At 39.9% G+C, this 116,284-nt stretch overlaps 1 protein-coding gene and 2 long non-coding RNA genes across 8 annotated transcripts; 2 read left to right on the top strand and 1 right to left on the bottom strand.

Moving 5' to 3' along the window:
* Positions 1–17,773: 17,773 nt before the first annotated feature.
* On the top strand, positions 17,774–94,879 carry SLC71A2 (solute carrier family 71 member 2). Of its 5 annotated transcripts, none has more exons than XR_013387429.1 (13): positions 17,774–17,933; positions 39,195–39,290; positions 58,697–58,759; positions 74,254–74,381; positions 76,974–77,088; positions 80,224–80,442; positions 82,178–82,291; positions 85,930–86,001; positions 87,548–87,660; positions 88,394–88,481; positions 88,831–88,928; positions 90,787–90,929; positions 93,507–94,879. XR_013387429.1 is itself a non-coding variant. In XM_077911269.1 (12 exons), exons 1-12 carry the CDS (start codon positions 17,826–17,828, stop codon positions 93,552–93,554), a joined length of 1,317 nt encoding a protein of 438 aa, XP_077767395.1. In that variant the 5' UTR covers positions 17,774–17,825; the 3' UTR covers positions 93,555–94,879. The 5 variants fall into 5 exon arrangements, 3 of the variants coding, with proteins under 3 accessions (XP_077767395.1, XP_077767388.1, XP_077767385.1); XR_013387427.1 differs by lacking the exon at positions 93,507–94,879 and adding an exon at positions 91,589–91,766; XM_077911269.1 differs by lacking the exon at positions 88,394–88,481.
* On the bottom strand, positions 33,484–112,113 carry LOC144321950 (uncharacterized). Of its 2 annotated transcripts, XR_013387502.1 has the most exons (3): positions 111,981–112,113; positions 97,534–97,632; positions 33,484–35,269 (listed from the first exon to the last, which is right to left on the bottom strand). It is a non-coding gene; the product is annotated as an uncharacterized LOC144321950 (long non-coding RNA). The 2 variants fall into 2 exon arrangements; XR_013387504.1 differs by lacking the exon at positions 33,484–35,269 and having other exon boundaries at positions 95,295–97,632.
* A 19-nt stretch (positions 112,114–112,132) lies between these two features.
* LOC144321930 (uncharacterized) lies at positions 112,133–113,740 on the top strand. The gene is made up of 3 exons (XR_013387432.1): positions 112,133–112,307; positions 112,902–112,967; positions 113,344–113,740. It is a non-coding gene; the product is annotated as an uncharacterized LOC144321930 (long non-coding RNA).
* The last annotated feature ends 2,544 nt before the right edge of the window (positions 113,741–116,284 follow it).

Genomic DNA, 116,284 nt, shown 5'->3' with positions numbered 1-116,284 from the left:
TCAATAGAGCCCAATGGCTTTCAAGTAGGACTATAAGAAACCCTAGCTTTCTACACAGGTTACATTTGGCCATTGGTCTTAATTCAGATCATGAAAGTTGCTTATTTATTTACACCCAGTATAATTAATGTACAGTGTTATCTTGGTTTCAGGTGTATATAGTTGCATTTTTATGGAAACAAAGCTAAACTTGGGATTGCACTCTGAACAAAGGCTCACTAACGGCAGATAAATCATAACCTGACAAGAAATGTCTTAAGGGAAAAATACTAAAGTAATCCACTTTAAGCATTTATGTGGTCATGCTCCCTGTCATTGTCTTTGAAATCACGAAACAATAGTAGAATACAGATCATCCTTGTTTAATATATGAGAACACTGTTTCATGGTTATGAAGTAACTTGGTCACGGTGACACTGGTTATAGTGGCTGAACTTTTGAGAACTGGAAAATAATCAGAGCATTGTTGAAGCTTTATCATGGTGTTGTGATCCATTTTAAAGTCGTTAAGCCAATGTATGAGTATGAAGAAAGACTTCATAAACACAACAAAATGTTCTAACAGGAAATGAGAGAAAGCTTTATTCAGCACTTTTTTTTTTTTTTGCAAAAGATTTAAAATAAGCATAAATGAGGTTGATGTACTCAGAGAACTGTGGAATACTTTCATAATTTTTTGAAGAATGGTAGTGACAACAGAGTATCCCAAGATTTCCCAGCTGTTAGTAACACAGTGCTACCATGTGAACATGAATACCAATCTCACAGCTCTTAGACTCTATCACCACATGCACCTGCTCACACTGCCTTTCAATGTAAGTCCACTGTACTGTTGGGTCTCTCTCTGGTGGTGGTACTTTACACTGTAATGTCTGGTGCCCTTTGAGCCCTGGATGCAAGGTCAGTGGTGGAGGCTTAGCCTCCTGTTGCTCCACACAGTTCTTAGATGAGATGAATGTTCCTCTCTTAATCCATGTCTACCTGGGTCATCTGATCCACAGTCTCTGCAAAGCCTATAGAAGCTGTATCAGTAACACAGAGCTGTTTCGTTCATTATTTATCCAATTCGACAAATCCAATTTGTGAGATAATATCAAATTGTGGTGAGAAACTCTGGGGTCATTCTAGCTTAGTTTGAATCCTGGCACCACCACTCATTGGTGGTGTGGCCCCGGGTACCATAATCAGTCTCTTTATTTCTGTTTTCCTGGATTTTATTTTAAGATTTTACTTATTTATTAACGAGAGACAGAGAGAGGCCGAGACATAGGCAGAGGGAGAAGAAGGTTTCCTGAGGGGAGTCTGATGCAGGATTCAATCCCAGGGCTACAGGATCATGACCTGAGCCAAAGGCAGATGCTCAACCACTGAGCCACCCAGGCACCCCTGTTTTTCTGCATTTTAAATGCAGATAATGCCCACAGATTTCTCCTGACACACTGACTGTGTATTAATGAGTTAGCACAAGCTTGGCTTCAGTTAACTTTCAGTAAGTATGCTATTATTCTTTCTGTATGTTGACATTGGTATACAATTGTGAATAAGACATGGATTTGTCCTCAACATGCTTCTAGTTCAGTTTATTTGGGTTGGATGAGTTTATTTCAATTCAACTATTTGTCAACAGATAATAATAAAAAGCACTTTTCTCAAAAAGATGAGAGTCTACAAAGAAATACAGGCTGTTTGGTAAACAAATAGTTGTAATGAGTACAATAAAAGAGAAGTGTGCACAAGATAAAAGGTAGCAGCCACAGAGAAAGACATTAGGAACTTTAAATTTTGTTGTAATGTTAACCTTAAAAATAAAATTGTCAGTTATTTTGCCAGCAAAATAGGTTTATTTGGGAATAACAGAGAATTGCAATTCAGAACATGCAAGCTATAGCAAAACCAAAGGCAAGTCCAACAAACAAAGGAGATAAGTGATTTCACAGAGAAGATGGAGGAAGTTGGGAGGGGTTGTTTTGAGTGAATATCCATTGAAGAAAAGCAAGAGTTCAGGGTGATGAGTTTTTCACTGGCCGAGTTGCAGGGATAGTTGATTTCTTGCAGGAGATGCAGTGAACATCTATTATTATTGGGGCCTGTACTTGACATTTCTTCCCGTAATTGATGTTGAATAGTAGTGCTGGCCCTTGGAACCTCCCCTTCCAGCCTCCCAAGTCTACTTCAGTGAGGCTTTCCTTTATTAATTTCCACAGTAATATGAGCCAGAATGCATTGGTTGACCTACATTTCCCAAACACAATCCACAGAAAGCCAAATGGGCTCAAGTCCTAGGAGCATTCTACCGTTTGAGTAGAGTCAGTGATAAATGGACACAGAAAGGTGAGCTTTGAGCCAACATAGAGAGTGCTCAGGTCAAATCAGTGGACCTAGATCAGCTGACCAGGCTGAGGGGAGAAGCAGCACTAAACATGGAAAGCAGCTCAGTGAGTCAACAGCAAAAAGGTGAGAGTCTTGGCTATGGCTTCAGCTGGAGTTTGGAGGTCTGGAGTTTTCTTCCCAGGCAGTGGTCTTCAGGATTTTGATGGTTGCTTCTTAAAAGAATATTAAATAACAAGCCAACAAACAGAACCTATTCAACACAACCCACATTTTTAGGTTATTTAAATTGCCTTAACGTTAGTTTACAAATACAAAGAATATATTTGCCAGGATATTGCAGACAGGCTTTTAACATAGTATTGTCAAATTCTTGGAGACAATTTGAGTCTTCCACTTTATAGAAAATAACCACCCTTGGACCTACTTGCTAAAGCAGTCCCTTGGTGTCAAACCAATCAGCCAAATCCAACTCCCATTCTGACAGGAAAAAAAATATTTTTTAAGATTTTATTTATTTATTCATAAGACACACACACACACACAGAGGTAAAGACACAGGTGAATGGAGAAGCAGGCTCCATGCAGGAAGCCTGATGTGGGACTCGATCCTGGGACTCCAGGATCATGCCCTGGGCCGAAGGTAGGCGCTAAATTGCTGAGCCACCTAGGAGTCCCATGTGTTGTCCCATTTGTTGAATTCAAATAAACACGGTACTAAAAGTCTGTGACAAGAGACTTGACGGGAGCCTGTTGCTTAGATCATTCTCAAACTATCCTCTTATCAGCCCTCAGAAGTATTTAAATCCATGCTCCACAATCAGATTTCCAATGGATCAGAGGCTTTGGTGAAGTGAGAGCAAGATAGCTGTGGAAGGGAAGTTGAGAAAGAAGAATTTGCAGAACAGAGATGCTTTTTATAACAGGTTATCTGTAGAAAAGAGTACACATGTAAGGTGAGAATCTGGAAATCGGCCACCTAAAAGCTATTCATGGCCATGGAACCTCTGGAAGTCTTCCCATATCCCAAGGGGTATACATGCCCCAGTTAGAACACCAATGATCTGAGTTCCCTTAGGTTCATAGTGTGTGCCAGGATTGAGTGGATTAAAAAGTACACTATCAGGGGGCACCTGGGTGGCTAAGTGGTTGAACATCTGCCTTGGGCTCAGGTTATAATCCCAGGACCCTGGGATTAAGTCCTGCATCGGGCTTCCCACAGGGAGCCTGCTTCTCCCTCTGCCTATGTCTCTGCTTCTCTCTGTGTGTCTCTCATGAATAAATAAAATCTTTTTTAAAAAAAGTACACTATCAAAGTAGTCACAGATAATTCTAGGAAAAATTTCTTCAAACTTGGAAATTAAAAAAAGAGATGCCATATCCATTAATGTTATATTAGAAGACAATTGCTCAACAATCCCGCCTAAGGGTCATCTAACTCTCTAGGAAAAGAACTGATTATTTATTTTTCACTATTTCTTATTAATTAGGCCCAGACATTGTATACCCCTGTAAAGCTAGGAGTTAGCCTATAAGAAACTGATCAGTTGACTTTTTTTCTATTTTTTCTGCATCTAATTTAGCATTAATAAAATAAACGATTTCACTAATACGTGGAATTCGTTTGTAAGAAACAAAACAGGGATCCCTGGGTGGCGCAGAGGTTTGGCGCCTGCCTTTGGCCCAGGGCGCGATCCTGGAGACCCAGGATCGAATCCCATGTCGGGCTCCCTGCATGGAGCCTGCTTCTCCCTCTGCCTGTGTCTCTGCCTGTGTCTCTGCCTGTGTCTCTGCCCGTGTCTCTCTCTCTCTGTGACTATCATAAATAATAAAAAAAAATTAAAAAAAAGAAACAAAACAAATGAGCAAAGGAGGGAGAGAGAGAGAGAGAGAGAGAGAGAGAGAGAGAGAGAGAAAGACAACCCAGGAAACAGACTCTTAATTATAGAGAACAAACTGATGGTTACCGGGTGTGGGTGTGTGTGTGTGTGTGTGTGTGTGTGTGTGAAATGGTGGATGGGGATTAAGGAGTGCACTTGTGAGGATCATGGGGTGACATATGAAAGTGTGGAATCACTATGTCATAGACCTGAAACTAATATAACACTATAAGTTATCTAACTGGAATTAAAATAAACAAAATATTGGCATATGCCCACTAACTCTTTGGGTGAGAACTATGTTTTTAACGTTTAGAGAATTACACGTTGACAGAGAAATATGCACGAAGTGCACAGAAGGTATAAGGAAAGGTGTATGATGCAGAAGAGGAGATATGAAGAATACTAGGTGAAGGAAATACCTGAGTTGAGGGGGAGGGGTGCAAGTTATTCTAGACAGAAGAAGCCTCAGGTATAGGAGCACAATGACTGGGCATAGAATGATGCCAGATGATGAGGCTGAGAGATGGGCAGACCTAGAGATCCAGGGCATGCTAATGAATTGGAGATTTACCTTGCATAAAATCATGATATTTTGAAGAATTTTTAGCAAGGAAATAACATAAGATATATTTGTATTGGAAATACCAATTTTGTCTGAAGAGTGCATACATAGATGGAAGTAAACACAAAGAGACACTAAGTTACTAAGAGATGAAAAGGGTATCAACTAAGCAGTGGCAGTGGAAGTGAGCAGGTGCAGAATGATTTGAGATAGAGAATATATAGGGCACAATGGTTGCTTGGATGTGTGGGTAGGGAAAGAGAGGCAGGAGGTGAGAAAAGCTACAAGTAATATTGGATAATTGATTATGAGGGGGTGGCAAGAAGGAGGAGCCGAACTATATCAGCCATAATTCCTGCTTTGGTCATAGAGATTGTATCAGGTTATAGCAACACATAATCAACATGTGAAACAGAGAAGCAGGGCAAGGAAGAAAGTCCTTAAGTTGCTCACCTTTTACATAGTTCATACACATTGTAGGATAAACACTTTGTCTCTAGCTCACTCAGAATTCCATCCTTCCTTATGAAATATTTGCCTATTCAATCTAATTCTGAATCATCCTAGTATACACTACAGCCAAACATATTTTTTTTCCAAAAGGTAAATCACAGGTAGCCCTGGTGGCTCAGTGGTTTAGCGCTGCCTTCAGCCCAGGGCCTGATCCTGGAATCGAGTCCCACGTCGGGCTCCCTGCATGGAGCCTGCTTATCCCTCTGCCTGTGTCTCTGCCTCTCTCTCTCTATATATATATCTCATGAATAAATAAATAAAATCTTAAAAAAAGGTAAATCACTTCTACCTTTTAACCAAATTTGCTAAGTGGAATTGCTCTGTAATGCAAGAAATTGAAAAAATTAAGTAAGGATAGTTATCATGAAAAAAAAAGGGGGGGCAACTAAAGTGAATTCTTTCAAATAACAGACAGATTTAGAAATATAGATATGTGGATACATGAGAGGGCCTAGATACATTGACATGTCTGTAGCAACAAGCACACCCACTGCCCAAATCTTGATTTCTAAGTACCACTCTAATAAAAGGAATCAGAAATTGCTGATTCTAAAGATGGGCTAAGAGAGAAAATACAAGATGACCCTGGAGCATCTTGTAATGTCAGAAAATAAAGTTTTTTTTTGTTGTTGTTGTTTGTTTTTTAAAATGTGTTTTCTTTAGAGGACACAGGAGAAAACCTGAAGGAGTCCCCAGTGGCCAAAATGGAATGATCTGAACAAAATAGAATTCTAGGTTGAGACTGACCTTTTTTCTTCTTTCAATACTCTAACAATGCTGCTCCATTGCCTTCTAGCTTGCTTGTTACCAAGAAAAATATGCTCTAATTCTTATCTTTGCTCTTCTATATATGATGTATTTCTTTTGAGGGACTGCTTGTAAGATTTTCTGTTTATAACTAGTTTTTAAAAATTTGATTATGATGTGCTTTGGTGTAGCTTTCTTCATGTTTCTTGTCCTTAGGGATCCTTGGGGATTCCGGAGCTTCTTGGATCTGTGGGTTTATAGACTTCATCAAATTTATAAAATTTTGGCCAATATTTCTTCAGTTTCTGTGCCCCTCCCCATCTTCCTCTGGGGACTCAAATTATATAATAAGCTAGTATGTGAATCTGCCACACACTGAGGCACTCCACTTCTTTTCCAGTTTTTCTTTTCAATCCGCTTCATTTTGCATAGCTTCTATTGCTATTTTCAAGTTCACTAATCTTTTCTGCCAAGTCTAAAATGTCATTAATCCCATTCAGGGAAATTTTCATCTTTGACATCTTATTATATATTATTAACTCCGATAGAAACCACAGCAGAATTTCTTTGTATAACCTGAACGGCTGATTCCATTATATTCTTCTTAGAAATATCTGATATATATAATGGATTTCTTCAGAACTGGTATTTTTCCAGGCACCTTGCCTTCAAAGAGCTCTTCTAGGAGCTGCCTAGAAGGAATATTACAGGCCCGTGCATGCAGTTGGAGACGTGCTTTTGAGCAGGTGTACCTATATGTGTGTGTTAAAGGGAAGGTGATGTGAAGTGAGAAGTTATGCCGGGGTTATCAAAGGAATTAAGTCTTGCACTGGTGATGGGATCCTTTCTTTTTTTTTTTAAGATTATTTATTTAGGGATCCCTGGGTGGCGCAGCGGTTTGGCGCCTGCCTTTGACCCAGGGCGCGATCCTGGAGTCCCGAGATCGAATCCCACGTCGGGCTCCCGGTGCTTGGAGCCTGCTTCTCCCTCTGCCTCTCTCTCTCTCTATCATGAATAAATAAATAAAATCTTAAAAAAAGATTATTTATTTATTTATTCATGAGAGAAGGAGAGAGGCAGAGACATAGGCAGAGGGAGAAGCAGGCTCCCTGCAAGGAGCCCGAGTGGAACTCAATACCAGGACCCCAGGATCATGACCCCTGCCAAAGGCAAATGCTCAACCACTGAGCCACCAAGGTGTTCCTGGTGATGGGATCCTAATGTGTTTCACTCCTGCACTCCTGAGTACAGTTCCTTTTACTTTTTGTTGGTTTTCCTAATGTCTGCCACATGCTGTTACACTCACAGAACCTCAGCAATTGCTCTAGTTCCCTTTCAAGGCCCATGACTCGACCAGAAGCACCACTGTCTTTAGTAAGCAGTCCCGAAGCTTTAGTCTCAGTGAAAACTCCACTATTCTAACTATTCCATTTGTGCGCAAAGGATGTGAGGAACCTGGCTATTTTAAGCAGACTGCTCCTACATCCAGTTATTCAGTGAGGCCTTTTGGTTCTGCCTGCAATCTGTATCTTTCCATCCCCATTGCCATCACCCTAATCAAGTCTCCACAACTTACACAGACTATTGAAATAACCTGGTTCTCTTACTTTTGTTCTCACCCTTCTCAAATTCATTCCCTAAAAAGCTACAGAATGATTGGCGGGGAGTGCGGTGGGGTGAGATCTATGTTCTATTATTTCCTTTGGGAATATTGACTAACTTCTTTTTTTTTTAAAGATTTTATTTATTTATTGAGACACACAGAGAGAGAGAGAGAGAGGCAGAGACACAGGCAGAGGGAGAAGCAGGAACCACGCAGGGAGTCCGATGCGGGACTCGATTCCGGGTCTCCAGGATCATGCCTTGGGCTGCAGGCAGCGCTAAACCGCTGCACCACCGGGGCTGCCCCCATTATTTCTTTAAATATACTTTCTATTCCTTTTTCTCTCTTTTACTTCTAGGATATATTGTATATTCCGTAATTCAAACATTGATTTTGTTGACCCTTTCCCATTAATCTTGCTTTCTTCACTCTTTTTCATTTTATCCCCTCTGATTGGATACTTTCAAATGACCTTTGAGTTTGCAGATTTTTCTTCTTGAATGAATGTTGTTGAAGCGCTCTATTGTTTTCCATTTCATTCATTCATCGTATTCCTCAGCACCAGTATTTCTATCATTGTTCTCTAAATTCCATTTCTCTGTGGAATAATTTTTTTATGGTGAAAAAATTTATATTTAGATTTATAGCCGGCTGGACTCAGTTTAGATGATTCCAATCCGATCAAGGTGTTGACCTTGGCCACATCAATGTCATAGAGCTTCTTCACAGCCTGTTTGATCTGGTGCTTATTGGCCTTGACATCCACAATGAACACAAGTGTGTTGTTGTCTTCTATTTTCTTCATGGCTGACTCAGTAGTCAGGGGGAACTTAATGATGGCGTAGTGATCAAGCTTGTTTCCCCTGGGGGCGCTCTTTCAAAGATATTTGGGCTGCCTTCGGAGAAGCAGGGTCTTGGGTGGTCGGAATGTAGGTAACGTTCGGATCTTCTTTTTTTGTGACTGTGCATGCCTTTCAGCACCGCTTTCTTAGCTTTCAAAGCCTTTGCTTTGGCTTTGACTTTGGGAGGGGCAGGGGCTTCCTTCTTTGCCTTCGGAGCCATTTTCGTGAAAGAGGTCTCTGTGGAATAATTTTATTCAGGTATTGTTTTCCTGATTTTATTGAGTTGACTGTGTCCTTTTGTGTCCTCACCGAACTTCTTTAAAATAATTATTTTGAATTCTTTGCCAGGAAGTTTCATAGACTTCCACTGGGAACTGTAACAGGAAAATTATTCTCTTACATTGGTGGTTTCTTTTCTTGATTTTTTTGTGTTTCTTATAGCCTTACATTGATGACCTTGCATTTGAAAAAGAAGTCCCCCTTTCCAGACTTTAGAGATTAGCTTTACTGGGCAAAGACTTTCACTTACAGTTGGGTGTGAGGGTGCTGGCTAGGTGGGATTTGGAAGCTCCGGCTCTAGAGAGTGAGGCAGTGTGGACTCTCAGCTCTGTCAGCTGAAGTTAGTATCAGTAAATACCGTAGAGACCCTTGGCAGCTAAGGCTGCAGATGAACATGGTAGCAGCAAGGACTGCTGGAGTCCTCAGTGACAAAGAATGCAGTATTGTTTACTTCATTCTTAAAATTCCGCTGTAAGGAAGCATGATTAATTCATCTATATAGAAAAAAACAACTCAACAAAAATATACAATTAAAATGAATAAATTCTTGTATTCCTCCTCTTAGGAAAAAATAACTATTAGCAGGGGTGCCTGGGCCACCCAGTCAATTGAACATCTGCCTTCAGCTCAGGTCATGATCTCAGCGCTCTGGGATTGAGTCCCTTGTCCGGTTCCCTGCTGAGTGGGGAGCCTGCTTCTCCCTTTTCCTCTGCCTGCCATACCCCCTGCTTGTGCCCTGTCTTTGTCAAATAAATAAATTTTTAAAAATCCCAAAAAAGAACTGTATTAGCACATTTTGCTCTGACATGGTAATACTGATCATCAACAATTGTTAGAAGGTGTAAGAGGGATAGTAAAGTATCCTCCAGACTGAGAAGTCACTTTAAGACCAAAAAAATGAAGTGAGCTATTCCATATCATTTACACAGTTTTATTCAGGGTAACTTAATGGCAGTGGGGGGTTGGTGAGGGGCATCAGGCAGATGACCATCCAGATGCTGTGCAGCTACTCTCTGACAAGTCTAGACCTTAATCCACAGATTTTACAGAGTTAAAGTTGTGCCATCCGTGTACCAGAGTGGAGGGAGGGGAAGAAACCCTGTTATCTCTCTCTACTAATTATCTAAAATGGGGTCATCTGTGTGCCAGAGGGAAGGGAGGGAGAGAAACTATGTTATCTCTACTAATTAAAGAAATTTAGGGAAGTTCAGAACAAGCCTTCCTGCATTTTGGTCACCGCATACATTAACCTCCAAAGCGCTTGGAACACATAGCCCTGAGGAAGGTCATTGCACAAACACAAACAAGATATGGGGCCAAAGATGGAGTTACTATTGTTAGCATTCCTACCAACATTATAATGACATCCTTATCTTGTACTGATTTTAAGATTAGCCTTAGTAGAATCACACCTTGCCCCATATATCCTGCCAATGTTAGAGCAAATTTTAGTGGATGCTATGGTAAAGAAAAAATAAACTTCAAAAATCTCCATTGCTCTCTCTAGAACAACTCTACTGTGAGTGTATCTTTTTTTTTTTTAATAATTTTTTAAATTTTTATTTATTTATGATAGTCACAGAGAGAGAGAGAGAGAAAGAGGCAGAGACACAGGCAGGGAGAAGCAGGCTCCATGCACCGGGAGCCCGATGTGGGATTCGATCCCGGGTCTCCAGGATTGTGCCCTGGGCCAAAGGCAGGTGCCAAACCGCTGCGCCACCCAGGGATCCCTTGTGAATGTATCTTAAGAAAATGGCTTACAAATTTTTCTGGCTTTTGGAAATGATACTCTCGCTCATCAGTGATATAATTATAATCAACCAGCATGACATTGTGCTCATATTTTCCTTCTTGTTTAGAAAACGATGTTGAGGGGATCCCTGGGTGGCGCAGTGGTTTAGCGCCTGCCTTTGGCCCAGGGCGCGATCCTGGAGACCCGGGATCGAATCCCACATCGGGCTCCTGGTGCATGGAGCCTGCTTTTCCCTCTGCCTATGTCTCTGCCTCTCTCTCTCTCTCTGTGTGTGACTATCATAAATAAATAAAAATTAAAAAAAAAAAAAAAAAGAAAACAATGTTGAGGGATGCCTGGGTGGCTCAGTGGTTTAGTGCCTTCCTTTGGCCCAGGGCATGATCATGGAGTCCCAGGATCGAGTCCCGCATTGGGCTCCCTGCATGGAGCCTGTTTCTCCTTCTGCCTGTGTCTCTGCCTCTCTCTGTGTCTCTCATGAATAAGTAAATAAAATCTTAAAAAAAAAAGATGTTGATATTAAATACTCATTCAGAAAAGTAGGCAAATTCTAAGTATATAACTGATGAATTCTCACCAAATATACACATCTGTGTACCCAGAGCCCAGATCCAGAAAGAGACCATAATCAGCCCTGTAGAAACCTCTACAATACTATTACCCTGACTTTGAACAACACAAATCAATTTTTTTTTGTATTTTTGAGTCATGTAAAAGAAATATTGTCTACATTCTTTTATGTTTGGCTTCTTTGGCTCAACATCAACTTGAGATTCAGTGATGTTATTGAGAATAGTTAGAATTCATTCATTTTCATTGCTCTGTGGTATTCCACTGTGTAAGCCACCATGATTTAAGAGATAATGCATATATTTTCTTTCCAAAATAATATGCTGACTGCAATGCACTGTACAAATTCCTTTGTGTAAAACAGGTTTTCTGAACCTTGGTATCATTGACATTTTGGAGCACATAATGCTTTGCTGCTAGGGACTATCCTATGCATTGTAGGATGTTTATTACTATCCCTAGCCTTTTAGCAATCTCCTCTTTCCGGTGGTTGTTACAATGAAGAACATTTCCAGAAACTGCCAAATGCCCCCTGGAAAGCAAAACTGACTCAGGTTGAGGACCATTCATTTGAAGAATGGAACAATTTCATAGACGCTTGAAACTCATATATGTGCCATTAGAGAGAATCTACTTAAAAAAAATTCCTCTTGTTTTTGCTTAGATTTAAGCATGTGAGCAAAAGTAGCCCACTCATAAGTAATGCAACAAAGAGCAAAACCCAATAATATTTTCTTTACAATGTGATTTAATTTTGTTTTGTCTTTTATTTAAATTCCAGTTAACATACACTGTAATATTAGTTTCAAGAGTACAATATACTGCATACAACCCCCAGTACTCATCACAAGTGCCCTCCTTAATCCCCAAGAAACAGACTCTTAACTCTAGAGAACACACTAATGGTTACCAGGATGGAGGTGAGTGAGGGATGGGTTAAATAAGTGATGGGGATTAAGGAGTGCTCTTGAGATACCCCAATACTATTTCAACAAGGGAGGAAGTGTAAATAGCACATTAAAAGAAGCAACAAGGACACCTGGGTGGCTCAGCGGCTGAGCGTCTGCCTTCGGCTCAGGGCATGATCCTGGGGTCCTGGGATTGAGTCCCACATCGGGCTCCCTGAATGGAGTCTGCTTCTCCCTTTGCCTATGTCTCTGCCTCTCTCTCTGCGTCTCTCATGAATAATAATAATAATAATAATAATAATGAAGCAACAAAGTCAAAGGCTTCTGCAAAGTGTGTGTGTGTAATATTTTCAAACGTTGCTCAATTTTTTCCAGAGTCACTAGATGGAAAGAATATCCAGAAAGAAACTAATTGAGGGACACCTGGGTGGCTTAGCAGTTAAGCATCTGCCCTCGGCTTAGGTCATGATCCTGCAGTTCCTGGATCAAGTTCCACATCGGGCTCCCTGCATGGAGCCTGCTTCCCCTCTGCCTATGTCTCTGCCTCTCCCTCTCTCTGTGTCTCTCATGAATAAATAAAATCTTTAAAAAAAAAGAAAATGATTCAGAGCTTTACATAATAATCTCAACTAATTGTCTCAATCATCTCTACATATATATAACCACATAATGTGCTTTCTTTAATCATCACAATGGTCCTAATAATAAGGTAGGTATTAATACCTCAAATTTGTAAATGGGGAAAATGAGGATTAGGAAAATGAGGATTAGGGAGGTTACACCATTTTCTCAAGGTTACACAAGCAATAAGTGGTGAAATAGATCCCAGCGCAAGTCAGTCTTTCAACTACTACCGCTACCACTTCCTTCTGTATATTTCTTAAAAGTTGCCAATTAAAGAACCACAGGGTTTTTAAAAATATTAAATACCAAAAAAATATATATTAAATACCTGATCCACATGAACCTCAACTAATAACTGCAGCTAAAGTTCTAATCCTTGGCACAGACATACCAGGTAAGAACAAAAGGAATGCATCCTAACACTTGTTCACAATTCTTTGGGTTGCCACTTGTTCCACTTGTACCTATGAACATTCCTGTCTTCCAAAACAGGAGGGGATCCCTGGGTGGTGCAGCGGTTTAGCGCCTGCCTTTGGCCCAGGGCGCGATCCTGGAGACCCGGGATCGAATCCCACGTCAGGCTCCCGGTGCATGGAGCCTGCTTCTCCCTCTGCCTATGTCTCTGCCTCTCTCTCTCTCTCTCTGTGACTATCATAAAAAAAAAATCAATCAAAACAGGATTAACAACACACAATATACTGTAAGAGTCCAATAAAATGAAGGAGGAAAGACTTCCAATCCATATTAGGGGGTCTTCCTTCCTAAATACGGCCTGTTTGAAACAGTATTAACCTGGCTCAATTTATTCTACAAGCATTTACTGAACATTTCCTATGTTCTGGGCACTGAGCCAGACCATGGGACTACAAAGATAAGTGAGAGAAGTTCCTTGTTCTAAAGCATATGGTATGATAGAATTCTAAGATGGTCCCTACAATTCCTGTACTCTAGTGTGCATACCCTGCATTATCCCTCCACTTGACTGCAGGCAGGACCAGTTAATATAATGGAATATCACTGCTGTGATTAGGCTACCAATAAGTTGTCTTTGGGTTAATCAAAAGGGACATTATCCTGGATGGACGTGATCTACTCAAGTGAGCTATTCATAGGAAGGTGAAGTCTGAGAGAAGTGGGAAGGAGCAAACTGTTGTGGAGAGCACCACTTAGCAAGTAACAGAACCAGCCTCTAGATGCTGAGAGCAGTAGCTGACTAACAGCAAGAATATGGGGCCCTTAGTCATAAGACCACAAGGAAATGAACTCCAGCAATAACTTGAAAGAGCTTGGAAGCAGATCTTTATTAGTTGAGCTTCCAGATGAATATGGAGTCAGCAGACATTTTGATTTTATCCTTGTGGACCCTCAGCAAAACCAGTGAAAATCTGCCAGATTCTTGACCCACAGACACTGAGATAATACATTGGTGCTGACTGAAGTCACTAAACTTACGGTAATTTGGTATGTTAACAATAGGAAACTAATAAAAAGTGTATAATTCATTATATTTTTTTAGATTGGGAAACTGATCTGTTTTATTTTACTGATTATAAAGGTATACTATTCCATATTCATAGCCCCAGATCAGAAATTTATATGAGGCATGCCTGGGTGGCTCAGTGGTTGAGCATCTGCCTTTGGCTTAGGTCATGATCCCAGGGTCCTGGAATCGAGTTCCACATTGGGGTCTTGCAGGGAATCTGCTTTTCCCTCTGCCTGTGTCTTGGCCTCTCTCTCTGTGTCTTTCATGAATAAATAGATAAAATCTTAAAGAAATTTATACCAAATACATTCTTAATTCTAGACCCAATCATTTTTTTAAAGGTTTTATTTATTTGTTCATGAAAGACACAGAGAGAGAGAGAGAGAGAGAGAGAGAGAGAGAAAGGCAGAGACACAGGCAGAGGGAGAAGCAGGCTCCATGCAGGGAGCCCAATGCGGGACTCCCGGGACCCCAGGATCACTCCCCGGGCCAAAGGGGTGCCAAACCGCTGAGCCACCCAGGAATCCCCCTCTACAAGGTATTAATCAGTGTTTCAAGAATAAAAGTGTTTGAGAAACACTACTTACTATATGTTCTCTATGGAAAATCATGATATCCATCAGCATATTAAAACTAGAGGAGGGCAGCCTAGGTGGCTCAGCGGTTTAGCCCACCTTCAGGTCAGGGCATGATCCTGGAGACCCGGGATGGAGTCCCATGTCAGGCTCCCTGCATGAAGCCTGCTTCTCCCTCTGCCTCTCTCTCTCTCTCTGTCTCATGAATAAATAAAATCTTAAAAAAAAAAAAAAACTAGAGGAAATCTGGCAACAAAAAAAGAAAACATTTTAATTTTGTTATTATTTAACACACAGTTATTTCCTACCGGGGAACATTTTTCCTCCTGCAAACCTATTAACAGAAGAACATCTTTTCATTAATAATATGAATTCAAACAACGGAGATATCTAAACCACTTTTGGATGAAATAAGGTAACACATGTATCTTTCAGTTACTTTCCTAGAGTCTAAGATGTTGAATTAAATTATGTGGACTCCCAGGTCTTTGACTTTGATTAGTGCAGAATTAATTAAGAGGTAAGGGTAAGGGTCCATTTAATTCCTATGGTATAGCTCTCAACATAATGTAATTATACAATTCACCTTTTAAAAATTACTTTTATGAGTCTCCAGATGAAGGGACCAGACCTCACAGTACCATCATCAATACAGTGTTATATTTATGGCAATGCATTTTAAACAGGATTTTCATAAACTGGTATGCATTTGGAGGATAATCAGGAAAGATGGCAGGTTATTCTTGACATTTTAAACAACTGCAATAACACATTTTTGTGTAGATATAGAGGGTAGAAGGATCAAAGCATAGCTGAAACAGGCAAGCAGTCTTTGGCTCAATAAAAAGATATAATTCCAAAAAATTAAAGCCTTCCATAAGTGAACTGGGTGTGTTATATCTCTTCTCTGGCTATATTTAAGTAGAGGTTAGATGACAACCTGCCTGAGATATTGTTGGGAAATTTTGTACTCTCAATTTCATACTGGTGAGTTCTAACATCCCATCAGTCTTCTATTGTGAACTAAAGAGTCTTCAATCAAGGCCAAGTAGCAACAAGTCCCTTCATTAAGAGGCAATCCAGGTTGGTCACCAGAGATCAAGAAAAGAACGGTGTTCTTTCAGGAAAAACCAATTTTGGAGATTCATGTGCTTTGGGAGGCAATGTCTGAACAGAAAGTATAAATTAAGCTATAGCTATGAACTAAATTGTATCCTCTCCCAAAATTCGTATGTTGAACTCTTAACCCCTAAAGTGATGCTATTTAGAGATACGGCCTTTTGAGAGATAGGTTTGGATGAGATCATGGAGGCAGGAGTGCTCATGATGGATTTGTGTCCTTATCAGAGAAACCGGAGAGCTTGTCCTTGTGAGAACACAGTAAGGTGGCCAGGAAAAAAAGCTCTCAGCAGAATCTGACTACTGGCACCTTGAGCTCAGACTTCCAGCCGTTTGAATTGTAAGAAGTAAATTTCTGTTGTTTAAGCCATCCAGTCTTTGGTACTTTGTTGTAGCAGCCTGAGGTGACTCAGACACCAAAGTTCTACTAGCTCAAGGCCTGGGAGGCACCTAGCCAGTGTGCAGACTATGTCAGAACACACAAAAATCTTTAGGATTGTGCATGAACTGTTTGAAACGTTAACTTTAAAAGTAAGGCTGCCAGTTCTTTTACCAGCAAAAAATGGGCTTATTGAGAAATATCAGAGAATTGCAATCCAGGGCAAGAAAGCAAGGTAGTGTGTCAAAACCACAGACTAGCCCCAAGAACCCAGAAGAGGAAGATTCTCTTACAGGGAAAGTTGGGAGGGCTGTTACCAACAGCAAGTCCACTGGAGGAAACCAGGATATTGAGTATAATGGCTTTTCACCGGTGGGGCTGTTGAAGCTTGGGAGAGAACATTTCTCCCTCTTGCTGGAATAATGCTAAAGCAAAGCAGCATGGACTTGCAGGGTGTGTCTCTTCCCGTTGGGTTTACAGGTGCCGGGATGTGGTGGGGCATGAGACCTCCCCCTTCTGGCTTCCTTTTATTAACTCTCTCAGAAATAACACAAGTTGTAAATCAATAGTGGACTGATTGGACTTATTTCATTGTTAGTTAAATCCATCTGGGTCTCCCCAAGAAGGAGAAAGGCATAAGGTCTTCAGGGTTTCAAGGTATTCCTCTTCTTTCAAGGAGGACTGAATGCTCAACCATCTACCAGGACAAAGTATTCTAACCATATTTGTTCTCCAAACTGGTGCGGCAGCCCAGCCTGTTAGCTTTGTAGCTACCAAGTTACAAAGTAGGATGTATCGTTTCACAAAGTCTCACGACAGTGTAGCTTCCTCCTTCTGCACATCTTCACCTAGCCTCCAGCCACTATCCCTACTTCACACATGAAGTTCTGTGATTCTAGCTATCAGTTCATACTCGCCCTGCTGGAACCATGGGCCTGCATGTTCCCAATACCGCCCTTCCCGCGCATCCCACAGCCTGAGCTCTCCAGCAGCTTCGTTAGAGTTCGGAGAGGAACAGAACACGTTCGTTACAGTGCACGTAGCACTTTCCCGGTTCTGGATTCCAGACCGTGTCGGAACGTGTCCATTTCTGTACCTGGTGAGGACGCCAGGAATCATCCCAGAGGAGCCCTCATTACAAAAACCCCACGCATGTAGGACGGTTTGCCAGACTGGGCGGTGTCGCAGGAAACAGAGAGCGCGGCCGGCTTCCGTTGCGGCGGTCCTGGGGGATGACGTCCTTCCGCCGCGCGGCGAGGCCCGGAAGCCCCCGCGGCTCCAGAGACCCGGAGGCCCCTCCCGAGGTGGGCGGGGCGCTGCCTGAGCCCTTCGGCGCGGGCCGGGAGCTAAGGCGGGAGCTGAGGCGCGGGGCGGGGCTTCCTGAGCGTCCTGGGGCCGCTGACGCCGCTGGCAGCCACCACAATCGCAGTGGCTGCGGCGGGTACCTCCGGCGGCCTCTACAGCTGCGCTCGGATCCTCACCTCCTCAGCGGCTCCAGCTCCAGCCGCCCTTACAGCCCTCGGCGTCGCCGCTGGCGCCGCCGTCCGACCCGCAGGCCGCCGCGGGCCGCGGAGCCCATGAGGGCGCGGGCCCCGCCGCCGCGTCCGCGGCGTCGCCGTCGCCCCGGAGCGTCCCGAGCCGGCGCGGGCATGGCCGCGGCATGAGCGAGGACCCGCCGCCAGAGCCGGAGGACAAGACGGCGTCTGTGCCCCCGGCGGGAGCCATGCCGGAGAAGCGCCCGGGCGCGCAGGCCGCCGGCGGCATCTCGGTGAGCGCGAGCGCGGGTCCTGGCCGCGGCGCTCGGCCCGAGGCCCCAGACTAGGGGAGGCTGGGCGGGGTTGGGGTACCGGGCTGCAGGGCCGGGGCGCGGCCCGGGGCTGAAGTGCAGGGCCGGGGCCGGGGTGCGGGGCTGGGGCACGGGGCAGAGCTAAGGTGCAGGGCCGGCGTGCGGGGCGGCGGCCGGGGCGGGGGTGCGGGGTCAGGGCTGAGGTACAGGGCTGGGGTGCGGGGCGGCAGCCGGGGCGGGGGTGCGGAGCCAGGCGCTGCGCCCCTCGGGGCTTGGGGAGACGTGCAGTGTCCGCGTCGGCTCCGGCTCTCGGAAAGCCGGTCCATTCCGGGCTCAGCCATTGGACTCCTTCAGTGCTGGACTTTCCTAGCGCCGCTCGTCGGCTGACGGAACTCGGTGGTGGTGGGGGTGGTTATCGTTTCAAAGAACGCTAGACACGGGGCTGAGTATAAGTAATTTAGTTCTTTCGGGAATTTGTAGACGTGCGACTGGCCGAGCCTAAATAGATGTGTGTGGGCCTTTGGGACCGTGGTCCGGCCCTCCGCCAGGGAAGTTGGCGATGCGGGCTGGGCAGCGCCTCGGCTCCCGCCTCCTGGACAGTGGGAGGGCGGATCTCGGAGCTATAGCCGCGGCTCTGGAGCCCTGGCTTCACGGGCCTGCGTTCGGGAGAACAGGCTTGGTTGGTGGCGCTGTGCTTTGCTGTGGTGAAGTAAGCCTAGAGAGCCAGTCACTTCTTAAAGACCTTTTTTTTTTTTTTTTTTTTTTGTCTTGTTTATTTAGGACAGGAAATATAGCAACTAACCCCGAGAAAACTAGAAATTTTGAGAAAATTAAATGTATGCAGTTTCAGCAGACATACCTCTATTTGCTTTTAACCAATGCTGCATGATTATTGTTTGGTGATGGGAGTCCCCATTAGTAGAATTGGGGGTCGGCGGTGAAATCGAAGGAGCAGTAGGTAGAACGGAGCCAGAAGAGCTGGTTTCTACTCTTAGTTCTGTGGGAACCAGGCTGCACTATCAAGGTCCCGACACAACCCTGCTTCTCAGTGCCCAATCTTTCTGAGAGCTTAGCAATGTTGTAGGACCCTCCTTGCTCAAGTGAGGTCTTAGTTTTGAAAAAGCGTTAGGGGTTCCTCATTTCAAAGAAACATTTTGTAAAGAGAATTTTATTTGGAGGAGGGGAGGAAATTCCAGAGAATTGGTTTTTCTCGTTTTGTTTTTAATTATTTAAAAAGTAGATTTGTCATCTCCCCCCACCCCCCAAACTAAACCAAACTGCCAGGTCCTTCTATCCTTGAATTGACAGACCATAATTACCAACCAGAGGCCATGCTAGTAACATGAGAGGTAGCCTCCTTCATCTCTCTCTGTGCCCACAACATTGAGTGCATTACTAAGTCTAGCAGATTTTACCAGGCCGAGATTTTATGTTATTTTCTTCTCTGCATCCCTATGGTTTATTTCCTCAGCATTTTGACTTAGATTCTGACTTACCTCTTGGGGCCTTTACTTACATTATCATTGGCCTGTTGTCCATAATGCCAGCGTGACCTCACATGTAAATATGATAATTACTGCTGTCTTTAAATTTTTTCATTGGCTCCCTTTGGTTTATAGGATAAAAAAAATAACCTGGCAGGTTGAAGCAGTATAGCAGAGTGATTAGGTGAGCATGCTTGGAATCCCATTTCCTGCCTTTTATTACCTGCATAACTTTGGGCAAATTATGTTACTTTTCCCAACTAATAATAGTATTTACCTCAGAGGATTGTAAGGGTTACTGTAATCTTGCATTGAGTAAGTTCTCAGTAAATATTAGCTGTTATTAGTTCTCAGTATTTTTGGCATGAATGATCAGAATATATAGGTGATCCCTGGCAGTCATTTACTAAAAATTAAAGTTGCTAATTTTATGTGTTTAGAGCTGGAACTTTTGAGGGATGTCTACTCAAGGAAACTTAGACTCTTTCCCTAATTCCTTCTCCTGATGCTAATCAGAGGTTAGGGGCACAGGTACATTTCTGTCCAGTTCCTAGTCTCTGAAGATGCACGGAGTCACTATTAATAAATGGTAATGAATACTGTCTTGAGTTTTCTTTTTCTTTTTATTTTATTTTATTTTATTTTATTTTATTTATTTTTTTAATTTTTATTTATTTATGATAGTCACACAGAGAGAGAGAGAGAGAGGCAGAGACACAGGCAGAGGGAGAAGCAGGCTCCATGCACCGGGAGCCCGACGTGAGATTCGATCCAGGGTCTCCCGGATCGTGCCCTGGGCCAAAGGCAGGCGCCAAACCGCTGCACCACCCAGGGATCCCTCTTTTTATTTTTTAAATATTATTTATTTATTCATGAGAGACAGAGACAGAGAGAGGCAGAGACACAGGCAGAGGGAGAAACAGGCTCCCCACAGGGAGGCTCATGTTGGGGACTCGATCCCCGAATCAGGATCATGCCCAGAGCCAAAGGCAGGCGCCCAACCGCTGAGCCACCCAGGTGTCTCAGAGTTTTCTTGATGCTTGCTGTGCTTAGTGAAATGACTAGCATGGGCAGATGGCAGAGTTCAAACACTGGTGCTTTTGGGAATGTATGGTGGCTGGGAAAACAAATGAATGCCTTTAATCATGTAGGTTCATGTTGTATGCTGGTACCCCCAAATTATGCATCTTTCCTGCTTGCACTTTCTGTTTAGTATCACTTCTAGGAGCTATGTTCTCCAGCCTCCATGACTTGATTTCATTTAATGTATTGGAATTTCCTTACTGCTTGATTCTAGTGACACTCATGGTTTCAGGTTCTTAGATGCTAATACTTATGGGGAAGACTGCCCAGTGCACAGGGAACCTGCCGACAACTTATTTCAACCTTGTTTGTCAAAGAGATGTATTGACCTGAAGAGATTGGTGGAAAAATGTGTTGACTTGAGTAACAGAAGGGAATCAAGTATTTGCTCAAGAGATCATTGCCTTGTAGAAAAGGGATCTGTGTTTAGCAAATAATTTCTTGTTTTATTATTCCCTCTTTTTTCTATCCTTCCCTAATCATGTGTGTACAAACAACTTGAGGTGTTTTATCAGAATTGTTTGCATTATCATTAAATGTATATTTTCCATTATACTTAGCCTTCGTAGCCAGGTAAGGGAAAATATTTTTTTAGCATCATTTACCCATGAGCATCTGATGAAAATAAGGATTTGCTGCAGAGAAAACCCAACTAAGTTTAGCATACTATTTCAGGATGTTCTTGGACTCCCAGAAGCCAATGCCTGGAAATGGGTTAAGAGCCCTGATACAAGGCTTCTTAGGATTAATATTGTTCTGGTGACATTTGATGTCTCAGAAATTGATTTTCCTAAGACTGTTTTGGAGAGTTTTCTATTAAGGCTAATTTTGATTTTTGAGAGCAAGAATATTATTTATAATGTAGACAAAACAAATAATACTGAAGAGCAGCTTCAGGTTAAAAAAAAAAAGCACTAAAGGACACCTGGGTGGCTAAACACTAAAACAACTGTGTTATGTTTGTAAAAAGATAAAAGAGGTTCTAAGAACATATTAGAGAACAATTAACTTTAAGCTATTTTTTTTAAGGTTTTATTTATTCATGAGAGACACAGAAAGAGGCCAGACCTAGGCAGAAGAGAAGCAGGCTCCCTGTAGGGAGCCCGATGTGGGACTTGATCCCACAACCCCAGGATCATGACCTGAGCCACCCAGACTTCCCAACTATAAGCTTTCAATTCTTTCTTGACACTGTTAGGGAACAGTATGATCATTTCAATAACAAAATAGTACTGGGACATTGGCATAACAACTTCTCTTGAGTAAATTATAGGAGATATGGGGAGAAACTCAAAGCATTTGTGAGCATTGTTAATATTGCAATTTAGAAAGGCAAATAATATGTGGTGCTTTCAAAGAAACATTTATTATATTTCATATTTAGAATTGTACAAATTTCTGGTCAGTGTACTATCATCACAGCTAGTCTTTGTCATAACACAGGGTTATCCTTGCTGCTGTGTTGTTCTCAGGCCTGCTATAGGCAAGATTTTGTAGACACTGCTTCTTAGGATATTTGAGCATCCTTTCCCATCATTTTTCTTACTAGATTAAATCTTTGAAGATATGGACTACAGCTGTGCATCTTTTAATCTGAACTAGTTTAGGAGACGATCGATAAAAATCAATAAAGAAGTTATTCAGTCTAGCTTTAAGCCAGTTTTTTTATTTTTTCTTTCTTTTTTTTGCTTATCATTTATTTTTATATAATGTGCTTTGGCATTATACAACAAGTTGGGGAGTGCTGGTTTCTATTCTCTGAAGGTTTTGTGTAGTATTGGTAAAATAATTATAGAACTTTATGCCTTAAAAAAAAAAAAGTAGTTGTATAACAGTCTGGGCCTACTATTTGATTTTTTTTTTTTTTTTTCTGTTTTACTAAGTTGTATTTTGGTAGGAATTTGTCCATTTCACCTTCAAATTAACTGGCATCAAGTTGTTCCTAATAGCTTCTTAATCCTTTTTAAACTACTATAAGATCCTTACTGTTTTTATTGTTGACAATGGTAATTTTCACTTTATCTTTTAAAAAAGTAATTTTCTAGGGTATTCTAGTCATTAGTTCTGCAAGTGGTAATAATTTTGTTTCTTCTGTATTTCTGTTATATGAACTAGAATATCCAGGGAAAGGTTCAGTAGTAATGGTAAAAGTACACAACTTTCTCTTCATAATACATTTTTTTCATTGTTAAGGATGCTGTAACTATATGTATGAGATAAATATGCTTTATTACATGATGGAGGCATCTTTTTATTTCTCATTCTTTCTTGCATGTGTTCTCCCTCTCCTCTCCCCTCCTTCCTTCCAGTTCAGTGTCTCATAGAACCCTCACCAGTAGGTTACGAAGTCTGACACGTGCCCAGGAGAGATTGTGGCATAGTAAGGGCATTGCTTAATGAGAATTGGAGAGAAATGTGTCGTTAATACCTGTAATCAACTGTAATAAGTAACCTGCTAAAACATGTAATATTTGTGAAGTTATGTCAACTTTTCTTTAGCTGCCTGGCTTTTTAATACATAGTTCTCTATTTGCTTATATATATATATATTTTTTTTTTAAATTTTATTTATTCATAGAGACACACACAGAGAGAGGCAGAGACATAGGCAGAGGGAGAAGCAGGCACCACACAGAGAGCCCAACGTGGGACTCGATCCCAGGTCTCCAGGATCTCGCCCTGGGCTGCAGGCGGCGCTAAACCGCTGCGCCACCAGGGCTGCCCCAAGTTTGTGTTTTGACATGCGTATACACTTGTGAAATCATTACCACAATCAAGATAGGGAATATATCCATTACTCCCAGAAATCTCCTTGTGCCCATTTTTTTTTTAAGATTTTATTTATTTATTCACAAGAGACACGCAGAGAGAGAGAGAGGCAGAGACACAGGCAGAGGGAGAAGCAGGTTCCATGCAGGGTGCCCGACATGGGACTCGATCCCCGGTCCCCAGGATCAGGGCCTGGGCTGAAGGCGGCCCTAAACCGCTGAGGTACCCAGGCTGCCCTCCTTGTGCCCATTTTTACATCCTCTCTCCACCTACCCCCCAGGCAATCATTTATCTACTTTCTGCCACTATATATTAATTCTAATTTTTTAGCATATACTCTTTTTGGTTTTGCTTTCTTTTCCTCTATATAAATTATTTCGAGATTTATCCATGTTGTATATAAATCAGTGCATTCCCATTCTTTAGTGCAATAGAATTGCTACTAAGTAGTAGTATTCCATTATATGGTTGTACTACAATTTGTCCATTCAGCATTAATGAACATTTGGTTTATCACCAAGTTTTGACTAGTATAAAGTTGCTATAAGCATTTGTCTGCCAGTCTTTGTATGGGAAATACTTTTATAAGAGTGGAATGACTGAATTATATGGTAGGTGTATTGTTTAAATTTTTTAAAAAACTGCCAAACCATTCTCTAAAGTTATTGTGCAATTTTACATTATCACTAACACTATGAGAGTTCCATTTCTTCAACATCCTCGACATTTAGTTTAAGCTCTTGTAATAGATCCTTAATAGTGGTATCTTACTGTGTTTTAATTTGTATGCCCCTATGGCTAATGATATTCAACATCTTTCCATAAATTTGCCATCTTTGTATCCTCTTGGTGAAGTGTCTGTTTAGGTCTTGCCTATTTTTGTTGTTGTTAGGTTGTTTATTAAAATAGATTTTTGAGAGCCCTTTTATATTTGGGATGTGAGTCCTTTATCAGATATATGCTTTGCAAATATTTTCTTCCAAGCTGTGTTTTTAGAAGAGCAGTTTTTGATTTTGATGAAATTTATTAATTTGTTCTTTTATGGATAGTGTTTTTGGTTTTAGATTTAAGAAATGGTTATTTAACTCATTATCACAAGGATTTACTTCTATGTTTTTAGAAGGTTTTTTGATTTTACAATTAGGTTTATGACCATTTTGAATTAGTTTGTAATATACAAAGTCAAAGTGTGGATGGAAGTTCATTTTTTGTGTATGGATAACTGATTTTTGCATGATTTGTTGAAGAGACTTTTTTTTTTTAAAGATTTTATTTATTTGAAAGAAAGAACATGTGGTGGGGAGGGGTACAAGGGAAGAAGGAGAGAGAGAATCTTGAGCAGACTCAGAGCCAAGTTCAGAGCCTGCCAAGTTCAGAGCCTATCATAGGGCTCAGTCCCACAACCCCAAGATCATGACCTGAGCAGAAACTAAAGAGTCCAATGCTTAACCAACTGAGCCACCTATGTGCCCCCAAAAGACTTTTTTATTTTCTAAATTGTGTTTGCACTGTAGTCAAAATTCACTTAACCCAGATATGTGTCCATATATTCTGGATTCTTTGTTTCATCTATTTGTTTATATCAGTACCACTTAATCTGTATTACTGGAGGTATGTAATACTTGAAACAAATAGTGTTAGGCTTCCAACTTTGCTTTTTTTTTTTTTTTTTTTTTCTATGATAGTCACAGAGAGAGAGAGAGAGGCAGAGACATAGGCAGAGGGAGAAGCAGGCTCCATGCACCGGGAGCCCGATGTGGGATTCGATCCCGGGTCTCCAGGATCGCGCCCTGGGCCAAAGGCAGGTGCCAAACCGCTGCGCCACCCAGGGATCCCTCCAACTTTTCTTTTAAAATTGTTTTGGCTATTCTAGGTTCTTTGCATTTTAGAACTATAGAATCAGATTGTAGACTTCTACAAAAACAAAAACCCGGGCAGCCTCAGTGGCTCAGCGGTTTCGCGCCACCTTCAGCCCAGGGTGGGATCCTGGAGACCCCAGATCAAGTCCTGCATCAGGCTCCCTGCATGGAGCCTGCTTCTCCCTCTGCCTGTGTCTCTGCCTCTCTCTTTTCTTTTTTTTTCTTTTCTTTTCCTTTTCTTTTTTCTTTTTTTTCCTTTTCTCTTTTCTTTTCTCTTCTCTTCTCTTCTCTTCTCTTCTCTTCTCTTCTCTTCTCTTCTCTTCTCTTCTCTTCCTTTCTTTCTTTCTTTCTTTCTTTCTTTCTTTCTTTTCTTTTCTTTTCTTTTCTTTTCTTTTCTTTTCTTTTCTTTCGACTCTCGTGAATAAATAAAATCTTTAAAAACAAAAACCCCTGCTCCTATTTTCATTGGGATTGTGTTGGCTCTGAAGATCTGTTTGGAAAGAATTGAAGACAACATTGAGTCTTCTCATCCATGAAGGAGGGACTGCTCCATTTATTTTAGATCTTATTTAAAATTTCCCACCTGTGTTTTGTAGTTTTCAGCATATAGGTCTTTCACATTGTCAGATTATACCCTATTTCATATATTTTTTATTTCATATTTTTTGATGCTGTTGTACATAATAGCATAAACATATGAAAAAATGTAAACTCTTAAATTCAGATTCACAATTGTTGCCAATATATAGAAATATAGTTGATTTAAGAAATTTTTAATATTGCAATATAATACACATAGCATAAAATTGACTATTTTAAGCATTTTTTTTTCCTTTATTTAAGTAGGCTCCACTGTGGGGCTTGAACTCACAACCCTGAGATCAAGACCTGAGCTGAGATCTAGTCTGATGCTTAACTCACTAAGCCACCCTGGCACCCCTTAAATTTTTTTTAAGATTTATTTATTTATTTATTTGAGAGTGTGAGAGAGAGCATGAGCAAGGGGACAGTCAGAGAGGGAAGCAGACTCCCCACTGAGCAGGACACCCAATGTGGGGCTCCATCCCAGGACCCCAGGATCATGATCTGAGCCAAAGGCAGATGCTTAACCAACTGAGCCACCCAGGGGCCCCAACCGCTTAAGTATTTTTAAGTGTGCAGTTTAGTAGTGTTGAATATATTTATGTTATTGTGAAACCATTCTCTGGAATTTTTCAGTTTGTCAAAACTAAACCTCTACATCCATTACATAGCATTTACCCTGTCCCCCATTCCCTAATAACTGCCTTTCTGCTTTCAGTTTCTGTAAGTTTGACTACTCTAGATACCTCATATATAAGTAAAATCATACACTATCTTTTTGTGACACTCAGCATAATGTCCTCAGTGTTGTTGTTGACACATGTTGAAATATGTTTCCTTTAAGATTGTTGAAGCCATGTGTAGTGTGTCTCAGAATTTCCTTTGAGACTGAATAGTATTCCATTATATATATATGCTGCATTTTGTTTCTCCTTTTATGTGCTATTTCATTGCTTCCTTTTTTTTTAACTATTGCGAATATTGCCACTGTGAACATGATTGTACAAATAAATATCTCTTTGAGACCCTACTTTGAATTCTTTTGGATACCTACCCAGAAGTGGAATTGCTGGATCATTGGATAATTCCATTTTTGATTTTTGAGGTACCGCCATGCTTTTTCCCTTTGTGGCTGCACCATTTTAAATTCATACCAACATTGCACAAGGGTTCCAATGTCTCTACATCCACACCACACCTGTCATTTTCTTGGTTTTGTTTTGTTTTGGAGAGTAACCATCCTGATGAATAGGAGGTACTATCTCATTTTGATTTTGCATTTCACTAATAATTAGTGATTTTGAGCATCTTTTCATATCTTATTGGCTATTTGTATATCTTCTTTGGAAGAAATACAACTTTTTTGCTCATTTTTTTTTTTTAAGATTTTATTTATTTATTCATGAGACACAGAAAGAGGCAGAGACACAGGCAGAGGGAGAAGCAGGCTCCTCACTGGGAGCCCGATGTGGGACTCGATCCTGGGACTCCAGGATCACGCCCTGAGCCCTGGGAGGTGCTAAACAGCTGAGCCACCCAGGGATCCCTTTGCTCATTTTCAAATTAGGTGGTGGTGGTTGTTATTTTGAGTTGTAGTGGTTCTTGATAAATTATGGAAATTACCTTCTGATCAGATACAGGCGTTGCAAATATTTTCTCCATAGAAAATATTCATTCTGTTAATGGTATCCTTTGATGTGCAGAAGTTTTAAATTTTGGTAACATCCAATTTATTTGTCTTTACTTTTGCTGTCTCTTTTTTGGGGGTGCTCATATTCAAGATATCATTGTCAAATGCAGTGTTATGAAGCTTTTCCTTTATGTCGTTTTGTAAAAGTTTTATGTCTTATATTCAGGGTTTTGGTTCATTTTAAAAGTTTCTGATTTTGATGCAGCCCAATATCTACTTTTTCTTTTATTGCTTGTTTCTTTTGTTGCTTTGGAGTCATGTCTAAGAATCTATGACCAAATCCAAGATTTACTCTGTTCCAGGAGCTTTGTGGTTTTAGCTTAGATCTGATGTGAGTTAACTTTTGTATATGGCGTAAGGTAGGGTTCCAGCTTACATGTGGAAATTCAGTTGTTTCAGTGTCATTTGTTGAAGAAGCTATTCTTTTTGATTGGATTTGGCACTTTTGCCAAAAAAGCAGGACATAGATTCATGGGTTTATTTGTGGAAACTCAGTTCTAGTAGGTTGGTGTATATGACAGCCTCTCTATTCCGCTTTCATGTGGACAAAGTCATTGACATTTACTGTTTACTGTGATCTTTGAGTTGGGGAATCATGTCTGGGACAAATGGGAGTAGCTTTCAACGTTATCTTTTTCCAGTTGAAAGCAGGTGACTTGATTGAGAAAAGCTAGATGCTGGTTCATCTGATGTTTTCTGGTGATGTCGAGAAAGCAAGTCAGGAGTTTGGTGGAGATTGTTCTTTTGCCCAGATACACACTAGCCAGGCCACACTAGTTTGGAAAAGGGGGTGGGTGGGTGGGTAAGTAAAAGGCTGCACTTTGCCTGAGGAACTGTCTTTATTTGGCTCCTGCACCTCTTTCTCAGGTTGCCGCAGTCCAGGACACCTGTCATATGTATGTGCTGATTTCCATTTGTGGAGAACTTTGGGCTCTCTGAGAAAGGTGGTATAAGTATTATAGTGATTAGTAACTTGCACTCTGGAGATAAGTGATTCTCTGGCTGGAATACTGGCTTAGGCACTTAGTAACTGTGCAACTTGGGCGAGTTATTTGATTCTCTGCATCTGAGTTTTGTCATCTATAAAATGGGAATAATAATAGTTTCTATCGCAATTCAGTAAAGATAAAATGGTAGGATCTGTAATTTGCTTTGATTAGGTCTTGGCATAGTGTCTTTGTTGCTTCTGCTGCTATTGTAGGCTAACTTTTTCTTCTGTAATTACTGTGGCTGGAACTCCCAATACTGCGTTGTATATACAGTGTTGAAAGCAAACATCCTCTTCATGTTCCTGATCTTAAAACAAACGTTTTTTTCAGCCTTTCACCTAGTGACTGTGATATTAGGTGTGGATTATTTCCTATATGCCATTTACCATATTGAGATAATTTCTTCTACTTTTTAAGAATTTTCATCATGAAGAGCTGTTAATTTTGTCAAATGCTTTTTCTGCATTAGTGGAAATGATCCTGTGTCCGTTCCCCGCCCACACTTCATTTTAATGTGGTGTGTTCTGTTGATTGATTTTCATATGTGAACTTTTCTTATATTCCAGGAATGAATCTCACTTGGCCATAGTTATTAGAGCCCTTTATTTTTTTTAAGATTTATTTTTATTTATTTATTTATTTATTCATGATAGACATAGAGAGAGAGAGAGAGGCAGAGACACAGGCAGAGGGAGAAGCAGGCTCCATGCCGGGAGCCCGCCGCGGGACTCCATCCCGGGACTCCAGGATCGTGCCCTGGGCCAAAGGCAGGCGCGAAACCGCTGAGCCACCCAGGGATCCCTATTAGAGCCCTTTAAATAGGCTGCTGAATTTAGTTTGCTAGTATCCTGTTAAGGATTTTTGTATCGTTAGCATAAGGGAAATTAATCTGCACTATTTCTTGCATCTTTTTCTTTGGTACAGGTAAATGCTTTTTCTTCATAGAATGTGTTAGGAAGTTTTCCCTCTTCATTTTTGAGAGGACTTTGAGAGTGATTGACATTTGGTCTTGTTTAAATGTTTGGTAGAATTTACCAATGAAGCCATGAAATCCAGGACTTTTCTTTATTGGGAGATTTTTGATCACTGTTCCAATACTGTTACTAGTTCTAGGTATATTCATATATCCTATTTCTTTATGATTCTGTCTTAGTAGACTTTTCTAGGAATTTGTTCATTTCATCTAGATTATCCAATCCATTGGCTTACAATTGCTGATAAATATTTCACTTCCAATTTTAGAAATTTAAATCTTCCCTCTATTTCTTGTGGTCAGTCTCACTAAGGATTTGTTAATTTTTTAATAGTTTCATTATTTTTTGATAGTATGATAGTTTGATAATTCTCTGTTGCTTTTCTGTTCACTGTTGTATTTATTCCTGCTGTAACCCATTATTATTTACTTTTTCTTGCTTTGGTTTAGTTTTGCTTTTCTGGTTTCTTACAGTGAAAAGTTAGGTTATTGATAGCGGATTTTTTTTCCTTTTTTTTTTTTTTTTTTTTTGAATAATAAGGCATTTACAACTATAAACTTCCCTGTAAGCACTGCTTTAACTGAATTCAACAAACTTTGATATGTTGTTTTTATTTTTATTCATCTGAAAGTTTTGTGACCTTCCTTGTGATTTCTTATTTGACCTATAGCTATTTAGGTGCATATTGTTTAATTTCCATGTATCTGTGAATTTTCCATATTTCTTTATGTTACTGATTTCTAGTTTCATTACATTGTGGTCAAAAGAATGTAGTTTATATGATTTCAGTCTTTTTAATTTATTTAAACTTGTTTTATGATATTTTTGTGTACACATGAGAAGAATGTATTGCTGTAGTTGGGTGGGGTGATCGGTAAATATTTGTTAGGGTTACTTAATGTAGTGTTATTAAAATCTTTGCTTCTATTTTACTTCTGATTGTTCTATCCATTATTATAAGTGGGTATGGAAGTCTCCAACTATTATTGTTGAATTATCTGTTTGTGTCATTTATTTTTAAAGGGTGTAAGTGCCAGTAGGTGAGGGAGAATGAATGATTTAATATTACATAATATAAGTATCTTTGATACTGTGAAGAAGTCCTATAAATAAACATGAAAGATTCCATTCTCCATTGAAAAAATATGCGAAGGAATGAACAGTTTGTAGACAAATAAAAATAACTTTCAAAAAAGTATAGGGAGGAAGTTCTACGTCTCTTGTAATCACAGAAGTGCAAAATAAAATGATATAAACATTAAATAAACAATAAACATTAAAAAGCCTAACTAGAAAATACTTAAAAATTATTTGCAGTCTTAGGATATGGGGAGACAGGTATTCTTAAACACTGTTAATGGTACCACAAGTAGCTCTTACAAATTTTTTTTTACAATGTCTTTGAAGCTTTTTAGTTTTCCTACATTTTGTTATGAATACTCCCCCATATTCATCACCCTACTTCAACAGTTAAAATCATACAAGGCCAAAATAAAAAAACCAACACATAAGGCCAATCTTATTACACCTGTATTTTTATTAAGCTGGTCATTACATATTAGTTGAATTGAATCCAGGTTTTGTGTTTGCTTTGTTTTATCTTGGCAAGGATACCTTATAAGTTATTTATTTCTTGTGTATTTCATCATGCAGCAAATAACCTTTGACTCTCTTTGTGATGTTATAATTGATCAGGTTTAAGGAAGTCTTGTCAGCTTAATTCCCTTATAAAGTAACATATCAACTTCATGGTTGTTGCCTAAATTGACTATATTAGTGAGGTTACAAAGTGGCAAGATTTTTTTTTTTTTTTAAATTTATGATAGTCACACAGAGAGAGAGAGAGAGAGAGAGAGAGAGAGGCAAAGACACAGGCAGAGGGAGAAGCAGGCTCCATGCACCGGGAGCCCGACGTGGGATTCGATCCCGGGTCTCCAGGATCGCGTCCTGGGCCAAAGGCAGGCACCAAACCGCTGTGCCACCCAGGGATCCCACAAAGTGGCAAGATTTTAAGTTAATCATTCCTTCATTCATTATCAAAATTCCTAAAAAGAACTTTTCCTAGTCAAATATTTGGTTATCCTAGGATACAGAAGAGCGGGATAAATGCTTCCTTTTTCCACTTTCCTTATTTAGCAGTTTTCAGAATGACGGCTTGGTTTTCTAGCATCCTCCAAAGATTGATGAACTTGTAAAATTGAACACATATGATATGTTTCAATCCATGGTAGATATTACTCTTTTACTCAGTCTTTGTCCAGTAGTAATTCCTCAGATTGGCTCCTGAATCCTTTTGATGTGACTGTAGTTTTCAGTAACATCTTTGCTTTTGGCAAGATAGGTTCCAGAATCAAATAAATTTCTTGCCCCAAACCTGGAATCAGCTTTGTCCAAAAAGCCCCATTTTCTTTTAGTGGGAAATGATATTTGAAGAACACAATCTTGGGCTATAAGGGGTGTTTGCACCTGTATGGTTGCTCATTTTTTCTAGGTCTTTTCAGTGGCTAGAACTAGAAAATTTTAACTGTTTTCTCTTTAAGGTAATGTATATCATAGTGTGTATATTTTCTTAAACCAAATTTAGAATTTCAGATTTTTCTATTTTGATTTTATATTTGTATCTTCTCTATTACAAGGGAAATCTTGGTTCTTAGTCACAATAGCATAGTAACTTGTTTATTGTATTCTTATATTTGAAAGTTTCAGAATATAAAAACATTATTACTACCAACATGATTACTTAAAACGGTTTAAGGTTTGATTTTCTTTTTACCCTCCCTTAGAATATAGCTTCTAAGGATATTCATTCAGATTTGGTGTTTTAAAGCAGCTGAACCACAACTCGATAAATAGGTATGTTTGACATATTTAATTTGGATTTGATTTTGTTTTAGAATTAGCTAAAGGATTTACCTGGTTCCAAAGTTTAAACGTATCAAGAAACATATGGAATCTAGCTTCCATCCTGTCACTTTAACTCCCTTCTCTCCTTCCGGTATGTAATAGCTTGGATGCTTATTTTTCTTGACATCTTGTGTTTTGTTTAAGCAAATGTGTAAGCATTCATATTCACATATTTTTCAGTCCTCCCAGGTATAAAAGATACTGTACATTACACATTATTCTGTACCTTGCTTTTTGTTTGGCTACTATGGTAGCCATATGCACATGACACCTCATATTTTTGCCATATTGTCTTATGACAAATCCCTAGAGTGGGGTTGTTGCTTCAGAAGATAAATATGTAAGTATTGCCACATTGTACCATTTCTCATCCCCATTAGCAGTGTGTGGTCATATTGTCAAACTTCTGAAATTTTTGCCATTCCAATAGTGAGGAATTATGTCTAACTATAGCTTGATTTTGCATTTTTCTTATTATGAATAAAGTTGAAGGGCTATTTGATATCTTATTCTATGAACTGTTCATATCTCTTGCCCATCTTTTTGTTGGGTTGTTAGTCTTTTTCTTCTTGATTTTTTTTTTTTAAGAAACATTTTATGTTAGAGATATTAACTGACATAGTAAGCTGAAGTAGTTTTTTCACCCACAGTATGTACAGCTTTTAAAAAATATATATTTTATTTATTTATTTAGAATGCACATGAGCAGGGGGAGGGGCAGAGGGAGAATGGGAGACTCAAGCAGACTCTGTTGATTGTGGAGCCAACATGGGGCTCGATCTCACAACCCTGAGATCAAGACCTGAGCCAAAACCAAGAGTCTGTTGCTTAACCTGCTGAGCCCTCCAGGTGCCCCTATACAGCTTTTTGATTACAATTGTAATTTTATTACAATTGAATAAATAAAAAGCAATATATTCACATAATGGAGTATTATATGGCCATAAAATTGAATGATGGGGCAGCCCGGGTGGCTCAGCATTTTAGCGCCGCCTTCAGCCCAGGGTGTGATCTTGGAGACTCGAGATCAAGTTCCGCATCAGGCTCCCTGCATGGAGCCTGCTTCTCCCTCTGCCTGTGTCTCTGCCTCTCTCTCTCTCTCTTTCTCTCTTTCTGTCTCATGAATAAATAAATAAAATCTTAAAAAAAAATTGAATGATGAACATGGATGATTCTTTTTTTTTTTTTTTTTAACATGGATGATTCTTGAAAACATGCTAAATGGAGGAAGCAAGGCACAGTAGGCAACATATTATATGATTCAATTTGTGAATTCCATTTAATATGACTCCAGAATACACAAATCCATAGAGATAGAGTACATTAGTCATTGCTACGAAATGGGGTGAGGAGAGAATGGGGAGTGACTGCTGATGGATATTAGGTTTCTTTTTGGGGTAATGAAAATATTCCAGAACTAGATAATGGTGGTAATTTTACAACCTGTGAATATACCAAGAAACATTGACCTGTACACTTGAAAACGGCTAATGGAATGGAATGTGAATTATAGCTGAAGAAAAAATTAAAAATGCATATCCTCAATCTAATAATGAGAGTATTAAACAAATTCAAATTGAAGGGCATTCTACAAATGACTGGTAAAGAATATATCAGTGGTTCTCAAAAGTGTAAAGATCACGAAAGTAAAAAATAAAAGCCTTAGTAGCTATCTCAGATTGGAATAATCCAAGAAAACATGAGAACAAAATGCAGTGCTAAATCCTGGGTTAGTTCCTAAATCAGGAAAAAGAAAGCGTTAGTGGGGAAAATGGTGACATTCATATAACACATATAAATTAGCTAAAGTAGTATAGCAATGTTAATTTCTAGGTTTGGGTAATAGTACCATAGTTATCAAAGACATTAATATTTGAGGAAGTTTGGCGAAGGATATACCAGAACCCTGTGCTGGTTTTGCAACTTTTCTGTAGGTTTTAAGTTGTTTTAAAATAGAGGTGACTGGGTGGTTCAGTTGGTGGAGCATCCGACTCTTAGTTTCAGCTCAGATCATCACCTCAGGGTCTCTCTCCCTTTCCCTCCACCTGCGCGCCCCCGCCCCCCCATTCAGTGTTTAATATTTCCTGTGATGGGTAGTATACAGACAGTCTTTTAAACACAATACTGGGGACCATGCCTTTTATTCACCTACAAGCTAACTTCAGTATGCTAGGAAAATCACGAGTTCACACCCTGGAGCGAGGGCCTTTTGGCTCCACTTTAGAGAAGTTTCCCTGTGTTGATTTTCAAGTATGTGTGGGCTGAGGGATGAGATTAGAGAACTGCAAAAGGGATCTCAAGACAGTTTTAAGAGTTTAAACTTAAACATGAGGGCAGAGGAGGGGACTTCATCACTTAAGGATTGCTACATAAAGCCAAATTTAGTGGCCTTAAAACAGCAACCATTAATGACAGTTGTTTGGGCTAGCTCAGCTTGGGGTTCTTCACTGGATTTGTTTGCAGTTACTTGTGCTTCTGTAGTCATCTGCAAGCTTGATGGAGTTGTTGTTTAAGTTGTTTAAGACGGCCTTGCTCCTCTGTCAGGCAGTTGGTAATAGCTGTTCACTGGTTGGCCTAGGTGGCCTTAGTAGGGAGGACTTCATATGCTTTCATCCTCCTGTGTCTAGAAGGTGTTTTCATGTGGTCTTGAAGGCCTCTGGAGGCTAGGTTCAGACGTCCATGTTGTCCCTTCACCTGACATCTGTTGGTCAGAGGAAGTTGTAAAGCCAGCCCAGATCCAGGGATATGGAGAAATAGACTCCGCTTTCTGTTGGCATACACAGCACAGTCACATTGCAAAAAGATTACATGTACAGGAATGAGGTTCAGAATTTGTAGCTCAGTTTCTGCCGTCTTCTGCAGGTATCATAGGATGACATGTATATTTTATTTTAGAGTGATCACTCTTGAGTGTAGTATCAAGAAAGATTTGGAGAAGGCAGGGAAGAGAAGTCAGGGTAGGGTTAAGAGACTGTTGCAGTTGCCTGTGGGAGAGATGGTAGTATGAATGTATAAAGACATCACCACATATTTATCATCTAAACATCTCAAGATCTGTACTGATTTATAAAGGGGCAAATGGAGAGAAAAGACATTGAACTGATCCAGAGAGGCTGCACTAGATTAGGTTCAACTAGAAATGATTGGTTAGGTTTTGTTAAAGTTTTTCTGATTAGCTCAGATAATTTAGGGGAGAAACTTGTGATACTGTTTTTATCAGCATACTGGCCACCAAGACCTTAGAAAGAATTGGAGGGAATGCAGATTTATTTTTGTCACCTTCTTATATCCAGTTGCCCACACTAAATTCCCACCTTACCAGGGCCTGCCTGCCTGTCATACTACATTTCTCTTATGTAGCACTGGTATTGGCTAGGAATAAATGATAGTTTAGTTAAAGTAATTTATGTAGAGGTGAGAATAAGAAGGTGTGCGTTTTAGAACAGGTTTTTGTTAAACAATTTCTAGTTGATGCATCTAAACCTATATATAACATGTAAACAAAAAGGTTATTTGTTTTTTTGGTAAGGTGTTAAGATAGCATAATATCCTAAAGATGTATCACACAGATTAAAGTGTTTATCTGTTTTTATGTTTACTCAGCATTGCTGCCACATGGATCTCTATCTCAGTGGTCTCCCTAAATAGAGCTTCATTGCTGACGAAAGCACCAAACCATAGAAACTGCAAATGAGAAATAGGATTGCCTTATGCTTCCTACTGTGTGCTATTTTCAGAGTTTTTTGAGATTCTTGTATGCATGATGCTTAATAAATAAAACGAATGATTCAAGAGCGATAAATAGTTCGGATATTTATTGACATGTTCACCCAGTGTTCGGAAGCAATTGTTCTGTCATGTGGGATGGGTGACTATCAGAATTTTTACCCAAATAACTAGATATTATTAGTAATGCATATAGGCTGATTTACTTTTTTTCATTTTTGCCACCACTTCTACATTTTTTTCTGTAGATTTTAAAACAGATTCTGAACATACTTTTCATTTCACAGATACATTAGTGTGTATCTCTAAGAGAGAAGGATCTTTAAAAAACACACCTTACTTCAATACTATTATTACAAGGAGTCTGCTTCTTTAGTATTAGCTAATACCCAGTCCGTTTTCAAATTTCCATGATTGTCTCACAATTGCCTTTTTTTCCAGGTAGTTTGTGTTAAACTCCAAAGTCTCACATACTGATTTTGGTTAATATTTCTTAAATTTCTTTTAATCTATATTCAAACATAGTTCTCCCTCCTTTTCCTTTTTCTTTTTTTTCTTTGCCCATATTGAAGAAACTGGGCCATCTGCTTCAAAAATGTTTCTACATTTTAGGTTTTGCTGTTTAAAAAGATCAGAGAAAAGATGTTCGTCTCAGAAGAAGAGATCCTTCTTCCATATTTTGTGGAGTGCTTATTACTTTAGTGGGGTGAGAGAAGGGCTGTTTGGATACATCATTGAACAAAGACAAAAATAATTTCCTTCATAGCATTTAAATTACCATTCCATGGGCAGAAGACAAAAATGAATTATGAAGTTTGTTGGAAATCCTCTAGAAAACAATAAGAGCATAACAAGGAGGTAGGGAGATGTTGGACAAGTGGGATGTGGGGTGAATGCCCTGGACATTTCAGAGAGTGGAGCAGAGGAGTTGCCAAGCTCTGACTTCTATTTAAATGGGGCATGGTACTGGCAGCCCAGGTGGCTCAGCAGTTTAGTGCCTGCCTTCGGCCCAGGGCAGGATCCTGGAGACCCGGGATTGAGTCCCGTGTCTGGCTCCCTGCATGGAGCCTGCTTCTCCCTCTGCCTGTGTTTCTGCATGTGTCTCTGCCTCTCTCCATCTTTCTCTCTGGTCTCTCATGAATAAATAAATAAAATCTTTAAAAGTAAATAAATGGGGCATGGTGGCTGATGTGCAGTGGGTGAAGGAGCAAGCGTAGGAAGCTACTCTGTAATTTAGACAAGAGATGCTAGAGGAATAGATGGAAGGCAGTGTGGGGAGAGCAAGGGTGATAGCCAAGTTTCCATGTCTAGCAGCTGGAATGGCTTAGCAGAGGGTCTCAGAAAGCTAAATCACAGGCAGATGCTAAAGAGTTGCTGCCATTTCCATGCACTATTCTGTTAGTAAAGGACTATGGAAATCTAGTACTTTTTGAAGGCTATGTTCAAGGGCTTTTGGCTTGGAGAGTTGAGTTTTTACAAGTTTGTATTTTTTTTTTTTTTTTTTTTTTTTTTTACGATAGTCACACAGGGAGAGAGAGAGAGGCAGAGACACAGGCAGAGGGAGGAGCAGGCTCCATGCACCGGGAGCCCGATGTGGGACTCGATCCCGGGTCTCCAGGATCGCGCCCTGGGCCAAAGACAGGCGCTAAACCGCTGCGCCACCCAGGGATCCCACAAGTTTGTATTTTTAATAACATTTGTTCTTGGCTCTTTGAAAATTTTCAAAACTACAAAAAAAAAAAGTAAAATTATATTCCTTTCATCTAAATTCAGCAGTTAGCATTTTGTGACATTTGCTTTAGGAACTATGTATGTACCAATTTTTTTCCCCCAAACCATTTGACAGTTGCAGAAATCGAGAACACCTGTATGATTATTTTATATAAAGTCCATATGTAGATTTTATCCTTTTGCTCCCCTTCCCCCAGGATCCACTCCAAGATCTCCCATTTTGTTGTGGCTCTGCCCTCCTTCAATATGCATGAGTCTCCTTACCTTCACTTTTGTCTTTTATGACCTTGACATTTTTAAGGAGACCAAGCCAGTTGTCTTGTAGAATGTCCCACAATTGGGATTTGTCTGATCAATCATTTCCTTATGATTAGACTCCAGTCAAGTGATGCAGATTTACTTCTGCCTTATTATTATTATTATTATTTTATTTATTTATTCATGAGAGAGAGGCAGAGACACAGGGAGAGGGAGAAGCAGGATCCCTGTGGGGAGCCCAATATGGGACTTGATCCCCGGACTCCGGGATCATGACCTGAGCCAAAGGCACATGCCCAACCATTGAGCCACCCAGGTGCCTTCTTTATAACTTTTAAAGACTTAAAAATATTAAGCATAGACATAGCATGGATTTTACTGCAGGCATCACTTCCAGTTACTACCAAGTGGTAGGTAGCAAAGCGTGCTAAATCGATTTATTTCCGGAAGTCATAAGCTGCAGACAACTAGCAGAATAGACAGTCTTCAAATGTGACAGAAACAGGGGCACCTGGGCGGCTCAGTGGTTGAGGGTCTGCCTTTGGCTTGGCTCATGATCCCCAGGTCCTAGAATTGAGTCCTGTGTCGGGCTCCCCACAGGGAGTCTGCTTCTCCCTCTGCCCATGTCTTTTTTTTTTTATCTCTCATGAATAAATAAAATCTTGAAAAACAAAAAAACCCCAAATGTAACAGAAACAGAAAGCTGGATATTGACACCTTAGTATGGACTGTTTTCCTTATTCTTTCTCCCCCATCATTTAAATTATCTGTGATGCCCCTGAAGCTTTTGAGCAAGTGACCTACATGCCTGCCTTTCTCTTTACATAAAAGGCCAAGTTGCTGAGGAACACATTGTTAGCAAGAGACAGAATAGTCAGGTCTTAGAACCTCAGTCTCTTAAAGACCCGGTTGATTCTCAGCCAAAGCTCAGTTATTTGTGTTGATGGGACAAGTAAAAAGTTTATGACTTTGGCATCTTCTATGATTAGGCAAGATTCATTCATCAGGGATGGCACAGAATGAAGTTTCATCGTATATAATATAGGTAGGTCCTAAGTTTATTTTATACAGCATTTTTTCATACAGTATTTTTTTGTTGTTGTTAGATACCATTTTAGCAAAATGGATCTTGTATCTGTCTGCCTTTTTTTTTTCTGTCTGCTGTTTTTCATAATAACTTTCTTCCTTTTTTAGCTACAAGGCTTTGGCAGACCAAGTGTATACCATGCTGCTATTGTCATCTTCCTAGAATTCTTTGCGTGGGGCTTGTTGACAACTCCGATGTTAACTGTAAGTATTGCTAAACAGGTCCTTGTCTTGAAAGCAGAAGAGAGGTTCTTAAGCATATATCCTAAGGGCCAAATGTCTACCTATGTGTTTGAGAGAAACACTGGGCAGCAGCTTAAGACTGCTTATTCTACTGGTTTGTATCCACTGTGTAGACTGAACTACCTGCAACAAAACACCTGGGCTGCATGTTAAATATTCTTGGAAGTTCTGTGGGTGAAATGTATGTATTTAGGAAGACCATGGAGATGAGATGCACTAGGGGAAATTTTTGCAAAGTTTTATTGAGCTTTGTAACTTAATTTGTATGGATATGATGGCCTTTGACCAAGAACCTAGTAAATTGATTGGTAATTACGTGCCTTGTAACAGTGAAAATGATAATCATAATAATGTCTAAATTTCCATATTTGGTAGCTAACTTACAGTCATTTCTTTGCAGAGGCTCTATTAATTTCTTAGCAAGAACCTGGATGTTTGATACGTGTGTGGTTAAAGGAAGGGAGATGCTTAAGAAAGGATAGGCATGTAGGCTTTGGGTGCTTAATCACTAGTTTATTTTTTAATAAATATTTTATTTATTTACATTTTAGAGAGAGAACGCACACATGTGCAAGTGCGTAAAGTAGGGGGAGAAGGAGAGAAAAATCCCAGGCAGACTCCATGTGGAGCACAGAGCTCGACACAGGGCTCAGTCTCAGGACCCTGTGATGACGTGAGCCTTAATCAAGAGTCAGGTACCTATTTGACTGAGCCACGAAGGTGCGCCTCAATTACTAAGAATTTTAATTAAAATATTTTTAAAATTGAAAAAAGAAGATGTTTTTAAATTGACCTTAAATTTCGGTTGTCTTGGGGCAGCCTGGGTGGCTCAGCGGTTTAGCGCCACCTTCAGCCCAGGGCCTGATCCTGGAGACCGGGATTGAGTCCTATGTCGGGCTCCCTGCATGGAGCCTGCTTCTCCCTCTGCCTGTGTCTCTGCCTCTCTCTCTCTCTCTCTCTCTGTCTCTCATGAGTAAATAAAAAAAAAAATTCAGTTGTCTAAATTGTTCTTTAAAAATCATAGCAAAAATGAATTATTGGGACTTAACCAAGATAAAAAGTTTCAGCACAGCAAAAAACAGTCAACAAAACTAAAAGACAACCTACAGAATGGGAGAAAATATTTGCAAATGACCTATCAGACAAAGGGCTAGTATCTAAGATCTATAAAGAGCTTATTAAACTCAATACCCAAGAAACAAACAATCCAGTCATGAAATGGGCAAAGGCATGAACAGAAATTTCACCAAAGAAGACATAGAAATGGCCAACAAGCACATGAGAAAATGCTCCGCATCACTTGCCGTCAGGGAAATACAAATCAAAACCACAATGAGATACCACCTCACACCAGTGAGAATGTTGAAAATTAACAAGACAGGAAACAACAAATGTTGGAGAGGATGTGGAGAAAGGGGAACCCTCTTGCACTGTTGGTGGGAATGTGAACTGGTGCAGCCACTCTGGAAAACTGTGGAGGTTCCTCAAAGAGTTAAAAATAGAGCTACCCTATGACCCAGCAATTGCACTACAGGGGATTTACCCCAGAGTTACAGATGCAGTGAAATGGCAGGACACCTGCACCCCAATGTTTATAGCAGCAATGTCCACAATAGCCAAACTGTGGAAGGAGCCTCGATGTCCATTGAAAGATGAATGGATAAAGAAGATGGGGTCTATGTATACAATGGAATATTACTCAGCCATTAGAAACGACAATTACCCACCATTTGCTTCAATGTAGATTGAACTGGAGGGTGTTATGCGCTGTGAAGTAAGTGAATCGGAGAAGGACAGACATTAAATGGTCTCATTCATTTGAGGAATATAAAAAATAGTGAAAGGGAATAAAGGGGAAAGGAGAGAAAATGAGTGGGAAATATCAGGGTGACAGAACATGAGAGACTCCTAACTCTGGGAAATGAACTAGGGGTAGTGGAAAGGGAGGTGGGCGGGGGGTTGGGTGACTGGGTGACGGGCACTGAGGGGGGCATTTCACGGGATGAGCACTGGGTGATATGTTATATGTTGGCAAATCGAACTCCAATTAAAAAGTGTACAATAAATAAAAAATAAAAATCAAAATCATTGGTGGGTTAACTCTTCCCAGTCACCATTTTGCCTTACCAGAGAATCACTTTGAATACAGATAATCTATGTTCCCAAATTAACTTTAGAAAATAGGGAACTTTAGAGGGAGGGTGTTAGCCTTATGTAAGACTTTGCTATACAGCTTTTAATTCTGGCACATACGTATATACATACATACATTTATTCGTTTATTTTGAAGATTTTATTTATTCACGAGAGACACACAGAGAGAGGTAGAGACACAGGGAGAGGGAGAAGCAGGCTCCCCATGGGGAGCCTAATGTGGGACTCCATCCGGTTCCCAGGTTCACCCCCTGAGCCAAAGGCAGACGCTCAACCACTGAGCCACCCAGGCGTCCCTAAATAGTATTTTTCTTGTGGAACTAGAAATCTGCTGTAGTGATATTACAGGTTTCTCAATATAGAGTTAATCCTATAATCAGTCTGTATTAAGAATTCAAAGTTAAGTGAAGAATAATGTTTTTGAGGTCTTATTAGAAATTGTAAAACCACTTTCCAGACAATTAAAAACTTTGGAGACCTTTTTGGCCCTAGATCACAGATTGTTAGATCTCTTAATTTTTTTTTTAAGATTTTATTTATTTATTCATGAAAAAGAGAGACAGAGAGACAGAAACACAGGCAGAGGGAGAAGCAGAGGGAGAAGCAGGCTCCATGCAGGGAGTCCGACACGGGACTCGATCCCGGGTCTCCAGGATCACGCCCTGGGCCGAAGGCGGCGCTAAACCACTGAGCCACCTGGGCTGCCAGAGTCGATGTGGCTTTTTCTTACTGCCCAATGCAGCCTTATAAGCCAGCTAAAATGCTGCTTTACTTTCTTTTTGCAGTTTCTGAGCAGTTTTACTGTTTGCAAATATTTGGTTAAAATATACACTTATATCTGTGGAGTACAGGCTTGCTAGCATCACTCTGACACTACAGTGTCATAGAAGATTTGCTGAATTAATAGATGGGTTCATTCTCTTTTTTCTGAGTCCTTCGTGTTGCTAAATTATGCTAAATGTCCTGTACTGTCTTATCTTCCTCAGCCTTTACAACACAGTTTGCTACCTCTGTTTCTGTTCTGATGTGGCAGGGCTGGTTCCTTTCTCCTTTTGGAGAGAAGAAAAAAAAAAAGATTTTCTCTGGCATATCCTCTGTACTTTCTACCTTTTCTGGTTGGACAGAGAACTGGTAAGAAAGGGACAAAATTATAGTTTATTTTATTATAGCAAAAGTTCATTTATCCTATTCCTTTATGTTGGGGTTTATTGTTGTCAGATAACTAGTTCTTGACATCCTGCATCTGTCACCCATCATGGTGTTGTAACTATTAGGATGATGGTACATGTGTTTTTTTTTTTTCCCCAAGTGGACAGCATTCTGTCCTGTTTCCATGAGGTGAGAAAAATAGTTTAAGGTAAGGATTTGGAGATACAGAACAGTAACTACATATTAATATTCTGTGCAATCTGACTATCTGCATCCTAGCACACACTAGAAGTGCTCTGTTTGAAGTAGTATAGATTGGACACTTTCCAAGTGCCAGAGGAATAGGAGACCTCATTTTTGTCTAGTCTCAGGAATTCAGTTAGAAAACTATCAAATGATTCTAAACACCTGCAAACTCAACTGGAGATCTAAGAAAAGAATTGGCACAACTCTGCAAATAGAAAAGTGACCACTTTCTGCAAGAATGACAAGACAGAAAAACTCACCTCAGAAAAAGAACAAGAAGCAGTACTAACTGCAGGTCCTGATCAGTATGGATTTAAGTAAGATGTTGGAACTAGAGGGATCCCTGGGTGGCGCAGCGGTTTAGCGCCTGCCTTTGGCCTGGGGCGCGATCCTGGAGACTCGGGATCGAGTCCCACGTCGGGCTCCCGGTGCGTGGAGCCTGCTTCTCCCTCTGCCTGTGTCTCTGCCTCTCTTTCTCTCTCTCTCTGTGACTATCATAAATAAATAAAAATTAAAAAAAAAAAAAAGATGTTGGAACTAGAGTTCAGAATAATGATTATAAAGTTACTAGCTAGGCTTGAAAACATAGAAAACACTAGAGAATCCCTTTCTGGAGAAATGAACTAAAATCTAATCAAGTCAAAATAAAAAAAGCTATTAATGAGATGCAATAAAAAATAGAAGATCTAGGGCACCTGGGTGGCTCAGTCAGTTAGGCATCTGCCTTCGGCTTAGGTCATGATCCCAGGGTCCTGGGATCAAGCCTTGCATTCAGACTCCTTACTCTTTGGGGAGCCTGCTTGTCCCTCTCCGTACCACTCTCGCTGCTTGGGCTCACTATTTGTGTCAAATCTTTTTTTTTTTAAGATTTATTTATTTACTTACTTACTTATTTATTTATGATAGACACAGAAAGAGAGAGAGAGAGAGAGAGAGAAAGAAAGTGCGAGAGAGGCAGAGAGACACAGGAGGAGGGAAAAGCAGGCTCCATGCCAGGAGCCCGACGTGGGACTCGATCCCGGGACTCCAGGATCAACGCCCCGGTCCAAAGGCAGGCACTAAACCACTGAGCCACCCAGGGATCCCCTGTGTCAAATAAATCTTAAAAAAAAAAAATTGGAGGCTCTAAATGCTAGGATAAATGAGGCAGAAGAGACCATTAGTGATATGGAAGACAAAATGATAGAGAATAAAGAAGCTGAGAAAAAGATAAACAACTACTGGATCACCAGGGGAGAATTTGAGAGATAAGTGATGTTATAAAGTTTAAAAAAATTTGCATAATTGAGATCCCAAAAGAAGAGGGAAGGGGTGAGGGCCCAAAGGTATATTGGAGCAAATTATAGCTGAGAACGTCCCTAATCTGGGGGAGGAAACAGGCATCCCAAGTCCGGGAGGCACAGAGAATCCCCCCTCAAAATCCATAAAAATAAGTCAATACCCCAGCGTATAATAATAGTGAAACTTGCAAAACTCAGAGACAAAGAGAAAGTCCTGAAAGCAGCTCAAGACGAGATCCGTAACCTACAAGAATAGAAACATTACATTGACAGCAGATCTATCCACAGAAACCAGAAAGGACAGGCATGATATATTCCAGGTGCTAAATGAGAAAATATGCAGCCAAGAATACTTTATCCAGCAAGGATGTCATTCAGATTGGAAAGAGATAAAGAGCTTCCAGGACGAACAGAAACTAAAAGAATTTGTCATCACAAAACCAGCCCTGCAAGAAATATTAAAATATAAAATATATTAAAAATAAAAATAAATAAAAATTAAAATATAAAATATAAAAATATTAAAACATAAACCAGAAAGGAATAAAGATAGTCTACAGAAACAAGGATTTTGACAGGTAATACAATGGCACTAAATTCATACCTTTTCGTAGTTACTCTGAATGTAAATGGGCTAAATGCCCTAATCAAAAGACATAGGGTATCAGATTGGTTAGAAAGCAAGACCCATCAATATGCTGTCTACAAGGGACTCATTTTATTTATTTTTTTATAAATTTATTTTTTATCGGTGTTCTTTTTTTTTTTTTAATTTTTATTTATTTATGATAGTCACAGAGAGAGAAGGAGAGAGAGGCAGAGACAGGCAGAGGGAGAAGCAGGCTCCATGCACCGGGAGCCCGACATGGGATTCGATCCCGGGTCTCCAGGATCACGCCCTGGGCCAAAGGCAGGCGCCAAACCGCTGCGCCACCCAGGGATCCCTTTTATTGGTGTTCAATTTGCCAACATATAGAATAACACCCAGTGCTCATCCCATCAAGTGCCCCCCTCGGTGCCCGTCACCCAGTCACACCCACCCCCTGCCCACCTCCCTTTCCACTACCCCTAGTTCCTTTCCCAGAGTAAGGAGTCTCTCATGTTCTGTCTCCCTTTCTGATATTCCCCACTCATTTTTTCTCCTTTCCCTTTTATTCCTTTTCACTATTTTTTATATTCCCCAAATGAATGAGACCATATAATGTTTGTCCTTCTCCTATTGACTTATTTCACTCAGCATAATACCCTCCAGTTCCATCCACGTCGAAGCAAATGGTGGATATTTGTCGTTTCTATTACTCAGCCATTAGAAAAGGGACTCATTTTAGACCTAAAGATACTTGCGGATTGAAAGTGAAAGGGTGGAAATTTTTTTTTTTAAAGATTTTATTTATTCATTCATGACAGAGAGAGAGGCAGAGACACAGGCAGAGGGACAAGCAGGCTCCAGGCAGGGAGCCCGATGTGGGACTCGATCCCCGGACTCCAGGATCGCGCCCTGGGTGGAAGGCAAGCACTAAACCCCTGAGCCACCCAGGGATCCCATGGAAATCTATTTATCATCCTAATGGACATCAAAAGAAATTAGATTTTAATTATTTTTTAAGATTTTATTTTTATTTATTCATGAGCGAAACGGAGAGAGAGGCAACATAGGCAGTGGGAGAAGCAAGCTCCCTATGGGGAGCCCAATGGGAGACTCATTCGCAGGACCCTGGGATCACGACCTGAGCTGAAGGCAGATGCTCAACCACTGAACCTCCCAGACGTCCCAAAATAAATTAGATTTTAAACCAAAGACTATAATAAGACATGAGGAAGAACACTAAATCATAACTAAAGGATCTATCCAACAAGAAGATTTAGCAATTGTAATATTTATGCCCCTAACATGGGAGCAGCCAATTATATAAACCAATTAAGAACAAAATTAAAGAAAACACATTGATAATAATACATTAATAGTAGGGGACTTTAACACCTTATTCTTGACAATGGACAGATCATCTAAGCAGAAGATAAACAAGGAAAAAAAGGGCTTTGAATGACCCACTGGACCAGATGGACTTCAAATGCATTCAGAGCATTCCATACAAAAGCAACAGAATACACATTCTTCTCAAGTGCACATGCAACATTCTCCAGAATAGAAGATTCTGGATCATTCCCTGAAATATTTTTGGACCACAATACTTTGAAACTGGAACTCAGTCACAAGAGGAAATTTGGAAAGAACTCAAATACTTGAAGGTTATATAGAGTGTCCTACTAAACAGTGGGTCAATCAGGAAATTAAAGAAGAATTTTAGAAATTCATGGAATCAAATGAAACACAGCTGTTCACAACCTTTGGGATGCAGCAAAGGCTGCCCTAAGTAGGGAAGTATATAACAATACGCTTGTTTCTCAAAAAACAAGAAGATCTCAAATACACAATCTAACATTACGCCTAAAAGAGCTAAAGAACAGCAAGTAAAGCCTAAACCCAGTAGGAGAAGAGAATTAATAAAAGATTAGAGCAGAATTCAATGAAACAGAAACCAAAAGAACACTAGAACAGATCAACGAAACTAGGAGCTGGTTGCTTACAAGAATTAGTGAGATTGACAAACCCCTGGCCAGACTTAGAAAAAGGAAAGAGAAAGAACCCAGATAAACTAAATCATGAATGAAAGAGGAGAGATCACAACCAACACCAAAGAAATACAAATAATTATAAGAACATATTATGAGCAACTCTATGCCAACAAATTAGGCAACCTGGAAGAAATGGATGCATCCCTAGAAGTGTATAAGGTGCCCAAACTGAAGTAGTGTAAAATTTACTTTTTCTTAGTCATTTACTCTGTGTAATTTGTTGCCTGTCTCATGTCCTATATTACAATTTTAGTTTATTAAGTACCATGAGAAAGTTCTCAAACCCTAAGACACTAAAGTAGATTTGTAAAGTTGACCTCACTCATTGGCCTTCTGCGAGTAGTAGCTTATGCATAAAAATTACTCTCCATCCCTGCCTTACATTCTACCCTCTATTCAAAAACGTGCATCCTCTTAGAGGGCCTGATCTCATTTTACTGTAAATAAAGCTATCTGATTAATATAAACATCTTTAGATATGTTTAAATAGCACTTATTTCAATAAAGATATACTTAATACTGGTCCTATGAGTGGAAAATTTTATTCTTGGAATTTGCAGATTTTCTTTTGCAAGCTGACCTTCCTCAAATCTTGCTAGAGATTCAAGGATACAGTATACTCCAATACACCATTCTCTTCATACAGTGATCTAATAAAGAATGTTCTTTTTCCCGCCACATTCAGTATTCTTGTCCTTGTTTTGAGAGTATGTGCTCATTTATTAAAAAAAACCCATATTCCATCTTATCTGCCCCTTATTTCCTCTGCAGTCTAGCCTTTTCTGCTTCCTTCACTTAATCCTTTCCTTTTGGGACTTGAGATAAAATGAGTTAGGACTGTTTTTGCCATTTGGAGCATAATATATGTAAGTACTTTGCTCTCTACATGAAAAGGAAGTAAAGTTCTAACTATAGTCACACGGAGGCTTGTCTTGGCTTCTGGAATCAAAATGTTCAGGCTCATCTTATGATTTTGATAGTTTTCTAGTGGTTTTTGACCAAGTACCCAGAATTTACCCTCCTGTGGGTAAATTTACCTTTTATTGTTAAGATGAGATAAGTAGCATTCACTAAGAGTATCTATAATATATGATCATAGTTTTTTAAATCTTTGCTTTCTCTTGCACAGCTCACTGTTATGATATAATGGGCCTTAATTAAGCAGATGTACTGACTTTTGCTTGGCATTTATTTTTGTTCTATTACTGTGCGTCATATGTATTAGTTGTATGTTGTAGTCTGTAGCATACTTTTATACCAGTAAACTTCTGAATGCTTAAATAAAGACAGTGCTGGGATCCCTGGGTGGCGCAGCGGTTTGGCGCCTGCCTTTGGCCCAGGGCGCGATCCTGGAGACCCGGGATCGAGTCCCACATCGGGCTCCCGGTGCATGGAGCCTGCTTCTCCCTCTGCCTGTGTCTCTGCCTCATTCTCTCTCTCTCTGTGACTATCACAAATAAATAAAAAAAATAAAATAAAATAAAAAAAATAAAGACAGTGCTGATTTCCAAACTTTCCTACAATTTTAAGAAGAGTTAACATATAAATATAACAGACAGTGGGTCTCCCTATCGTAATATTTATTATATAATACATTCTAATATTTTTTTACATTCTAATTTTTTAAATAGATTTTTCAGTACTTTTAATATATTATTATATTGCCTTATGGCATCCATTTTATCTGATAGGAAGTTAGCTAATAATAAGTATCTTTGTTCCCCTTTATGTCAGGGGTCTATAAACTATGGCCCATGTACCTTATCTGGCCTACTGCCTGAGTTTGTGTGGTCTGTGCACTAAGGAATGCTTTTTACATTTTTAAATGGTTGGAAACAACCAAAAGAAGATATTTAATATGAAATTCAGGTGGAAGTATCCATAAATAAAAAATTGTTGGACCACAACAGTGTCTGTTGAATGTGGTTGCTTTTGTGTTACAATGGCTGAGTTGAGTTGCAACACAAACCATGTACCCTAAAATATTTACTATGTACTCTATGTCCCTTTACAGATAATTTGTCAGTCTCTAATATATGTGGTGAATTCATTTTCCTTTTTTTCTGCTTAGAGATGTTCTCTTTGTCTTTCAACAGTTTATTCATTAATGTGTCTGAGTGTGGATCTCTTTGTGTTCCTTTTACTTGAGGTTTATTTAGCTTCTGGGGTTTGTTAATTCACTTTTTTCTTTTTTAAATCAAATTTGGGAAGTTTTGTTACCTCCTCTGTCATTTTGCTTTGTGACAATGGAGCCTGCTTCTCTTCCCTCTGCCTATATCTCTGCCTCTCTTTCTGTGTGTCTCATGAATAAATAAATAAAATCTTAAAAAAAAAAAAAGATTTTATTTAGTCATGAGAGACACACCAAGAGAGAGGCAGAGACCTAGACAGAGAGAGAAGCAGGTCCCCACAAGGAACTTGATGTGGGGCTCGATCTCGGGACTCCAGGATCATGCCCTGGGCTGAAGGCGGACGCTCAACCACTGAGCCACCCAGGCATCCCCTAAAATTGCAGGGTTTTATTCAACTTCAGTATATAATTACTGCCAAAATTTTTCTAGAGTGATTTAACCCTGCAACTAGCCAGGCTCTAGCTTAGGCAGGTCAGTTTCTTCTTCTTTTTTTGCCTTAAGGTTAGGTTAGTACTTTCTTAAAATCTTGTTTAAGAAACTTTATTTTTTCAAAGGTTTATTGGTTTCTTTTTCACACATCAATCTGCCATCCATCTAGAAAAAAAATCATTGTGTTTTGTGGAGGTCAAGATTCCTTTTGATTGCATATGAATAATGCACAGTTGAACCAGCCTAATTTATTGGGGAAAAAAATTTCTTTTCCCCATTGTATGTGTCAACTTAATCATAAATCAGGCAACCACCTACATATGGATTTGTTTCTAAGTTTTGTATTCTATTCATGTATATGCCCTGTGTCAATACCATGCTGTGTTGATTTCTGTAGCGGTATCTTGTATAACTGCTCTGGCTTGGTTCTTCCTCCTCAAGATTGGCTATTTTATACCTTTTATCTATCTATATGCATTTTATTATCGGCTCTTCAATATTCACAGTGTTGATAGGAAATTTGATTGTCATTACATTGACAATAGATTAATTGGAGGAGAATTGATATCTTTACAGTATTGAGTCTTCTTTGTGGTATATCTTCTTTATATCTAGTCTCTAAAATTTATCTGAATAATATTTTATATTTCTCACTGCATAGATTTTTCACTAGTTTTACTCCAAGATATTTAATGTTTTTTGATATAATAGTATAGTTTTTTTTTTTTTTTTTAATTTATGATAGTCACACAGAGATAGAGAGAGAGAGGCAGAGACACAGGCAGAGGGAGAAGCAGGCTCCATGCACCGGGAGCCCGATGTGGGATTCGATCCCGGGTCTCCAGGATCGCGCCCCGGGCCAAAGGCAGGCGCCAAACCGCTGCGCCACCCAGGGATCCCGATATAATAGTATAGTTGTAAAGGTTAAAAAAAAATTTTTTTTTTAATGTCTCTGCTGAAGAACTCTGCCCTCCATGTTTCCCTATATACACCTTTGCCCTTTTTTGGAAACAAGGTTTTCCCAGGAATCCGTTCAGATCCAGTGTCTGAGTCATATCCTCTGCTTTCAAGCAGAGAATTTGGTCCAGTCCTGGAGACTGTAGGTTAGGTTTGGCCACAGGGCCCTTTGCAATTTGGTTTCAGAGCTGTTTGGGTATCACCAGGCCTAGGGCATCTGCAGGGGTCCAGCAGAGGATGTTATAAGCTAAGTGAGAGGTTTGGGAAGGGAGCTGGCCTCCTATCTCCGGCCAGAGAAAATAAAGTATCTCCTTCCCAGATGGTTGCCATTCCCATTGGAAATGTGGACTTTGGCTCTGCTTGTAGTCCACCATCTCACTGCTGCTTTTCTAACTGTGTCTCAGTTCACACTCCAGGGCCGTGAGGCTGTTACTGACATAACTAGGGTACCAAGACAGGTGGCAAGTTCCCAGTCAGTCCCTGAACGCTTGGTGCTTAGCCGGCTAGGACATTCATGGAGAAGGGTAAAGGTTTAATTTTCTGTCATGCTGGTACTTGAAACCGTTTATTTTTGTATTTTGACCTTGTATCTGGTGATTGTCTAAATTCACTTATTAATCCTAAGTGTTTATCTGCAGATTTTTACATACACATTCATATATTTTGTGAATAATGATAGTTTTTTAACTCCTTCCAGTCCTTTTTCTTTTTCTTATTGCATTGCTGTGACATCAAGTACTATGTTGAATAGAAGCAATTGTAGTGGGCATCCTTATCTCAGAGATGATCTCTGGTGGTAGAAAGCGATCTAAAATTTACCACTAAGTGTATTATTTGCTGTAGATTTGTTTTTGTAGATATTCTTTATCAGAGAAAGGAAGTTCCCTTCTATTACTGTTTTGCTTACAGTTGTTATCCTAAATAGGTGTTAAATTTTATCAAATGAATTTTCTGCATATAATCAGATAACAACTAGATTTTTCCTTTATTTGAGTAATGTGGTCAGTTATATTGATTTTTGAAAATTAGGCTACCCTTCCATAAATCCCACTCACTTAGTTTTGATATTTATTTTTATAACTAGAAGCTTGTACTTTTGATCCCCTTCACCCATTTTACCCTCCATCCCCTGTGTTTGGCAACCACCAATCTGTTCTTTATCTGTGAGCTTGTTGTGTTTTGTTTTGTTTTGTTTGCTTCCACATATATATGAGATAATATGATACTAGTCTTTCTCTGCCTATTTCTCTTAGCAAAACATCCTCAGGGTCCATTGGTGTCTCAAGTGGCAGAATTTCCTTCCTTTTTTAAGATTTTATTTATTTATTTATTTATTTATTTATTTATTTATTTATTTATTTATTCATTCATTCATTCATTCATTTATTTAATATTTATGAGAGACACAGAGAGAGGCAGAGACACAGGCAGAGGGAGAAGCAGGCTCCATGCGGGAAGCCTGACACAAGACTCAATCCTAGGATCCTGGGATTATGACCTGAGCCAAAGGCAGATGCTCAACCACTGACCAGGTGTCCCTTTCCTTCCTTTTTTATAGTTGAATAATATTCCCGTGTGTGTGTGTGTGTGTGTGTGTGTGTGTCACAATTTGCTTTATTTTTATTTTGTATTTTTACAAAGTATGGTATTAGTTTCAGGTGTACATGGTGATTTGACAGGTGTTTTTAAAAAAGATTTTATTTGTTTATTCATGAGAGACAGAGAGGCAGAAACACAGGCAAAGGGAGAAACAGGCTCCATGCAGGGAGCCTGATCAGCACTCGATCCTGGGACTCCAGGATCACTCCCTGAGCCGAAGGCAGGTGCTCAACCACAGAGCCACCCAGGCGTCCCATCTATTTTTAATTCTTGAGGAACCTCCATACTGTTTTCCATAGTGGCTGCACCAATTTATATTCCCACCAACCGTATGTGAGGATTCCCTTTTTGTCCACATCCTCGCCAACACCTGTTATTTCCTAGCCATTGATAACTAGCCATTCTTATTGGTGTGAGATGGTATCTTATTGTGGTTTTGATTTGCATTTCCCTGATAATTAGTTAGGTTGAGCATCTTTTCTTGTGTCCATTGGGGCCATCTATAAGTCTTTAGAAAAACGTCTCTTCAGGTCCTCTGCCCATTTTAATTGGATTATTTGTAGTGGTTTTTGTTTTGTTTTGTTTTGTTTTTTGGTATTGGTTTGTGCAAGTTCCTTAAATATTTGGGGTATTAGCCCCAATTTGGGTTTGCAAATGTCTTCTCCCATTCAGTAAGTTGTCATTTGTTGTGGTTTCCTTCACTACTGTGCAAAAGATTTTTATTTTGGTGTAGTCCTAATAGTTTAAGAATTATCAATTCCAATCTTCTCAGAGGAGTTACTTTTGGTTTTTGTTGATTTTCATTATTAAATGTTTGGATTTCATTTTACTGATGTCTTTTTTTATTACCTTTTTTTGTTACTTCTTTGGATTTGCTGTTCTTTCTGTTATTTAAAAAAAATTGTTTTTAAAGATTTTATTTATTCATGAGAGACAGAGAGGAAGAGAGGCAGAGACACAGGCAGAGGGAGAAGCAGGCTCCTTGCAGGGAGCCTGATGTGGGACTCTCCCGGGTCCCCAGGATCATGCCCTGGGTGAAGGCAGAGCTAAACCGCTGAGCCACCTGGGCTGCCCTCTCTCACTTCTTTATATTGAAGGTTAGAACATTGTTTTCAAAAACAAAAACAAAAACAACATTGTTTTCAGCCCTTTGTTGGTTTTCCGTTTTATGTATTTTCAAACCTAAAGTTGGTCTTTAAGCACTCATGAGTTTGATGTGTTGTATTGATACAACCATTCAGCTTATTCTGTTTTCTAATATTTCTTGTGATTTCTTCTTTGACTCATGGATTGTTCTAAGTGTATTAATTTCTAAACATTTGGGGCCTTCTGTAGATTGTATTATCAGAGAACATGAATTATTTCAGTTCTTTGAAATTTGTTGAAGCTTGTTTTGTATCCTCGTATATGGTTGATTCTTATAAATTTTCTATATGACCTGAAAAGAACAAGTATTCCCCAGAGTAGTATTCTCTTTATGGTAAGTATGTTAAATTTGTTAATTATGTTCGATGTATTTTTTATACCCACTGCTGTCTTTTGTCTGCCTATTCTGACATCTTTTGAGTTCCATTTCTCTTCTACTTTTTTATATATTATGCAGCTAATTTCTGTATTTTGTTTTTTAAAGATTTTATTTATTTATTCATGAGAGACACAGGCAGAGGGAGAAGCAGGCTCCATGCAGAGAGCCTGACGTGGGACTCAATCCCTGGTCCCCAGGATCAGGCCCCGGGCTGAAGGTGGCAGCGCTAAACCACGGAGCCATCTGGGCTGCCCAATTTTTTAAAACACTATAGTACATTGTAATACTATGTATTTATCCATTCTGACATTCTTTCTTATTATGTATTTTATTTCTATGCTTTCTCTTGTAATCAGTTCTTGAAGGCTTTGATCAGTTCTTGACAACTTTTTTTTAACTGGTTTTGCTTATTTTGGTGTAGGTCCCTGTGTAGCACATTATTTTCAATGTGCATAGCATTTTCTTGAATGTCTTGGAGGACACTTATACTTATTTTAAACCTTTCAGTGATTTTCACATTTGTTGTTGAATTTTATACATGTTTATATATACAAATGAGGGGTTAGATCAGAGATTATGAAAACAAATGTCTTCTGGGGCTAGGCAAGTAATGTAAATGTCAGAAGTGGGGTAGGAATGTTACAGTTGGAATATATGCTCCTTCAACTGCAGCAGCCACTCTGCTTACTCAGCTAATCAGTGATGTGGTAATTCAAGCCCTATGTTCTGAAATCTTCTGACTTTCTGTGACACGCTAGAAAATCATATGGTGTATGAATTTTCCTGAAATTTACACGCTGACAACTATCTCACTTGAAAAAAAAAAAACAAATACAAATAGAAAAGATCAGCTTGCCAATTTGCCACCTGTGCCGTAGGCACCTCTGGTCTCTGGTAGTTGGATTATTGTTCTCCAGCCCAGATGGAAAGTTCTATTCCTCAGAATTGAACACGAGTGTTTCTTGTAGGAGCTCTTGATTTATGACAGTGTGGTTGTTCAGAGAGCCCTCTATACTGATGAAGTAGTTTATTGTAGGACTATAGATATAAGGGATCTGGGGCACTATCATTTTTTTAATCCATTTGGTTCTACAGGGATCCCATTTAGAAGTCCCAGTTCAGAGAATTATGCATTTTGATTCTTGTGTTGGGCACAGATACAGAAGTCAGCAGCTTTGAGAGCAAGATACCAGGAGCTCATTTTATAACCTTATTTTTTTTAAAAAAAAAGATTTTATTTATTTATTTGATAGAGCGTACAAATAGGCAGAATAGCGGGAAGAGGGGAAAGAAGGGAGCCCAATGACACTGGGCTCTATCCCAGGACCCTGAGATCATGACCTGAGTATAAAGCAGAAGCTCAACCGACTGAGTCACCCAAGCACCCCTCATTTTATAACCTTTTAATAACCTGTTCAACTGTAGATGTTTTTCCTCCTCTGGTTCTGGGCTGTTTGCTTTCCTGGACTCTGGAAAATTACGTTTTCAAAGATTTTTCCTTTCACGTTTTTACATGTTATTGTTGCTTCAACTTTCACATGTTACCCTAGCTTTCAGGAATACTGTAAATTTAGTGTCCTGTTGGTAAAATTTTAGGTAGAAGTGCAGAAAACCAGCTGTGTATGTGATGTGTATTTATGTACATTATGTATATGTTGTGATGTACATGCAGTTATTTATTAGCTTCATTGTACCACAAGTCCGCTCAACTCTAAACTTTCAGTCCCTAGGAAACACCATTATAGGGGTGCCTAGGTGGCTCAGTTAAGCATTTGCTTTTGGCTCAGTCATGATCTCAGGGTCCTGGGATCAAACCCTGCATCAGGCTCCCTGCTTTGTGGGGAGCCTGCTTCTCCCTCTCCTGCTGCTCCCCCTACTTGTGCTCTCTCACTCTCTCTGTCAAATAAATAAAACCTTCAAAAAAAAGAAAAGGAAATACCATTATATTTAATGCTTACGATAGTCCTTCTGAAGAATAAAGGCAATATCTTCCTTAAGTTTTATTTTCTATAGGAAAATGTTAAAAATAAAAGCTTTGATTTTATCAGAGATGTTTAATATACTTTTTATCATTAGGTTTAATTTATTATGGTAACAGTTACTGTTCTTTGCAGTTAGATTATTTGTATAATATATTTAATTTTTTGAATTTATCAGAATGAGTAGAATAGTGCTGTTTTCGTTATGCTGCTTTATTTTATGCAGGTTTAGCTTTTTTTTTTACTGTCTTATTTTGTTTTACTTATTTATCCAATAAAATTTAACTGCTTTCTTTTTTCCCCACTCTACCCTGCATTAGGAAAAAGTAGAAGAGTTTTGAAAAGCACATATCGAAGATTTTTAGAGGAACTTCCTGCATCATGGCACTATTGCCCAGAAATGTTCCCTCATATAGCCAGACATCCCATTAGATCTCTCTAGTGTAATGTACAGCCCAATAAATGCATACTCCATTGTTCAATCATGGATATAGTTTTGCCAGATTTAAGTGGTTTTCTCTTGTTGGTGGATTGTATCATTTGCACAAGTGAATGCATGTGTGGGTTGTTTTGAGTATAGAGTTGTTTTAGGGGGAGGTCAGAGGACAGAGCCGGAGGCAGTGGAGGATGGGCAGTTGTGTCCCTTTGACAGCATGCACGCAGCCCTGGAGTTGGTGTAGTATTTACTGGCACTTCTCCACCTTCTGTTTCCTCCTGGCAGGAACTGTGAGAAAGCTTATGAGCAAGGGGAGTCTCAGAAATGTCTGTAGGTTCTCAGCGTCAGTTTGACAGAGACAGAATATAGAAGGGGAGAAGAGAGGGTTGTGAGACAGTGGATACATCCTACACCTAGTGGCATACCCAGGGTCAGAGAAACATTTTTAAAGATATACTAACTTTCTTGTGTTTTGCTGTTTGACCATATTTTTGTGATGCATGTAACAAATGAAACTACTTCTGATATTGATTTGCATTCTGTTTTCTTTAGAGAACATTTTTGTATTTTGTGCCCTATGAAATCTGTTATTTTTGAGGTTCTTCTGAGAACTTCAGTGATTTTTAACTTGAGATATTTGCTGTCCTTTATTTACTTTCCTGTCTTTCCAGTACAAATAGGTAGAATTCAAATGTCACTAGCTGAGATAACAAACCTTTTCTAAACCTTAAAAAATAATCTTGTTAGAGGAAAGGTTGGAAATAATTTCTTCGAATGCATTTTACTTTCATAGCATTCCATGCAAACTTACTGAAGTCTCTAATGTCAGTATCTTCACCCTCATCCAGGACAGCAGTGTCAGCAGGAATGAGGTAAAGGAATGTAAACACTTGGTGTTTATTTACCTTGTTTATTCCAATGTCATTACATCTTCTAATTCCACACAATTAAAAATAAAACCTGCAAGACACATCATTTTGTCGTGTGCATCACTGTTTATTTATATTCACCATTTTCTTTGCTGTTTATTTCATCTTGCATCTCACATCTTGCATCTAGATTATTTTCCTTCTTCTGGAAGTGAAGGAAACATATATATATATCTCATTAGGTGGAGTGCGTAAGTTAGATTACTGTAAGTTAGGAAACTAGTTTTTGCTAGGTTGAAAATTGTATTAAAGAACATTTTAACTGGGTATAGAATTGTAGGTTGGCATTTGTTGTCTTTTCCTCATTATGTTGAGGATAGGATAGCATGCTTCTTGTCTGGGCTCCATTGTTAGTGGAGTTACAAAGCCATCTTTTTTTTTTTTTTTAAGATTTTATTTATTTATTCATGAGAGACAGAGAGAGAGGCAGAGACACAGGCAGAGGGAGAAGCAGGATCCATGCAGGGAGCCCGATGTGGGACTCGATCCTAGGACCCCAGGATCAGGCCCTGGGCTGAAGGTGGCACTAAACTGCTGAGCCATCTGGGCTGCCCAACAAAGCTATCTTTCTAGGCAGTCTGTCTGTATTTTTCTTGCAGTTTTTAAGTTTTTTGTTTTGTTTTCTGATTGTGAGTTTGGATTTCTTTTTATATTACTTAGGATTTATTACGCTACTTTAATCTCTGCACTAATGTCTGTCATTGGTTCTAGTACATCTTCAGCCATTGGCTCCTGAAATGTGTCTGCCTCATTCTCATTACAAGACAAATTTAATTGAAGTTGTGTCAGATTTCCTTACAGGATCCTCTGGGGCTTTTGCTTTCTCTTTTATTTTTTGTCTTTTTGTCTCCATGCTGCATTCTGGATGGTCTTTTGACCTACTTTTGGGTTCAGAAATTCTCTTAGCCATGTCTACTCTTGTTAAACATCTCCATTGAGTTCTGAACTTAAGTCAATACATTTTTTTCTATTTTGGAATTTTTTTCTTTTTAAAATCTCTGGACTTTCTTATTTCTTACAGCTTCTAGTTCAAAAATTTCAAGCTTATTTTCTGTATCTTAGACTATAGTAAGTATATTCTTCATAAAAAAAAAAAGGATTTTGTTTGAGAGAGAGAGAGAGCACACCAGTGAGGGCAGGGGCAAGCAGACTCCCTGCTGAGTGAGGAGTCCAGCATGGGGCTCAATCCCAGGACCCTGAGATCATGACCTGAGCTGAAGTCAGACCCTTAACCAACTAAGCTGCCTAGGTGCCCCAAGCATATTCTTTTTAAAGTCTGTTAAGTAATTCCAGAATGTGAAGTCATTGAAAGTCTGTTTCTATTATAATATATATATTTTTTGTTGCTGTTTCTTGCTCATGAGGTCATATTTCCTTTTGTATCTCATTACCTTTGATTATGTCCTGGTCATTATATTTGAGGAAAAAAAATATGGTTGATTTGAGGCCTAGATGATGCTTTTTCAGGATTGATTTTAGATTTTTTTTTCTGCTAGATACCAGAAGTACTACCAGTCCGGAATCACTGTGATCTAAATTTAAGGCTTGAGGCTTCCTAGACTACCTAGGTCATATGAAGCTAGGCTGCAGGTTCATACTTGAGTTTATATAACCTTTTGTGGTACCTGCTTATAATTAGTGGTGGTGAAGAGTATATCCAATTAATTTATATTTGCTGCAAATGCTTTTGTAAGAAAGGCATCAGAGTGCTCGAGTGTAGGTTCTTGCCTTATTTAGATTTCTACCTCATTTTTTATGTTTTCATACTTATAGGATATTTTTCATACTTCACTGATACTTAAAATGTTTTCATTCCAGGGTTCATCTTATTTACCTAATCTAACATTAATAGAGGCAAAAATCTTTCCCTTTAATTTGTTTTTGAATTCTCTTGATGTTTGTTTGCTTTTTGTAGGTTCTACATGAAACATTTCCTCAACACACATTCCTCATGAATGGTCTCATTCAAGGTGTGAAGGTAAGAACAGTTTTTGTGTGGTTCACAAGGAACCAAAGGCAGGAATCCTTAGTAGTTTAACTCTGGAAGTTTAACTGGGATGTAGGGAAAGAATCATTATTTGTTCTGGAGACCTAAATCTAAACTTTTAACTGGATTATCAATGTCAAAATTAACTATATCCCAAGTCCATAAGGCATAGAAAGGTTTACTGGTAAAAGCAGTACTTCATTTTTATTGACATATACATAGCAGTTTATAAAGAGTTTAATTATGTGAGCTTTTAATTGCCCTGCCTATCATCTTCTTATCTGCTTTTGAAATTGACTTTGATATTGAGGAAGAAGGCAGCATCAAGATTTAATTGGCTGAATAATAGTCTTGTCAAAGCTGGTGTGTGTTCTAGTCACAACTAAGTTTACAACCATGTAATTAATTAGCCTTCATTCACTGTTTAAATTTTAATATGACATTATCAGAAAAGCTTATAAATAAGAGGTTAAAATAGAATGTTATATTCCAGTCCCACTTTATATAGTATATTATACAGGAATAGTGTCGGATGTGTCCCTCCCAACTTAGATAGTATTGATCTGTGAGCTCTGGAGTACACTTAAAGTTATGCCCTAATAATTTGCTGAATTCACAGCCTTGAGCAGCATTACTTGTAATGAGTGCTATTTATTCTTTTCCTATTTTCAAAAATAATTTGAGAATGTTTACAATAACGGCTTTTTATTTTATTTTTTTAAATTTTTAAAAAAATTTTTTTATTTATTTATGATAGAGAGAGAGAGAGAGGCAGAGACACAGGCAGAGGGAGAATCAGGCTCCATGCACCGGGAGCCCAATGTGGGATTCGATCCCGGGTCTTCAGGATCGCGCGCCCCGGGCCAAAGGCTGGCGCCAAACTGCTGCGCCACCCAGGAATCCCTGGGTTTTTATTTTTTTAAGATTTATTAATTTCAGAGAGCAAGCATGAGCTGGAGGGAGGGGCAGAAGGAGGGAGAGAGAGAATCTTCAGCAGACTCCCAGCTGAGCCCAACTAGGAGCTCGATATGACTACCCAGAGATCATGACCTCAGCTGAAATCAAGAGTTGGACATTTAATGAACTGAGCCACGTGGGTGCCGCTAAAATGGCTTTTTATTCTTTTTTTTAAGATTTTATTTATTTATTCATGAGAGACACAGAGAGAAAGAGAGGCAGAGACACAGGCAGAGGGAGAAGCAGGCTCGATGCAGGGAGCCTGACGTGGGACTCGATTCTGGGTCTCCAGGGTCACACCCTGGGCTGAAGGCAAGCGCTAAACCGCTGAGCCACCCAGGGATCCGCTTGAGATTTCTCTTCCTCTCCCCTTGCATGCATGCGCTCATGCACTCTCTAAATAAAAATCTTATAAAAAGATAAAAGATCTAACAAAGTGATTATACAGATAAAATGAGCTAGTATATGTAAAACTGTTAGCACAATACCTTCATGAGCCAAGTAAAATGTTGCAAAGAGAAATATGTAAAAAACAAAAACTATTAGAAGAAAATTTTGGTGACCATTTTCTTACCAGTTTGGGAAAAGATTTCCTTTTCTTAAAAAAAGAATTTATAAAGGAAAAGATTGAGTCTTTTATATCAGTATTTTAACATTGGTAAGGTCAAAATCACCATCATAAAAATTAAGAAAAATGACAAAATGTTATTTGCGATATGTATAATAGGAGGACTATATAAAAGTGCTCTCAAAGTAAACATGGGAAAATGATTGATATCCCAGAAGGGCAAGGAAGGATGTAAGCTAGCAGTTTACAAAAGATGTCAGTGTAAAAATAGTTTTTTTACTAGTAAGCAATGAATCCTAAATGAAATGAGATTATATTTTCACATAGATATTGGTAGAAAATTTCAACTGACAGTAACTAGTTGACTTTGTGGTAAATTAGTTCCCCATACATGTTGATAAGAGGATACGTTGGTGTAGCTAAATAAATTTTTATTTATTTATTATTATTTTTATTTTTTTGTATATTTTTTTTGTTGGAGTTCGATTTGCCAACATATAGTATAACACCCAGTGCTCATCCCATCAAGTGCCCCCCTCAGTGCCCTTCACCCAGTCACCCCAACTCCCAGCCCACCTCCCCTTCCACTACCCCTTGTTTGTTTCCCAGAGTTAGGAGTCTCTCATGTTCTGTCACCCTCTCCGATATTTCCCACTCATTTTCTCTCTTTTCCCCTTTAATCCCTTTCACTATTTTTTATATTCTCCAAATGAATGAGGCCATATAATGTTTGTTGGAAGGCAGTGTTTAAAGAACCTCAAAACATTCACTTATTTTAACAAAGCAAGTCAGTTTCTAGAAAATTGCTCTAATCATGTATTCAGAGGTTTAGGTAAAGGGCTGTTAGTAGTAGTAAATGTGGAAGCAAAAATGCCTTAAACTTAGAAGAAGTACTTTGTGGCACAGCCATATGATGTAATCCTGGTACATGAAGAAAGCATTTCTAAATAACACCACATAATGTGTGAGCCAAAAAGGTTGTAAAACTATAGTATGGTTTTGGTTTTGTTTTTACCAAAATACATATGGTAAGCAGGGGGGTAACGTGACTAAAATGAAGTCACCTGAAGTGTGAAAGGATTTATGGATGATCTGCCATTTTCTTTATGTTCTTTCTTTTTAGATTTTCCACAGTTAACTTGTACCTTGTAAGTGTACTGTCATAATACATGGGTGAAAAAGTTTATGTTTAGGGTGAGCACTGCTAAAGGATACAAGAGAAAATAGACTGTGAATTCTCCAATTTTAGGTTTTTCTCTAGCAACTTTATTAAGGGAAAATACACATACCATGCAAGTCAACCATGCAATTAAAAGTATACATTCAGTGGGTTTATTGTGTTTACAGACTTGTATAGCCATCAGCACACAATTTTAGAATATTTTCATCACCCCCAAAAGAGCTCCTATACCCATTAGCAGTCACTCATTTGACCCCCGTCCTCTTCAGCTGCAAGCAAGCACAGATCTACTTTTCTGCCTCTTAGATTTGCGTGTTCTAACATCATAAATAGAACCATACTGGGGGCCTGGGTGACTCAGTTAAGCATCCAACTTTGATTTCGGCTCAGGTCGTGATAGTGAAGGCCTAAGATCGAGCCCCATGTTAGGCTCTATGCTCAGCTTGTCCTTCTGTCTTGGAAGCTCTTTATCTCTCCTTCCATTTTGAATGAGAGCCTTGCTGGATAAAGTATTCTTGGTTGCATGTTCTTCTCATTTAGGACCCTGAATATATCCTGCCAGCCCTTTCTGGCCTGCCAGGTCTCTGTGGAGAGGTCTGCTGTTACCCTAATACTCCTCCCCATAAAAGTCAGGGATTTCTTGTCTCTTGCTGCTTTAAGGATCTTCTCTTTATCTTTGGAATTTGCAAGCTTCACAATTAAATGTCGAGGTGTTGAACGGTTTTTATTGATTTTAGGGGGGGATCTCTCTATTTCCTGGATCTGAATGCCTGTTTCCCTTCCCAGATTAGGAAAGTTTTCAGCTAGAATTTGTTCAAATACATATTCTGGCCCTCTGTCCCTTTCGGCGCCCTCGGGAACCCCAATTAAACGTAGGTTTTTCTTCCTCAGGCTGTCGTTTATTTCCCTTAATCTATCTTCATGGTCTTTTAATTGTTTGTCTCTTTTTTCCTCAGTTTCCCTCTTTGCTATCAACTTGTCTTCTAGGTCACTCACTCGTTCTTCCACCTCGTTAACCCTCGTCGTTAGGACTTCTAGTTTGGATTGCATCTCATTCAATTGATTTTTAATTTCTGCCTGATTAGCTCTAAATTCTGCAGTCATGAAGTCTCTTGAGTCCTTTATACTTTTTTCTAGAGCCACCAGTAGGTGTATAATAGTGCTTCTGAATTGGCTTTCTGACATTGAATTGTAATCCAGATTTTGTAACTCTGTGGGAGAGAGGACTGTTTCTGATTCTTTCTTTTGAGGTGAGGTTTTCCTTCTAGTCATTTTGCTCAGTGCAGAGTGGCCAAAAGCAAGTTGTATTGAGAAAAAGAGAGAGAGAAGAAGGAAAGAAAAGAGAAAGAGAAAAAAAAAGGGAAGAAAAAGAAAAAAAAAACGAAAAAAAAAGAAAAAAAAAGAAGAAAAAGAGAAAGAAAAAGAAGGAGAAAAAAAGGGGGTGGGGGAAGGAAACAAATCAAAAAGCAAAACAAAACAAAAACAAAAACAAAAACAAAAACAAACAAACAAAAAAAGAACCACGGGGGAGTATCTTCTGATTCTGTGTTCTTTAAGTCCCTTGGCTTCTCCTGGAAGTTGTCAGTCTAGCTGGTGTTCTGGGGGAGGGGCCTGTTGCGCTGATTTTCAGGTGTTAGCAGTTGGGGGAGCTGCTGTGCCCCCGCCTGGTGCAGGGCTCGGTGGGGGTTGTTTACCCCGTGAGGCCGCAGGAGGAACAGCCCCAGTGGCGGGGCAGCTCTGGAAACCTGGATTCAGCTCCGGCAGGAACTCCGGAGGTCTCTGTCTGCAGGGCCTGGAGGCTCCGGGGCGGGGCCGCTGATCTGCTCAGCTCGGGGCAGGAGCGTCCTCGCTGTCCTGGGCCCTCCCGGCCTCTGCCTGTCCAGGGGGAGGCCGGATCCTGGGCTGTGTCCCGGTGCCCTGTGCTCCGGAGCCTGCGCTGTTGGATTCGCGCTCCCGGGCCGCGAAGCCCCCTCCGCGGAGCTGCCGCCCAAGCCCCTCCGAGCTGCTCCTGGAACCGCGCAGCCCCCTCTGCACGGAGCCTCTTCCTCTGCCCGAGACCCTCCGAGCTGCTCCCGGGGCCGCGCAGCCCCCTCCGCGGAGCCGCCGCCCAGGCCCCTTCAGCTGCTCCGGGTCCCGCCGGGTCCCGCCGTGCGCGCTGCAGCCCTTAGGGAGCTCGGCGCACTCTCCTGGGCGCGCAGTTGCTGTTACTGTCCCCGGGAGCCCGAGGGCATCCTCGCCCTCCTGGGTCCTGCTCCAACTCCCCGCGAGCCCCTTTCCGCCCGGGAAGGTCGGTGCAGCTCCTGCGTCTCCGGGACGGGGCTCTCCTGTCCTGGGGACACTCGCCCCGGCCTCAGCCCAGCTCCTCGCGGGGCCCCTCCCCCTTGGAGGCCTTTGTTCCTTTATTTCTTTTTCCCCGTCTTCCTACCTTGATAGAAGCGCGAACTCTTCTCACTGTAGCATTCCAGCTGGTCTCTCTTTAAATCTCAGGCCGAATTCATAGATTTTCATGATAATTTGAAGGTTTTCTAGGTAGTTTGGTGGAGACAGGTGATTTGGAGACCCTACTCTTCCGCCATCTTGCTCCTCCCCCCTCAGCTTGTCCTTCTGCCTCTGCTCCTGCCTTTGCTTTCTCTCTCTCTCAAATAAATAAAATCTCAAAAACACTTTTTAAAAAAACGAATGGAATCATACTTAAAATGGTCTTTGTGACTGCCCTCTTTCCCTTCCATGGTGTCATTCAGACCCACCTGTGTTGTAGCACATGTTAGTACTTCATTCTTTTTATAGCCAAATAATATTCTATTGTATGAATATACATAGTTCATCTGTTAGTGATGAACATTTGAATTGCTTCCACTTCTTGGCCTGAATAACAATACTGCTGTGAACATTTGCATACAAGTTTTCATGTGGCTCTGTGTTTTCACTTCACCCTAGGAATATACCAAGGAGCACTAGAATTGCTAGATCACTTGATATTTTGATGGTTTTAATTATGTTTTCAAATTAACATCTTTTTAAACTCTCTTTCTGACAAGTCATATGTGTTCCTCATCCCACAGACTTTGGAGATATGGGTGGCTCAAGCCTTGGACAACAGTTTCCTCTATCTCTACACTCACTCCCTGGATGACATTATCAGACTTAACCACTTTTCAACTCTCAAGTAGATATCTTCCTAGACCTTAGCTCCAGACTTGCGTACCCAGTTGCCTTATTGACACTCTCTTTCCTTGTCTTATAAACATCTCAAAGTTATTACACCAAAACTAGTTCCTGATCTTCCTCTCCAGCCTGACCTGCTCATAAGCCTTCTTCATTTCAGTTACTGGTCATGTCATTCTCATTCAGACCAAAATCCCTGGAGTCGGTCTTGACTCCTTTCTTTTTCCAAACCCATTCCAGCAGCAGATTTTTTGGTTGTACCTTGAAAATAGATCTATGGGGCAGCCCAGTGGTGCAGCGGTTTAGCGCCGCCTGCAGCCCAGGGTTTGATCCTGGGGACCCTGGATCGAGTCCCACATCGGGCTCCCTGCGTGGAGCCTGCTTCTCCCTCTGTCTGTGCCTCTGCCCCTCTCTCTCTCTGTCTCTATGAATAAATAAGTAAAATCTTTAAAAAAAAAAATAGATCTATGATGAAAATACTCCCTGGTCTCCTTTCAGAAAGTAGAGATCCTGATAACTACAGGTCTGCTTGTGGCTTTTTTTTTTTTTTTTTTTTTTTTTTTTTGAGAGAGAGTGAGAGAGAAAGAGAGACAGACACATACACAGAGATAGTGAGAGAGAGAACAAGCAAGCACAAGCCAGGAGAGGGAGGAGCAGACTCCCTGCTGAGCAGGGAGCCTGATGGGGGGCTCCATCCCAGGTCCCTGGGTTCATGACAAAGGCAGATGCTTAACCAACTGAGCCCCCCAAGCAAACCCCTGCTTGTGGCATTCTTTTTTTTTTTTTTTTTTAAGGTTTTATTTATTCATGAAAGACAGGCACACAGAGGCAGAGACACAGGCAGAGGGAGAAGCAGGCTCTGTGCAGGAAGCCTGTTGTGAGACTCAATCCTGGGACTCCAGGTTCATGCCATGGGCCAAAGGCAGGCACTAAACCGCTGAGCCACCCAGGGATCCTCTGCTTGTGGCATTCTTAACCAATTCCATCTCTGCTCCATTTTCTACTCTGGCATCATCCCTGGTCTCTTCTATACTCTCTTCTGACCTTGCCCCAACCAAAGCTTCCTTAGTCTGTGCTTGCTTGAGGGCTTTGCAGGTTCTGTTTTTCTTCTGCTTGCTTTCCCCCAAATACTGGCCTCATTCCCTAACCCTTAGCTCTTTACCAGATGTCATTTTTTAGTGAAGCCTTTACTGACTACTGTCTTGAATAATGTAGCCTGTTCTCATCACCTCATTCCCCCTACTCTGCTTTTTCTCCAGAAGCATTATAATTTCACCTCTGACATGCTATATATTTTGCTTTGTGTTGTTATTGTGTATCCTTCTCAACCTTTCTCTTTTAGACTGGAACCTTCTTGAAGGCATGAATTTCTGTCTGCTTTGCTTACTGTTATCCTCAGTACCTAGAACAGTTTTTGACAAATGACGGATGTGCAGTAAATATTGATTTAATATTTCTTTCCAGTCTTTCTTTTTTAAGGCTTTATTTATTTATTCATGAGAGAGAGGCAGAGACGCAGGCAGAGGGAGAAGCAGGCTCCTCACAGGGAGCCTGATGTGGGACTTGATCCTGGGATCGAGATCATGCCTCCTGAGCCGAAGGCAGACGCTCAACCGCTGAGCCACCCAGGCGTCCCTTTCCAGTCTTTTTCTATTCATTTTTAAATAGTCAAGATCCAGTTTACACAGAGACTGTAATTTTGCTCTTGTATCCATCAGCAATCACTAATTATATCATAGTAATTTTTCCATGACATTAAAAACTATATGAAGTATAGGCAGCCCTCTTTTTGCACATTCCAGTGTGCACAAATTGGAGTTATTCAAGTTCAGGTAAAAAATACCAGCCCCCTGCAACATTATAGTTCAAATCTCTGTTACCATGGTGTATTAACTGTGAGTAACTGCATAAAGTATGAACTGCTGCTGGTTCATCTGTCCACAGAACACTACAAAAATAAGATGAACCTCATGATCAGTAACCATTCATGGTACTTCAAAATGTTGGTGACTCATCACTGTGTATCTCTTCATTCCTGCACAGACAGCAAAGCATGTAGCTGTGTTGCCTCCTTGTCTCCAGTGATAAACCCATATGACAGTTGACAGAAATGGATTATTGAAAAGGAACTCAGCCAACAAGGTTGGAAGTGCAGTGAGAAGTAATTACTGATAATGCTAGAAGTGAGATCAAATAGAACCTCTGCATTGTTATAGAAGAAATAAGCTGGTTGAGGCGTACAGCCAGCAGAATTTAGTAAAGATAAACTCATCAGTGTAAAGGAGAACAGTGTGATGAGGAAGATGTCCCAGGGGAAGTGAAGTCAGCAGAAGGCTTCACATTAAAGGAATTGTTGGGATGGTATTTCATGACATTGAAAACACAAAGGACAAAATGTTGGAAATTGATTCAGATTTAGAAAGAGGTCTGACAATTTGCCAATGTACAGAAGATAGATCCTCACTGCATGTCATTAGTTATATGGCTTAGTAGGAAGTCAAGCACTGTTTAAATGACTCTTGATAAGTTTTTTTTTTTAAGGTTTTATTTATTTATTCATGAGAGACAGAGAGAGAGAGAGAGAGAGGCAGAGACACAAGCAGAGGGAGAAGCAGGCTCCACGCAGGGAGCCTGATATGGCACTTGATCCCAGGACTCCGGGATCACGCCCTGGGCCAAAAGCAGGTGCCAAACCACTGAGCCACCCAGGTGTCCCTTGATACATTTTTTATAAGGAAATATACTTTATTTCTTAAGGTTTTAAATTACAGTGTAAATAAATATTGGTAAATATTAGTTTTCATGTTTTTTTTTCTTTTCACTAGTATTAAGAGATTAATAATATAAATAATATATATTAAAGGATTTAAGAAATAGACTTCACATGATTTTGGGGCTGGCAAGTCTGAAATATGTAGGGCAGGCAGAACTTTTTCTTCCGGAAACCTCAGATTTTGATCTTAGACCATCAACTAATAGGATGAGCCCCCTCCCATATTATTGAGAGTAATGCCCTTTACTTTAAAACACACTAAAACAAAATACCTTCACAGGAACACCCACTCTAGCACTTGATTAAGTAACTGGGTACTATAGCCTAGCCAAGGGGACACCCAAAACTAACTTTCATAGTAGTTTTAGCTACACTTTGTAAAAAATGTAACACCAAAAAAAAAAAAAAAAAAAAAAAAAAGTAACACCAGACTGAGATGCCATGGTGTGACTTGGCAGATAAAATCTAGTTAATGACTGCTGGTTAATAGCTGGTGGAGTCACCATAATCATTTGCATCATTAAGACCAATTGGTCTGATGACCCAGTGTCTGCCTTGTAACTTCCTGAAACTTTTTTCTTTAGCATGTTTTATATTTATTACAAAATTAGACATCTTTATCAGTGTCCCAAACTCAGCAGGTCATGTGTCCAAGGCTGGATTACACCTAGACTGATCAGTATGTAGTGGGTGGCTCTAAAGCAGGAAGTTATAATCTTTTCTAGCTTTGACATCACAGTGAAGGCTTGGGAAAAGGGAGAAAGTAGAAGACCCAGAGGGCCAGTTAATGGGGTAGCAACAGAGGTTCACATGCAGATGTGCTGCTTCTCAGTCTAGAATGGACCATGAGGGAAATGTCATGTGAACCCTCTGCCAGGATGGCTCTTCCAGGGGTCAAGTTTCTGTAGGCCTAGGACTTGCTCAGCTGTCTCATTCTGCTACTTAAATGAATTAAATCATCGAGCAATGTTTAGCATAGTAGCTTAGCATTAAGGACACACAGAAACTTTGGGCTTATTTTTTATTTGAAAAAAGGTTTATTTATTTGGGTGGCTGTGAGGGTGTAGAGGGAGAGTGAGAAACTCTAGCAGACTCTACACAGTGTGGAGCCAGATGCAGGGCTCAACGTCATGACCCTGTTAGGGGTCATTCCCTCAAGCTAGAAGCAAGAATGTTAGGTCATTCCCTCAAGCTACTCCTTGGTATTAGTAAGTACAGAATAGTCTTCCTACACAAACACATGGCAACATACATATGGAATAATCTTCTTTTTTTAAGATTTTATTTCTTCATTCATGAGAGAGAGAGAGAGAGAGAGAGAGAGAGAGAAGGCAGGGACACAGGCAGAGAGGGAAGCAGGCTCCCTGTAGGAAGCCCAATGTGGGAGTCGATTCCGGAATTCCCGGATCATGCCCTGAGCCAAAGGCAGACGCTCAACCACTGAGCCAGCCACCCAGGTGTCCCTACAGGGAATTATTCTTAGTTGGGACAAGAACTTAAATAAAGACTATCCTTTTTATTTGTAAATAAAAATTTCAGACTACCTACTTTAAAAATAACTTCATAAATTTTAAGTACAGTCTTTTCATGACAGACTGCTAGTTTATCCATTTAATAAAATAGTTGTGGGGCACCTGGGTGGCTCAGTCAGTTAAGCATCCAACTCTTGGTTTCAGCTCTGTCCCCCTCCCTCTGCCCCTCCTGCTCTTGCTCTCTGAAATAAGTAAATAAATCTTTAAAATAAAAATGTGTAAGAGCGCCCACAGGTAGGAAAGACTAGTACTTTATGTGCTTTAGGTTGGAGACCCTAAAGTGTTAACAGATTATTTTAATAATTGGTTTGAATCGTCGGCTTCAGGGTTAGGGCTCAGATTCTGGAGCCACCTCACATCTGAGCTTACTCCTGCCTCTGCTGCTTATGAGCCTTGGGCTAGCTGCTTACCATAATAACACCTACCTCATAGTGTAAGGACACGCATGGGAAAGGCGTGGAAAAGTTTGGTGTATGTGGATGCTACAAAGTTATTGTTATTACTTTAAAATACACTGGGCTTTCTTGGAGTTAGAATTTGAAGGAGTAGCCCTACTACTTCTAAGATTAAGGAAACATCTGTTTACTTATGTTTTTATTAAAACAATTTAATTTCTCTTTCATCTGCTTTTTGCTTCTTCTTTCCTTTAATGAGTCTTCCGTACTTCTTTTCCTTTATCTCAAAACAAAACACCTTAGCCCTCCTGCCCATATTGTTCTTCCCTTGAAGTCTCTGGCACCAACTGTTCTTTGACCCCTCTCCAGCTTTGCAGGTTCACTTTTCCAGACTTTGATTGACACATTTCTCATTTGCCCTCTTGCTGATTGATGCATACCCTGTGAAGGGAAGCTTTATACTGTGCAGGGTCTCAGTGGGCCCTAGCCCAGAGAGGACCCTGTGTTAGTATAGATGAAAATACTTGTACTTGTCAATTATACAAATAAAAACACAGTTCCAGGGAATCCTGGGTGGCTCAGTGGTTGAGCGTCTGCCTTTGGCTCAGGTCGTGATCCCGGGGTCCTGGGATCAAGTCCTGCATCAAGCTCCCCACAGGGAGGGAGCCTGCTTCTCCCTTTGGCTATGTATGCATCTCTCTTGAGTAAATAAAATCTTTGGGCAGCCCTGATGGTGCAGCTGTTTAGTGCCACCTTCAGCCCCAGGGTGTGATCCTGGAGACCCGGGATCAAGTCCCACATCAGGCTCCCTGCATGGCGCCTGCTTCTCCCTCTGCCTATGTCTCTGCCTCTCTCTCCCCCTATGTCTATCATGAATAAATCAATAAAATCTTAAAAAAATAAAATCTTTATTAAAAAAACACAGTTCCATTTGTATAATTTTCTCTTTGATCTTTTAAGAAATGAGATAAAGGTCATTATTAGTAAATTACCATATAAAATATCAAAATGAACAAATCTCACTTTGGGGTAACCAGGTCTACATGTTGCAAGTTCCTCATAGTTTATTGAAGAATACTGAGAGTTTGTCACAGTGTGTGAACTTTTCATGGAAAACTGAAATTATCAGAAATTGTTAAATGACTTTGTACTCTATTCTTCAGTGGAGCCACTGCTCCCTCACATTCATTTGCAAAGTTAATTATACTATTTGAAAGAAAAACATTTTTATTTTTTTTTAATTTTTTAATTTATTTAGGATAGTCACACACACAGAGAGAGAGAGAGGCAGAGACACAGGCAGAAGGAGAAGCAGGCTCCATGCACCGGGAGCCTGATGTGGGATTCGATCTCGGGTCTCCAGGATCGCGCCCTGGGCCAAAGGCAGGTGCTAAACTGCTGCGCCACCCAGGGATCCCCGAAAAACATTTTTTAATTCTAAAAATAGTAACCCAACTATTTTAAACATTAGTGAAATGTTTGCCAACTGCTTATGTTAAGGAAAACATTGCTTAAAGCTTTTATGATGGCTAAGAAAAAAATTTTTATGATGGTATATAAAGTGTAAAGTTCACGTATATTGGTTTCAGGTGAGTTGTATTTGTCATTCTTTGTATGTTTTAAAATGTTCAGTGAATAATGGCATTTAATTGAACAATAAACTCTTAACTGCTACTGTGTCAAATTAGAGCTTAAACCTCATGTCAGAAATACTGGCCAAGGCACTTGGGTGGCTCAGTTGGTTAAGCATCTGACTTTTGATACTAGCTCAGGCCGAGATCCCAGAGTCCTGGGATCAGGGTCAATCTCCCTGCTTAGTGAGGGTCGGGTCTACTTTTCCCTCTCCCTCTGCTGCTCCTCCTGCTTGTGATTTCTCTCTCTCTCTGTCAAATAAAATCTTTTTAAAAAGAAGTACTGGCCAATTATGTTACCTTCAACACCCATGTCCTCTGGGAAGTTAACTAACTGCAGTGACTGTGTGAACCATGGGTTCATTTTGCTGTCCACACCACGACTCCTACACACCATGTTGTCTCTAGTACTGGTTGGACTATGATAGCATAGTGTCAGTTGATCCTCATTATGTTTGGATTTATATTTGCATATCCACCTATTCACTGAGTTTATTTGTAACCTCAGATCATTACAGTGCTTTTGTGTCATTTATGCAGCTAGGTGAGGTGGGGAGTGTAGCTGAGGTCCAACTTCTGTCTACTTGTTTGAAGTCCCAGACTGTACATGTATCCTTTTGCAGTCCATTTAGTGCCACATTTTGTGCATCTTTGTGTCTTTTGTTGGTGATTTGGCTATTTAAAATGTCCTCACATGTAGTATTAACTAGTATCTCTAAGTGCAAGAGGTCTGTGATATGCCTTATGGAGAAAATATACTATCAGAATATACTATCAGATAAGCCTGAGTGCCTAAACAGGCATGAGTCATGGTGCTGACTGCACCATGCTTGGCTTTCTCATTTTCTGTTTAATATACTGTCAGATAAGCCTGAGTGCCTAAACAGGCATGAGTCATGGTGCTGTTGGCCAAGAGTTCAATATTCATAAGTCAACAATATATATTAAATAAAGTGTCTTTAAACAGAAATACACACAAATCATGGTTGTGTATTGATTGGTTAATGAAAACGGGTGACCAGAGCCTTGCAGGAAATTAACACTATGTTTCCCTAAGGAGCAGTGGTTCCACATTCTCTAACTCAGTGTTTGTGGCAGCCTTATAGATCATAACTACTGTGGGTAATGAGAATCACAATATTTCTGATAAGGACAAGAGCTTTGAGGTCTGCCTGGTGCTAATTTTTAAACGTTTTGTTCTCATTTGCAAATTGTGTCCTGTCTTCTGGACTGAAAAGTACTTGCCCCATCAGTCAGGGTACAGGTGTCCTCAATGTGCTGCTCTAATAATGAAGCCTAATAGGATGTAGGGCCAGATGGAGGAGTGAAGAAATCACTCTAGGATAGGAGAAGTCTTTGATATTTTAGAAATTCACGTTTTCCAAAGAGGCAAGTACAGCTGACCCTTGAACAAACCTAGGGTTGAGCTACATGGGTCCACTTGTATGCAGACTTTTTGTTTTGTTTTGTCTTTGATAAATGCAGTACAGACTGTAAATGTATTTTCTCTTATGATTTTCTTAACACTTTTCCTCTAGCTTACTTTAAGAATACAGTGTATAAATACATAAAACTTTTAAAATATTGTGAACTGGCTGTTGTTGATAAAGCTTCCCGTTAGCAGTAGGCTCTTAGTAGTTAAGTTTTTGAGGGAGTCGAAGTTACGTGTATCTCTGACTGCATGAGGTCGAGGGTGTTTGTGCCCAACCCTTGTGTTCTTCCGGGGTCAGCTGTGTGGGATTGTATTTTAGTGTCTTAGTAAAAAAGTAGGTTGTCCCAGAAGATACTTTCAATATCTATTGTTGTCAGGAAGAATTTGATTTAAATAATATTTTAATGGATTAATTACCATTTATATCTATAATCTGGAAGACAGAATATTTTTTTTCTGTAAAAACTATATTATTTTAAATATAATTTTAATGGTTGGCTTTCTAATCTTCTGTTTAAAAATGGCATACAGAGACACCTGGGTGGCTCAGTGGTTGAGTGTCTGCCTTTGGCTCAGGGCATGATCCCAGGCCCTGGGATCAAGTCCTACATCGGGCTTCTTGCAGGGGGCATACTTCTCCCTCTGCCCATGTCTCTGTAGAGTAGATGGACAAATAACAAATGTTGAAATGACAGGAGAGAGAGAGGTACCACGTGGGAGGAGTTTGTCTCACACCCCACAAAAACCAGTGTGGGGACCTTAGAGATAGATACAGGAGGAGGTGCTTCTACCCCTGGAGTCGTGAAGAATGTCTGGTGGTTTACCTACCAAGGCCCCCTGTGGGATGTGTGTGGAGATACAGTGCAGGCCCACTGGCACAGAGGAGAGTGATATGCTCAGAGAACTGCCTCTAGAGTCAGAGCACAGGACATGTCAGGTGCCAGATCTGGGAGGGTCCTTTTTGTAGGCACTGCTGAAGCCATTGCAGATAAACAGTAGGAACTATAATGAACATCCATGTACTTCTCACCCACTTTCATTATTTATCAACGTTTTCCTACTCTAGTCTCATCTCAGTTCTCCCCCACCCATTTTTTATAAAAGCAAAGTTGAGACATTCATTATTTCACCCATAAATACCTACTGAAAAATTTAGACTGCAGAGTGGAGAACACTGCAGGGTTTTAAAGATTTTTTTAAATTATTATTTTAGAGTCAGAGAGCGCCCAAGGAGGGGAGGAGCAGAGAGGGAGGAAGAGGGAGAGAATCAGAAACAACCCTGCACTGAACATAAAGCCTGATGCAGGACTCAGTCTTGTGGTCCCAAGGTCATGACCCAAGCAGAAACCAAGAATTCGACCTTAACCAGCTGAGCTACCCAGGCGCCCTGAGACTACTCCAGGGCTTGAAAAGAAGGGATGAGAGCAGAGGTTTGCAGCTTATCACGGGGAGCACATATTGTAGGGAGGACCAGGGTCAGGGGCCAGGTGGACAAGAGAGGTCTTCAGTGCAGCAGTTGATTTGGGCTACACATATTTTTTTTAACTGTATTAAGTTTCTGGCCTCTTCCTGTGTGCTTGGTGTGTTCATCTCATGGGTCCCTGTAGGTGGACACAGCTCATACCCCCTCTCTGGTTTCTCCTGAAAAACAAGCTCATCCCTCTTTTTCCCTTTTCTAACAGCATGACTAGAAATTCATTAGAATGTTTTTAAATGACAGTTTGTATTTAATGCTTCAAATTACTCTGTTTTGGGGACAGTAAAATAAATGGGAGCATTTAGAAAGTAAGAATTACAAGTGATTGTGCAATCACGTTGTCAATTTGACCTTTGCTTCTCCTTTCCTCTCCAGGGCCTGCTATCTTTTCTGAGTGCCCCCCTCATAGGCGCTCTGTCTGATGTTTGGGGGAGGAAACCCTTCCTCCTAGGCACTGTGTTCTTCACCTGCTTCCCAATTCCACTGATGAGGATCAGCCCGTGGTGAGTTGCTTGGCCCTCCAACATGACTGACTGTTCTGGATCACATGTGAATAATACATCTGTAAAGCATTTCTTAACCATTTTAAAGCAGTTGATACCTTTATTTTTATTGATCTTTATGTAATACTGAAAGCCTTTTTGGGCTCTAAGGTGTTTAAGATGTCTCTCAGCGCCGCCGTTGTTGCTACCAAGTCACTTAAAGTATTGGGACCCCTGGGAGGGGACTGACAGTCCCTGTACTCACCCCTGTGGCTCAGTGACCTACAAATGTGTTGTCATTTCACTGCTCTAGGGCACTGAATGAACATAGCTTATGTCAATCGATAGCAGTCACTTTTGAGTATAGTGTAATTAGACCATAGCCTGTTTTTTTTTTTTTTTTTTTTTTTAAGATTTTATTTATTCATGAGAGACAGAGAGAGAGAGAGAGAGGCAGAGACATAGGCAGACGGAGAAGCAGGCTCTCTGCAGGGAGCCCAGTGTGGGACTCAATCCCAGGACTCCGGGATCACACCCTGGGCCAAAGGCAGGCACTAAACCGCTGAGCCACCCAGGCGTCCCAGACCATAGCCTGTTTTAAATCATACTATGAATTTGAATTTTTTTTTAAATTTATGATAGAGAGAGAGAGAGAGAGAGAGAGAGGCAGAGACACAGGCAGAGGGAGAAGCAGGCTCCATGCACTGGGAGCCTGACGTGGGATTCGATCCCGGGTCTCCAGGATCACGCCCCGGGCCAAAGGCAGGCCCTAAACCGCTGTGCCACCCAGGGATCCCTATGAATTTGAATTTGATCTCATTTTTTTTTTCATGATAAATAGGGAGAGAATATTTAGCATATAACCAAGTACCAAATATGGTTGGAATTTGCACCTGAGCTGTACCATAGTTGTTTTCCTTGGTTCCAGAGGGTGGTATTTGGCCAGAATTTCTGTTGCTGAGATGCTTGTCATAAGGTGTGAGGAGCACACCTTAGAATAGAAAATTTTTTGTGTTTCTTTTTATTTTTGAAAAATTTTATTTATTCATGGGAGAGACACAGAGAGAGGCAGAGACACAGGCAGAGGGAGTGAAGCAGGCTCCATGCAGGGAGCCCAATGTGGGACTTGATCCCTGGACCCCAGGATCACAACCTTGAGCGGAAGGCAGATGCTCAACCACTGAGCCACCCAGGTGCCCCTGTGTTTGTTTCTTTCCTCCTTTCCTTTCCCTTTCCCTTCCCTTTCCCTCTCCTTTCCCTTTCCTTTCCTCTTTCTTTTCTTTTCTTTTCTTTTCTTTTCTTTTCTTTTCTTTTCTTTTCTTTCTTTCTTCTTTCTTTCTTTCTTTCTTTCTTCTTTCTTCTTTTCTTTTCTTTCTTTTCTTTTCTTTTCTTTTTCTTTTTCTTTTCTAATGCATTAATATTTCCTTTTTTTGGCTCCATGTGAAAACGTCTTCTTTTGATTATCTGATAATTTTATGTCAGTGTTTGTCATATTGTAAATATGTTGGTTACCCATAGTGTGGATCATTTTATTTTCTACTAGATGATGAGTTTTTATCAAATACTTTTGATACTGAGTCTTTCTGTTCAAGAAGTCATGCTTTTCCAATAAATGAGGGCGTTTTTAAAATGTCCTCAGTACCGTAAAATAATTTTTCTTTAGATCTTGAAATGATTTTGCCTCTTTCCTTCATTTTTATGTTATTGCTTTTGTTTATATTGATTAATGAATAATGTTAAATAAAAGTGATAATGATGGACTTAATATCTCTTGTCTATAAAGAAAATGTTGTAATGGTTCATCATTTGAGTGTGAAGGGAACTTTGCACTGAAAAATACCTGTTACTATGAAGAGTTATATTAATAGATTTTCTAATATTGAAATATCTTATGTCCTAGGATAAACCCTACTTTTTGTTCTGTGAAATATGATTGAAATTTTAGTCTTAAATACATTGTCTTTGTTGTGATTTCTGCTTTTGGATAGCTCTTTTATTTCTGCTTTAAGATTTTATTATTAGAGAGCACACAGAAGTGGGGGAAGGGGCAGAGAAAGGAGAACCAGACTTCCTGCTGAGCCAGGATCCCCACAGGGGGCTGGATTCCAGGACTCTGGGATCATGACCTGAGCTGAAGGCAGCACTCAACCAGCTGAGCCACTCAGTCTAACCCTTATTCTTTTCATTTTTTCAGCTGCATGTACTGACATCCTTTAAGCACTTAATTGGTGTGTTTCCACTTCTTCCCCATCTTGATTACCATTTTATTAGTTGTCCTTTATATCTTTAAATATACATATACATGTATTTTTTATTTTTATTTAATATTTTATTTATTTATTCATGAGAGACACAGCGAGAGGGAGAGGCAGAGACACAGGCAGAGGGAGAAACAGGCCCCATGCAGGAAGCCCGATGTGGGACTCGATCCCGGGTCTCCAGGATCACGCCCTGGGCCGAAGGCATCGCTAAACCAGAGCCACTGGGGCTGCCCTATATTTGTTTATAAATTTATTTCTTGGTTTATAATCTTTATATGATATCTTTGGCTCTGGTTATAAAAGTGTATGCACACTTCCTCTCTCCCGGGTAATTAAAATAATCTTTTTGTAGGTGGTATTTTGCAATGATCTCTGTGTCTGGAGTCTTCTCGGTCACATTCTCTGTGATATTTGCCTATGTAGCTGATGTCACTCAAGAACACGAGCGAAGTACTGCGTATGGATGGGTAAGATTATAGTTTATGGTTTTTTAACCAGAGAAGTAATGAATTAGCATTCTATTTAAAATGTACTGGAAAAAAAGAATAAAATGTACTGGAAAGTAAGATTTAAAATAAATTGTAAATACTGACTTACATAAAAAAATCTAAAGCAGCTGAAATAAAAAAGGAGATTTTATGAAGTTTAAAATAGTAAGATGGAAATTACTAGTAATATATCCTCTAGTTTTAGGGTTGGAAATTTGGCAGGAAGTTGTGAGTTGTCAGTTGCAGAATTGTTTCAAAAGTTGATTTGATTTGTTTCTTGTTAGCTTCTCTCTTTAGGAATCGTAAACAGTAAACAGGTGCTAAGTACAGAAGCCCCTGTGCACCTCTTTCATTTGGACAGGTGCTGGACCTCAGCCATGTCAATCCACTGTTCCTGTATTGCTGGTTGTATGTCTCGGGCACTTATTTGGATGTGGTACTGTAGGCAAAGGACATTTATTCAGCAAATTGTTGGATGCATAATAATATTTATAGGAGATCTTGTTTTGGATAATTGAGTATTAGAGAATCATTTCTAATTTTCTGAGGTGTGATTGTGGCTTTGCAGTTCTATAGGCGAAGAAAGACTTGTACAGGATAGCAGGCTGAAGCCCTTGAGGTCAGATAATCATGACTAGAGTTCAGGAGGGAAAGATGTCAAGTGAGCAATCTGTGGGCGTGTGTCTAATGGGTGAACATGCTGACATGTGGGCATTGTTGGAGGGGAAAATTTTTCCCTTCTTCCCTTCTAGGTTCTTTGGCTAGCTTAATAATAATTAAATTGACATAGACAGTCTAACAGGAGGAAAACATTTAATTTTGTACAAGACCTCAGAGACTCAACGGCATTTGGGTAGTGGAAGCTTATATGCCATCCTGAGCTAAGGAAAAGGGGTAGGGGTCTGGGGCTTCAGCGGGGAGGAAGACTGTTCACAGATGATGAGAGTGTGAACGTTTGGTAAATCATTGTTTGCCATGCCATGCAAATAAGCCTTTCTGATATCAAAAGTTTTCTCTGGCAATAGTGCTCTTCCTGGCTTAGACCCCCAATCTAAATTCATTTACACTTTGAAAGAGGCCAGAAAGCTTTCCCTGAGTCCGCTGGGTCTTAATTACCTTCAACTCCAATCTACATGCAAGGAGTGTGGTTGGGGTGGTGTATTCTCCCTGACATTGTGCACTGTGCGCTTCTCTCAACCTCCCTATGTTTGAAAATGTTTACGGTGAGAAAAGTGGGAAAAAAAAAAATCTGGCTGGGTTGTTGAACAGGCTGGAGGAGGACTGAAGGCCAGAAACCCAGGTTACTTCTCTCCTTTCATGACCTTTTCTCTTTCTTTTAAATCCTACTTCCTGGAAGATAGTAAGGAGTCATATTGCACAAAGATCAGTTGCTCCTTTTCTACAAAACACACCAGCAGCCGTCACTTTGTTGACTTTAGACATCAGTTTAAAAACTTCTCTTCCTCCCACCGTGCATGTCTCTCTTACCACATCCTAAAACCACATCTTCCATCTGTCATCTCCAGGACACTTAGAAGAGGACAGAGGGACAGGCTGACAGGAAGCCTTCAAAGAAGGCAGGGGTGTTCAAGGGGGCTCATAAGTCAGCAGAATTTAGAAAGTGCCAGAAACCTCAGTTACCCATCTGTACATGATGGGAAATACCCATTGAGGTACGAGCTACTCACTTCCCTCCAATTTTATTTAAATATTTGTTCTTTGCTTTCAGCCAAAAAAAAAAAAAAAAAACCCAAACTAACCCCACTCCCAAATCTGTTGTGCTGAGCATTAGTGCTTTAAGGATAGATTCTCAGTGATGATGGCTTAGTTGTCCTCTCTAGCTCACTTCATCTGTAAGATGGCAGTTACGGTTACAGCTGTTCACAGGGCTGTCTAGAGGAGTCAGTGAGAAGAGTGCTGCCGTCAACTAGCAGGTGAGGTGCCTGGACTTGGTCATGGGACTCAGCATGTTGGCCAGGGATCAACCTTGATGTATACCCTGACTTGTCAGATGTTAAGACAGAACGTAGAAAAAGAAAGAAATGCTTGCAGGCTGCGTAGCTTACAGATAAAGGAGGATTTACTGCCAGCTAATTACAGGCTTGTCAGTCAAGTCCAGCTGAGGTTTTAGGGAGAATTTTCAGATCTGTTAAAGAATGTGTAAAATATGTACACCTTCCTTCCTTAATGAAACTCCTCCACTACACCAAGGAGGCAGTTCTTTCAGGGCTGTAGCAAGGAATAGTCCTATTTAAGTGAGTCACTGGTCACTTAGAGATTATTGTGGTAAAATCACCCTTCAGATTTATTTACCAGAGCTATACTGAGTGTGAGGTGAATAGGGATTTAGACAAATATGCAAACCAAACAATAGTGCTGCTCTGAGTTTCAAGAAAGATGCAACGTTTTGTGTAAGAAGGTCATAAGGTCATAGATCCCAGAAGCTCAGTCATCTAGCAAGTATTTATTAAGCTTCAGCTATTAGAGAGGAACATAACTGATCCGATAGAGCAGTTAGGGGACTGTGGCTGCTCTGTACCCCTTCCGATACTTGAAACTTGTTATTTCCATACTCCACGTGATTAAATTGGCTCCCAGGATAATCTCACTATTAGTAAGATTTTATTTATTCATGAGAGACACACAGAGAAAGGCAGAGACACAGGCAGAGGAAGAAGGCGGCTTCCTGTGGGGAGCCGGATGTGGGACTCCATCCCAGAAACCTGGGATCATGACCTGAGCCAAAGGCAGACACTCAACCACTGAACTACCCAATACCCCTAAAGTTTGTATGTTTTATTTATGGGGAAGGCTTTCTCAATTTTTATTTCTAGTAAGATTATTTTTTACTCTTGTAGCTTTTCAGGAAATCTCCAGTTAGTTCAGTTGGTGAACAAGACCTTAAAACGAAAAGACTTTTCTCTTTTATATTTAAATTGTATGGGCAGCACATACCTTTTGTTTTGTTTGAAGCCAGGGAAGGATAGCTCTAGGTACAAGCCTGTGGGACCCTGCATAAGAACTAGGAACGTAGGTGTGCACCTGCAGCAGGTGGACTCGGTGTGAGTGCTTTCTGCATGTGGATATGGTACAAGATGGGGGCTTTCTCCACAGGTCTCAGCCACCTTTGCAGCCAGTCTGGTCAGCAGCCCAGCCATTGGAGCATACCTTTCAGCCAGTTACGGAGACAGCCTCGTTGTGCTGGTGGCCACAGTGGTGGCTCTTCTGGACATCTGCTTCATCCTACTGGCTGTTCCAGAATCTCTGTCAGAGAAAATGAGACCGCTTTCCTGGGGAGCTAAGATTTCTTGGAAACAAGCAGACCCTTTTGCGGTAAATATCCTTTTCTTTCTCCAGTAGATATAGAAAAACAATTTAATTGCAAGTAAGAGACTGAAGTTATCTATGCAACAAGGAATTCCTTAAATTTTTTTTCATTAGAGAGCAGGGGAGGGACAAAAAAGAGAGAATTTTATCTAGGCTCCATGCCCAGCATGAAGCTTAACACAGGGCTCTCAATCTCCTGACTGGAGCCAAAATCAAGAGTCAGACACTTAACCAACTAAGCAACCCAGGCAGCCTTAGAATTTATAGTTTTTAATTTTTATTTATTTATTTTTTAGAATTTATAGTTTTTAAGTCAAGTGTGTGATAGCCTAAGGAAAGAATGAAAAAAAACCTCTGCTTAATCCCTGATGAGGGTTTAGGAAGGAAATTGTTTTTTTCTTACTGCATGGGTTGTTTTCACTGTTTTTTTGTAAACAGAGTGAAGGTGGCCATTTGAAGTGGTGGGTTTCATTCACTTAAATTCAGAAAAGAGGAGTAAATTTGGTTCGACCAAAGTAATTATTTTCTAGGTTGTTTATATCCACTTTGATCAGAGGCTTTGAATTTGTATTTTGCAGATTGAATGTATTCTTTGTTTTCTATAACTTTTTGAAATTTTTGGCATTTTAAATTTCTTGGAAGGATCCCACAACTAGAAAAACGGAGAAGAATCTTATCTCTCCCCTTCTCTCACCTTGTCTGACCTGAAATTGTTCTTGAAGAAAATAGGTGCAGAAAAAAATAACCAGAGATTTGATTGCTGCTTTAATCACCCAAGTTTACTTTTTATGAAAAATGTGTAAAAGAAAAAGAACTGATCAGTATCTTATCTAAAAAGGCCCCTCAGGTCATGACCTAGGGACCCTGCTAATGGTTTGTGCCATTATGTCAGACATTGAGAAGGAAACCAGCTATGGACCTGGGCGCCAGTCAGGCCTCACACTTTCTTGTCATGTACTGATCAAGATACACCCAGAAACTCCTCTGTGAAGTGGGACTACTGCCGTATACTCTTTCAGGGCTATTGTGGGGATTCTGTGAATATATGTAAATTAACTCATGTCTGGTGTTCAGTAAATCTCCACATTAGCTGCTTTTGCTGTTAATCACACGAAGGTTACAATTATGGTGACCCTAGAATTGCAGTGAAGCACTCTCCAGTCCTTAGATAATAGCACACCTTTTGGTCAGCAATTCTGTGTGAAAAGGAATGGAAAAAGAACTTTTGGACAAAGTTGTGACATTCAGAAGTTGTTACTGGTTAGTTCTTGTCACTGACCCCATGGCTGGTGCATACTTATTTGTCTACCAGTTTTACAGGCAAACTGAATATTAATATTTTAAAGAATAGTAAATTTATTTATAATAAATACCCTGAACTGTTAAAGGATTTAAAATTGTTATATTATGAATGAAGGAGAAAGAAAAGGTACTGGAGCAGTGGTTTTTCAGGTCTGTTCATAGGATGTGAACCAGTATGGTTAACAAAGATGAACAAATATTTGTGTGTGTTGTTTTTTTTTTTTGTTTTGTTTTTTGTTTTTCAGCTGTAATACTTCAAAACATGTAACGCTGAAATTAGAAGACTTGTAACCATAGAGTTAATGTTCACCTGCTTTTGTAATACATTCAACTTTTATAATTCGTCCTTATAGAACAAAACAAGGAAGCCAATATTGTGGAATATCAGTGGCTTTATTGTCTCTTGCTTTTTATGTTTTTTCTTTCTGCTTATTGCCAGTCACTGAAGAAAGTTGGAAAAGATTCTACCGTCTTACTAATTTGTATCACCGTGTTTCTTTCATACCTTCCTGAAGCTGGACAATATTCAAGTTTTTTTCTCTATCTCAGACAGGTGGGTAATGTGTGCCTAGTAAGTTTAGAACATGAAGAAAATCAAAGGTTAGGGTCTATCTAAAGGTATTTTGGGGAAAGCAGTATAGAGAAAAAAATGTGTGAGCTTGCTTCTAGTTACTATAAGTGTAGGCACTGACATATAATTAGCCGCTGGGGGCCCTTTAATATAGTATTTTAAAATATTATAAAATGTTTACCCTGGGAGAAATTTCCTTGGGAATTAGCAAAAATAGAACTTATCATAATCTTTTAAATCTTCATTAAATTTCAGGGGAAGTCAAATTTTTTTAATGTGACTTGACCTGGGACTTCTTCAGTAGGCTATAACTCAATGCTGCTGTAGACTTTAAGGGGACTCACAAGCAATAATCAAAATAATCTCTCCTTGACCTTTTTCTTTTTAAAAGTTTATACTTTACCCTGTCCCCACAAAGGCAGTTGACTTAAAGCAAGTTAAAAACTAGCTCCTTGGGATGCCCAGGTGACTCAGCAGTTTAGTGCCGCCTTCAGCCTAGGGCCTGATCCTAGAGACCTGGGATCGAGTCCCATGTCAGGCTCCCTGCATGAAGCTGCTTCTCCCTGTGTCTCTGCCTCTCTGTGTGTCTCTTGAATAAATAAATAAAATCTTTTTTTAAAAAACTAGCTCCCTATCCATCTTTTGTTTCAGTTCTCTGGGACTGGGGAGACAGGAGTTGCCTTCCATAACAATCCTGCACTGGTCTTTTACAGATTTCCCTAGAAGTCCTTCTAGGGGATTCCTCCATGTGACAGAGTAGGCCTCCTCCTAAGATAAATTCCTCTATTTTTGGAGATTTTTTTTTTTTTTTTTTTAGAAGATAGGGTTGTGTTTTTTTTTAATTTTTATTTATTTATGATAGTCACAGAGAGAGAGAGAGAGAGGCAGAGACATAGGCAGAGGGAGAAGCAGGCTCCATGCACCGGGAGCCCGACGTGGGATTTGATCCCGGGTCTCCAGGATCATGCTCTGAGCCAAAGGCAGGCACCAAACCGCTGCGCCACCCAGGGATCCCTATTTTTGGAGATATTTTTAATTGAAACTTGTTAAATTCACCACTCTCAGTATTCTGGAAAGTGTGAGACTAATGTTTTATATGGTGGCTTAGAAATAAAACTGTTTTCCAACCAGTTCTATTTTGGTTTTGCTCATTTTGGGTGGGCACATGCTGGAGATTTAGTGGGAAGACTGATGAGATAGCATGTTTAATGTAGATAATTATATGTGCATTTATAATTAAATTAATTGTGCATTCAATGTAGGAAAAATGGGAAAGCTTTAGGTAGTGAAAACAGCATTCCTTCAGAGTAAACAACTATGGATATTTTCTTTTTCTACCTTTTTTCCTTACATATTGCTTATGTGACTACCACCAGCACTTAACAATAAATCATAATCATTTTCTGTTATTTTGTAGTTGTGCTTGCTTTTAAGAGCAGTTCACACACATTTGAGTTAAAATTGCATTTGGTGGGCAGCCCTGGTGGCGCAGCGGTTTAGTGCCGCCTGCAGCCTGGGGTGTGATCCTGGAGACCTAGGATCGAGTCCCACATCGGGCTTCCTGCATGGAGCCTGCTTCTCCCTCTGCCTGTGTCTCTGCCTCTCTCTTTGCTCTCTCTGAATGAATAAATAAATCTTTTTAAAAAATTGCATTTGGTATTTGTAAATCATATCTGATAAGGAACTTTTATAATGAAGAATAAAAAGACAACCCAACTGAAAAAATTCTAAAAAAGAATGAACAGATACTTGTCCAAGGAAGGTAACAAATGGCCAATAAACACAGGAAAAGATGCTTAATGTTAGCCATCAAGGAAATGCAAATCAAAACAAGATAGCACTCCACACCTACTAAGATGACTGTAATCAGACAAAGGTATGGAGAAATGAACTCTCACACGACTGGTGGAAGTGTAAAATGGGGCAGAAGAGAATCTGGTAGTTTTCAAGGTGTTTAGCATAGGGTTTCCAGCAAATCTACTCCTATGTATCTAGCCACAAGAAATGAATAGATAGGTCTTCAAAGAAACTTTTTTTCATTTTTTTTTTTTTTTAAGATTTATTTATTTACTCAGAGAGAGAGGCAGAGACACAAGCAGGCTCCATGCAGGAAGCCTGGTGTGAGACTCCATCCCGGGTCTCCAGGATCACACCCCAGGCTGCAGGCGGCACTAAACCGCTGCACCACCAGGGCTGCGAAACTTTTTTTTTTTAAGATTTTATTTTTTTATTCATGAGAGACACAGAGAGAGACAGACATAGGCAGAAGGAGAAGCAGGCTCCATACAGGGAGCCTGATGTGGGACTCCATCCCGGGTCTCCAGGATCAGGCCCTGGGCTGAAGGTGGCGCTAAACCCCTAAGCCACCTGGGCTGCCCATACGCTAATATTTGTAATAGCCAAAAAGTAGAAACATGACTCAAATGTCAATCAGCTGATGAAATGGATTGACAAACGTGGCAAATCTGTATGGTGGGGTATTATTGTTTGGCAATGAAAAAGCAGGGAAGCACTGGTACATGCTGCAGCATGTATGAACTGTGAAAATAAGCTAAATGAAAGAAACTGGGGGCGGCCCAGGTGGTCAGTAGTTTGGAGCCTGCTTCTCCCTCTGCCTGTGTCTCTGCCTCTCTCTCATGAATAAATAAATAAAATCTTTTAAAAAAATAATTGTTTAAATGAAAGAAACTGGGGTCATATATCGTTTGATTCCATTTATATGAAATGCTCAGAATAAACAAATCCAGAGACAAGAAGTGTATCACTGGCTGGGAGAATAGGACTCCCAACAGGATACCATGTTTCTTTGAGGAGTGATGACATCTTCTACAATTGAATATTCTAAAACAACTGAACTGTATACATCTAGTGGATGAATTGAAGGATATTTAAGCTCTGTCTTGATAAAGCTGCTTTAAATATGTATATGTTTAGATTTATATTTACAAATACAGACTCAGAAATAATCCCTAAATAAGGCCACTTCCACTTTTCAGGTTCTAACTTTTTTAGTTGCATTTGATTAGTGGTAATAGGCCATTGTCAGCAGCACTGACTTGGGAACATCAGAATCTATCTCTTGTTAGCTAGTTGTGTGACATGAAGCAAGACAATCATTTAATAAATGAATAGAATGTATACAATAATTTGTAAATCTTTTTTCTGATTTTTATAGGATTTTATTTAACTTTTTAAAAACTTGATATTTAAAACCTAAAAAAGTTTTAGGCTTTTCAGAGTTTCTGTTAAGGTTAAGAGGCTTCAAAATCATTCTCTGCTCACTTTGTTGCTTCTAGAATCACCATGGAAGCTTTTTAAAACATGCCGGGGCCTGGGCCCAGAGTCTGATTTAATTGGTCTAAGCGGGTTACAGCATTTCATTACTCACCCCCTCCCCTTCTCTGTTGCCCACATGATTTTATTAATGTACAGCCAAGATTGAGAGCCTGACTTGGCTACTGAACAGATTCTTACTGGTAGCACCAAAAGTCAGATCATTTTCATGTTCTCTCTAGTGTTTGATGTTATATTGGTCTCTTGGAGGGTTGGATTTTTATAGTGTCTATTATATTACAAAAGTGTTTTTTTTTTTTTTGTTTTTGTTTTTTCCATTTCCACAGGTCATAGGTTTTGGATCTGTTAAGATTGCAGCATTCATAGCTATGGTAGGCATTCTGTCTATTGTAGCTCAGGTGAGTGTCATTTTACCCATTTTTTTCTTTAACATTTTTTTTTCTTTAACATTTTTATTTGGAAAAAACTAGATGTGCAGGAAACTGCAAAGAAATAAATGCTCATGGGGATCCCCAGCACCCCTCTGTCAGTATTCGCCCCCCTCTTCTCCTCCTGCCATCTCATATCTGGTACAAAACAAACCCAGTAAACAGGCATGGATACAGTCTACAGAACCATGTTTTGGGGGAGGGGAGGAGGGGCAGAGGCAGAGAAAGAATCTCGAGCAGACTCCACACACTTGAGTGCAGAGTATAACACAGGTGTCCATCTCAGGACCCTGAGATCATGACCTGAGCTGAAATCAAAAGAGTTGGACGCTCAACCAACTAAGCCACCCAGGCACCCCAAAACCATCATTTTTTAATAGAATGTTGAGGTTGTAATTTAGGAGGAATTTAATACAACTTTCTAGTACTTTTTAGCATGCCTATTTACTGGGTCAATTCAAATAACAATTTGCTTTTATAACCACTAACAATCGAACTCCAGATACTGCAGAATAACTTAAAATATAGAAACATTCTCCTGATTAATGAGGAAAAATTAGTAGCAGTGAAAAACAGAAATGAAAATCAGTAACTGTTTCAAACCCTGTTATCCCCAGGACTGAAGAACTGTGGTAAATGAGTGCATCTATGAAATGAGTAAAGAACATTAATAAACTTTTCCCCACCTATAATAAGACCACAAAAGGCAGGGCATATGACCTTTAAATCAACTGGCTGATAGGCCTGGGTGTGTTCACAGTATCACATGGAACTTCCTAGGGGCCATTTCCTTGAATTGGCTTCATGCTGCTTTATAGCAGAATGCTCTTCAGGGACAAACTAGAAGGCTATGAAACTCTTTGGCCCCAACTTCGGAACTGACAAGGCTCAAAGGACTATATGAAGACAAAAGCCTTTTTTCTTACCAAACCGTATCAGTGAATGCAAATTATATTGAACTTTTCAAGTTGCTCAAGATTTTGGTTTGTTTTTATAGCAACTGTGGTTAGTTGATTAGCCCAGATTCCTCTCTCATCCTGTGTCTTTTTTTTTTTTTTCATCCTGTGTCTTTACAGACTATCTGAGCTAGCCATTTTTAGCAGAGTATTTGTTAAAGTCAAATTTATATTAGTCCAACTTGCTGGTACTGTTAACCTCCAGCAGAATTCCACATATTCTCTAAATGTTTGTGCTTCACTGGTGGTTAGGTGATCAGCATTTCTCCAAAGAGTCTGAGTCATGTCCTCCTCAATCATAATTGGTGAACAGCTTCCTTTTAGAAAGTGCAAGCAAAGCATGAGATAAACAGGCTTTGGGGAGGGGGTTATAGGCCCTGAGCCCCAGGTTAGCCTTGGACCTGATTGAGAGCGCCATCAGTACCACGTGGCCTCCTTGCTCTTTGGCCAGGCCATGTGCTGGTAGAGGTCGTGGTCATCGTAAACACGCTCCCCTTATCACGCTTGCATCACATCTGTGCACTTACATGATTTCTCAAGATTCTCCTTTGTTTTTACAGACAGTCTTTCTTACCATCTTGATGAGATCATTAGGGAATAAGAATACTGTCCTCCTTGGCTTGGGCTTCCAGATATTTCAGTTAGCCTGGTATGGTTTTGGATCTCAGGCCTGGTAAGCCTCTTCTTTGGATTCTCATATACGAACAGACAGAAGAAGCATCTTTTAGAGGAACTCGAGTCGGTTGAGTGTTATTAATAAACAAGGGTTATTTTGCTAGCTTGGTACATTCAACATTTCAAAAAGGGTGTTTGGACTTAATTCGGGGAAGAATGAAAGTAGGTAATCTAAGAGTATTTGTTAAGACTGCCTCTGCCTCAGTAAATGGGGTTCACTGCCATAATTAGTGGAGTGACTCTGATAGTGACGTAAGCTCTGTAACATAAAGCATCTGACTTAGATCACTAAGATCTAAGTCTCCAAAACCATGTGTGCCCTAAGGCAGTTATTACTGGAAGCATATGAGATTCCCACAAACAGGAAGGATGTTCATCATAACCCCTGCAGAGTAAGAAGAAATATGTGTGCCTGTTACCAAGTAACAGTTTCTATCTCTGTTTTACATACTACAGTTGATCCTCACTTTACACATATAAGCTGATGACATAACTTAAAGGAGCTAGAAATCTGGTCAATGGTTGATTCTTGTTCTTTTAGATTTCAGTCCTGTGAACTTTGGTTCAGTACCTAATTCGGTCAGACTCATGCTGCATTTAAAAGAGTTTCTTTTCAGTAAGGATGTGCACATTAGCCTTCCCCAAGGAAGTCTGGCCAAACAAGTTTTCATTCCCATTAGGGCTTCACTTTGTTTATGCTCATACTTCATACTGACACGTTCCTTTCGTAGTGACCCTGCACTTCTCTGTTGTTTGCGCTGGTTGGCACAGGACGCTTTCTTGAGGGGTGGCAATGGAGCAGCTCGGGTCAGTGTGAAGGTACAGAGAAAAGTAAAAATCAGTGAGGAAGATGTGTTTATAGAAACAAATCCTTCTGAACTTTATTGAGCTTATATCTAAAGATAATAATGGGCAAAAAAGGCTGAAGAACAGATTTTGAAGAGGTAACATGAAATAAAACCTTCCCACCTGTGAAGGATCAGTATTGGCAGAATGATGCAGGACCTTCCAGGTTTAAAAAAAAATCAATTTTTAAAGAGGGAAAAATAAATACAACCTAACTAGAAAAAAACAGAAAGCTTTTTGTGGTTTTGCGAGATTGTGCTCTGAAGAGCAAACTCCTTAGGGCTGGCTTGCCACCTGACTGCCGCTGGTCTTGTCATTACAGGATGATGTGGGCAGCGGGGACCGTGGCCGCCATGTCCAGCATCACATTTCCAGCAGTCAGTGCGCTTGTCTCTCGGAATGCAGAGTCAGATCAGCAAGGTGAGGTCACTGTCCTCTTGTTTTTCTCCTTTTGCAAAAATATACCTGAAGTAGAGAGGCTCTGAGCCTCTCCATGTCCCAGAGCAGGTGGCAGCCATCTGGTCCTTTCTCAGCAATTATACCTATTTTCCTTCCTGCTTTGATCTTCTTTAAATCTGGACTAAGCAGTTCAGAATACTAAGGATTAGAAATAGAACTATCAAAAAAAAAAAAAAAACTACCTATTTTCTCTTTTTAGTTTTGAGTCCTCTTTTGTGTTAACACCAGAATTAACTAATCATTTTAACAGGTATGTCAAATAACAATAGACTAGTTAGTAAAGTAATGAGGTCTTTATTTAATCACTGAGATTTTGTCAATTTGGAATCTGTCAAAGTCCATTTGCTTAATTTAGGAAATGAATTTTTGAGGATAAATACATATGCGTAGTTGTTACATGCCCAGTGAGAAACACAATGAAAATGTAGGTGACCAGGGTACCATCTAGACTCCTCATCCTTCTCGAACCTCTGTCAAGTGGGAACCACTGCCAGAATTAATCCTTTCCTTCTCCATCTATTAATAACTCACCTAACTGTAGTTAGGAAGTAGTGAAGTTTAGAAGGAAAATCTTTTAAATGCATTAGAACCCTTTAAGAAGCTTTAATAAGAAACTAGATTAGAAAAGATTACGTTGTACCTGCTTTTCCAACATCAGAAATTAGATGTCTTATTCGTATCCATTTTTAAAGCGTTACCTAAAAGGGCCACAGGTCCTGTGTGTCACCCTGACTGAGAACTCACTTGGTTTTGTGTCCTTGGGGAGGTGTTGTGTCTGAAGAAGTCAGCCAGCTGTGGAGGGTGGGCACTGTCTTCTTGACGTCTGACAGGCACCATCTTGTCTTTCGTGACATGAATTCTCTTTGGCTCTTATGCCTGTTTTATTTTTTTTCCAGTGGTTATTAGGTATTTTATTTATTTTTTGAAACATTTTGTTTATTTATTCAAGAGAGAGAGGCAGGCAGAGACATAGAGGGAGAAGCAGGCTCCATGCAGGGAGCCCGATGCGGGACTCAATCCTGGGATCCCAGGATCACACCCTGAGCTGAAAGCAGAGGCTCAACCACTGAGTCACCCAGGTGTCCCTTATTATGCCTGTTTTAATACAGATGTCTCTAAATGTTAGCATACAGCATTACTGGAACACATTAAGTTGTGTTCTGAACATTTGACTTTTGGAATTGTATCTGAACAGTTTTGACTTATGGAAACATCCTTTTCATATGGTTCAAGCTAATATTTTATCTGCCACATTAGAACCAGAGATACCTAGAAGTGGCACTTCTGGGATTTTTCAGTGAAGATCACCATGAGGAGCAGAGTCTGTGGAGCCTGCTAGGAGTACATAATGTTGGGACTGCTGTGGACTCCCACACAGGGCTCCAGGAGACAAAGGGCAGATATTTACTTTAAAAGCACCATTAGATGAGGAAAGGAGGAAAACTCTAATTCCATAAAAAAGTGGAAATTGCCTATAAATGGAGAACATTTAATTTTTTTCATTTTTTATTCTCCATTTATGGGAAGAATCTAGCTGTTATGGGGGGAATTTAGCCCCAAAAGAGATTTTGCAAACATCACTTCATCTTCTTATAGATCTTAGGGCAACATTAAAAGGACACAGTAAAACCAGTAATACATTTGTGCACTGAATGAAATTATGATGGGCAAGTCCCTAATCTCCTTCCCTTAGCACAGACTACTTATACTTAGTCCAGCTGAAGCAATATATCACAGTTGGTAAGAAAATACCGTGAAATCCCTAATCTTGAGATGCTTTTCTGAAAAGATTGGCTCCCGTCTCTTTGTTCTGATGTAGGAGTTGCCCAGGGGATCATAACTGGAATAAGAGGACTGTGTAATGGCCTGGGGCCAGCACTGTATGGCTTCATATTCTACATGTTCCATGTTGAACTGACAGAGTTAGAACCAGAACTGAATTCTGACAATGCTGCCCTGCAGGTAATTTGGTGATAAGTCTAATTTTATAACAACCATTATGTCTGATTATAGCAAAATCAGAACTTAAATTCGGAAAATGTTTTTAAGTTTCTATTGTATTTGATAGTAAGTGCTATATGTTCAGTGCTTCCTGGGATTGGGGAAGGATCATTTCAATGATGTAATATCTTCTGCAAAAGCTTTGTCCTACTTTTGTTCAGACTCCATTTTTACCTACACACGTACTCTAATCAGAATGCTGTCTTCTGGTGAAGCCCAGCGAGGTAAAATAAAATCTGAAATGACCTAAATCCCTGCTAGAAATTTAGCTCGAGTGCTTTTTCTATTATTTGATATTTCTTCAATGTAAATTTCTGTATAAAAGTGTTCTTAATGCTCATCAACAGAGTGTATGATGTGAGGTCATAGGATGGGGCAGGAAGTCCACAACTGCCACTTGAGCTATTGAGACGTGGTGCAAAGAACAATGCCTAGTTGCCCTCTCTCCTGTTCCGAAGACAGGCTCTTAGAATTTGCCTTGGTACTTAATGAAACATTTGCTTCTGAGAGAATTTTTTACTTTTTGATTGTTTGGGGGAGTCCAGGGCTAAATTTGTATTACTAATCCAAAAGGATACTAACTAAATCCTTTGTCTCCATTTTTTTCCTGTGTGCCTCAGGGAGCTGTCATCCCAGGCCCACCATTTTTATTTGGGGCATGTATAGTTCTTATGTCTTTCCTGGTTGCCTTATTCATCCCTGAATACCGTAAAGGCAGTGGAATTCAAAAACATAGCAACAGCATCAGCGGCAGCCTGATCAATACCCCAGAGCGGGGCAGTGATGAGGACATTGAGCCACTACTGCAAGACAACAGCATCTGGGAGCTCTCTTCCTTCGAGGAGTCTGGGAATCAGTGCACTGAGCTGTAAACTTGGCAGAAAGGGGGGTTCTGCACACACCTTCTCTCAGAGCCGTGGGGAGCCACACCACAAGGAGACTTCATGGTGCTGGAGGGGAGATGCTAGTGGCATCCTACAGGGCCAGGTTTGAGAAGTGACCCTCTCCATCCCTCCACCTCTTCCTTTTTGTTGCTGTTGTACATTAGAACAAGATTTGAAGTACTTTCCTGCAAATGTTTCAACTCTCAAAGTCACCTGGAGTCCAAACTTTGAAACTCAAATATAAAGATTCCTTATCCCTGGTAGGATGGCTTTCCTTGAGTAACTCTGGAAGAAGGTGATAGCAGTTTTTCCATCTCCTTTTTAGCGGAAGGTGCAGGGTGGAAGTGGACTGCCATCTCTGGCAAGATTTGAAGTAAAAAAAAAATCCCTGCTTATTTTCTTCCTTCCTGTTTCTCTCCTCTGCCCGCTGAGCCCATGGGTGTTTATGAGTGGCCGCTCCAAGAGTCACTCAGTATCAGGGATCTCTTGCCTTTGTTCAAAGGTCAACAAAACCCGAGTCTTACTCTCCTTTCCTTCTATTTCCTATTCTTGGCTAGAATGAAATTCAGCATATACACCTCTGGACATGAATATCGATCAGTGATCACCTTTATTAGATAAAGGGAAATTTTCTTAAAAATTTAAATTCTGAAGAATGAGCAACTCAGATCACTGGACCTGTTTTAGTCAGATCCAAGGTGATTTTACGGAAGAACACACAAGTATTCTGGTAGTAACACAGAACTTGAAGGGAGTTTCTAAGAAAGCTTTCAGTAATATAAATATTCCTAAGTGGGGGTAAGCATTAGTGACTGAAACCAATAAAGTTTATATCCAAGTTAAGATTCATAGAACACACTATTAGCATCTGCTCCTGGCTGCATCTTCTGTCTCCTCAGTTCTTCCTGTTCATCTCACTCCTGCCTTAACTGCTTTGTTGTATGCATCTGTTTTCAATCGGTCTTTCTGTTTATCTGACTTTTGAATTTCATGGGAATATGCACATCAGATTCTTTTCTAAAATATGGTGGTTTAGGAAGCTCAGTTTCACAATAAGTGTCTTGCTAATTTTTCGAGATGTTTTATGGACAGAAAACTTTACAGATTTATATGTATTTTGCTGCACCAGTATGGACCATTAATTAGGGCCCACCCACCTTTAACAGAGCACTCCTCTGGAAGTTTTATAGGTATGAAATATATGTAGATATTTGTAAGGAGTTTTAATTTTTTTTGATGGGGTGCTGTGTAAATCTTGTATTTATAAATGTAATGAAGGTGTTGAAAGAAAAATATATATACAACTTTTATAAAAGGATTGTGTACTGACTGAATACATTTAAAAGAAAATATATTTTGAAACCTGTTCTGCTATGAACAGAGGTAACATATCTTTTTACTATGCTGTTGGTTTTTAAGTTAAGCTTCCTAATGCATAATAAATTTGCAATGGATACTTCTATGTCTTTTGTGTTTCTTTAAAGTAAACAGTACCATTGATCTTGGGGTTCTCTTTTAAATTCTTAATCTTTAAGCTAATGCAAACAAAAGACGTATATTTTAAAAAATACTAATTTGTAACAGACTCCCTTCAAAAATAAATCATAACTTTTTCATTTAAAATAAAATTTGTACACCCATTTATTCACAATAGCCAAAAGGTGGAAGCAACTTGAACGTCTGCTGTTGGATGAGTGGATAAAGGAAGTGTGGCATTTATATACAATGAGACACTCGGCCTAAGGAAGGAAAATTCTGACTTGCCACAACATGGATGAACATTCAAGACACGCTAAGTGAAGTAAGCCAATTACAAAAGGACATATAAGTGTGTAAGTGTGCTTCCATTTATATGAAATATCTAGTCAGATTCAGACAGATGGAAAGTAGAATACTAACTGCCAGAAGTAGGGGAAAGGTAAAGGGGGGAATTACTGTTTAATGGGTAATGTTTCAGTTTTGCAAGATGAGAAGAGTTCTAGAGAAGGATGTGGTGAGTGAGAATGGCTGCATAAAAGTATGAATGTACTCAATGCCGCTAAGAATGGTCAACTTTACATTATGTATATTTTGCCAAAGTTTTTTAAAAAATGCTCTCATGACATGCTTAACTGCTACATATCAAAACTGGGATAAAATATATCATTTTAACCATTTACAATTCAGTGGTTTTTAACTTACAAGATTTACAGCTGTTAAGGCTATCTCCAGAACATTTCCATCATCCCAAAAGAGAAACCCCATATCCATTAGCAGTCATTACCAATTCTACTTACCCCATCATCTGGCAACCAGTAATACATCTTCTGTCTCTATGGGTTTGCCTATTTGGGACATTTCCTATAAATGGAATCCTACAATATGTGACCTCTTGTGTCCAGCTTCTTTCACATAGTGTGTTTCCAGTGTTCATCCATGTTGAAGTATGTGTCAAATTTTACTCCTTTTTCAGGATGAATGGTACTCTATCGTATGTATGTATATATGTGCATTTCCTTTGTTCACTTACCAATCAAATGTAAAGGCACACTTGGCTTCTTTCCATTTTTTGGCTATTATGAATAATGCTGCTATTAACAATCTTGTCCAAGTTTTAGGTGAACACATTTTTAATTCCTCTTAGATATATACCTGGGATTGGAATTGATACGATTTACGTAGTAACTCTGTTTAACTATTTCCAGAACTGTCCAAGTGTTTTCATGGCAGCTGCACATTTTACATTCCCATCAGTAATGTAGGAGGAGGCTTCAATTTCTCCATATCCTTGCCAGCACTTGTTTTGTCTTTGTTTTATAAATATTCAAGCTGGTTTAAAGTGGTATCTTCCTGTGGTTTTGATCTGCATTTCCCTGATGCCAGTTATGTTGAACATCTTTTCATATGTTGTTAACTAGATGTGTATTTTCTTTGGAGAAGAAATCCATTGCCCATTTGTGAATTGGGATGTTGTAAGAGTTTTTTTTACATATTCTGGACATCAAGCTCTTATCAATATGATTGGTGAATGAATGTTTTCTACTGTTCTGTGAGTTGTCTTCTCCCTTTCTTGATCATGTCCTTTGAAAAGTTTTAATTTGGGGCTCGTGGGTGGCTCAGTTAAGCACTGGACTCTTGGTTTTGGCTCAGGGCATCTCAGGGTCGTGAGATCGATCCCCATGTTGGGTTCCATGCTTCAGATTTTCCCTCTCCCCCTCCCCCCCACTGTCTCTTTCTCTCTAAAATAAAATCTTTTTTAAAAAAAGTTTCATCAGGGGATCCCTGGGTGGCGCAGCGGTTTAGCGCCTGCCTTTGGCCCAGGGCGCGATCCTGGAGACCCGGGATCGAATCCCACATCGGGCTCCCGGTGTATGGAGCCTGCTTCTCCCTCTGCCTATGTCTCTGCCTCTCTCTCTCTCTCTCTGTGTGACTATCATAAATAAATGAAAAAAAAAAATTAAAAAAAAAAAGTTTCATCAGATTTTAAAAATGTTGCTTATATTTTTGGTATCTAAGAATCCATTACCAAATACAAAGTCATGAAAATCTGCCCACCATATCTTCTAAGGATTTTATACTTTGACCTTTAACATTTGTCTTTGACCCATCTTTAATCACTTATGTGATCTGAGGCAGATTTCAATATTCTGAATGAATCAGAACAGTTCAGAGGTACATGAATATTCAATAAGGTCAACATCACTTGTTGAAAGAGATTCTTTGCCCCTGAAAGTTGTTGGCACCACTGTCAAAAATCTGATGAACAATGACGTGTGTGGTCTATTTCTGGACTTTCAATTCTACCCCACTGGTCTGTCCTTATGCCAATACCACAGGATTTTGATAGCTACTATTGTTAAACAGTAAGTTCTGAAAACAGGGCAGCCCGAGTGGCTCAGCGGTTTAGCGCCACCTTCAGCCCAGAGCCTGATCCTGGAGACCTGGAATTGAGTCCTGCGTCGGGCTCCCTGCATGGAGCCTGCTTCTCCCTCTGCTGCCTCTCTCTCTCATGAATAAATAAAGATTAAAAAAAAAGAAAAGTTCTGAAATCATAAAGTATGAGTCCTCCAACTTTGCTCTTTAAAGATTGTTTTGCGGGCAGCCCTGGTCGTGCAGCGGTTTGGCGCCGCCTGCAGCCTTGGGTGTGATCCTGGAGACTCGGGATCAAGTCCCACATCGGGCTTCCTGCATGGAGCCTGCTTCCCCCTCTCCCTGTGTCTCTGCCTCTCTCTCTCTCTGTGTCTATGAATAAATAAATAAAATCTTAAAAAAATATATTGTTTTGCTATTCAGTGTCTCTCATTTCATGTGAAATTTCATATGAAATTTAAAATCAGCTTTTCCATTTTCTGGAGAGGGAGGAAAAGCAGTTGCTATTGTGATAGAGAATGCACTGAACCCATAGATCACTTTGGGTACTGTTGCTACATGAACAGTATTTAAGCCCTCCTACGGCCATGGGGTATCTTTCCATTCAGATTGTTCATTACTAGTGTACAGAAATACAATGGATTTTTGTGTTTACGGTGTATCCTGCAGCTTTGCTGAATTTATTAGTGCCAATAGTTCTTTTTCTATGGACTTATCCGGGTTTACGGTATATTAGATCGTGTCATCTCCAAATAGATATAGGTTCTTCCTTTCCAGTTAGGTATTTCTTAGTTATTTTTGCCTAATTTTCTTGCTAAAACTTATGGTTGAGCAGTGGCAAAAGCAAGCATACTTGTCTTGTTCCTGATTTAAGGGAGAAAGCTTTCAGCTTTTCTTCACTGAGTATGATACTATTTGGAGGTTTTTCATATAATCCCTTCATGATGTTGTAGGAAGTTACCCTCTTTTCTTTTTGTTTGAGTTTGTGAGTACTGTTTGTTGAGTACTGTTCTTTTTGTTTTTAATTAGGAAAAGATGTCAGATTCTGTTAAATGCTTTTTCTGCATTGAGATGATTGTGTTTTATTCATTCTATTAATGTGGTGTCTACACAGATTGATCTTCATAGGATGATCCACCCTTTCATTAATTACTGAGATAAATCCCACTTGGTCATGGTGCATAACCACTTTAATATGCTGCTGGATGCAAAGTACTATTTTTTGTTGTTGTTTTAGGATTCTTGCATCTGTGTTCTTGGGGGCTACTGATCTTTGCTAGTGATATCTGTGGTAATGTGTCATGTAGAATGACATGGGAAAAGTTCCCTCTTCCATTTTCTCAAAGAGTTTAAGAAAACTTGGGTGTTGATACTTCTTTATGCATTTTGGCAGAACGCTACTCTATTAGGGTGTCCCACACCAGTTATTTAAACAGAATGAAATTCTTTTTTTTTTTTTTTTTTAATGAAAACTATTAATTAGGCAACCAAGACTGAACTGAGAACTTGAAGGCACTGGTTTTCAAACTTCAGCATTCATTAGGCTCAGGTGGAGGGCTTATTAAGCATAGATTCCTGATCACACATCAGAGTTATGGACTTAGTAGACCAGGTGGTGCTTCAAAATATCTATACTTCTAGCAAGTTCCCAGGAGAAAGGGACATTCCTGATCACAGGACCACAGCTGAGAACTCCAAGGTACTGAATACAGTTTCCCTGGGCTGAGGGAATGAATGCAGTTTTCCTGGGAAAGGCTGCCACCTGGCCAGTAATGGGATTTCTAGGTTTGGATAAGTTCTGTGGGGTGATGGCTGGGGCTGACACAGTGTACCTCTTTCTGCATGTGTTGGAAAAGCTGCAAACTGGGTTTGACTGCTGCTCTCGGGAAGAACCGTCACTGCAAGCATGAAGGATCGTCATGAGAATAAAGCTGTGAGAAGTAAAAAGACAGTAAGGAGCCAGTTAATCCCCCCTCTTCTGCAGTATACCGTTTCTGTCTAGCATCCTATATTGGCTAACACAGAGCCAGCTGGCAAAGCAGAACATGAATGCCAAGTAAAGGACAGGCTGGAACTAGAAGACAATAACTGGCACCTCAACAATACCTGTTACACATATATGTGCTTCTGGTCCTTGCCAGCACCTCTCCTGTGACCCAGGTCTGCATTTCTAAAGGAGCTGGATCTTCCACAGTCCTGCCCCATTTTTTGGTAGCTATCGTTTTCCCCTAACTTTTCTACTGGGCATTAAGTACAACTGAACAATGTTGGGATAAAAGTACCCCCCCCCCCCCCATGAAGTCGAAAATCCACTTGTAACTTGCTGACCAAAAACTGAACTACTAATAGCCTACTCTTAACCAGAAGCCTTTTCTTTTTTTTTTCTTTTTTTTTTTTTTTTTTATTTATTTATGATAGTCACACAGAGAGAGAGAGGGAGAGACATAGGCATAGGGAGAAGCAGGCTCCATGCACCGGAAGCCCGACGTGGGATTTGATCCTGGGTCTCCAGGATCACGCCCTGGGCCAAAGGCAGGCGCTAAACCGCTGCACCACCCAGGGATCCCCAGAAGCCTTTTCAATAAGTCAACACATATTTTGTCTGTTACATCTACTACATACTGCAGTCTTACAAAAAGTAAGCTAGAAAGAAGAAAATGTTAAGAAATCTTAAAATACATTTACAAGATCATTTCATAAAAAGTCCATGTAAAGCAGAAGGGAGTCTGTTTTCTCCCTTTCCGTCTGCCCTCCCCCCCACCCCCCCACCGTGTTCTCTCTCTCAAGTAAAAATCTTAAAAAAATAAAAGGACAATTCACCATGATCAAGTGATATTTATCACTGGGATACAAAGAAGTTTCAACATACGCAAATCAACCACTGTGATACATTACTAGAAGAAAGTCTATAACTCTCATCATTTTAATAGATGCAGAAAGAACACTGGCCAAAATTCAACATCCTTCGGGGATTTAAAAAAACTCTCAAATTATAGTGGCACTCTTGCCACTCACTATTGAGCATAATACTGAAAATCTGAGCCAAAAAATCAGGTAAGAAAAAAAGGCATCCAAATTAGAAAACAAGAAGTAAAACTGTCTCTATACAGGTGATATGATCTTAATACAGAAAACTCTACAGACTATGGAAAAAACTATTGGAACTAAAAAGGTTGGTAAAGTTGCATAATACAAAAGCAATAAAAAATCTGCATTTCACGACTTCTGGGAAGATGGTGGAATTGGAGGATCCTGGGCTCACCTCGCCCCATGCATGCAACTAGGTAATACCTGCATTAGTGTAAATAACCCGGAAAGTGACTGAAGCCTGACAGAATAGGCGCTCCACAGCTAAATGTAGAGAAGAGATCACATTGAGGAGGGCAGGAAGGTGGACTTGCGGTCTAGAGCCAAACAGACCCATAGGACTGTCCACAGAAGGGTGCCAAGGGCGTAGAGAGAGGAATAAAGCAGATGCTCCCTCCAGGCACCTCAGACATGAGAACCTGCCCAAAGACGACAAATCCTCTTACCATTTGACTCAAAAGACCAAGGGGGCCTGATTTAGCAAGTTCTTTCAACCAGTGGGCCTTAGCATCTAAAATTTTAAGAACCAGTGACCTAGGCTCTGGGAGAGCAGGACAGTAAAAGTAAACTGAATCTCTGCCCTTAAAGAGACAGCACAACTGGGCAGCCTGGGTGGCTCAGGGGTTTAGTGCTGCCTTCAGCCCAGGGCCTGATCCTGGAGACCCGGGATTGAGTCCCACGTCGGGTTCCCTGCGTGGAGCCTGTTTCTCCCTCTGCTTGTGTCTCTGCCTGTGTGTGTGTCTCTCATGAATGAATAAATAAAGTGTTAAAAAAAAAAAAAAAGCACAACAAACAACCCCACTGAGATACAGCACAGACTCAGCAGTTCCAAAAATGCCTGGAGAATACAGGAAGATTTACTAATCTCAGAGTGGGTGCTTGAGGGGCAGGAATCTTTGGAAGATGTCTTCAAGAGCAAAGGAGCTGGTGAGTGTCATCCAACATCCAAACCCACAGCGTAGATACAGGGACATCTATGGGACCCAGCGCAGTTGAATACTCTCTAGCTTCCTAACAGTGCAGGCTGGCCCGTGTCCTTCTGTGGACTCACCCCTTCCATCTCCGCCTCCACAGGCTTCCTAGGTGGCTGCAGTTCGCCTCACACAGCAGACTGGCAGAGACTTTAAGGGCACTGCACCCTACCCCCATGTTCTGCAGATTCCCAGCCTCCAAAATATCGTTACCAGAGTCCATTCAAAGCAGCGCCACAAGCATGGCAGTGTGCAAACAACCCCAATAGAAGCCAGCACCACTTCACAGTGACTTAATGCCAAGTCTGCCATTAAGGATAGGAAAGATTAAGAATTTACTAGACAAACATATTAAAAGAATTCATTGCCACTAAACTAGCCTTACAAGACATATTAAAGGGGACTATGTGAGTGGGAAAGGAAAGACCATAAGCAGGAGGAAGAAAATTAAGAAGCACAAAAGCAATAAAATTCAGCATATCTATAAAAATCAGTCAAGGGATTCACAAAAAGATGCAAGGTATGACACTATATACCTGAAACATGGGAGAAAGAGAAGTAAAAATTTAGTGCTTTTAGAATTCAAATTTAGGCAACCATCAACTTAATAGAGACTGCTATGTGCAGAATATGTCATGTACACAACTATAATGGTAACCACAAATCAAAAACTTGTAATTCATATGCAAAAAATAAAGAAAAAGGAATCCCAAGTATATCACTAAAGAAAGCAAACCATGAGAAAAGAGCAATAGAAGAATTACTAAAACAACCATAAAGCAAGTAACAAAATGGCAATAAGTACATACCAATCAGTAATTACTTGGAATGTAAAGAAACTAAACATTCAAGACATGGGGTTACAGAATGGATAAAAAATAGCAAGACAAATCTATACTTGCCGACAAGAGACTCATTTCATCCCTGGGTGGCTCAGCAGTTGAGCGCTTGCCTTTGGCCCAGGGCGTGATCCTGGAGACCTGGGATCAAGTCCCACGTCAAGCTCCCTGCATGGAGCCTGCTTCTCCCTCTGCCTGTGTCTCTGCCTCTGTCTCTCTGTCTCTGTCTCTCTCTCTCTCTCTGTGTGTCTCATAAATAAAATCTTAAAAAAAAAAAAGAGACTCATTTCAGAAGCAGAGACAAATATATGTTGAAAGTGAAGGGATGAAAAAGCAATTTTCATGCAAACAAAAGCTAAAAGAAAGCTGAGATAGCAATACTTCTATAGACAAAATATACTTTAAAATAAAGACAAGAAACAAAGAGGAGTGCCTGGGTGGTTCAGTTGGTTGAGATGCAGAATCTTGATTTTGGTTCAGGTCATGATCTCGAGGTCCTGGGATTGAGCCCCATTTCAGGCTCCACACTCAGTGGAGAGTCTTCTTGAAGATTCTCTTCCCCACCCCCACCACCCCTCACACACGTGTGTACTCTTTCTCTAAAATAAGTAAATATATCTTTTAATAAAAAAAAAGAGGATGCTACACAATCATAAAGGGAACAACCCCACAAGAAGCTGTAACAATAAATATTTATGCATCCAACAGGAGCACCCAAATACATAGAGCAACTATTAACAAACATAAAGCAAAAAATTGATAGTAATACAGAAATAGTAGGGAACTATAACACTCCACTTACATTAATGAATAGATCATAGAAACAGAAAATCAAGGCAGCCCGGGTGGCTCAGTGGTTTAACGCCACCTTCAGCCCAGGGCCTGATCCTGGAGACCCAGGATCGAGTTTCACGTCAGGCTCCCTGCATGGAGCTTGCTTCTCCCTCTGCCTGTGCCTCTGCCTCTCCCTCTCTCTCTCTCTCTCTCTGTTTCTCATGAATAAATAAAATCTTAAAAAAAAATCAACAAGAAAGAATGGGTTTGAATGACACACTAGACAGATCTAACAGATATATACAGAACATTCCATACTAAGCTAGAATACATTCCCCCCCCCCCCCTAAGTGCACAGAGAACAGACCCTTGAATAGTCAGTCATGTCAGGCCACAAAACATGTCTCAACAAATTCAAAAATACTAAAATTGTATCATGCATCTTTTCCAACCAAAATGCTATGAAACTAGAAATCAACCACAAGAAAATATATGGAAAGAACAAATATACATGGAAGTTAAATAACAAGCTACTAAGCAATAAATGGGTCAACCAAGATTATCAAAGATGAAATAAAACGATACATGGAGACAAATGAAAATAAAAACACAATGAGTCCTGCATCTTTGGGATGCAGGAAAACTTGTTCTAAGAAATCATAGCAATACAGACCTAACTCAAAAACAAAAACAAAACAAAAAACTCAACAATCTAACTTTATACCTAAAAGACCTAGAAAAAGAAGTACAGAGCCTAAACCCAGTAGAAGGAGGAAAACAATAAAAGAACAGAAATAAACAAAATAGAAAAGCAACAGATCAGTGAAACCAGGACCTGGTTCTTTGAAAACAACAAAACTGATAAACCTTTAGCCAGACTCAACAAGGGGAGGAACTTAAAAAAGGAGGGCAAATAAACTAAACCAGAGAGGGAAAATAACCAATACCATAGAAATACAACGGATTCTAAGAGACTACTATCAAAAAAGTATATATGCCAACAAATTGAGCAACGCAAAATAAATGGATAAATTCCTCGAAATATATAACCTCCCAAAACTGAGTGAGGAAGAAATAGAAAATTTGAACAGACCAATTACTAGCAATGAAATTGAATCAGTAATCAAAGAATTCCCAACAAACAAAAGTCCAGGAAGAAATGGCTTCGTGGGGAAATTCTACCATTTAAAGAATACCTATTTTCTCAAACTATTCCAAAAACAAAGGGAAAGAGAAGCTTCCAAGTGCATTATATGTGGCCAGCATCACCCTAATACCAAACTAGATGAAGACACTTAAAAAAACAACACTACAAGCGATATATCTTTGACAACAGATGCAAAAATCCTCAATAAAATAATAGCAAATGGAACAAAGAATACATCAAAAATGTCATTCACCATGATCAAGTGGAACTTATTCCTGGGATGCAAGGATGGTTCAATATTTGCAAATCAATCAATGTGATACAACACAAAGAATAAAAATCATGACTATACCAAAAAAAAAAAAAAAAAATCATGTCCAGTACATTAAATGCAAAAAAAGCAGCTGGTGAAGTAAAAAACCCATTCAAGATAAAAAACACTTAACATGGGATCCCTGGGTGGCGCAGCGGTTTGGCGCCTGCCTTTGGCCCAGGGCGCGATCCTGGAGACCCGGGATCGAATCCCACATCGGGCTCCCGGTGCATGGAGCCTGCTTCTCCCTCTGCCTGTGTCTCTGCCTCTCTCTCTCTCTCTGTGACTATCATAAATAAATAAAAATTAAAAAAAAAAAAAACACTTAACAAAATAGGTTTAGAAAGCACATATCTCAATAATAGATATATATTTTAAAAACAGCTAACATATACAATGCTGAAAAACTGAGAACACCCCCAAAGGTCAGGAACAAGTCAAGGATGTCCATTCTCACAACTCATATTCCACAAAGTACTAGAAGTCCTAGCCACAGCAATCAGACAAGAAATAAAAGGCATCCAGACTGGTAAGGAAGAAATAGAACTGTCACTATTTGCAACTGACATATTATGTATAGAAAACCCAAATTACTTCACAAAAAAACTGCTAGAACTGATAAACGAATTCAGTAAAATCATCAGATACAAAATCAACATACAGAAATGCTGCATTTCTATACATTTAATAATGAAATAGCAGAAAGAGAAATTAAGAAAGCAATCCCATTTACAATTGCACTAAAAATAATAAAATACCTAAAAATAACCTTAACCTATCTGTACTCTAAAAATATAAAACACTGATGAAAAGAATTGAAAATGACACAAATGAAAAGAATTTCATGTCCATGAATTGGAAAAACAAATACTCTTGAAATGTCCCTAACAGGCAGTCCTGGTGGCCCAGTGGTTTAACATCGCCTTCAGCCCAGAGCATGATCCTGGAGACCCGCGATCGAGTCCCATGTTGGGCTCCCTGCATGGAGCCTGCTTCTCCCTCTGCCTGTGTCTCTGCCCCTCTCTCTCTCTCTCTCTCTCTCTCTCTGCCTCGCATGAATAAATAAAATAAAATCTTTAAAAAATAAAATGTCCCTACCACCCAAAGTTATCTACATGTTTAATACAAGCCCTATCAAAACATGAACAGCATTTTTCACAAAGCTAAACAAACCATACTAAAATTTGTATGGAACCACAAAAGACCCCAAATAACCAAAGCAATTTTGAAAAAGAAAAGCAAAGCTGGGGGCATCACTGTTCTGGACCTCAAGTTATATACAAAGCTGTAGTAATCAAATCAGAATGATACTGGCACAAAAACAGATCAATGGAACAGAATAAAGAACCCAGAAATAAACCCACAATTATGCGGTCAATTAATCTTCAACATAGAAGAAAAGAATATACAATGGAAAATGGACAGTCTTCTTCAACAAATGGTGTTGGGAAAATGGGACAGCTTCATACAATAGAATGAAACTGGACCACATTCTTACACCACACAAAAAATTAAACTTAAGATAGAGTAGGGACCTAAATATGAGGCCTGAAACCATAAAATTCCTGGAAGACAACATAGACAGTAATCACTTGGATAACAGTCATAGAAAGATTTTTCTAGTATATCTCTTTTGCTAAGGGAAACAAAATAAAAATTAAAGTACTTGGACTACACCCAAATGAAAAGCACTTTGGCTCAGTGAAGGAAACCACCAACAAAACTAAAATTAGACAACCCACTAAATGAGAGAAGATACTTGCAAAAATATATCTGATAAGGGGCTAATATCCACAATATATAAAGAACTTATACAACTCAACACAAAAAAGACAACAATAAAAAAATCCAATTAAAAAAGTCCAAAAGACATAAACATTTACCCAAAGAAGACATGCAGATGGCCAGCAGAACATGAAAGATGCTCATCATTCATGAGAGAAATGCAAATCAAAACTACAACATCACCTCATAACTTTCTGAATGGCTAAAATCACATAGAAATAAGTGCTGGAAAGGTGTGGAGAAGAGGCAACCCTTGTGCACTGTTGGTAGGAATGCAGATTGGTGTAGCCACTATGGAAAACAGTATGGAGGTTCCTCAAGAAGTTAAAAACAGAGCTATCACATAATCCAGTAATTCCACTACTGGTATTTACCCCAAGAAAATGAAAACTCAAATCCAAAAAGAAATATGTACCCCTATGTTTACTGTAGCATTATTTACAATAACCAAAATATGGAAACAACCCAAGTGTCAATTCATAGGTGAATGGATAAAGATGATGTGGCATACACACACACACACACACACACACACACACACACAATGGAATAATACTCAGCCATAAAAAAGAATAAAATCTTGCCATCTGCAACATGAATGGATCCAAAAGTATAAAGCTAAATAAAATATACTCAGAGAAAGACAAAAACCATATAACTTTGTTATGTGAATTTAAGAAATCAAAAGAGGCAAAAAGACTCAAATATAGAGAGCTGGTGTTTGCCAGAGAGGACGTGGGGGGAGAGATGGGTCAAATAGGTGAAGGAGATGAAGAGACAATTATAATGAGCAGAGTAATATATAGAATTACTGAATATTGTACACCTGAAACAAAACTATATGTTAATAATATTCAATTAGAAAACAAATGAAGGGATCCCTGGGTGGCTCAGCGGTTTAGCGCCTGCCTTCGGCCCAGGGCATGATCCTGGAGTCCCAAGATTGAGTCCCACATCAGGCTCCCCTCATGGAGCCTGCCTCTCCCTCTGCCTGTGTGTCTCTGCCTCTCTCTCTCTCTCTCTCTCTGTCTCTCATGAATGAATAAATAAAATCTTTAAAAAAATAAAAATAAAACATGAAAATTTTAAGAAACTTTTTATAGATTAGTGTGTTAGCCCTTTGTGAAGTAAATTGCAAATATTGTTCCAAATTCATTATCTTATTCTGATTATATTTTTGCCATAGTGTTTTTTAATCAGTTGCATTTTTAATTATCTTTTAAAAGATTTTTAAAAGATTTTATTTATTTATTCATGAGAGACAAAGAAGGAGAGGGAAAGACACAGGCAGAGAGAGAAGTGGGCTCCCTGCAGGAAGTGCAATGTGGCCCTCGATCCCAGGACTCTGGAATCATGACCTGAACCTAAGGTAGACAGTCAACCACTGAGCTACGAGGTGCCCCTTACTAAAAGGTCCTCACCCATACTCATGCTATGAAAGAATTCTCTTTTTCTCCTAGTAATTGCATGGATCTGTTTCTCCCATTTAGACTTTTTTTTTTAAGATTTAAAAAAAATTTTAATTTATTCATGAGAATACAGAGAGGAGAGAGAAAGAGAGAGGTAGAGACACAGGCAGAGGGAGAAGCAGGCCCCATGCAGGGAGCCTGACGTGAGACTCGATCCTGGGTGTCCAGGATCAGGCCCTGGGCTGAAGGCGGCGGTAAACCACTGAGCCACCCGGGCTGCCATTCAGATTTCTAACATACTTGGAATTTGTTTTGGTTTATGTTGTCAAGTATGGACTCAATTTTATCTTTATCAAAATGGTTATCTTGTCCCAATTATATTAAAGAATTCATCTTTTCCCCAGTGATTTTTTATGGCATAGTTCATATACACTGTCCAAATATACTTCAGTCCATTTCTAGAACTTATGCTTTATTCCCCTTGTCTATTCATACTCTAGCTCTATAATGTTACAATTATTTAGAATCTAGCCTATGTTGTTAGCAAAACCTCCTTCACTTGTCTGTCCTTTTCAAGATTTCCAGCTTTTTAATTGTTAAATTTTTTGCAAATTCAGCTTTTATCTCCAACATGAAACCTTGTTTGCTTGTTTGGGGAATTATGTTAAAGTTCTATATCAACTTGGAAAGAAGTGGTATCTTTACAACAGCATTTGACAAAGTCTATTTAAGTTTTCTTCTTATACATTTTCACATTCTGGTTTTAAGTGTTTTCTCTTTTCAAAAAATATCTTGAGATTTCCCTTATTGTCATAACATATGTTTCAAATAAAATGAAGGCTATTAATTTTATGTATTTAAAATCCTGATGCAAAAAAATAAATAAATAAAATAAAATAAAATAAAATAAAATCCTGATGCATCACTCAGGATTTTTTTAATTGACTGTTGAAATTTTTAGATATATTTTATTTCTTCTGCAAATAGTTTCACTTCTTTCTAAATTTATACAACTCATTATTTTCTCACTGATATCACTGGCTAATGACAAAAGTAAAAAGATAACATACTTGCTTTGATTCTGAACTTAAGAAAAGGTTTCTATTGTTTTACATAATTACATTAATTCCTAATTGTCTTAGGCCTGGGATATATCAATACTTATTGCAGTGATCTTTTTTTTAAGTTAGAAATGGGTGTTGAGGGGCGCTTGGATGGTTCTGTTGGGTCTCAGATTCTTGATCTCAGCTTAGGTCTTGATCTCAGGGTCTTGAGTTCAAGCCCCACCAAAAAAAAAAAAGGAAATGGATGTTGGACTTTGTAAAAGATCTTTTCAAGTGCTTCGAGGAGAAATTCTATGACATTTTTCCTTAGATCTATGTATATGATTAGTTATGATAATTCAATTCCAAATATTGAGGTGTCCTGGCATTTCTGGATGAATTCAACATGGTGAGATTTTATTTTAATATACTGTTGGGTTTTGCCAATATTTAAATTTTTTAAATCAATATTCATTACTGAGATTTGTCTACAGTTCTTTTTGTATATTTTCCTTCAGCTTTTGGCCCAAATATTTTATTTTATTTTATTTTATTTTATTTTATTTTATTTTATTTTATTTTATTTTATTTATTTTATTATTTTTTACTTATGATAGTCACACAGAGAGAGAGAAAGGCAGAGACACAGTCAGAGGGAGAAGCAGGCTCCATGCACCGGGAGCCCCACGTGGGATTCGATCCCGGGTCTCCAGGATCGCGCCCTGGGCCCAAGGCAGGCGCCAAACCGCTGCGCCACCCAGGGATCCCCCGGCCCAAATATTTTATGTGGAAAAGCTAAAGCTTTTCCATCTTCTTGGTAGAATTCTGTGAAACTTTCTGTGACTGATGCTGTTTGGTAAGAGGTTACATTTCTTCTAACAAAATCTGTTTATAAATTTATGCTTTTCACCATAACTTGTCAATTTAGATAAATGGATTTTCCTAGGAATCTACTAATTTATCAAAGCTTTATTTTTACTCTCATTTTATTATTTTACACAAAATTGTAAAAATAGAGATGTCTGGGTTAAGAGGGTTAAGAGTCAGTTAAGCCTTCAACTCTTGATTTTGGCTCAGGTAATGTTTCTGGGGTGGTGGGATCAAGTTCCAGTTCAGTTCAGGGCAGAGACTGCCTGGGACTCTCTCTCCCTCATATAAATCAGTCTTTTTTAAAAAACAGAATTGTGAAAGTAGTTTACCGTTAAAACTTCCTCTTTCACAGCTATTTCTCCTGGTCACTTCTTATATTTTTCTTCATTTCTTCATTTTTTTTCTTAAATTATGGTGAGTGGTTGGACTATTTTGGTTTTTATTGCACTTCATTTTTTATTGCACTTCATTTTTTACTTATTATTCACTTATATACTTTTCATTTCTCTTTTAAGCCTTATTAATTTTGCTATTTACTTTTATAATTTATTAATTTATTTAATAATATAATTTATTCTCTTCTGTTTTGTTCTGGTTTACTTTGTTGGGTTTTTTTTCTCCTAAACTGAAATCTTAGTTCTCTTTCTTATTGTCTTAAGAATTTAAGGATGGGCAGCCCCGGTGGCCCAGCGGTTTATCGCCACCTTCAGCCTGGGGTGTGATCCTGGAGACCCCGGATCAATTTCCACATCGGGCTCCCTGCATGGAGCCTGCTTCTCCCTCTGCCTGTGTCTCTGCCTCTCTTTCTCTGTGTGTCTGTCATGAATAAATATAAAATCTTAAAAAAAAAAAAAGAATTTTGGGGATCCCTGGGTGGCTCAGCTGTTTAGCGCCTGCCTTTGGCCCAGGGCGCGATCTTGGGAGTCCCGGGATCAGGACCCATATCGAGCTCCCTGCATGGAGCCTGCTTCTCCCTCTGCCTGTGTCTCTGCCTCTCTCTCTGTGTCTCTCATGAATAAATAAAATCTTAAAAAAAAAAATTTAAGGCTATAAAAAAAATTTAAGGCTATAAAAATTTAATTGCTTTAAGTGTGTATTGTAGTTTTTGACATTTTGTGCTTTATCAATTTTCTTTTAAAATTTGCAATATCGGGATCCCTGGGTGTCTCTGCCTCTCTCTCTCTCTCTCTGTGTGTGTGACTATCATAAATAAATAAATTTAAAAAAAAATTTTTTTTAAATAAAAAATAAAATAAAATAAAATTTGCAATATCATTTTGCATTTTTTTCTTTGGATGAGTTTATTTTTGGAAGCTTCTTAAATTCCAGGTATATGTCATTTGAAAAATTAATTTCTAGTTTGGGTAAAAGAGTACTCTTATTCTTTGGAAATTACTTTTTTCTTTGAAATGTATGTTATTAGGGGCACCAGGGTGGCCCAGTGTCTGCCTTTGGCTTAGGTCGTGATCCCAGGGTCCTGGGATGGAGTCCTGCATTGGGCTCCCCACAGGGAGCCTGCTTCCTCCTCTGCCTGTGTCTCTCATGAATAAGTTAAAAAAAAAAAAAAAGTGTATTATTAGTTATATGAATGTTTCACATGCACTTAAGAAGATGGTATTATCTTCCTATCACAGTGTTAAAATCAATATTTGTGCATAAAATCTACTTTATGTTAGCTATTTTAGATCCTTATTTATTTTTTGGTCCTGTGAACTGATAGCTGATGTTTCTCCCTACATACAGTTAGGGTGTCTTTCTAGTTAAGGTTTACATTTTTCTGCAGTGTTCACATTTTTTTTTTTAAGATTTATTTACTTATTTATTCATGAGAGAAAAAGAGACAAAGGCAAAGACACAGGCAGAGGGAGAAGCAGGTTTCCCAAGGGGAGCCCAATGAGGGGCCCCATTCCCCGACTCCAGGATCACGCCCTGAGTTGAAGGCAGACTCTCAACCACTGAGCCATTCAGGCTACACTGTTCATAGTTTTCCTAAAATAAGTCTTATTTCAGGTTGTTTATTTCTATTCTTATTAGTATCTATTGTAAAGCGGGAAAGGGGGTCTTTACTTCCATTACATCCTTAAACTATTGTTTTAATAATGTCATCAGTAAAATTTTATCCCCAACTATCCTACTGGATTCTATTATTTATAATCAGGTGAAGAATAATGACGGTGAAAATAAATGGAAAACAAATCTTCACAGAAACGTGTTAAGTGGTCTGTGAACTGTAAACTGGTCGAGCCACATGTCCGATTGTGTTCAGCCTCTATTTTGAAGCAGTTTTCTCTTCGGAAAATGAGCACACTATCTGACCTAGGCACTCGCCATCTTCCTCAACTCTGAGCTCTTTGTACACACTGCCTGGTGAACCTAACTGCTTTACTTTAGCCCAAAGCTGGCAAATTTAGGCCAAATCCCTGGAATCCCCAAATATCCATCAAAGAAGAGAGTGAACATATTCCCTCACAGCTTTAGCCAAAATAGGGGCCTAATAGGGGCAAAATATTCTTTCTTTAAAAACAAATTTGGATTTTGCACACATGCTGAAATAAACGTGTTTTTATCTACTTTAAATGCTTGCTGCAGCTCCACATGTGAAATATACTGCTTTTTTGACCGGTCAAAGAGGAACGTCAGCGGTTTATGGCTCTCGTATACTCACGAACCTCCTGTCCCATCACCTGACCCACCTGCCGGAGTCACAGCACCTCTCTCCACCCCCGTATCCTCTTGGATTCCTTTACCTGCCAGAGTCACAGCAACTCTCTCCACCCCCCGTATCCTCGTGGATTCCTTTTTCTTAAGATTTTATTTATTTATTCATGAGAGACACACAGAGAGAGGCAGAGACATAGGCAGAGGGAGAAGCAGGCTCCATGCAGGGATCCCGACGTGGGACTTGATCCCGGGTCTCCAGGATCATGCCCTGGGCCGAAGGCGGCGCTAAACCGCTGAGCCACCCAGGCTGCCCTCCTCGTGGATTCCTACTCAGCATCCCAAACGGTCTCACCTGCAGACACAGCCCAATCCTGGCCCAAACACATATTCTTTTTTTCTCTTTGCTAATATTTTTTTAATAAAATAATTTTTATTGGTGTTCAATTTACGAATATACAGAATAACACCCAGCGCTCATCCCGTCAAGTGTCCCCCTCAGTGCCCGTCACCCACTCACCCCTCCCCCCCGCCCTCCTCCCCTTCCACCACCCCTAGTTCGTTTCCCAGAGTTAGGAGTCTTTATGTTCTGTCTCCCTTTCTGATATTTCCCACACGTTTCTTCTCCCTTCCCTTATATTCCCTTTCACTATTATTTATATTCCCCAAATGAATGAGAACATACACTGTTTGTCCTTCTCCGATTGACTTACTTCACTCAGCATAATACCCTCCAGTTCCATCCATGTGGAAGCAAATGGTGGGTATTTGTCGTTTCTAATGGCTGAGTAACATTCCATTGTATACATAAACCACATCTTCTTTATCCATTCATCTTTCGATGGACACCGAGGCTCCTTCCACAGTTTGGCTATTGTGGCCATTGCTGCTAGAAACATCGGGGTGCAGGTGTCCCGGCGTTTCATTGCATCTGAATCTTTGGGGTAAATCCCCAGCAGTGCAATTGCTGGGTCGTAGGGCAGATCTATTTTTAACTCTTTGAGGAACCTCCACACAGTTTTCCAGAGTGGCTGCACCAGTTCACATTCCCACCAACAGTGCAAGAGGTTCCCCCTTCTCCACATCCTCTCCAACATTTGTTGTTTCCTGCCTTGTTAATTTTCCCTATTCTCACTGGTGTGAGGTTGTATCTCATCGCCAAACACATATTCCTAATGGCCCAAGTTCCCGAACACCGCTAGACCCCTCCCCGGCTCGCGGAAGCAGCCGCTCCACCCACCAACACCACATCCTCGATCAGCCCGGCACTAACCGCCACCGAGAAGGCCCGGAGCTGGGGCAAACTCAGAATTCCTCAGGGGCGACCAGGCAGACGCGAAGCGGCAGAGGGGCCACCTGCCTTGTGGGGCCGGCAGCTCTTACCTGCGCGACTCTTCCCGAGTCCCAGCTCCCGAGCTGAGCGCTTCCCTCGTCCTCCCGCCGCTTTCACGGCGCTGCGCGACGAGGCAAAGGAATGTGTGCCTGAACCCGGCGTCTCGCTCGTCGGAACCACAGCCTTTACGGCTCTGCGCGACACTTCCCGGGAATCCCCGCAGCGCGTGCCCAGCGCCTCCCTCGGCAGTCCCCGCGCTTCTACAGCTCTGCGCAACGGTTCCCCGATGTTTGCGGAGTGAACCGCCGCGCCGCTTGGCGCCCCGGCAGTGGGCTCCCCGGGAAGACGCTTCTCCCGGGACCATCCGGGACTGCCAGGTTAGCTGCCGCCCGTGAGAGTGGGCTTGGTACAGGCCTGCAGGTACGGGCCTCGCTGTCCTGAGCCACTGAGCGGGCGACGCACCCCGTTTCTCTCAGGCTCCGCCTGGCAACTTGTTACCCCGGGGTTTGGGCGCTTCTTTAGGGGTTGGCGGGAGAATTCGGCCTCTGTGGGCACAGGTTCTGGGGCACAAGCGCATCAGATCGGCAGGGCAGTGTGGGTCGTTCACGACTGCGCGCGGAGGACACGGAAAGCGGGGGCTTCCCAAATCCTGGGCAGGGCGACCTGGTGAGAGCTTTTGGAGGGCGAGGGGCGGTGGTGGAGGCTAACGGAGGTGTGTGCGGCCGCCGTCGACCCCGAGGGCGTCGGTGACCATCTGCCGCACCTGGTGGGGGCGGGGGGCGCCTTTGCCTCCAGCGCCCCTGCCAGATTCCTTCCCAGACTAGCCCCTGTGCTGCGGGGAGTTGGCAGGAAGGCCCTGCGTGTGAGTAGTGGTTGGCCGTTGGTAGGGGCTGGAGCTGGGTAGTTTCAAATTTGGTCAATCTAGAGCCCCAAGAAAATCCTGCCGTCTTGTGAATCTTCCACTTTCCCAGTTGGACCCTTCTCCAAGAGGCGCCTGGAGGAGAAAGGAATGGCCGTTGAAGATCTAAAAACCACTTGTGAGTGAGGTAGTTTTAGAATATAGGTGAGGTTTGGTGGGATGAGGTAACTGAGGACCAAGAAAAAATTCTTGCAACGTCTTTGCAAAAAAAAAAAAAAAGGTGTTTTGTTAAAGCACTGGGAGAGGACCCTTGAGCAGAAAGAGCTGCTACGAGGTTGTGAGGGGCGGCTGATTATATACTTGGGAGTTGGGGGAGTTAAGGAAAAGGGAGGTTTCAAAGGATTTTCATGTTTTTTAAAGATTTTATTTATTTGAGATAGAGCGCCCAATAGCAGGGGGAGAGGTGGGAAACTAGAAAAGTGAAAATGAAGAACAGACCAAGAAAAATGAGAAAGAAAATTTGTTAGAATGTTAATTCTATGTGTTGGGGCCAGGCGGGAAGAGAAACTCCTCAAGATGGCGGATACGCCAAAATGGCTGAGGTTCCTGTCACCACCTCCACTTGGGACGACAGCTTGAGCAGACCTTTACACCTCTCCTTTGGACTTCCCCAACCGAACCCAATGCCCTTCAAACCCCAGAGGAGGAAGTCACCTTTGACTGGTCGAATTGCAATCCTTCCTTTGCATAGTGAGGGTCACTCTGACTGGTTGGATTGCAATCCTTCCTTTGCATATGAGCCAACCAATAGGAAACCGTTCTGCCTTACAACGTTATGTAAACCCCCTACCACGTTGTCTTGGCACGACTTCCTCGACTCACTCTCTTTCCCCCGTGAGTCGTGGAACCTCGCCCGAGGGTGCCTGCAATAAAATCTGTTCTTGGACCCTCGCTTACCTTGGCGGTCTCATTTCCGTCTAGTTACTAAAAAACTTAACACTATGTAGTAGGTATATAGTTGTTTGCCACATAACCCTCAAAAACCTTTTAAAATCTGGGGACCTGGGTATCTCAGTTAAGCTTCTGACTCTTGATATCTGCTCAGGTCATGATTTCAGGATTATGTTATCAAGCCCTGCAGCAGGTTCACTGGGCGTGTAACCTGCTTAAGACTCTCATCCCTCTCTCTCTCTCCCTCCGTCCCTCCGCACACCTCAAGTCTTTTAAAATCTACATAGAAAACAAATTATAAGAAGGATATTAATTTGTTTAATCTTGTATGTGGAGAATACTTATAAGACAGACATAAAAATAAGAAACCACAAAGAAAAAATATATATGATTAAATGGAATATACTTACACATTTACACATGCATTACATACCCAAATATATACACCAAATGATACCAAAGACTAAAAAACTTCCAAAAAATGATATTCAAAGTAACCCAAAAGCTTATACAAAATAACAGTGAAAAACCTAAATGAAAGCTGTGAAAATGTTAAAGATCAAAAATACTTTGATTGATATTTAGTATTTGTTCTTACTGTACAAACCTTGGACCCAGGTATTCTGATCAGGATTGTTGATATTTCCAGCCAGGTAATTCTTTGCGGTGAGGTGGGGGGCTGTCCTGTACATGGTAGGTTTAACAACAATCTGCCCTATAAACCTCCATATTTTTAACAATCAATTGTTATGAATGGGAGGGGAAAGAGTGGCCTGTGTGAGAGGCACTGCTCCAGCATTTTTAACAGAATAATGTGTAATATAATGAGCTGATATCTGTCCCCTCCAGGTGTTACCTGTAAAATTAACTACATCCAAAGAGAAAAGATCTATAACTATGTTATTCCTTTATTAATTGATGTCTTCAGATACTTCTACCTTGAATCAATTTGTAACATAAAATTATGCCTTTTCTCTAGATTTTCAAATTTCTTGTAATAAAATTAGTATTACAAACATCTTCACATCATTATAATTCATTTCTCTTTCATAGTGTTGAATTATGACCAGTTTTTTTTCTGATGTGACATGACAAAGTCTACTCCAGCAAATTCAAATAAACTAGATTTTGTTTTCATTAATCTTTTATTAGACTCTTCCATCTTCATTTCAGGGTTTTTTAGAACTTTTTCCCATTTCTTGAGTTGAATTCATAACTATTCAACAAATATGCGGTACCCAACATGTTTAAGGTACAGTGTGAAAACGCTCAGTACCTGCCCCTGACTTTTTAATAATAATGCATGTATTAACTTCTGAAAACAGCTTTGACCACATCCTATATCTTCTACCAGTTCATAGTCATTCCCCTTAAAAGTCTATTTTCTGTTGTATTTTCTTAAATAATTAAGCATACAGATGTTACTGTATGCTTAAAAGGCCCTAGAATCTTTTAACATCCATAATTATTGTAGAAAATAAAAACTATACAACTTCTGCTTTTAAGGATTTGTTACAGTGAAGTTACTTAATAAAACGTGTCTAGGAGCTATGCTCTTAATGATTCTACAATCACTATATCATGGGGTTACTATTTTCCCAGTATGAACTTACAGACATGGCAAAAAAGATCCAAATAATGGCCTGTTCATATTTATTATTCTGGAGATAATTTTCTTACATGCAGTAGGAGATAAAAGCTTTCCTATGTTAAACAGGAAGGATTCTTCATTAAAAAAAAGATTTATTTACTTATTGAAGGGTAGGGAAGAGGCAATGGGGAAGAAAGAGAGGAGAGAGACTTAGGCAGACTCCTTGCTGAGGGCAGATTCCCAACAGCTTCATCTGATGACCCTAAGATCATGACCTGAGCCAAAAACAATAGTCAGACACTTAATTGAGAGAGCCACCTAAATAAATAGAGTGCACCACCCAGGCGCCTCTGCATTCATTTTCACTGTCTCATAATACTACTAGTGGTAGTGATACTGTCAACACTTATGGGAATATTTGGCAGACAATATATGGGTTGAAATATTTAATTTCTTCCACTTTAAAACTAAGTAAACATGGAAGTTAACTAACTCAATGCCCCAGTAGTAAGAAAATGACAGAACTACAATATGTAATGTGGGTTTTAAGAAGTTTTTTTGGAATTTTTTTTTATTTCAAGTTTTTATTTAAATTCTAGTTAACATATTGTGTAATACTAGTTTCAAGAGAATTTAGTGACTCGTCACTTACGTATAACACCCAGTGCTCCTCAAAACGAGTGCCTTCCTTAATACCCATCCTCCATCTAGCCCATCCCCTGCCCACCTCCCCTCCAGCAACCCTCAGCTTGTTCTCTGTAGTTAAAAGTTTACATTATAGGGGGACACCTGGTGGCTCAGTGATCTGCCTTTGGCTCAGGGCGTGATCCTGGCGTCCTGGGATCGAGTCCACATCAGGCTCCCTATGGGAAGCCTGCTTCTTCCTCAGCCTATGTCTCTGCCTCTCTCTGTATGTCTCTCATGAATATATAAGTAAAATCTTTTTTAAATAA

This window comes from Canis aureus, chromosome 1, assembly GCF_053574225.1.
Source record: "Canis aureus isolate CA01 chromosome 1, VMU_Caureus_v.1.0, whole genome shotgun sequence".
Lineage (NCBI taxonomy): Eukaryota > Metazoa > Chordata > Mammalia > Carnivora > Canidae > Canis > Canis aureus.
Note: the sequence above shows the minus strand (reverse complement) of the source record. Positions and strands in the feature narration are given on the sequence as shown.

Excerpts from the sequence above, each read along its gene's own strand:
- SLC71A2 (XM_077911259.1), top strand. The coding sequence starts at position 17,826 with ATGAGCGAGGACCCGCCGCCAGAGCCGGAGGACAAGACGGCGTCTGTG. Across the intron at positions 39,291-58,696 it reads TGACAACTCCGATGTTAACT|GTTCTACATGAAACATTTCC; the intron begins GTAAGTATTGCT and ends TGCTTTTTGTAG. Across the intron at positions 88,929-90,786 it reads TGCAGAGTCAGATCAGCAAG|GAGTTGCCCAGGGGATCATA; the intron begins GTGAGGTCACTG and ends GTTCTGATGTAG.